The following is a 102,012-nucleotide window of genomic DNA, read 5'->3' as shown; positions in this document are numbered from 1 at the left end:
CCTCTCCATCCAGACGTCACCACCGCCGGCCAGGAACTGGCAACGACTCTTCAATCAACTGCCAGCAGGCGCTGGTACCTTCCGCCCCTGCAGCACAATAACGTGGGCCCAACATTGGGTCCAGGTATTTGACGAGAGGCTTCTGCACCCAGTGGAGATTAACATGCTTCTGTGCACTTGAGACCAGCTGGTGAGCAGCTTGGCCGGGAGTGAACAGGAAGCACCTTCGGGAGAACTGGCTGCGGTGACCAACAGGAAGATAGAGATGTGATGAGAATAAGAACGAGGGAGGGAGCGGAGCTGGAGGCCGTCGACACGGAACACGGTTCAAGAACATTTCCTAACCTCTGTCACACTACAGAGCACAGCGGCTACTGGAACAGAGCTCTGTTGTCCAATGATCGTTTCTGCCTTAATGGCACTTTGGCCGCCCAGGGCCAACAGCTTGTTGTGGAAACACAAAACAGCGCACTGTTGCATATATCAGCTGACATGTGACACTTTTTGAAGGGAGCGAGGGAAACAACAACAAAGAAGAGGCAGAGGAGGGGCGATATTGAAATTGCATTGCATTTGCATTTATTTCCCCAATAGATATTCACATTCAGAGCAATTTAACAACAACAAAGAAACTATATTGCCTCTACAGTCATGGAGGAAAAAAAACCCGAAGTGAAAATCAAGGACTAAGGTAAAAAGGGGATCAGAGAATAAAACCAGAGGGATAAAACATTTGCTCTTAGAATTAAGTGAAATGATGCACTGGTGTTGCCCCTCAATGTGAATGAAATAAAAAACTTTCTTAGTGGAAAATGAAAACCAGCTTTTTTCCCACTTTGACTAAACAACACTTGGGTCTCCAACTCTGCAGGAAACAACAACTCTGCAGCACCTCAGGAACAATTCTTGCAAAGTCCGATACTTTTTGCCAACAAACCATCAAAGGCAAACAGCGATGTTTTGTCTCTCACTTCAAAAGAAAATCTGGAAATGGTCAAAGAAAAAGAAATAACAAGGTGCATACACTGCAAAGAAACAAAACTACAGGCGCTCGTTTGAGATTGACAGGCCTTACTCTAGGTATAGAAAATTGCAGCACGAGATTAAGGTTGACATTACAAAGTAAAGATTCAGCATTATTATTATTTTTTTTTTTACATATGTATATCAAGATGGCGGAAGAGGATTGACGGACTGTCAGTCTGGGATGTGGTCACACCTGTGGCGTTGCCACCAGTAAATTGTCGCGAGCGGGGACAGACGCACAAGCATCGCAGCTCTGCGTGTTCTTTTTTTTTTTTTCTGCGGGTGAAAAAGAACAGCCACGGTTTCAAATTTAGGCCTGCGAGGAAAGAAGAGGAGAGTCAGAAGCGGACGAGCGTTACGACAGGACGCTGCAGCGCACGGCCGGCCCCCCGCTGCTCTCCCATGGTCCCTTTTGTTGGATGGCACAAAAGCTCAGAACAACAGGGCTGTTGACAAGCCGAGGTAAAGCGATGCGGCCGCTGGCTGGCCCGCCATCTGCGGCAGGGTGGCCGGATGTAAAGGGAGTCACGAACCCCTCCCCCCCCAAACTCCCCCTGGTGTGTTATATTTCACCTCCTCGCCAAAGTCCGGCTCCAGTGTCTCCCAACAATGGGCCCCGTCAGTGCAGGGCCGCAGACTTGGCGGAGGTGAGGGTCGGGGTGGGGGGAGGAGGCGACTCCGAGCACAGGTCTTTTGATACGCTGGCTGGCTTTCACGTACAAGTTCCGCTTAATGAAATGAGCTGTGTTTTTCCGTTACACCTCCGAGCTATCTGCGCCCGACGATACAAACAAAAATAGAAACGACGGAGGAGACGGCAGAGGGAACGTTTGAAACAAAATCCTCTCCGTGGGCACGCTAATCACTCACTCAGCGCCGCATTCCAGCTTACGCCTTGATTAACACTGCGGCTCGGCCGGCGAGAATAATCTGGAGAAACACTTCGGAGTAAAAGTCAGTCAGTCCTCTGGCGTGAAGCCATCAGAAGTGCAGGAACAAAAGTGAGGAGGAGAGAGAGAGAGAGAGAGAGGGAGAGAGAGAGAGAAAGTAGTGGTTACATAAATTTCCCACAGAGTCAGGATGAGTAAGATGCTTGGCTCCATCCTCACATTCCCACGTAGTTTTACCTCCAACCGGACACAAGATTCAGTCACGTTAGCAGGCATCTTCCCTTCTGTGCCGCTAAACCCGGATTTAATAAAGCAGAAGTCAGATTGATGCAGAGCTGTGTCTGCGGAGCCTCCTTGGCCTGCCTGATATTAACCGTTGACAGAGCGGGAGAGCGGAGCCTGCTGGGCAAAATTGAAAAAAAAAAAAAAAAAAAACAGAACCAGGAGGTCAGCGCTGAGACCGGGAAAACACGACTGACGCAGCAGAAAGATGCTGCTGACGAGGGGCTAAATGGATTTGAGGAAGTGTCTGGCAGTCAGGAGCAGACGAGTGGAGCGAGTGGACCGAGTGTTAACCGCGGTCACGCAGGAGACTGGGGAGCACATCACGCTCTGCCTGCAGATCATCGTGATGGCCAGTCTAATGCATGGAGATGTGACTGCGTGTCTGGGGTGTGTGTGTGTGTGTGTGTGTGTGTGTGTGTGTGTGTGTGGGGCTGTGCTTGTGTGGCCTAATTTGAACTTGGTACCGGCGCTGTGGGCATGTGACATTCAGTCTGACCCTCATATGCTTTTGAAAATCAAGACAATGTTTACAGGCAAAGTATCTCCTCACAAAAAGAAGATAGTCAATGTGTGTGTGTGTGTTTTGTCAACTGACTGCACCCACTGGTCTCATTGGCAACGTTTAAAGGCCCAGCGTGTAAGATTTTGCGGCAACTAATGGGCAGAAAACAATGTTGCGCCACTGCCTGTTTTCTGATGTCGCACTTGAATTGACACCTCACACCAGCTGTGATGTCACTAAAATCACATAATCACGAGCAGGTCCACATTCTGGTGGACCCACTCCAGGTGAGTGTAAATGCTTTATGCAAACAGATCCCTCTAAATGTGAAACATTTGAAGGGCATTGGCAAGAGATGACACTGCTAAGGATGGAAATACTTGCTTTTAACACTAAATGATCTAACATGCATGCAGCTTATTTGAGCCTACACAGGTTCTAAACACGCTGCATCTGTTGAAATTCTGTCTTCCAAGCCGTTAACACATTCGACCATAAAATGCTATAAAAACAGTTTAAAAACCTTAAAGATTAAGAATGTGGAGTTCAGAGCATCGTACACTGGGTGGACTCCACTCCCGATGATTCACAGCATTTCTTCGGCCTTTAACTTAGTTCCCACTTGTCTCACGCTTGCACAGAACATTCGCTCACGGCAAACATGACCACGACGACGGATGCAGACGTCGGGAGGAGAACGGCGAGGAGCGTCTCTGATAACCCAGGGAGACGCAGCGTCCGCGCGCAAGGCAGTGGGTGAGAGGAGAGGGAACGTGTGATAGATGAAAGACAAAATATCAGCCGACCTGTCTGGGATTATACCCGGGTGGATTTGTGTGGGATTAAAGCTGATGAAGTGTGTTGGAGGAATAATCAGTAATAATGGGATTAGTGGGGCCTCACATGACGAGCCAGCGCGCTCTGCTTTCCCTCTTTTTCTTCCCCCACTTCCATCAAACTGCCTCCAAAGTGTGGCGAGGCCCGTCCACGCACATGCACGCACACACACACACACACACACACACACACACACACACACACACACACGCACACACACAGTAACACTGCCCTTCTCTTGTTCAGTCTTCACAACATGGTCCTTGGCCAGTCGCAGCAGGGTCTGGTCCCACTATAAACAGCCCCCTGTGGGCTTTTGCTAATATCGAACCCAGCAGGTCTCGTGGACATGAAGCATGTGAGAGTATGCAGTGCACCTTCGCAACCTCCCGAGAACAGACTTTTTTCTTTTTAAAAAAAAGGTGGCGTCCTAGTACTTTAGCTTATATCTGACCGGGCTGAGGTTGCCAAGCGAAGAACTCTGGGCCCCACGTACATATATTGACGGTAGACGGGCTACACTGGCATAACACTGCAACTTAACAGCACAGGGAGGCAGAGGCACTCCAGAGTGCAGTGCGCTCCATTTGATGACTAGGCCTCCTCCAAACAGCTTCCTAAAGTGCTCGACGGCAAAACAACAACAACAACAACAACAACAACAACAACGCAGCACAGTGCAGTTCAGCCGCCGCAGTCAATAGCGAACCACTCGCATCTCACTCGTCTCAACACCCAGGCGAACACCTGCCGGGGTTGGGGGGGCAAAACCTGGGCTCAAACAAAGGCAGTTTGACCGACACACAGGGAGGGTTGGTCGAAAATGACACAGCGGTGGATGTGCTCCGGACTTTTAAGAGTAGCACCCTTATTGAAAAGGAGACGCAGAGTGAAGGAAAAAAAAAAAAGAGCCAAAAAAGGGTGAAAATGGAAAATAGAAAACCCTTTTCACAAAGCTCGTAAAGAAAAATAAAACAAAAGAAAAAAAAGACACCGTGGGACTGTAATTTTGGACCGCTTAACGTAGATGTGTGTGTGTAGCAGACATCAGTGTGGTGACTGTGAGGAAAGAGAGGTAATCAAACATACACCACTGCACCCATTCACACACTCGCGCGCACACACACACACACACACACACACACACACACACACACAGTTCTTGAAGGTCCCCAGTGACGAGCTCCACCGAAATGAACCTGTTACAGCTGTGAGCGGTAATAATGTGTGAGTAGAAAACCACCCAGGTTAATTCCCACAACACCCCTCTGTTGGTTAATTCTAGTGAGACACAGTGGTCGTTGTGGGGGTGGAGGGAGGCTGTACATAACACTAGAGTATCTTCTTCTTCACTAGAGTACTACCGTACTGGTCGAGTCGTCGTAGGGTTGGTTGTGGTCGAGCATTCATCATGGTACCGGCTGTGTCGGAGCACCACACTGAGATGAGGGTTGAGAGTTTTTAGGGTCTTGGCAGTGAGATGTGTCCATAAGAACTCAGGGCCATGTGTGTGTGTGTGTGTGTGTGTGTGTGTGTGCGTGTGTGCGTGTGTGTGTGTGCGTAGGGCAGGGGGTTGGCGGGCGAAGGTGGCCAACACCTCAGCTGCGGGTACTTCACGCCCTCTTCCTGGCCACCTCCACGTCCTGGCACTCCACCACCGAGAGCGCTATTAGCATCTGGGCGGCGTAGTAGGTGGCCATGATGATGGCGCGCGAGTGCGGCACGGGGAAGCAGAACTTGTTGACGGCGATGGTGAGGTCGGACACCATGAAGAGCACGGCGCCCAGGCAGGCCGACATCTTGGTCCAGGTCCACAGGTCGTTGGCCAGCTGCAGGCCCGCCACCGCCCTCCAGCCCATGAAGCCGATGAGGCCGATGTAGACGGCTACCAGGTAGGTGAAGGGGCCGGCCAGGTAGGGGTAGAGCAGCAGGTAGCAGAAAGAGGACACGGCCGTGATGACCAGGCCGGCGCGCACGTTAATAGGTTTCATGCCAAAGGCCGAGGAGTAGAGGATGTGGGTGATGGCAAACATCAGGAGGCCTGCAGGAGGGGAAGAGAAAGACGGAAGCTCGTAAATATGGCATGTAAAGGCATCAGATGACTGACCTTTGTTAAAGCTCCTCCCTTGAAAAGCCACTTTCAAATTCCACTTTTGCAGCTGTTACTATTAACTCTTGGCAGAAACTAATATGTTGATCTGTTTGCAAATAAGACGTCAGATTTGCAAATAGCTGAAAAGGGGTTGTGGAAGATTGTTAAGTTTCCCCAAAGCCATACAAACAGCTGATTGCATCAAAAGAGTAATGAGAACATTCATTTTTACATGGTATCCAGTGGATTTAAGTGGGTTTAAACAAATATTTTGAAAAAATGTCTGAGTTTGGATTTGGAAAGATTTTACTAATAATGTAAAGAAAAATGAAATAGATATAATAGTATTTTCTTTTTTTGTTCTAATGTTGAGGTTTGAGTTAAACTTGAGTTCCCTGAATTCACTGCGCGGTACAAAGAGCACTGAATTCTAAATATATGGAGCTGAAGCAAACAGCATGTCACCGTAGCAACAGTAGGTTGTGTGACACAAACTCTGTGCTTCAGCTAACAACTGCGTCTGTCTCAGAATGACCATCAGGATTTGCTAACTTGCAAACTAACTTGCTAATGCTAACTAGCTAATGTTAGCTATCTTTGTGTGCTATAGTAAATAACGAAGACCAAAATATTAATTCCACATTCAAAATTATTGTTTTGTATTGTTCCACTCCTTTAAAACGCTCATTGAAGTTTAATTTATTGTATTTGACATGATAAACACAAAGGATTTGGCTCAGGACTGTAGCATGGTGTGTTTGGGGTCCTCCTCACCATGAACAAAGTAGCCCTGCTCTTGCCAGATGAGAAAGGCGTCGCCCAGAGCAGAGAAGATGAGGCCGGCCAAGATCTTGCGGGCACTGGAATGGGCACCGAGGAAGCTGAAGCCGTGTGCCAGTAAAAAAACCCACAGGCAAAAGATGGGCAAACATTTGATGAGGGCGCTGAACCACGACGGGCTTGAAGTGGGCAGCCACAGGACAAAGTACACGCAGGTCGCCTTGAAGAACGGCACCAGCTTGGGCCCCTCGCTCTTCACCTGAAAGCAGATCCAACATCAGTGTCATAATTTAATCATCGGCATTCATCGACTGATTCCCTTTCACCAAGTCTGGAAAATGTCATGGAATTACAGGGCTGGGAATAGATTACAGGCAGCAAAAAAATCCTTTAATTACAAAGAGGAACCTGAGCTGAACGCTCAGAGAACTTCTCCTTCCTTACGAAAGTGCTTTGGGTTTTGCACTGGAAGAGGCAGGCCTGTTTCGTGTGGTCAGCCGTTGACATCACCATGTCAGACATGCACGTGCTCTGCAGCTGAAGCGAAACTCCATGGTGATGCAAAAAGCTTCTGCACAGTCACTCTAACTCCCTGCAACCTTCTCTTCTCGCCTCAAAATTGCCTGTTTTGTTTTTTGGCTCTTGCTGTTTTGAGAAACGTTCTTTTCCAACTGCGCAGCCGCTTGTATTTCTCTCTGCCTAAACAGATTATTCCCACACAGTGATAAAAAAAAACACAACACACAAAGCCGGGGAAGAAGTTGCACAACACCTCTGGAGTGACCACCCACCTATGACTGTGGAGAAAACAACACCCCAGCGCTCCGGGCAGGGCACCTCAACTTACAAAGAGGCAGAAGAAAAGAGAGACGGAGGATGAAATGTGTGAGAGTTCACACTCGCAGTGGCGAAAGTCAGCTTTTGAAGATTTGGATTTTAGTATTGAGCAAATGTAACCGGAAAGAAGAAGGAAGCGGAGCAGGAAGTGAAGCTTTAGAAGGATGTGGTGATGCTGGTGTGCTGGCATGTACATGAAGGCTGGGTTTAGGAGTGGGTTTGTGAGCTGAGGTCACTCCAGTTCACTCCAGGAGGAAGGGGAGCCCTATGCTTGCACAAGAGCTCCTCCTGACCTCCATTCTGCTCCAGTGTGGCCAACACAACAGGAAAACAACAGGGATCTGATACAGGATACGACTCATAAACACAGGACTGCTATCCATGCCACGGCATTAAACAATGTTGTCATGAGGTGCTGATTTAAGTGCACATTGTACTCAGGTGTGAGCCAAGCACTCTTTCAGCAAGACAAAGTCTCAACCTTGCAAGGATGAAAAGTTAAAATGATTACCGACCATTACAATACAGGAGTGGTGTCGATGTGGAGGATAGAAACGATCAAAGCTGCTGATAAAGTCAAAGACAACCCAGCCGCTGCAAGAGCAGAAAATGTCCCGTCCAAAGTGCAGCACATGTGTGATTATGAACGTCCATTAAACTGTTGTTGTCATTTATATGAAATACTTGTTTAATGATGATTAGAGAAATATGATTAGTGTTTAATAGGAAGTACTGAAACCACCTTGTGAAGAGGAGGGGAAGTGATGTTTGTAGTTTCTAACAATAGGTAATAATCAAAATACAAAAAACCTTTGCATCGTATTGCCAACACTACATCTTTTGTCGGCTATTTTTGTGACACTTCAAGGCATTTTTTTTTTTTTGTCTCTTCTGATTATTTCTGACTTCCAATGACAGCGAGAAAGAGAAACAAGTTCATCAACATCACAAGGATTCACTCTGATCTGAGGAGATAAAGTTCAGAAGCCAACTTCACTGGTAGCTGGCATGGCTACACAACACAGTCACTGTTACGCACAAGCCAGTCTTTTTATGTCTCTCCAAGGCTATTTCAGATATCATCGGTTTCTTCGAGCTGCGTGTAACATGAGAGGATATTTTCCCTGCAGATGCAAAACTATAACTGCAAGCAAATGCCCTGGGGGGGGGGGGGGCACGATATTTCCACCTGGCCTTCATAAAAACCTTGTGTGCATCCGTGTGAGTGTTTGGCAACTCCGTCTCGTTCACTAAAAGGCTAAAAGGTGCTAAGCCAAGGAGACATCCTGGCACTGATGCTAGACTCGTCAATATCATAAGTGCATTAGAGCAACCCTCGGCTAAAGCACAGGGCACGTACAAAACGTGCTTGTGTCGAACTCGTCAAGGAGTTGCTTCTAGCACTGTCGCTGCACAATGCCCGCCCTTCAGTGAACGCAGTTAATACGGCAATCTGCACACTAACACCAAGGGATACGTGATCTGAATAGATCTCATTCTTATCTGGGAAAGGGAAAAAACAGAATGAACAAAACCAGCAACTATGAGGAGGTTTGGATGACGAAACACAGATTCCAGGGAGGAAGTCTGGGATTCCCATAACCTTTGGTCCCGTTTGGGCCGCATTTGGACCATACTTTGCAGTTTCCTTTTCCATTGTTCTTCATGTAAACTTAGTGTACGTAATTAGAAAAGAGATCTAAGCCGGAGAAAGACAGATCAGAACACACAGAGGTCATGGGAGACATCAGCCACTTGGCACAAAGCAGCTGGCTTGTTTGATTCTCTAGCAGAGTCGCACGTGCACAGTATTTTTTAAATATTATTAGTACGTTAAATATCTGAATTTCTGAGCTGAATGTGTGATTTTGGCTTGTATGAGGTACTTTCCAATAGCAGTGGGGGACCATCAGGGCCAGTGAGGCCTTCTCTAAACATACTCCACACAGCTTTATCAAAACCCAACATTTCTAACCTTGATCTTTAGGCTTGGGAAATGTAAAAAAGTACAACAACACCCTCTAAACTTTGAGGATATTGTGCCTCCGACTTGCTTGTACTGTCAACACAACGCCTCGGCATATTGACTGTGAGAAGGAGCTTGCCACAATACACTCGCCTAGTTACGGTTGCTATGGGTTGATTGGTCAGTGCTGTTTTAAGGTGGGCCTTACCAAAGGCTAATGCAGGCAGGTTTTTTAAATGCTCTGGAAATGAAATGCTGCTTCATTAGCCTGTATCATTATAATGATGTAATGTGTAAGTGTGATCCTGTATGGGTTCTGGAGCCGTGGTGTCATATTGATGGTAAATCAGTGAAGGCCTTGGCGTGAAATGCACAGCCCGCTGCTGGTCAACAGTAAACACATTCACTGCCAGAGATGTTAGTTGTTAGTCAGGTCTGACAATCCACAGGAGCAGCTCACAGGATAATTAGAAGAGCAAATTACTCCTGATTGATATTGCATGTTTTTAGGGGGGAAAGAAATGACAGATGATATTAAAACAGACTCCTAATTTGGCAAACAGCTCATCAATGTGCTTCACGAATTGGTTCTCTAAATTAGCCTTTGGGGATAAATAAAGTTTTCGGAATCTAAATCCCCCAACACTGTCAAACAGAGAAAATTGCTTTGGTGTCTGTTTTGTTTGTTTCTCCTCAGATTTGCTGTGTCACAAGGAGAAACCGTACCTGTCGCCAGCAATACACAGCTCAGCTTCAAAAAACGTCCTTTGAGCCGTTTCCCAGCGCAGCTGCAGTCCTAGCGTTACCTACAATAGCTGACAGATCTACTATCTTGACAAGGACCTCGTACAACCCTGTGTATGGATTACTGAAGTATCGCTTTGAACATTTATGATATTTAATATTTAGATTAGAACGGAAGACTGACTATCAGCTTATGATGCAACGACAACGACTTAATGGCTTTATGGTACCATTCCCTCTGTAATCAACTTCACTCTTCCATTTAGGTGACACTTAGTCTGTGTGCACAGTGAAGTAGACTTTATACTTAAGGTGCAGGTTTCAACAGATAAAACGATAGTAAACAAAGTGTTTTTCTCAGGGGAAATTAGCCTACTTGAACAAATAATCGATGCAATGTTAAATTCAAACACTGAGCCAGTGGCGCTTGCCACTACAACCTGTAAAATAATAATTTGGTTAATGATTAACTGCATGTGCACGGTGAAAGCAGACAGCGGCCTGCCCCTCGTCCCCTGTTTTTTCCCCACTCCTCAGGCGAAAAAAGGAACAACGTCGAGCGGTGACTTTCTTTTTAAACATGACATCCTTCAGCGGCGTTAAATAGACAACGAGCCACTCTGCCAGCCAGCAAAGGAATACAACTGAGAAGAACTTTATAGTTAAATGAGGCGTCTCTGTAACTTGCCAAGCCAGCTGAAAGTAATCAAGCATTAATTCAACCACCGTGGGTCTTCTGTTCGAGTCAGAGACATCGTACACTCATGCATGCAAGACCTGTAAACTCTAGTGTATGCGGTTGGCAGTGAGGGGGTGTAACATAAGTATGGCCTTGGCGGGAACAGCTGGCATTTGGGTCATCTGACAATGTTATTTGCATGCAGCATCACAACAGTTTCCATCCTTACGGTGACTTGAGGTCAGTTGTCGTCAGAGAAAAGCCCTTGTTAAAATGGACAAATAACAAAAAATATATATATTTTCAGTTATGCTGGGGAGAGTGAAAATACACCTCTGAGTTGCAGCAGGGTCCATAATGAAGGAGGCCCTAATTACTGTCTCAGAAATGACATTCATTTCTTTGTGCTATAAAGCCTGGAGAATAACTAAATGAGGTTCATTGTGTCTCAATAAGGTATATATTACTACTAGAGTTTTTTCTTTTAGAACAGATGCATGACTAGAGAATAACTTAAAACAACAACAACAACAACAACAACAACAACAACAACAATCTGACTAATCCAATTACAACATTAAGGGGACGGGATGTCCTCGAGACACATTAATTATTTTTCAATTTTGGGTTTGTGAATGTAACTCATAAAGTCAGGCACTTAAAAGGGATAATAATGATGCTGTTATATTAGGGCTGCACAAGATTAGGAAAGCACAAAAAGCAAGCTGAGTGTTGCAATGGTGAGGATGTAATAAATAAATTATAAAGTGTCACAGTGAATCGGGTGAGCGAATTATAGATACTACGGTAAACCAACCATATCAGTTGATATGTTCACGATGAACCAACTTAGTTGAATAATGATAAGAATTTTATGGACTGATAAGGGTTTTATAGATTAATAAGGGTTTTATGGACGATGTGAACGCAGAACATGTAAACACTTCCTTTCCTTCCTTTCATTCAACTATCATGTCGATGTTGCATTGATAGTTGAAATTAAATTCTGTAAAGGATCAATAAAGCACATCTAATTCTCAGTGAAATCCATCCAACAGAAACCAAGCGACGAGGACATGAGAAGCCACTTTGATGCAAGACCTCTAACACACTGACAATCATTGTCAGAACACGAGCTCCCCGAGGTTCTGCAGGGTTTTGAAAGTTTGCAGCCCCGTGACTGAGGCGACCAAGCACTCCTCCACACTGGCTAATCCACGGCAAGGCTCCACGGTTCAAACCTCCTGCAAGTTAGGCCGCGACATCATCCAACCCCCCCCCCCCCCTCATCCAGCTCCTATGGGGTGACATGTCACAGCATCCTGGCCACACGGAGATAGGTTGAAATATTCATGGCAGCGCTACCTCTTTGCCACTGCCAACTTCCCGCAGCAGCTGCACTTGCACACTGATGCGGGGAATGGAAGCGGCAAAAGGAGATGAAACGAAAGGCAGCCGCAGCTCGGCGCATGCGTTGGTTGCGGGCCCGATGCGGGGCAAAGCGGTGCGAGGTAAACACAAAAAAGGGGGTCGTCACATGACAGGGTTGTTGTTGTTTTTTTTCTTTCTTTCTTTCTTTCTGCCCGCGGTTGGAAATGTGTGGAAGCGTCCCCTCTCTGCGCGAGAACCAAAGAGGAGCTTTTGCGGCTGCGCTAAAAGGAAACACTGGAGTCCCTGCTGCCCCCCCAAAGAACACACACACACACACACACACACACACACACACACACACACACACACACACACACACACACACACACACACACACACATGCTTATTTTTGAGCGATTCCGATGTAGTGAAACGGTGACAATGACTTGTGAGCCCAACTACAGTTTGCTGGTTGCCTCCTCATCAGGAAACTGACTTCATTGTTGAGTTATCACCTGCAGAGTCCGCTGGCCTTCGGGAAGAAGTTGGACATGCTAAGCTATGAAATTCTACCGGAATTGGTTGTCGGATGGTGACTAGAGATTGATAAGCAACATTAAAGATGGCATTTGAGACTGTGGATAAACATCAAGGCGTTCTTCAGGGCTCTCAAAGTGCTCGCTGCCGGCTGCGATGTTCGAACCGCCGCGGTTGGTTGTGAGGCTGTGCGGCTACTCACCACTGTCACCGGAGACACCATCTTCCCCTCGCCGGTGTCCGTGATTGTAGATTAAGTGTTAAATAATGCCCGAGGTTGGCTGTCGGTGCTTCTAACCGGGGCTGTGTCGCTCTGTACGCCGATTGTTTTTGTCCTGGCTCCGGTGGGCGGTCCGACGTCCGCTGGATCTGAGTCCTCCGCAGAACAGACGCAGTGTGGGAAGGACTTGTGTTCCGCGGACCAATCAGAGCCGAAATATCGTTTTGAGGGGGCGGGTCGATTGGTTAGGGACACCCGGATAGGAGGAGCCCGTCTGTTGTTTACATATCGGAGCAGATGGCCTTTATTTACATTTTTCAGAAGCGGAATGATCTCGGATTATTTGCGTTTTACCGTTCAAACGATGATTAGGACGAAAGTCTAAAATTGATATGAGAAAAAACTGTTGCTCTCTGGGATTTTTTGTTTAAACCAAAACAAATCATTTGAATCATTGGAAGCGTGAGTTTGTGCATTGAACCTTTACAAATTCGTTGTAGAGCGCTGCGTGTTCATAAAGCTGGCAAACGTTTCCCTTTATATTGTCACTGTAAGCACACAGTACAAAAAGTAGTAAAAGTACAATGTTTATCAAAGCCAAAACTGTAATCATACGAAATATGATGGCACGACTGGACTTGAGTCACTTCTGTAAATAACTTGGTGTTTTTAGTGAATTGCAAGAATTTTGCAGTCTTGTAGTAAAACGTGCTGTCGTTTCGATTGCACAAGAGACTCTACCGTTATAGCACAAATGCAAATGACTGCAACCGAAATGAATTTGATTAGGGATGCACGGCTGGAGTCTCGTACAGTACGTATAGCTGTAGCGACATCTTGTGGTCAACAGTAGCAATAACATATATTTCCACAGCCTCTCTTATCTGCATTACGGTCACAGTTGCCCAACAGCAGTTCGCCCCTTTTCCTAAAGACCGAATTGGCACCAGACTAGTTAGTATATATTGGAACGAAGGTCTTTGTCACGCATGACTAACTTGTTGTGTTGTTCAAGGTAAACGCTTTACCATGACACGTTGCGTGACTAGGGCGGAAATACGTTGCGGCGACTCCTCCCACTTCCTGGGAGTACTCTCTGAACCCTTTAATTTTTTCCTCTTTCCTTCAATCACTCACTTTCTAGGAGCATTCGGCGTCGGGCAACGTTGACATTTTTAACGCTTTGTCTTACTTTACTCAAAGAATTGGATCATTTAAATGGATTCTGCCCTAGTCCGGTGGCTGCCAAGTTTTTTGTTTGGCTGACGGTAGCTTTGGGCTAACAGTCAGTTAGCTTAACCAACCTCGCCATCTAAGACTCTTATCAAGGCACGATAACCCACCGTGTAACTGTTTTTCCCCCACAGTTATTTTTTCATAGAACTTGCTTAACAAATTGTTTGTTATTATCGTAATTGAGTTTTATTTGATCAAACACCCAGATGAGCTAATTTCAGGCAAAGGCTAACGGCTAACGGCAACTTTACCCTAAGCTCTCTTGGATGGTACTTAGTCCGTTCGTTTCAAACCACCATACTATGGCGTCATCGGGGACCAAAATTTTGGACTTTGATCACATATTGGACATCGCTTCGCAAAATCAGGGTCTCGGCACTGTACCGGTAAGTTAACCGCTATCATGTTGTCTTTTACTCTTTTTTTCCCCTCGTTTGCCGTGAGCTCAGTATCTTGTGAATACTTGCCCAAACAACACAACTGACAATGTGGGCAGGTTAGAATTCTGGTTTATTGGACGCCAGTCTTTTGGTGAGTCATGAGTTCAATGTAAAAGAAAGCCGCCTGATGCGGCCTGGTGTGACAGTCACATTCTGGGTACAGTAAATGAAGAATGTTATTGAATACTGGATTTCCCGACTAATCACCTGTTTCCTCTCCTAGACAAAAAGGTACAGTTTACAAGCTGCACCCCCGAAAAAGGACCCCAGGTCCAAAGGTGTTAATCCTGCTGCCGTTCAAGCACTTCTAAGCAAGCAAGTCACCTCTGCAAAAAAGAAAGGTAAAGGAAATGTAGCTGAGACTGAAAGCGGATGCCGGGAATTTGGTGGGCATAGTCGTGTGAAACTAAATGTATTTATTTTGTAATCTTTTTTCAGAGGTTGCATTCAAGAAACAGAGGGAGGGTCTCCTGGCCAAGAGAGTTGAGCTAAAATCAGACCGTAAAGCACGAGCCATGGCATCCAGAACCAAGGACAACTTCAGAGGCTACGACGGCGTCCCAGTGGTAGATGTTCCGAAAAAGAGGAGGACCAAGCTTGAAATGGAGCAAGATGAAGCGATGGGTGAGGAGAGGTTCCGGAATAACTCAATCGATCCAGAGGACGATGAGGACAACTATGAGTATGAACAGACGGATTCAGAGCCAGAACAGGAGCCAGAGCCACTGAGACCTGGAAAAAGCACTGGTTACGGTGGCAGCAGTAGTAGCGGCAAACTGTCCTCTAAAAAACCCACTGGTCCTCCTAAACCTGGTCCACCTGCTTTGAACTTTGCAGATTTAATTAAATTAGCAGAAAAGAAGCAGTTTGAACCAGTTGAGCTGAAAGCCAAGACGGGTCGAAAGGATGAGAGGCTTCGTACAGCAGATGAGATAAAGGAGCTGGAGATGGAACGCAAGGCCAAAAGACATGGCAAGGATGGAGATTTCAACATAAAGAGAGAAAGAGAGCAGAAGAGTCAGCCTAGCTCTAGTTCACTGAGGAAAGGGACTTCGGAAAGGGAGCAGAAGTGTTCCAAACCACAAAAGAGCTCATCAGAGAAGCAAAATCTACCTAGTGGGTCAGTAAAAAAATCCAGTCAATTAACAAACAGTGTTAAAGGCCATTCTTCTTCTAAGTCCTCTGCTGGTGACAGGGATCGACCCAATATGTCTCAAAATGACAAAGCCAGAGCCAAGACATCCTTGTCTGGTCCATCTGGAGCCACCAACAGTAAGGTTCCTTTAAAGACCACATCCTCTCAAAGTTCAGCCAGACAAAGTGGGGGTACGTCTTCAGCTAACCACAGACCCAGCACCTCAAGTGACCTTAGCTTCAAAAAGGAAGCGCCATCATTTCTTCACGGAAGAATGTCTTCAAATTCAGGGACCAGGCCAGCGGCTGCAGCAGGCCAAAAATCTCAACAAAAAAATTCCCAACCAATGAGGCCTGGCCAGGGTAGCTTAGCAAAGCAGAACCCTCCAGCCCAGGGTCAAAGGTCTGTAAAGGGAGAACCACTCAGGCATGCAAGTAATTCTGTGGTAAAATCAAGCAGCATTTCAATGGGGAGACCTTCACTAGGTGGACCCCCTAAAGCAGGGAACCAGTTGCAGATGCGGCCTGGAGCTGCACACCAGGCGAATGCTGGTGGTGTCCCACAGGCCAGACCTGGTGGCCGGGGCGTGCAGGGCCATCCAGGAGTCTCAGGACCCAGAACTGTAGGGACCGGACCTGGTAGACCTGGAAGTGGAGGACCCATGCCTGGCCGCCCAGGTGGCAGCATTGCATCCGGACCTGGAAGACCAAGATGCACTGTGGTATCAGAAACCATCTCATCAAAGAACGTTGGTGGACCGAGACCCGGGGTCCCTCCTCGGCCAGGCATGCCGCAGAGACCTGGAATGCCGCAGAGACCTGGAATGCCGCAGAGACCAGGGATGGGTCCCAGACCGATGATGAACAGGCCTCCAGGTGAGAACCAGAGAGAAGATCGTTGTGTAACATCATGATAGAGGGAAATTAAGTTCCTTCAGAGTTGCAACGTCATGTAGATTAAGCTATAAAGATGACCAAGTCATTTCCTAGCGTTAACATTTTTATATTTTACAAATTTCACAAATGTCATGATGCATCTAATTTAAGGCTTAAAAATGTAGTTTTCAAATTGGATTGATAATTAGTGTTTTTTTGAAAGTGTTAATTCTGTGTTTCATGCAGCTCCAATGTTGCCTCCCATCACGTCTGCATACAAGAGAAAATACGAAGATGAAGATGAGTATGACTCAGAAATGGACGATTTCATTGACGATGAAGAAGAAGACCAAGATGAAATTTCCAAGCACATAAAGGAAATCTTTGGCTATGACCGCAAAAGGTAACTCGTTTTGTGCATTTTAGCCATAATGAATTTTTCTGTTGTAATTTTGAAGTCTGTTTGAATCAAACTCCAATGTTCTCTCATTTACTCAGGTACAAGGATGAAAGTGACTATGCGCTTAAATTCATGGAGAGCAGCTGGAAAGACATGCAGAAAGAGGAGGCCCAGAGGTGACACAGAAATGAAAGACACTCATTAAACTCTGCCTTGTGCACTAGCGGTCATACTTATTAACGTTTGCCCTGTGTTTGTGTCCTGTGTGTCCTCAGCCTGAGGTTGGCTGTCCAAGAAGACCTGGAGGAGGAAAGGAAAGAGGAAGAGGAGCAGAAACGAATGGTCAAGAAGAAAAGAATGAACTGATTTCTTAAATTTATTTAAATTTCATGGTCAAGGACGGACAGCTGGTCTGCTGAAACACCAAACCCAGTGACTATCAACTCTGTTTTTCTTTTGTTTCCTCTGTTTGGAGAGTAACTGGAGAGTGCAGTGACATCAGTGAAAGAACTGCAAAGAAACTTGGGGGGGTGGGGGGGGGAGAGAAAAAGGAAGACAAAATATGCACAAACCACACAGGCAGAGGATGTGATTAAAAGTGTTCACATTTTTCTGTTACATTATTTATTTTCCCTCAAAGAGTGCCGGGTTTACAAGACAGCGATTTACAAAATATGAGTGATTTTTTTTTAAGATAACAGTGACCCAATGAGACTATGATGCTGTTTTGAACAGAAGTTCCATATTTTTCTAAATGATCTTTGATTGCAAAGCCAATTGATTATACAAAAAAAAAAAAGAAACCTAACTACTGATGCAGTATGTGCTTGTCTCTGTTGATTGAAAATGACATCAAGAAATTACATCAAGATGTTTATTTGAGCCACTTGTGTCCTTGTTGTGTTTCAACGTGAATAACCTGACACGAACATTTGACCTGAACGTTATATTGACGTTATTGTTAAGCAACAAATACCAATACGGGGTCGCATCACAACACGCCAACGTCATATTGTATAGGGCCCAAGCTATGGGATGCTTTTCTTCCCTACGGGCTTGCCGTACCTGTGACGTCCTCGGGCAGGCTGGTCCTACTTTGTGATCCCGCGTCTCTTCGCTTAGCTACTGAAAGTTTGCGGAAGTTTGTAGGGAAAGCCGAAGTTTACGTCAACTGTCACGAGATACGGCGGTGGAAAAATAAGACTTATTTTGTGTCAGATGGATCTGAGCGCCGAGAAAACACAGCGAGTCCTATCCAGGGTCAGTTCTCGAGGACACGGCAAGTTCAAAAAACTTTAAAAATCCCTCTTGCTACTTTGGTATCGATGCCGGTTAGCATAGCAGGTTGCCGTCAGGTGCTCCGCCAACTGGTTGAACCAGCTCCGTGACTTCAGTGAGGCAGTAATACTAATAACAACAACAACAACAAATATAACAGGCTGATATATTTTACAAACATCAGTCAAAGTGAGGATTATGACTTCCTCAAGGTCTCGTATCTCAGTTGAATTAGATTAGATTAAATTTTACATTTCGCGTCGCAAATACGGAGCAGAAATGCAGCTGGCATGCAACCAGAAGTGCTTAGCAGTGAATTTGTGTGTGTGTGTGTGTGTGTGTGTGTGTGTGTGTGTGTGTGTGTGTGTGTGTGCACTTGGAGACTTGAAGAGTGAGACATACGTGTGTGTGTGTGTGTGGGGGGGGGGTATGTATATTTGTGCATGTGTGTTTCTATATAAGTATACATACGTATATACATACATACATACATACATTCATTCATTATATATTGCCATAGGTGTATACCGAATATAACAGCTTAAAAGTATACAGGTGAGATGTATATGGATTAAGTGCTATGCAATGATTTTGGTGATTGCCGTATGTACATGAGTGCAGGGATGTATTGACAGTAATGCAAGAGAGAAGTGTGTAATTAGTCCGGTACAAATACATTATGTGCAGTTGTGCCACGTATGTACATGTAAGATATAATCATATTAAAAAAAAATATTCAAGTCAAAAAAAAAAAACAGCAGTTATTGCTCGTGATCCACTCACTTACTGGTGTTCTTCTTCTGCGCCGTCAGTACAAGTTTCACGATGTTGCCATTGAAGAACTGCAGAAGATCTATCGCATCTTCCCCGGGATGGTACCGAGCACCGGCACATACAGTTGAGTCGTCCAGGGTTAGATGACTCAGTCGGCTCATCGTTTCATAGGTCTCTTTGCATCACGGCTGCAACACTCTGCTCCTGTTGTCAGCATTTACAGACAGCACGCAGAAAGACCTGCTGAAGCTCATCGGCAACCTTCCCGTCCGCTACGAAGGTGAGTCTCAGCTTGGAGCGCACGGAGGGAAGGAAGGAAGCAAGCCATCTCGGTTCAGTGTTCTGATGGCAGCGTCTTTGTTCCAAGGCCACTCGTACAACTTCCCTGTGCTGCTGTGGCTGATGGACTCCTTCCCCTTCACTCCACCCATTTGCTTCCTGAGACCGACGTCCAACATGGTCATCAGAGAGGGCAAGCACGTGGACGCTCGAGGGCGACTCTTCCTGCCAGGGTTACACAACTGGGACTATGTAGGGTTTATAGAAAAAGTCCTCCACAAGGTAATTAGTCCGTCCAATCGACATAACTTTTATTTTGTTGCTTTGTTCAAGCCAAAGTCCTCCGTGGTTGCTCTTCTGAATGAGATGACTGCCAAGTTTGAGGAGGAACCTCCGCTGTCTTCAAAAGCTACGGTGGAAAACAAAGACCCGCATGAACTTCTGGCGTTTGTCTCGAATCTGCAGATCAACGACGGTACTTCCTCGGACGCACAGACAGCGCGGACAGGGACGTGTTAGCGGGGGGGGGGGGTTCATGCCACTTTCATCTCAACCGTTGTCCTCTTCAGGTTCAGTCAGACAACAAGACAAAACGGTGAACAAAGTGTCGGTCATCGGGGGAGGAGACTTGGGGATGGCGTCGGCCATGAGCATTTTAACAAAGGTAACCCACCGCCTTTCCATTTAAGTTAAGTGATGTAGCACTTTTAAATGATGAAAATATACCTTGCTGAAAATAAATGTTGCTGTTCGACAAAGGTGAATTTAATAAAGATGCTGGTCATTTTTTTTTCTGTTTTGTTGTTATTTTATGTCTGTTTTCTTCTTCGATATTTAATGTCGTGGTCCGGTCTCGGTCTCCGTACTCGCTAGTCTTGATAATGTCTTGGTCTGGGTTGGTGCGGTCTTGACTACAACATCACATTTCCGCGTTGTTTTCACAGAAGACAACAAAATGCTGTTTTTCCTCTTTGTTTTCAGTGTCGAGTGGAAAAGCTCGTTTTCATCGACGTGGCTGAGAGTTCCACCAAAGGCGGTTCCACAGATCTGGAGATTTTCAGCCTGCCCAACGTGGAGGTCTCCAGAGGTACATCACAGTCTGCACCGTCACACTGTCACATGCCGCCGGCCTGAGTCACCGCTGCCGTCAAATCAAATGCGAGCCGACCGGCATTGTTGCTCGGTGAGCCGGTGCTTGGTGAGTCACTCAGCGCTGTGGCGCTGACGGACGGCCAGTTGCTGAGTGAAATCGCGTGCATTTGAGCTCCGGCTTGCCGCTCCGCCGGCTCTGCTGCTTTTGACTCTCGTGTGCGTTTCACAAGCGCAACTCACACTCTCTGCCTCTCAGACCTGTCGGCCTCCGCTGGCTCCAAGGTGGTAGTGGTAACTGCCAACGCGTGGAGCGGAGAGCAGTCCTACGTCAGCGTGGTGCAGACTAACGTGGACCTGTACAGGGGGATCGTCCCGGGCCTGGCCCGCCTCAGCCCCAACGCAGTGATGATCGTGGCGTCGCAGCCAGGTGGCGTAGACAGAGCAACAGGACAGAGCAATATAATCACAAGATAATCCCCCACACTCGTTCCTTCCTGCAATGTCTTTGATCCTGGTGGTAATTGCACTGGCAGGTGTTGAGCCAATCTTCTTCCGTATCTTGTACTGCGGCACTTCTTTGGCAGTAAGCCTTGATAGATTCTGGAGATAACGCCCATGTTTGTCTTTGGCAAGCGTCAATAAAAAAACCATCAGTGTCTGTTTCCTGTCTGATGTTGTGGGTCTTTGACCCTGTCTCACCTCCCTTCTGATCCCAGTGGACATCATGACCCACGTCGCCTGGAGGCAGAGCGGCCTGCCGCCAACGCACGTGATCGGAGCCGGGTGCAATCTGGACTCGGAGCGGCTCAGCCACGTCCTGAAGATCAACCTCAACACTCACAAGCCAGCCTGGGTCATTGGCGAGCTGTCCGATAATAAGAGTGAGCCAGAGAGTCTTGCTTCCGACGTCCGCCTCATTTCCTCCCACTGTTGGGTTTTTGTTGAGTTGTTTGAGGCTCTTATGCTGCTATTAGATTTGGAACCTCATTTTCATGTCTTATCAATGATTTTTTTTTTTGGGGGGGCTTTGCAGTTCCTGTGATGAGCAACACCGGGCTGAACGCTGGCGTTCAGACAGAGCTGGCAACAGGGTCGAGCGTCACTAAACCCTTATTAGACAGGTAAGGAACGCGAGTTATCATCAAGATACAAATATTTGCAGCCCTCACTGGTAATGTGTCTTCAAGTATTGTCAACTTTTTGGCCTTCCAGAGCTTTTGATATCATGAAGAATCGAGGGCAGCGCTCGTGGTCTGTCGGTCTGTCCATCGCCGACATCACTAACAGCATCCTGACAGACAAGAAGAAGACCCACGCCGTGTCCACGCTGGCCCAGGTACAACCACACACAGTGTTAATACATCAGTATGGACCGAAATAGTTCCATTGTCTTGATTTGTGCGTGTTGTCATTGTATTGTGTTACTTAATGCACCGAGAGCCTCCTGCTTGCGGAGGTTCTCAGTCGTCCAGGTCCTCGCAGCCTTAGGGAGTGAAGTGAGACCCAACCGGTCCTGGTTCTTGGTTTCTCCTCTCACACAAAGTCCCGCCCTGTCAAACAAAAGGTGTTTTGTTAGGTTGATAAAGTGAACTCCGTTGTGTGTCTGTGTGTTTGTGAGCCGTCCACCCACCCTGCCATCATGTGAGTGACTGCTCACCCTGGCAGAGGTGTGAAGTGGGCTTAAAGCATCTTGCCACCATTCTGACCCCCCCCACCCCCCCACGGCTGACTATTGTCTCTGTTGTGTTCACCACAGGGTTGGGGTGGCATCGGTACGGAGGTGTTCCTCAGCCTGCCGTGCATCATGGGAAGTAACGGCTCCATGCGTTACGCCGGTGTGTCATTGGGGCAGGAGGAAGACGCCAAGCTGAGGGAAAGCATCACAACCCTCTCCAAACTCATGGCTCAGATCAGGATATGAGCAACACGGTTGCACCCGAGGTGCGGTCCAAGCAGCGGGATGTGATTACTTGGATGTTGTTGTGGGTGAAAATATTTAGATGTAACAACGTGTGATTTGCTCTTTTGTATCTAAATGTTCCAAGGCTGAAATGGTATTCTGACTTTGTCTCCTCCTGCAAAATCTGCAAACCGGAGGCCGATACATGATGCACTGTCATATTTTAATAGCCAAGAATTCTAAAAATGAATCATGAAGGACAGAAAACACGTCGGGTCTTGTGTTCGCCCCTATAAATGGCACGTGACACTTGAGTGGAATGATTTTAATGTAAATGGTGACAATACTGAGAACCTGTCACCTGCCATTATCCTTTTTTTTTTTTTTTACTTCTAACTCTGTTTACATTGTGGACACTTTGCACATCTTGAACCAAATGTATGTACAGTGAGACTAAATGATTTTGTGGGGGTGCAATAAATATTTAAACCATTTGTGCCTTTGTCTACATAAAAAGAAGACGCCAGATTTTTTTTTGTAAGGTTTATCTCTTTATAAAACTCAAATAAGTGGTCGCGTAAATGTACACAGGCTTTGGTCTGAGCACTGCTCGCTGGTGTAGCTAGCCATCAGTAACTGGCGGTCCAGTCATGTGACCACAGATGCTCCAGCAAAAAAAAAACAAAAAAAACGAACACACTTTTTTTGGCAAGGTCGCAGTCTAAGTCTAGTAGGGAAGAAGGGCAGTGCAGAGACCAAAGTTTATGAACAAACATCAGTTAACACCACTCCATACAATGAAAATTGCTTCTTAACTGTAACGCAGAAGCCCACTAGAAAATAGCTGAATACTTAAAATGTCACATACGTCACTGCACACCTTGGTAATGACTGAGGTCAGTGCAAAACACCTGACAGATGACAGTTATATACTATGATAAATAACAGAGTGAAACGGCAAGATAAACATGTTTGACTATTAGGTCCTGACACAGTGTGCTATGGCTCAACTTCCTTTTCTCAAAGACTTCTGCTCAGTCCCAACTCCTGTTCATGGCTCGGGTTTAAAAACTCATCCTGCATTTGAATAATGTTGACTTCATTTGCTCTCCTCATCCAGCCAGCAAGAAAAAGTGATAAAGTGTCCGTCTTTGTAACGTTAAGTCCAGCTTAATTTGTCTGTCTGGCGCGTGCGTCTCAGTGCAAAACCATATGTGCACATTCATTAACAGGGTTATAGAAAAATTAAAGGTCACGCCCACAGCTGGCGTCCCTCCCTCCAAAAAAGTTGCTTAAAAAGCCGTCGACTTGAAGCTGCTTTCTTCTCACCAGCAGATGGGGCTATTCTTCATTAATATTGGGCAAAGGATTTTTTACACTCTGTGCTGACAACACGCTAAAGTTTAATCCTCCAATCCGAATACGCACGCACATTTATACATTTAAAAGAAGATGTGCTGCTACAAACACAGATAACACTGAAATAATTTCTTTTTCTATCGACAGCATCCAATAAATATATTTATGTAAGCAATGTAGAAACACTGAAAGCAGCAAAATACCCAGAGAACCTGCTGCTACCTTCTTCAGGGAAAAGTAAAAAAAAAAAAAAAATACTTTGTTGTTTTTTTAATGTGGAAAGACTTGCGTATTTACACCAGTGGCAGACTGCACGAGTTCCTGACCACTGCTGCCTGTAAAACCTCTCAAACGTTTACATGCAAACTGTTTCGGTGCCACTGACGGTAGTGGCCATCGCCAAGTATTGACCTTACAGAAAGAAAGACAGCAAACAGTTGTGTGAAATAACAGGTGTGACAGTTTAACACGGTTTCAATGTGTGAGCCTGCTCACAGTTTACCACAAACACAGTACAAAACCTTTCGGGTTTGGGAGCCTCCGCAAAGAGGACGTCACCCTGCGGCCGCACAGAGCCCTTGGTGTTCGAGACGCAACCCTTAGTGCACGAGGATCTGGTTAAGACACTTTGTTGTAACGGGCGAGAGGTGTTGGAGTTTTGCAGCTGGTATTCGTGACTCTCCATTTTTGTCGGGCGTCCGATGGTGCGCAGGAAGAGAAGCAGGCGAGTTAACTCGTTATTTCGCTAAACAAATATTCACACAGATACTTTCAATGCAAACCCAGTAGAAAAGTCGGCCATCCTTGTAGAAAACGTGCAAGTATCACAAAAGTCTGAACGCGTCGGCGGGAACACGTCCAACTCTCACACACATCAGGACACGAATCTGGAAAACACACGACAGCTACTGGCCTTTCGCTCCTGACGAGTCACGCTGGCGACCTGCACTTCAAATGTTGCGCGGCGCTTGTAAACCTTTTAGAACGTCACTGACTTAGGCAGCTGCTGTCCACCAGGGGGCATCCTGCAAAAGTCTGGGCTGGAGCGGACCAGGGGCACGCCCACCGCGGAGTGTCCCGCCGGCCTCGGGTGTCCCGGGGGGGAGCCGGTGTAGAGGAGCGGCGCCGGGAAGGCGCAGCGGTCCCGGGCGCCGCGGGGGAACGGCCTGGAGTAGCCGGGGGAGGCGGCCCGGCGGGCCTCCGAGGGCGGGGTGCCGGCGCACTGGAAGGGCGAGAGTCTGTCGGCGAAGTTGGGCGGCGGCGGCGGGACCACGGCGTCCTTCAGCCAGCCGCTCTCGGCCTCCAGCTCCGGCTCCTGGGGGAGGCTGGGCAGGGCGACGGGGGAGGGCGAGAGCGAGGGCGAGGGGGGGATGAAGACGGGGTGCGGGGGCGGGGGCAGCGGGTAGTGGACGGGGTCGTAGGCTCGGGGGTCGGCGGCGGGGGCGGGGCCAGGGGCGGGCTCCTCGGGCATGGCGGCCAGCAGCCGCTCCAGGAAGTGGTCGTCCTCGTCGGCCTCCGACAGGTTGTCGTACTGCGAGGTGTTGGACGGCCGCCGGTCGCCCGCCGCCACCGGCACGTAGAGGGACACCGGGAACTTGGTGGGCTTCTGCGGGAGCGGCGGGGGCCTGGGGGAGGAGGAGGGGGAGGCGAAGGGGGAGGGCCTGGCGGCGGAGGTCGGTCGGAGGCACGGCTTGGGCGGCGCCCTGGCCGGAGCGTCGCTCCTCAGGCTGGGCGAGTCTGGGCCGCTGGAGGTCTGCAGGGTCTGCAGGGTCTGCAGGGTCTGCTCGCTCTGGTAGAGGAGGGGCGGGGGGGGCAGGTCGGGGAGGTTCAGCATCACCTCCTCCGCCGGCAGAGCCGGAGCGTCGCAGGTCGACGGCTCGTAGGGCGGCGGCCAGTCGGTCGGGTGGAGCTGCTCCGCCTGCGGCCCGTTGCGATGGCTCCTCGGCTCCTCCAGATCCACGGTGTTCTCCGCGGCCGGTTTCTGAGCCTTGGGGGGGAGAGGGGGGGGTTGCTGCGAGCGCGATGGCGACGGAGAAGGAGGATGCGGCGGAGGAGGAGTCTCGTGCACGACGACTGGGGCTGGCGAGGGCGGAGGCAGAGGAGGAGGAGGCGGCGTGCTGGAGTCCACGGGCTGCTCCGGAGTCTCGCTGCCGCCGCCGCCGCCGCCACTGCTGTGCTGGGCGTCGGCTTCGGGCTCGCCGTGGGGCTCCAGATGAACTTTGACCTCGAGGGGTGAGTCGGGCTGCAGAGGCGTGAGGAGGACCGGCCTCTCCTGGCCCAGAGGCTTCTTTGGCAGCTCGTCCGACTTGCCTGGAGACGCACCAGGAAACGGAAGGGAGTGAGTTTGTTGGAAAATAGCAGTTACACACTGAAGGACAGCCCCCTTTTCTTAGAAACACTGTGAAATCACTCAGTCAGCTGATCTTGGATTGCTCGACAACAGTGATGTCACTACACATTGAAAAAACAACAACAAAGAATCAAACTTTGTAAGTGTAAGTTTGTCTGTGAAGGTTCTCAGTCATTCAAGGTCCTCTTGATGAGGGTTAAGTTGTGGCGACTGGAATTGTTCTTGTTATCTTGGAGACCTTTCGTCTCTCATCTGAAAGGCTTCTTCAGTTCAGTTCAGTTCAGCTCCTTCAGCTCCAGACTGCTGCACACTCAGTGAAAGAAGGAGCGCTACCGCAGGTCATTCCTGCCTGCAGCCATCAGGCTGTACAACTGCACGCGGTAAACACTTATTTATAAACACTTAGTTTTTTGGGTTGTTTTTTTTTCCTTTTTTTCTTAGATATGTAAATAACTTGTATATATATTTTATTTCTTTTTAATTCATTCTTTGCACTCGCTGAAATTATTCTCTTTGCACTGTATATGTTGTATGTTGTACCATGCAAATTTCCCCAATGTGGGATAAATAAAGGCATTCTTCTTCCTCTTCTTCGTCGTCTTCTTCTTCTTTCGGGTGAGATGCGAAAGATCACAAGAACAAGTCCAGTCGCCCCAACTTAACCCTTGCACATTAGTAAGAGAAGGTTCGACCAAACGGGGAACTGGGCTGTGAAGAGAAACGTATCATCGCCACCTGGTGGAGGCTGGTGCAGCTTCTTGCTGCGCAGCTCAGACATGGCGACCTGCAACTGCTCCACCACCACGTCGTCGGGCAGGAAGAAAGAAACGGCCAGCTGCTCCTGCAGGAACTCCCTCAGGTCCTCCAGCTGAAGCTTCAGCAGGCGCTCTGAACGGACACAGACACAAAGCGCAGGCTCGTTAACTCAGCGTCAGACTGGCTCGAGCGGAGCCACACAGTCACGCGTCAAACGTCCTCGAGTGAAGATTTAATAAACACGATGATGCACTTTGATGCAGGGCAAACTTTTCTTTAGGCAGTCGCCCTGCGAGGAGTCAGCCAATGCAGCGAGAGCGCACTCCAGCAAGCGTCCAATAGAGCGCCGGCTTTGTCTGGTTCTCCACAGCAACCGGCCACTTGCATTATGTAAGCCGTTCTGGTGAGGAGGCAGCTGAGCAAGAGGCAGAGCGACGTAATCCTCCCGGCATCGCACTCATCGGACAGAGGCAGCGGCAGCGGCTGAGGCTGCGGCTGCGGCTGCGTTCGACTCAGTCAGCACGGCGTGGCCGAGCACAGTCGCAGCTTCTTACTCACTCTTGTGCAACTTGAAGGTGGTGTAAGCCATGGCGTTGAGTATCTTCTCTCCCTCCAGTATGTAGATGTCCCATAAGCGCAGGGTGAGGGTGAACGGGGTCTGTTACGTAAGACACACAGCGGCAGAGAGGCCGGCCCATCAAATGAATGAGAAGCGGCAACAGAGACGCTGACTTTACGACATAAAAGCATTACGATGCACTGAGGCCTGTGGATGGGTTGTCATATCTGAGAGTAGATATAAACTACACGATGATGATAGTGATTTTGGCCTAATGGTGTGGAGATAATCCAAATACTCACTCGGTCGATAAAACACTGCAGGAACCATTTGGTGGTGTAAATCCCCGTGGTCATCTGCTCCTTGTCCTGGGGAGAAGCAGCCAGTGAGCCAGGAGCAGATTCACTGGGAATTCCCCACAAATTGATTCATTTCCCCCAGGATAATTCAGACTTTCAGTTACAATTACAAATCTTACAGTCCTGACTCTCAGACTTGCAGAAAGATTAGGAAAATACAGTTTAAAAAAAAGAAAATGCCTGCAATAAAAAGACTGCGGCCGCTTCGTCTTTCTACAGATTGATGTTCTTACAAGGTGTTTCTTCAATTTCGGCAACAACTTGGAGAGGATGAGCTCATGGTGGGCCTGGAAACGCTGCAGCTTGGGAAATCCCGGAATGAAGAACCCTAAAGTAGAGTGAAATGATAAATCAGAAAATAAAAGTATCCGTAAAAGCATTGATGTAATCTGGGCATCTGAAAAAACGCTGGTTTTCCAACAGTTTTTTTTTTTCTGCAATAAGCTCTCTGTCTCTCTGTCTCTCTGTCTCTCTGTCTCTCTCTCTCTCTCTCTCTCTCTCTCTCTCTCTCTCTCTCTCTCTCTCTCTCTCTCTCTCTCTCTCTCTCTCTCTCTCTCTCTCTCTCTCTCTCTCTCTCTCTCTCTCTCTCTCTCTCTCTCTCTCTCTCTCTCTCTCTGCAGGACCTGAAAATCAATTCAAGTATTCAATTCTCCCATTTCTGCAGAAAATCTTCCGTCTCTTTACACATCAATCATTTAGAAACATTTATAAATCCCAGACAGTTACTACAAAAAAAAAACACTTCAGTGCAAACTCAACTAGTCGTGTCAAAACATTTATATATCTGTAGAATTCTTCTTGTGCGCCTGTCCTCACTCCCCCTCTACCTCCCCCGCCCCTCCCACCACTCTCACCGTGCATGGCGTGCTTGCTGTTGGTGAGGAGCTGGGACAGAGCCCAGAAGGCGTCTTCTTCGTTCAGGTACATGAGCAGAATAGCGGCGATCTGACTCATCCCCTGGCAGTAGCTCACCTCCTGGGGGGGGGGACACCAGGGGTAAAGGCAGGTTGGAGTCAAGAGAATGGGGCAAACCAATGGGAATATTCATAATTCAGCAGATCGCAAGTGCGCACGCCCACGTGCAGAAACGCGCTGGCGCGGCCAGAAGCACCTGAGTGTCTGCTGCGGTCTGAGGCCAGACTGTGGGTGTGTAGCGGGGAGCTACACAACATCTGTGCACACATTCATGCTTTTCTCAAGCCCTCAACATAGACTCCTACAGTGACCCGGCATGCGTTCCCAGCGATGTCGGATTGGATGATGATGTAATGATTTTAATGCTTTACAGTAAGTGCACCCACCTTGGCGAGCAGACACACAAACCCTGACTCACACTTTGTTATTTGCCCATATTAAGGCGGATGCATTGCTCAGCCAGCGACGCTCTCCAGGCCGCAGTGCCCATTCAAGGAAGCGCAGTCAACATGACGAAGGTTAACGTGGAGGTTAAAATACGCATTCTTCGCATTCTTCTCGACCGTCGCGTCGGCAAACGGACGAACGCGCTTCCACCCCCTTTCCTCCCGTCCTCTCTCTCCCCCTCGCCCACTGACCCAGTTTCTCCGGAGCAGTGAGTGAGAAGAGAGGGGGAACAGGAAGGAGGGAAGGGCACACGGCTGCTTCCTCCAGCTCCCACAGCTCTGTCGCACAGGAACATGGAAGCCCATCACACAAAGAGACACCTTTTAGAAGTGACGCTTTAGGCTTGTTAGTGCTTCCATTATTCTGACCGCTATTATGCTCTAATAATACAGGCGACGACATATGAAATACATTTACAAGGACATATTATAACCCAGATCAAAAACACCTATTGGAGAAAATATTTTGAGACGTGGGTCAAACTGAGCAGGTGGTCAAAACCAGGCTCTGCTCTAATTTTAGTGAAAGGATGAAACCCGTTTCAACAAGACCTCAAACTGCCTATTTTTCACACTTTTCTGGGCCGTCCAAAAAACAATTTGGGGAAATATGACTCAAAAGCGAAAGCTCAATACACATAAAGAGATCAGCGCTGGCCGACAGAGCACAGAGGAGATTTAATCCAGATCCACCGTGGAACAATGACTTGGAGGATTGAGAAGAAACAGCCGGTGGAGGCTGGACAGGTAGTGAGGACGGAATGGATTCCTACACCTCGGTCACTGAGAATGTTTTGGAATGTGTAATTATTTTTGTTTAAATGGCCTGTCAGAGAGTCACAAGGCAATCGCGCTGAGCTTGTCTGGGTGAAATAGAGGCCGAGCTGATGGAGTGAGAGCATTTTTACACAAGATGTGAGGACGGTTGGCAAAATTTGAAAACAAACCCCAACCTGAATGACTCCCTCTAAAATACAAAGCAGAGAAAGAATGAAGAACAGGCTGTCGCTGCTTAATATAAAGAATGTGTGTGCAACGTAAAAAAAAAAATGTTTTTTTCATCGTGTCACTTATTTTGTTGCGTATTTTTCCCCGAAGTTCTCTTCAAAGTTAAATGGAACATGGCTGAATCTAATGGGTCGAGGTTCTTACAACCGCTCACTTGTGCTCCTGTAAAGTCAGTCACATTCATGCATTAAACATTTCAAAGGATGGAAACAAGGTCAAGAGCAGCTGTGGTTCACATGCAGAGTATGACCAGGCATATTCGCCGGATCCCGTTCCTCTGCTCTGGTCCCTGATTACTTTGCGTTATGCAATGCAACACACACACCGATCTCCAGTCGCACACAGGCCAAAACTCACCGTGTTATAGACGGAGTACGCTGCCAGGACGTGGAACAGCGCCTGCTGTCTGCAGAGGGAACAAAGAAAGCAGAGATTGAATTAAGGATGTGGATCCTCGGAAACGGCTGATGAAGCAAGCTGGGAGTCTCAGAGCAGCGTGCACTCTAATAATGTGAATTCCCCTACGCGACTGATGGGGTTTGTCCGGCCACATCATCCTCATAATGAGGCCATCAGTTGGCGGACAGACACAAATCAGCTGCGGACAACAAACCCCCCCCGTCGAAATGTCTCTTCAGAATCTGCACAAATGTGTGTTTCTGCCGGTCTCTGCAATAAGACGCCTCGCCGAAGCAACGACGCTGTGAGGGTCTAACAGAAGGCATGTGCCCAAGGAGCGCTGGGATCGATTAAAGCTCCGGTGGCGCAGTTTTCATTCGGGAAACATTAAAAGAGTCGAGGCCTTTTCAGCAAATCTGTTCTTCATCCGCACAAAAAGCTTTGATCTCGTTCCCGCCACGGCAGACTTTTAGCACCACGTGGCTGCTTTACACCACCGTTTCACACAGTGAACGCAAGCAATGCATGTGTGTGTGAATGAGAGACTTATTAAAAAAAGAAATAAAAAAAACAAAGTGTGACTGCGGGGAGGACGTCTGGCCTCCAGGTCTTCACGGTGAATGCAGCGTCTGATGTGCAGCGACAGAGGCAGGAAAGGGCCTTTAAATAGCTGACGGTGTTTTCTGTGCGAGCGAGACAGCTGTTGACTTGTAGGGAAATAGTGGGCAGGCAAGCAGGATGGAGCGGTGTTTTGGTCTGTTCAGACCCGGCGGTTCTGAGCTGAGGAGGAAGTTTGGTTCAAAGAGCGAGAGGTGAGCGCTGAAGAGGCGCTCGGGTGTCGACAACCAACCGCGGCTTTTTAACTCGGCGGAGCCTAACATTCCTCGGGGCCGTGTTTATTGAATTTACGAATGCACTGGCAGTACACCTATGTGCTTTAGATGAACACTCAATGTCAGCGCGCATTTCTGAGTCAGTGCCATTTCCTGTGGGGCTTTGAGCACTGACAGGAAGACTAATATAACACAGTGAAGAGGAAACCACTGTTTGGTTTTGTTTTTTCTGCCTGTGTATGTGTATGTGTACGTGTGTGTGTGTGTGTGTGTGTGTGTGTGTGTGTGTGTGTGTGTGTGTGTGTGTGTGATCTGCTTGAAGGCTTAAACCAGAGGTCACACCCTGTTAGAGGCTAACGCAAGGGAGAACCTGTACATGTGATATGACAAAGGCAACAAAAACAAGAACTCGGGTGACGTGAATGTGGGAGGTGGAAGACATTAGTTATGAAAGTTGCCTCAACTGAGTTATGCAAGCTAAAGTTCATGGAAGTAATCATGTGATAATCATCAGCCTGTTTGCTTGGATAGCTACTCCAATGGGGAGCAGGGTTTCTCCTTTAATGTTTCAGATGTGGCTCTTCACTAGGCCCTGTGATAGTTTAAAGGAGGGATACGTACATCACCACACCAGTTAAATCAAAGGTCTCATGTTGGACAAAAATCTTTGGACGATTTTTCTTTACTATAAAGTGTCTCTACGCGAATGGTAAACGTCCATTAAATGAGAACAGTCCACGCTGTCCTGTTTATTGCTTGAACCACTTTTCACAAAATGTGTGCTGGAGCAGTTTTGGCTGGAGACTGAGGTCTAAATGTGCTGCTTCCTGGAGATCTTTTCACATAGTGAATCATGTGACGCGCGCCACTGCTGTCCGCGGTGAAAAATACAGATGTGTAAACGATATAAGGGCGGCTGTGCAACGGCACTTTGTGAGGGCTCACTGACTTGACTCCAAAGCGGTCCATGAACATGATGTGGTTCCTGAAGGTTCTGTTGACGTCCAGGTCAATCTGTTTGATCTCAGTGGAGAAGTAACGAGCCTGTTTCTTCATTTTCTGGAAGACAGTAAAAATAAAAAAAATAAATAAAAAGATATCTGGGTCACCTGTGCAAAATGAACTTGTCATTTTTAGATTTTAAGATCCCAATAAAACATGTTTTTCTAAATAAAACGTTCAGCATAAATACCTCATATTTGCCCTGGTTTTCTTGTTTAACTCTCTCGATGTCCAGCAGCAAGGCCCAGGCCTGGCCCCTCAGCCCGAGCGGGATGCCCTTGTACACACGCTTCACCAACTAAAGGGACATGTGACAAAGACTTATGACCCGACACTCTCCACATAATAGGACGGTCTTTAACCAGAGGGAAGAGGGAGAGGGTCAGCCGTAAAGTCAGCGGCTTTATGGGATGTAGCCTCGTTAGGGCTATTCAGTGACGATCGCGCGCACGCTGCTTTAACTGTCTACACTGCTGAGAGGAGGAAATATGGGGAGGCTTAAAAGTTGAAGGGAAATTATTTATTGTTAATAGACGTTGATTCTCTGAAGGCTTGCGCGTGCAAAAATGCATTCAGACATCGTTGCACGTGCAAACTGAGGGGGGCGCAATGGCGGTTGCATCTGTTAAAGGGGCAGAACAGCGCTCGCAGTTCACCTGCAGTGTTAATGAATTTGTACATACAGGTGACAAAACACGCTAAATACATGGGGAGTGAGGAATGCTACTAGATTATTTGACACAGGCCATCTGATTCAAAGCCACTCGTCAAGACACCTTCAATAGTTGCATAGTAAAAGTATCATTTTGTCATAGAGCGCTTTAAAAAACAAAAACAAACCGCCTGATCCAAGGAGCAGGAAGAACAACACAAACTCTACGTGTCGATACACATGCAAAGTGACATGCAAACCTATGGCGCACACGCTGGATTGGCGCACACAGTCTGCGACGTCACAGAGGGACAAACAGCGGCCATGCATCAGAGTGATGGACTCGCCTTCTCACTGTTCCTGTACTTGTCCCATTTCTTCACCATCTTCAGCCATTTCTCCACTCGCTCAATCTCCTGATGCTTTTGCTGTTGGGCGACAATCAAGACAAATCGTGCATTTTGGTTCAAAAACGCGCCGAACGGCAGACATAGCAGGTCATTATCCAAAGTCAGCAATGTCAACGTTGCAGCACCTTTTCTTCAACTGCACTGGGAGTCGGCAGCTCTTGCTCACTGGTGAGAGAAAGAAGAGACGCGCGAGCGCCGTCAGTGTCGGCTCTGTACGTCACCGGCAGGCAGGAGGTTTCAGAGTGACAAAGAGGCGAGCACACTATGAAGGAGAATTCAAACCACCAAAGGGAACTTACTGCAGAAAGCCAAAGCGGTCAGTAACCTTGTAGATGTTGTAGTCTGCATCCTCCCATGGGTCAATGTTCACCCCATCCTGCCGGCCCTGTGGCAAACACAGCGTCACATTAAAATGACTATCCACAATAATTCAATAAAAGCACGGCAAGTGCGCGCTGTCTCGTTTCTCATTTCAACACTGTGTTTGTATTCCTAGCAGATGCGGTCTCCAACGTGTCTTTTACATGCAAGACAGACAGTGGATGCTGATTCTTAGTGCAACCACAGGCCTGATCGTACACATACACCAATAAACATGAATGTTGATTGTGCAACAGTCCTCTGTCTTACCCGCTCATATTTGGCGATGATTTCAGCACGTTCTTCTGCTATCAATGTGTCTATGTCCTTCTTCATGTCCAAATCTATGGAGTCAAATGTTTCAAGTTTAGTAAGCGCCCCATCAACATGAACAAACATTTCATTTCTCGAGGTTTTTAATCTCAATGGGAATTTCCTGGTAAAATAAAGTTTAAATAAAAAATAAATAAATAAATAAAGAACATGTGGGTGTTTATTGCCGTTTGGAGAGACACAATGCAGAGAAAAGATCAAATGTAAAGCAGAGTAACCCTGTATGAGTGGACATACAGTGATGTATATGATACGTACATCTCATCATAATGGCATTAATGTAAAGCTGACCGAGCACATGAGAGCGAGGCCACGACAGCGTATGAATTCTGGTGGTGCGCAGTGCCTCCATGACGCCTGCAGGGAGTCAAAGCGCTCCTTCTATTTCTGCGTGCTACATCTGCACACCTCATTGTTTTGACCGCCAGAGGAAAACACCTCACTCCTCATTTCTAAGTGGTGCTTGTTCTGAGATACGGCTGGAGTTATTCTGGACATGTTTCTCATGTATCACTACTGGCAAACTGAATTCATGCCCGCCGCAGCCCAACCTTGACCTACTCTTTCCGCCGCAAGTTCCTCTTAAACGCGGACATTCTTGCGATGAGAGAGGGGGGGGTTGTGCTAATAAACAATGGCGAGTTAGGTAGCGCTGTGCTGGTGCTATATGCTACTTTCACATATAGAAACACACCCCTGAGCAGGAGGTATTTGCAGGACAGCTTGCATGCCGCAAACTGCAGCGTTTGGAGGAGCCACAGTCAGTGTACAGAAGTTCACCGCTGAGGGCATCAGTGGCTTCCTGTTCATTTAGCCTGAACTCTGACAAACTGTGGTCGCCATGAAGCTTTTCACCGCCTTTCACAGCGTTTGGTAGTGTTGAATCAACACGACAATAGTTGATCACGTTACCAGCTAAACAACAGCACAACAATGTTGTATAATATAGTACTTGCGTGGATAAGAGAGAGCGGGGAGTAGAGAAAATACATGTTTGAAGTGATGTAACGGAATTATGTTATATAATGTAAAAGAAGAGAACAGCCAGAATTAGAGCAGAGCAAGCACATTTTTAAAACTCATCATTTTTTAATTGGAAAAGAAAAACAAACAACTAAAACTGTTCAGGCTAAACTATCAAACCAATGTTCAGCCTCATTATCTGAGGAAATACATGCAGTTATTTCACTGCGTTTCAAAAGAGCCTAAAAGCGATTTGTGTGCCTGATCGCTGAAACGCAGACGTGAATGTCATGACTCGTTTGCATTTCCACTCCTCCTGCCAGCAGACGGTAAAACCAGAGGTTCATGAGTGCCACGCATGACGTGCGCGCAGAGAAGAAGATCATGAGGCAATTTGTCTCTTGTGCACGTGTGTCTTCACAGAGTCTTCTTCCTGTGCGCCAACAACCGCGCTGTGCAAACAGCCCACACCCAGACAGTGAGAACAGAGACAGGTCGGCTGCAGGACCAGAAGCACTGGCGAGACTGAGCTGCACTGCTGCTGGAGCCTCAAGCCCTCCTCCCCTGCCCTCCGCTGCTCCTCACCCAGAGCGTGACCCTGGCCCGGTCCTTTAAGCCTACTCGCAGCCCTCCTCAGGCGCGGCTGGCGTGCTCTGCCAGCAGGCTCAGCTGTTAAGCAGTTGTCGGGGCAAAATAATCAGCCGCAGGAGGAGAGCCATGCCTTTCGCTTGCCAGGTCAGCATCTTAGCTGGATCTTTCAAAAAATAAGGAGTATGTCAGCTATGTCCGACAAGTGTAAAAGATGATGGGAGAAAAACCGACATGGGAGGAAAACCATCTGTCAGCCGTTGGCATCGAAAGTGGAGCACCTGATTGTCTTGATTTGAGAACAGGTGGCGCTGATAACATCCTTGATTGATTACTTGTTTGAATCAGAGAACCAAGATGTTTATATGAAGGTGAGCTGAGGGATTTTACACAACATCTACAAACTACACAAGGATGTGATTCGAGTCCTGGCCCCTGAGGAGGACTTTTACTGGGGGGGGGCGTCAGCTGAGTGCCTCTGCACAGTGTGTATGGCAGCAACAGGTGTGAGGGCACCTGCCAACCGCACACAAAGAGCCTTTCACTCTCCCACCGCGCAGTCCTGAACGCTCTTTGTCCGAAGCCAAATGGCAGTTGCCAAATTATAAAAAGCCGGAGCCTTTTGGATGCCAACCGAATGTTTGGAAAAACCTTCACATTCCATCTGTCGTGTTACATTCTTAACCCTGCACACAAAAATAGATGAAAAATTGGTTTCAACAGAAGGTGGGAAGAGTTTAAGTGATTTTAGTTTTTTTGTAAACCTTAAAAATATAAACTAGTCGCATAAACAACAAGTGAAGCATTCATTTAATAGTGATACAGTCCATTCTACTAGTTGCTTGGATAACACAACTAACCTCATGGTACAGTAATAAATTGTCATACGGGTTAAAAAAAATAATCTTTTAAAGCACTTCTAATTTTTAGTAAAAACACCAGGCGTAACTACAGTACTATCATAATATAATATATAATCAAGTAAGTTGAGGATTGAATTGAAAATATATTTGTCTTTATGTGTTTAATTCCCATAGTATCACCAGGTCTGGTCTTGATCTTCCCCTAAAAGAAACGTGTCTGGTGTTGCTTTATGCTTTTTTCCATCATTTTAAATCCCCATCAATACCAACAGTGCAGACATCCTGTGCCCCCACACCCCATTAAAAACAACAGCTGAGATTCTTCCCAACCAGGTGACAAGTGAAACTAGACCACTGAACAAATGGCATCTGCTGCTCTGCTCTTTCCGTTTTCCACTTTCCCTGCTCTCATCCATCTCAAGTCGGTCTATTTCAGTTTTTCTGCGTTCAGCATTTTTTTTTTCTAAACAGCTGAGCAAGCAAGTCTGTGCGCTGGTGCTGTGAGCCGGGCTGCAACCTGGCCACACTGGACCTCATATTATCAGGAAAACAGGGCCGACTAGTATTTACAAGCGCTTCTTCCTCACTGCTACCTTATTTTCTTCCCCTTTTCAATGTGTATAAGACAAAACAAATCCTCAGTTTTAGCAGGAAGACGGAGGCAAAAGAGTTTGCAGGTGGCTGTAAACATCTTACAGAGGGATAAATGTGGGACCTTCAGGAGTGACCTTAACTGACGGGCTCGGTCTAAAACGAATGGCAACATTTTAAACCCATTTTTAAAATCCCCAGCTGGATCCCTCTCGCGTAAACAGGCCGGTTGTGCCCCTTACGCCCGGTTCGGTGAGTCCAAACTGCTGATGGCATTGTGGTGAGGAGGAGGGGGAGAAAAGGAAAGCACCACTCCTTTGACAACAAATTTGGTGGGAAGAGTAAATAGTGTGACGACATCCTCTGACCAACACAGAAATCCTTTTACTGACGGCACCTCAAATTATCCACGCCTGGTGTTTGAAGTCAGCAGAAAGGGCACGGGGAGAGAGCCGCAAGGTGGTCAATTCGCATTACACGCGCATTACACCAGTGGTGACTAGGCCATGAGTCACCCACAACAGCCTCTTTAAAAGCCCGTCCAAAAAGAACTACCTCTTGCTGTTGGTTCAAAGACTCAGAGCAGTTGTGCACCGAGCAGCAGTGGCTGGAAGGGTGGCTAGATGTGGTGGAGCTACGGGGTGTCAAACAGATGGAGGCTGCAGGAAAACAATGAGTAAGAGGCACAGAAGGTCAAATGGTGGGAGAGACGTCACGCAAGCCCCACACACCGTCCACCGCCCCGCCAACGGGGAGCGGCGAGGCCGCGGCGTGCCGTTCCATGTTTCAGAGGAAGAAAACACAAATCCTGTCGAAATGCTTGAGAAACTCGGGGGCAGAGTGGAACAGCGGCGGCGGAGAGTGAGCGGTAGATGGAGGCGGTGGTTACGCAGCGGACCAAAAATATGAAACTGTATGTACAGTGAAAGAACTAACAAGAACCTGCATGACTATTTCAAAAGGGATATAACACTTGTGTCTGAGGCAATGGGTGAAATCATTTCCTGTTGTGAAATAGCGCACTAAATTTGAACATGTGTAAATAAGTCCTCAGCATACCGTGGCCACCACAGACAGTACACACAGCATTCTTGACTTCATGCCGTACTGCGGCTCCAAACAAACACAATCTATCGAACCTTCCTGAGCAAATTCATCAGCGAAATTCCACAGCTCCAAACCCGCTGTGTTCACACAGTGTTCAGTCAAGCAATGAACACACGTGGCCTGAAGGTGTGGTGGATTAACAACACCCTGAGTTGCTCCTCAAACCGGAATGGGAATTCAAAAAGGCTACTTCTGCTTGCCTTCACTTAAATACGTATAAAAGAAATTGCTCCATATTTTATTTGAGAGCCTCAGACACCATGAAAAGCAATTTAATCAAAACTAGAATTAATATATATATATATATATATATATAAATATATATATATATATTTATTTATTTTTTATTTTTTATTTTTTTAACTAACTAATGATAAAAGTACAATTTCCCTTTCTCTTACATTTTGACATTCGACTGATCCATAATCATTCTCCGTGGGTTTGTAAACAATTTTAATCTGAGTTGGAGTCAGATTGAAGGCGAGGGATTATTGCAAAGACAAAGTGAAAACATGCGGTTGGACAAAATCTTTTCGATGCCGACTAAAATGGAAGAGCCTCAGATCGACAAGAAAGGAGATCTTCTGTGATGATGTTCTAGGTGTGTCTGGGAAGCCATTATCAACACTGTGCATTCATAATAAGTGTTACTGTGCTGAAATCAAACGTGCAGCAGTAATACACCAAAGGGCTCGAAGTTGCTGCTACACTGAACCGACCAGGAGTAGATCTGTCATCCTATGGGATCCAATCTGTCATCAAATATCTTTTTTTCTCTTTTTTGTGGTCGGCGCACAAACCATCTCCCCAACCGCGCTGATGTCGTGACCAGGCAGAGAGCGACAGATGCTCCCCTCCTTTTTTTTTTTACCACGCACTGATTACTGAACGCTGCGTGGTCAGCCAAAGGGCGATCTGGCTCGGAGATCAGACTGCCTCGCGTCGTACACGCTCCCGACTGGGCTGACCTCACCAAGCACGGCCCCCCCTTAATGCAGCGACCGCTGCGTCGTAAATCTCGTGCAGTTGATCACGCGCGCGTATGATGAGCTATCATCTGGCGCGGCACATGCTAAGATGCTCTTGCTTTGGCCTTTAACAAAAAGGGCAAAAGAATCAAATGTCTGAGTCATGGCAGAGCAAGTCATCTCTGCTGAACGACTGATGGGCAGTCAAACAAGCAGCAACCCCACTCCCATGAGCCAAACTGTGGTGAGAAACCATGCCTACATGTGTAAGATCTTGAGTACTTACTAGAATTCTAGCCGCTCTTCCAGTGAAAAAAGCACATTTTTCTGCTAAAGACAATGAGGGGGACAAACAAATGTCCACATGTGTGTAACTCCCACATTAGGAACACTGTAGTCCTCAGTGCCTTTAATGGGTAGCAGACACCCAGTATTCCCATTTAAGCACGTCTGTCCAAGGATTATGCAGGGAAATAGTACACGCACAGAAAAAGAAGAAGGGAACATGAGAGAAAGTGTAGTCTCCTTCTTTCCCCCCATGTGTGAGCCAATGGAAAAAATGGTCTGGTCGGTCAAAAAGCAATATACAAAAGGAAGATGTTGGTTGTAGTTTGTGACTTCGAGTTGACCCCGTTCAGGTTGTAACTGCGTGAAATTCCGGACATCAATCTCTATTTTGTTTCTCAACACAATTTGGATTTAGCCCTCAAATGCAAAGTCGAGTTGCATAATGGAGGCAACCTTAGGGATTTAAAGTGAAACGCAGCTCTTCACAAAGGAAACATAAATAGGCTGATGTCTAAAAGTATCTTGAAAGATGACAAGCGCAGACTCGACTTTGGAGAAACGACAGAGCTGCTCAAAACTAGAAAGATCTGAAAAGCCAAATTCATTGTGGTCCAATTCTGTCACATCCAGGTAGGCCAAATACAATCATCACTCATGTAGTACACAACAACAAACGGACGGTGTCAAGTGTAAAAAATGGAAAAGACACGTGCTACCTAAGATACATAATGCAGGTGTAATGGTACATAGACAATGGCCAATTGTTCCCTGTCCACAGCGGGTCCACGGGACTTGTTTGTGATGGATACTGACTCAGAGGAATTCACTATAAATAGTACGCTAACTCAATGTATCTTAAACTAAGTTGTAAAGATCACATAGGCCACCAACTGGGAAATGAAGACCAGCAAAGGGCTGAAACCAAATTAGGCCAAAAAGGGAGAGCCGCCTTCAAAGCTTGACGATCGGTATCAGCGTGTCAACAACAGTTTCCTTGTCTTTAATGCTGTCCGAGTCTGAGCCTCTCTGATTCTTTTGTGTAGCTGTAGTGTTTGTGTTGCATGGAAAATAACGGCGACACAGAGACTCTGTGACCCAGGGCCAAAACATGGAGAGAACAGGGGGAAGATCAGAATAGCTTCTTGTCCCTGGGGTACTTTGTCTGGGCCGTCTCTGCACAGCAGCACCACTGTCACTTTGGCTTATCATTTATCCCCACAGCTAGACACATGAGACAGTTTTGGCTATTGTCATTCCCAAGTAACCTTTGAAATCCTAACATAGGAAGTAACAAATTGAAAAGCTGTACAAGGGGGCTCTCGAGCACCGAGCTCACTCTACTTCTCAGCCAGCATGGGAACCCTCCCCTGGTCCTGACTGTTGCCTCCCCTTTACCTAAGGGGACGGGGTGTCTAAATATAACAATGTCCACAGAAGACCTCAGATACTGGAGTCGCAGGCCTGCCAACGGGGCCTTGTTTCCCAGAGTGGCAGTACTTTTTTAAGTGGTGGTATGAGGAGGACAGGAATGTCAAGGGAACAGTATTCATAAACATGAAACCACAAGACCACGCTGAGAAAGCTGAATTCAACAAAAATGGGTCCTCTTCAGAGCAAAGTGGGGGGTCACAATACTAAAGGCAAAGCAAATAGAAACAATGACTTTGAGAACCTTTGTTAATAGCCAAAATATATTTTGTCTGTTTATCATCTACGGTAAAGACAATAACCCTCTATATTGTGTTGCACTCTGTTACACAAAACAACGCAAACCATGTCACCACTTGGTTTAGCCTTTCTATACGGATTAAATAATTCAAAAGGGAAGACAAGTATTCAACCAAATGCATTAGGCCCAACCACGAACCAAGTCAGCGGGTCTCAACTCACCACGCAGACTACGCTACGTGCTTAAGATGTTCTGTAATTTCAGCACAGGGGTTTTTGTATTTTGAACTAAAAACAAATTTGATGTGGCATCTAAAAAAGGAACTAACTGGAGACAATCACACCAGGGGAATTCCAAGATAGCGCTCTTCAGCCTTTCAACAAATGCCAGGACACTGAGGACTGTTTAGGGTATAATCCCACAGACTTGTGCAGCTATTATTGAGTAGGTCACAGTTTATATATAAGTGGAACATCAAATTGCTAATATAGTTTGTTTAAAACAAAAAAATAACTGATTTAATCAAACTTCTCTGTATTTACTGGTTATTAAAATGAATAAAACTACATTATTGCTAAACAGAACATGAAAACAAGACCTAGACTTTTCTGGGAGTTCACTTGGCGTTACTTTAAACAGTCCGCATGCTGGTTTGCTTAATGGAAACTTGAAATAGCACATAGGTGTAATTATTGAGTGTGTGGCTGAGGCACTGTAGCAGCCTGACGATTTGGCCTGGGTGGAGCGTTTGCAAATTTCCCGGTAAGGTAGAAGACCCTGTCGAGAAGAGGGGATGTGTGTGCAAAATGTTTTGCCTTGATATCTGAAAAGAAGGAAATCTCAATCTGAAAGAGACATGAACATTATCCGATGGTCTTTCTTAGATGGTCTTCAGACTTTACATCCAGTAACTGGCTTCACTTTCTGGGGCATTTTGTGACACTGGTGTGTTTGTTTGCCTTTGACATCCAGCATAAGGGCTCCATTGAGCCTAACAAAGAGGCTTTAGTAGCCTCTTCTGTGGAATAATATTATTATGACAGAATTTGATTAGGGTTGCTGATTGCAGTGCTACAACAACCAGAGATGGACATTTTATTTGGTAGCGAGACAGCAATGTGTAGTAAAAGCAAATGAGTCAAATGACCATAAGTTGAAAACATTTGTAAAAAACAAGTAAATGCTTCTGATAAGTCGAAATCATAGAACTGGTTGTAAAAAGAAAAATCAAATTTCAACACGTCACTGCAAGCAGTTTATCAAAAGCTTAAATGTCATATAAAGACTTAAGAAAAGAAAAAAAAGAGCTCACATGCTTTTGTGTTAGTGGAACTGGAGATGGGCAGTCAGATCACAACTGTCTGATCGTGACGGTCATATCTGTTCAAAAGAGTCTGAAACCCTTGGAGTTGTTCCAAAAATAAAACATGTAGACAGTAAGTATAAAGAGACTGCTTCAATTTAAACTGCAGCGTGGGATGATTTGAATGCCCTATTTGTAAAGTGGAATTAGCACGACTGCCAACTGGTCTTTCTTTAAATACATAAACCATCTGCTGCTAAACACTAAAAGGTACAGCATCAGACTGTCATCTTTCTGATTAGAGATTTCCTTATTAACCCCCCCCCCCACACACACACACACACACACACTTTTTTTTTAACGCAAGGAAATAATGACAATCGACAATATGCACCACCTTTGGCAACATCCTCATATGTTCCATAACACAAGACACGAGCACAATGGTGAGAGGAGGGGGAGGGCGTGAGGGGGCAACCCACAGTCAAACAATGACCCGCTGACATCTGTCAGAGGATGGAGAGCTAAATCCTCCAGGAGATCTTTCACTCAAACTGTCTGGAACATCCCCCACCGCACGTCTGAACCAGCGAGACGCCCAGTTAACCTCCTGAGAGGGAGCACGCATGGCATCACACAGACCAGTATCTGGCCTACTTCTGGACGCTGGAGTATCTTGTGCTTTACGGTAGTGCATCAGACATGAAGAGGGGTGAATCCTTGTGAAGGCATGAGAGGGGACAAAACAAAACTTAAACAACTGTCGCAGAGGAGAACATGAACTTCCTCCCTTCAGAGCGCCAGGGCAAGGAGGGCATTTGCCTCGAATAAAAAAACACGGAGCACTTCAACCTAATCTGTCATGCTTAATCAAAAATGAGGAAGCGGACGTCAATAGCTACTAAGAGAAGCGGAGAATTTGCTTTTCACGCCAACATACGAGGCGAACAGGAAATACGCCGTTTGTTGGGGGTACATTATCAGGAAACCATGGCCGAGCCGAGGAGGCGGGTCACCCTCCCTCGCCACCCCGTGGAGGGGACGGTCGACTCGAGGGTTACGAGTCGTGAAATCTCCCACTGAGAAGCGCCCCTTCACGTCCCTTCGTTCGGCTAGCCACGGGAGAGAGATCGGTCCCCACGTTAACGTGCACACACATGGAAGCACAATAACGCCAAACCGCCTCTAATACACCCCCAAGAAGGCACGTCTACCTTGAACCAACAGGGGAGACGGCGGAAGTTCGGATGAACGTCAAACATTCTACGTAAAGAAACAGCGTCTACTTCTACTACTAGGTGCGAGTTGCACCGTTGAAAGACAGTAAAGCAGCCGAAGAGAGAACGCTGTTCTTGGGGTGGAGGGTGGTGAGGGGCAGCGTTCCGTCGCCGCCGCCGCTGCTGCTGCTGCTGCTGCTTACCTTTTGAAGTGACTTCTCTTCTTCGGTTCCGTTGCACCCGGTAGAAGCTATAGCCACTATTCTCATTCTCTCGCTGGCCGCATCGAGCCAAGACGCTGTCACCGTGCCGAAGACACGTCCCCCGGCTGCGGACTGCTGGACTGCTACTGCTGGCCTCGCTGAACAGATTCTCCCTCTCTCTCTCGCGACACGCGCTCTCGCTGTCACACACACACAGACGCGCGCGCGCGCGCGCGCGCACACACACACACACACACACACACACACACACACACACACACACACATGCGCGCCGCCACTAGCTGGCTGGCTACAACAGCAGCAGCAGCTGTCTGGCAGCCAGTGACATGACGACGTAGTAGTAATGGAAATTCCTTGTCTTTTCAGAGAACCGGTTCTTTTAACTCAGCTAAAAAAAGAAGAGCCGATGGCTCTGTTTGGCTCTTTAGATTGTTGTTGTTGTTGCTGCTGCTTCGATTAACTTTGATTCTTTTATTACCAAATGATGGACTGCAATGAATAGCTAATCTTGATTATATCAAAAATGTCAATACATATGTATATGTATTTATACATGTCAGTTTATCCCATTTATTTATTTATTTGCATTTTTCTAACGCCCAAAATCTCTACCAAAACACGTTCTAAATCGCCGCCAACACCGCGAGTGGATGTGGATCGACCCGTTTTCCGGTTTGGCTCCCGGGAAATAAAGCGGCTCCCAATCAGGAGCCGGCTCTCTTCGTTCATTTCAAAGAGCCGGCTCTTAGAACGGGTTCGTTCGCGAACGACCCATCACTAGTGGCGGCGGGAGTAGAGGCTCTCGGTAAACGAACGGGGGCGGTTTGAGCATTTGCTCCGTGTTTTGATAAGCGAAAAGTGGTTCAGACACGGTAAGACAGCTCACTGAATGCCGTCCCGGATTTGATTTTGTTTTTACACACTCTGTGTTTAGAAAGTAGGAGTCCACCTTTTCCTGCGTATTGTCATTTTCACAAGCTGGAGGTGGAAGTCTCGTAAAGTGTTTCGGCGCTTGCAACAGTGTTTCGCGTCTTGTTAAGTTGTTTCCTTAAATATAAATTTGTTTGGGGAGTTGTCAGTGTGTCGTGGGTAAAATGTAAAAACGTATTACAAAGTTGTTAATTCCTCTCCAGCTTTGTAAAAGCGTTTAAACTTTTGTAATGTTGTTTTGCACATTTCGGCCACCGTAGTTTCCTCCTGTTTCAAAACAATCTTTGATGTCTCGGTCTGGCGCTAACGTTAATTGCTAATTGTGATTAACGTTAGCACTGTGCAGCAGCAAACATTAACGCGATAATGGGTCAGCAGCAGAAGTATCCCCCACAAAGCATGTTTCTGAGCGAGTTTTTTTGGGGGGGAGTGAAAATAATTGACTGTTGGCTCCCTCTACTGGATGGATAGTTCACATACCAAAATATACTAGGCCAGAATGAGCAGATACTGTGATCATGCCCAGCAGGACATCCTTAACTTTAAAGGGACAGGTGTACAGTCAGAATAGACGTTCTGCGTGTGATCGTAGTTACATCGTCCCATGAAAGTGTAAATTATGTGTTCCGTTCCATCTCAAATCTATAGTTATTAATGATAAATAGCTGTGTTCATCAAAAAAAAATACACCTGAGTGTGAATTAATCACTCGATATATGATATACGAAGTCATATATGACATATGAAGTCATGTATGACTTCATATAATCACTGATATAGCGCCCTTCACGGCATGGTATCAAATGGGTGCTTTACAAGCAGATAAAAGAACACCATTAGATCATTAGAAACTTTTTTTTTGAATGCACATAATGTTAAAGATACCAAGCTAAAGCCGTTGTACTCCTCCACATCAAAAAAGTCCCACTGACCCTAATGCGATGACTCAATTTCCCACAGGGGTCAGTGTCCTCGCGTAGCCCTTGACTACATAGCTGTCAAACTCTGTCCCGCCGGCCAAATTTGGCCCGCAGTGTAATTATAGTTGGCCCGAGAGGCAATACAAATTCACTGCTAGAGCTTGCCCACTACTGTATTATACAGCACATGTACCGCTAATACTACAAGTCCCAGAATGCTTTTGGCATGTCAGTCAGGACAGGACGTTCATTGAAAGATATTGAAAAAAGACTTAATTGGTTTATTGTTGTCTTTTTATTTTTACATTTATTATTAGCCCGTGAAAAAAGGTTACTGATGAAAGTTAAATCAGAAGGCTGAAAGTAAAAATAAAAAAAAATTGAAATTCCATTTTGCATGTGTGCAACATGACGTTATTTATTATTAATCTCTGCTTGTTCCATTTTCAGGTTGAAGCAAAACTTGTTGTGGTCCATAATGTAAAGGTTATCTGTCGTATCTGTCGGAAGATTTTTCCCCCAGTGAAATATCAATGTTGGCCCGCCATTTTTAATAAAGTTTTACATTTTGGCCCGCTGTGTATTTGAGTTAAGACACCGCTGCTTTACTTTTAAGAGAGCCGCCAGCGGGGGTCGCTGTTTCCAACCTTGTAAAAAAAAAAAAAAAAAGAGGGGGCTGGCTTTGTCCACCAGTCTGCGCTACCTCATTCATGCACTCTGTGTCTCTCTGTGTGTGTATAGGAGTGCCCGCCGACTCTGGAGTCGTGTCACATCGTCGTCAGATCGGAAAGCTGCGAGCAGCTCAGACACATCGACAGGGTTGGTGAGTAAATCGCTTCACCTCCCCCCCCCACACACACACACACTGCGTCCTTCTTGTTCTTCCGCCCGCTCAACAGCGCCATCATGGCTGCACATTATATTTGGGCCAAGTAAAGTCATCAAAACCAAAAGTAGACCGGCTATATGTTGTGTGCGCAGTTAGCGACAAAAGCCGAGTTTGTGGCGTTTCCCGGTTGGCGTGGGGGGCGGCGTGTTGACGTGACGTAGCGGCGTCAGAGACGTTGTAGCTCCGTTATGACACAACAACAGTGAGAAATTAATTTTAATTGCGAATTAAGAGTCGCGAAGTCTACGTTTTTATCTGCACACTGCACTCACTTCCTCCAGCCAGCCGCTATGTTGCTGGAGACTGACTGGAAAGCATTATTATGTGTGAGGCCTAAACAGCTTCCTGTAACCGCCGAGTGACTCGTTTTGAATAGTTTTTGCTCATTTTTAATGTAACAGTACACGATTATGACCCATCCACAACATGCCAACACGAATGCATGCAAAGCAGCCCGAGTAAAGGTCATCCATTGACAACAAGCTCTACGACAGCGTATTTACATGGTTGTTAATGAGCAATTGCGCCTGATAGCGACTATACCAGAGGTATGGTGAGAATTCGAACCACGGTGGGTGGGGGGAGGGTTGTATCAAGGTGAGTACGGACACGTCTGCCGTGTCACCTGCGAGTGAAGGTCAATAAAAGCTCGTCACGGTGTTCCTGGTTTATTGCCGCATCGTAAACACGGATGCCGCACATCTATCCCAGCGCACACGTGGATCGGCATATTGTCGCTTATTTCGACCCAACAACACAACTGGACTTGTCCTAAGTCGCTGCAGGGGCTGCAACCCTCTGTGACCCCGTTTCTCACAGACCACGTGGGCGGGACACTCGATATAATAGCGCAAACACCCTAACCCAGATATGGCCGTGAGCCTATTTCTTTGCGGCCGACGTCGCCTTTCAACCGTGATGCGTTTATCGTAGATTGGTGAAGGGAACCGCGATAAGGCGACACACGGCATCCAGGATCACAACGCAGATCAGTAAGGTGAAGTTTACCAACAGCGGGGGGGGGGGGGGGGGGGGGTGGGGCCGGTGATTCGTGAACGCCAGACAGGGCGCTCAGTCTTCCGCGCGAGGCTGGAAAACCGGCCGAATGCGGATGTAACGTATTTCACAGATTTCCCCGCACGCTGGGCTACGGTGTCCGCTTTTCGGTGGCTTAAAGGCAGCGGCGTCACGTTCTGATCGTCGGTGTGTTGCTAACGTTGCCGGTTTTTCCCCCCTCTGCCGCTGGTATCCAGGCGGCGCTGCGCTGCGACCTTTCACCCACTTTCTGCTGCACAGGGTTGGTCATGTGATGTGGGAAAGTAGCGGGGGGAGGGGACCAGGCTGCTGAAACGCTGCCTCGGTGGATGTTCCCAAGACCCAAAGACTTGCCGTATAAAGAAAAGCGAGTTGTATATCAGACTTGGAGTGGATCTGTTTTTGGTGGCACATTCCTGTGGTTTCTGGAGGAATGTGAGAGGATTCTTTTCCATCACGGCTGCAGTGTAACACAGCTCGTGTTTATTGCGCTCATGACAACCTAAGAGCATTATTTTTCTCAGGCTCGAGTGCTAATCACATTTTTAAGATTGGTGAAAAGCATTTACACACACAACAGCAGGTCAAGACCTAAATGGTGGTGAAGTGAGCGACTCTGCAGCTGACTGCAGGTGTCCTAAACCTGGACTGGTGACACATTTTTAAAAACACAGTATGGCTTAGAAGATGGATCGCAGCACATGGTAACAAGACACACCTGCATAACTAGTTGGCTTCTATTTTATGTCACGGGGTGTCATGTTGCAGAAACCAGTTTGGTCATTATTCTAACAAAATGCACAAAAGCCAAAGTCATTAAGCAGGTGTTTTATAATGATTCTTGTTCTTATTATTTTTGAGTGGGGAAGTCTTCAGATGATTAAGTAGTTGTTGTGCACCTGGTCAGATTGAATTGAAAACCTCCAACTGTAATTTTGTCCCAGTACACACGTGCACATTTTATTTTAAATACTCTGTGCAAAGCATGGAAACATAACAAAGGATGTTTTGAGGACAAGCACCATGAAGTGCTCACCCATGTGTATTTACCAACACCTTTGCGTGAAAGCAAATTGTCGTCTTAACTTTCGCAGTGGATGCGAACAGAAATGCACCCATTTGTTCAGCTTGTTCTGCAGCTACGTATTCCCTCTGTGCTGTTTGTTTGTCATCCACGCTATAGCAACCATCACAACTTCAAACTGCACTTGACCTCTGTTAGTCTCTAATAGTTCACCTTACTTGTTATAAAATGTAATATCAACTCAACTCAACTTTATCGTCAGACATCACACATACTCGATATATGACATAATGAATGTGTGTGTGTGTGTGTGTGAGGGTGGGTGGGCAGAGTTTGTCAGTGAGGGGGGCATGGAGGGTGGCAGAGCAGGGAGAGCGTTGAGCCTCCTGATTGCTTGGTGGAAAAAGCTGTAGTAACGGTGCCACATCCAGACAAGTTTTGTTGTGCACTTGATTCATTCTAACTGTATTTTCTTGCTGTGCCCTCAACCCCAGTGACCCTCTACTGTAGTAGCCGCAATGGCAGAAGCTCATCAGGCAGTGGCCTTCCAGTTCACCGTCACCCCCGATGGCATCGACCTCCAGCTGTGCCACGAGGCGTTGCGTCAAATCTACCTCTCTGGCATACACTCCTGGAAGAAAAGGTTCATTCGCTTCAAGGTGAGAGGTGACGAACATATGTGAGGGCAAAGTCCTCCACAGCTTTACTGCTTGTTCTATTTTTAAAATGTTTTATTTATTTGACTATTTATTTATTTTTTTTGGGGTGGGGAGCAGGTACGTGAACTTTAACAGAGTTACCGGGGCACTGGTACCTCAAAGTGTTACAGTGGAAGGTCACCCTGTCTCATGCAAACAGTTGGTGGCAGTGACCTTCCTGTCTGTTCTTTCTGTCCTCACCTTTAGCCCAGTTGTGCATTTACACACAGGAATACTGAGCCATTCAAACCCAAAGACCTGCTAGAACTTTCGCTCATTGCAGTTTCTGTTTTTGTTATTAAAGCGGTCGCCACGTTCTAAAATCAGCTGGTACATTGTTAGATTTGATATTTTTATTCAATGCGGCCCTACCGGCCATTGTCACCACCACTCGTTTGTTCTGCCTGTCCACAGAATGGGGTGATGACTGGCGTGTACCCCGGCAGCCCCGCTGGCTTCATGGTCGTGGTCGTGTCCTACATGTCGTACAATAAATACCAGAAGCTGGATCCTTCTTTGGGTTTGATTGCCAAGTTGGGCCAACACATTCCCATCAGGTAATGGCACTATAACTGTGGATGCGTTCTTTTGAGGTTGCATTCCTGTGAAATAATCTGCACACTGGAATGTGCTTGGATCTGCCAAAAATAATTATGAGGAAACACTGAGGTGTGTCTGCTTGTCTGGCCCCGCACCCTTTGGCAGCTCTGTAGTGACACTTTAATACTGTGTTCCTACTCCACAGCGTATTCTTCCTGCTATCCTTAGCTTCGTTATTTTAAACTTCAGTCTTACTATTGCTTTGTTAGTGATATGATGTGAACCTCAGAGTCAGCGTGTTGACATAATAATCAACATTTCATGCAGGCCTGATGCTCTGTGAGAATTATATTGGATTGCGCGCGCGCACACACGCGCACACTACACACTACGACACATCAGTTCCAAGCAGACTCAAGTACAGAGTATGAACGCAGTTGTGTAAAACAGGGGATTTAGGCGACAAATTTGTCTGAACATCACATTACTCTGCCATGGGATCATCCCATGAACATAGCCTCCTTATTTCAAAGTATTGGGATCACTCCTAATATTTGAAAAGATCTATTCACTCAATCTAGACACCAAGAGCTGTACAGATTTTAGCCTTAAACTTGTTTCAGTTGTAATCCGCCAAGACAAACGACACCAGTCAAACGTGTTGACTCTAGACTCGGCCCAGGAAGTGTGGTGGCGGCGGGCATGTGCTGTTGACTGTCTCCCCTTTACTCTGTGTCTTTTCATCCACAGCCGCTACATGTCCACAGACAGCCAGAGGATAGTTGGAGGGGTTCTGGTGGGCACGGGACTGTGGGTGTCCATCATCATGATTATGAGGAATGTCCTCAAGTGCCTGTTGTCGTGGCACGGATGGATGCATGCGCGCCATGGCTCCATCTCCTGGTCCACTCGCGTGTGGTTGGTGAGACAATAAGTGTTTCCCTTTGTTTTGTCTTTGTTTGGCAGGAATGAGTCATTAATTCCCACTGGGACTGGATTATGGTTGTTTTTGCCTTGGCATAAATGGGAATCACTGTGTGTTCGAGCCACATCAGAGGATGATTGGATAAAGGGTGTAAAATTAAAGATCTGAACATGGGTTTCATACATACATGGGGCTTTAGGAGTTAAGTTATGACCCATCAGTATTGTTACGTTTATCTAATGTTCCTATCAAAGGATATGTGAATAATTTTAAAGAGCTGTAGCTTTTTAAAAAAATCAGGTGATCTGATTACAACTGAAGCATTAAGTGTTGCCACTTGCTTTTTTTCCCCCCTAATGTGTCAGTTTTGCATCATCACCTGTTGAAGGGTTAACTTGGAAATATTTTGTCCAACACTTTTTTTTTTGTCCTCCTTTTCCAGTTGTTAGTTAAGGTGTTCTCTGGCAGAAAACCGATGCTGTACAGTTTCCAGAACTCGCTACCACGCCTTCCTGTTCCAACTGTCAAGGACACTTGCAAGAGGGTAATGATCGCCTCGAGTTTCAATTCAGCAAACTCAAACCGCTCTCGGGCTACTTGAATAAGCACTGTAAAATTTAAAAAACGTTCCTTTGTGTCACACCCTGCAATTGTGGATGGCTTCGCGTTGACAGTACCTGGAGTCGGTGCGCCCGCTGATGGAAGATGAGCAGTACGAGCGGATGGAGGGCCTGGCCAAAGACTTTGAGAAGAATCTGGGACCACGTCTCCAGTGGTACCTCAAACTAAAGGCTTGGTGGGCCTCCAACTATGTGAGTTCCTGTCTGTAATGTTGTTGTTTTTTTCTTGTGGCCTTCCTGTCAGCCCTAATAGAGCCCTAAAACGAGTTGTGTCACACTTCCTGTTTCCTCTTTGTGTTGCACAGGTGAGTGACTGGTGGGAGGAGTACATTTACCTTCGAGGCCGAGGGCCAATTATGGTGAACAGCAACTACTATGCCATGGTAAGATGTTGCGACCTCACTATTTGTTAACAGCAAGATAACGTAATCGATCAGTTAACAATTAAAAGCACATTCTGTCCCCACAAGCCACACAAAGTGCAATAAATATTTAATTATTTCATTTGCCGCTGTTAAAAACATTATGACCTCCTTCTAAATCGTATGTGCTGTTGGAGTCGTAATTCTTATGCAAGCTACATTTTGCCTTAAGTCACTGGAGGTTTTGTTTGCTTCCCATTGTCTATATTTGATCATCAAGCCTTTAACCTTGTCAAGACAACGTAACACCATTACCCTCTCACAGTGATTCTGACTTAAGCTAATACCTATTAGGCTTTAAGGCCTGTGCGTTGCCAAGAAGGAATGGAATAATTGACTTCGGTTGAGGTTTTTTAATGTGTGTCTGTATGTTGCCCTGTGGATTTATTGCTATTGATCTCATTTTTGCCCAGGACTTCCTGTATGTGTTCCCCACACACATCCAAGCTGCCCGGGCAGGTAACGCCATCCATGCCATCATGCTGTACAGAAGGAAACTGGACAGAGCTCAGATCAAACCAGTAAGTCCCGAGAGGTTTTCCCCTCCGTGCTAATCTCTGTCAGTGTAAAGACGTCGCGCCCGGTGCCATATTAACTCCACGAGTAAATGTTTGATCTCATCGCAAACATGCATCAACGTTCAACCACCCAGTTGTGCTGTGTTGATTATTAAAAACTTGTTATCTGATTTTCAAGTTGTCAGTGAGAGCTGCTTATCTTTTCTATGCCAATTATTGTGTTTACCATGGATGATTAAAAAAAACAAACAAAAAAAACCCCTGAACGTTTGACCTAGCTGCATGTGTCTAACTCTGAGCCAAGGATGAGCCATGCGTTGTGTACATGGCTTGTTTGGCATTAGAAAAGCTTTGATTAACTGCAAAGCATGATTGCAAGCGCTTCCTGAATGCCCTGTGAATGCTTGTCATTTTTATGACACATTTACACTTGTGTTCCTATTCTGTCTTCAGTCTGTCTATTTTCCTCTTTCAAGCCGCATAGTGAATAAAGGTTATTGTGGTCCCAGAGCTGTTGCACATTTAGATGTTTTAGTTGTTTCCACTCTAAATCCAGAGCATCTACAGGAGTCGATAGTTAGTGAGTTCACTGGATCAGTAGGGAACTCCAAGGCTAGAAATGTATAATTGACATTGTTACTGGCTATACCAACTTTGACAATGGCTAGATTCACTCTGCAGGTCACAATACCCAATTAGATATTGTTGCCTAAATCACTTTTTAGCTGTTTATCAAGATCTGCTTTTAAACACGTCGCATTAAACCAGATGATAAGATTGACAGTGCCTGAGCATATTGTACAAACAGGATCGGTGCCGTCTAAGACGAGAAATGTATAATAGTCTTGCTTGATCCTTGCAGTCTAAATCTAACCCAGGAGACAAAAATCACAGTTTGCAGTGTAACCGGTGCTTTTACTGCTGCCTTAGTGGATTAGTGTTGTTTGATCGCTTCCTCGCTGACATGGCTGTGTACACAAAGCTGATTGTTCTGTTCAGTGCCCATAAAGAGCAGACGGCAAGCTGTTCCTGAGGAGATATTAGATGAATTGGATGACTATTCTGCAATAGAATAGATGACTGCACTCTTTTCTGCAAATTCCCTCAGATGTGCTCTGTGTAACATGTTGCATAAACAAACATTTGATTTATTGCAAAGAAAAGAAAAGAAAAAAAAAAACATGTTGTATTTTTAAAGTACAAACACAAATGCATGGCCTTGCTCTGTTGCACACTCACATTCAGTTGTCTCTGTTCTACTGTTTTGTCTATTCGCTGTGTGGGACGCTGCGTTAGATATACTTGCTGGCAAACAAGGTCCCTCTGTGTTCGGCTCAGTGGGAGCGGATGTTTAACACCACCCGCGTCCCCGGTGTGGAGACAGGTAAGGGAGGGCACGCCTCTACCGTGCCCTCTGACCTCAAACCCTGTGACCTTAGCTGTTGCCACGGCAGCGGAGCGTGAAAACCCTGACGTCTAGACTCACTCTCAACAACACAGCCCTGAAGCCACACACACAAACGCACACATTATTGGGAATTTACATTACCAGTCAAAAGTCTTTTCTTTCATTCTCATGACTATTGGCATTGCAGTCTCTCACTGAAGGCATCGAAACTATGTACGAACACTCGTGGAATTATGTAGGAAACAAAAAAAGTGTAAAATAACTCAAGCACGTTTTATATTTAAATTCTTAAAAGGCAAAAATCTTTGCACATCTATTTCCTCGGCAGGTGTGTCAGAGGGTGACAAATAAGTCCAAATGAAACAAAAAGGAGTTCCCGCACGCTTGGCCAACTTTCAGAGTTTAATGAGATGTTTCGGTACGACACTATAATTATATAGACAGTATTTACACAATATTTAAATTCAAATTATGTATATCTTGCTCATATATTTGATGTCTTCATTATTTATCTGCATATTTGAAAGTTGTTAAAAAAAAAAAAAATTGCATGAGAAGGTGTGTACAAACTTTTGACTGGTAGTGTATATGCGCAAATAAATATTGCGCAGTGCTCTAAAAGTTTGCATTACGTCACATAGGCCTGAACCGTGATCCCAGTATCAGGGTTTTGCTGGTGGCAGTGAGTCAGGAGGCCACTGGTTTCTGGACCTGCTCATTTCTCCCTCACCTGCAGCTTCCCGAGGTCCCTGCTGCTTCCTGAACCTGCTTCTCACGTTCCCTCCCTCCTCCATCCATGCAACCTGTAGTGTCATGTCTGCAAGCAACTCATCTCTGGGGATTTTGTTTTTCTTTTAGTGAACTAGTTTGCCATCTGTCTGTGTTTGATTCTCCCCTTTTACGTTTCAGCTCATGCTCCAACACACAATCCCCATGTGCTCAGCCCAATATGAGCGTATGTTCAACACCACTCGTGTCCCAGGTGTAGACACAGGTAGAGTCCTTTAGACGTGCTGCCTCTTCCACACAACTCTCACTGTGCTTCTCCTTTGGACTTTTGTCCAATTAGAAATAATTTGACCTCCACAGGTTTATAATGCATGTGTGCTGGTCTTTCTATGTTAGAGGACTAATTTGCATGTTTGTCTAAGTCTAATATTTAAATGTAAGAAAGCGTTTGTATATTTTATTACATGGTAATAGTTTACAAGGTTGCCCAAAGGCCCGCAAACATGTTGCACTGGCCCCAATGCAATAGATAATTCAATACTATGTATGTTGTATGTATATACAACCAGTATTTCTCCAACATTTGGATTTGTTTGGTAGTCTGAAGGATGACACTGGGGCCAGTTTATAGATGTGACTGAAGTGAATTAATAATGTCACAGGCCATAGTTGTGCAGAAGTCAACCTCAAACAGAGCAGATTTCATTTTTCACGGTGGAATCAACTGTCACCATCTTCAGTCATTCATCAGTGTGAATAGAAGAAGCTTGACTAGGATAATCACCCCCCCCCCACACACACACACACACACAAAAAAAATAAATAAAAAAAGTACTTACGGAAGACAGCATGTTGCACAAAAACATAAAGTAAAACCCATGAGAGTCTCATACTCCAGTGCATGAAATGAAGTAATTCACTCACAGTGGTCCGTCCCCATGTTTCCACGTGTGCTGTGGATACTGGCTGAGCTGGTGGAGTATTGACCTGGATGTGAGGTTGTTGTTCTTGGGGTTGTGCCCTGCATCCTTTTCCGTTTTTTTTTTCCTTTTACTGTAACTGTGACAATGCTTGTTTGAAGACTGAACATCAACCAAAACAAGAACAAAGCTTTGTAACGGTGGCTTTGAAATTGGATTCTCAGTTGTTCCATGTGCTTTTCAAACAAACATTGACCTCCATGATACATTCATACCACCACCCAACCCTAAAATGCTTTCCTCTTTTCATCTCACTTCCTCCCTCTATTTTTTCTCCAAATCGGCTTCATTTCTGATGATTATTTTACTTCAATAGTCTGCCATCCCTGTACTTTTCCTTTATTACAACTGGACAAGCATGTTCTCAACAATGAAAGGGGCAGCGATGGATGCTGTGGATGTGACTTCAGTTTAATACATTGAGACTGAACCAGTTTGCAAAATGCTGTGACATCCACACCGTTCATACTTCCGCCTTATTTTGTATCACATCATTGCACTTTAAAACTTTTGACAGTTGTATTAAGACCAACACACGCATTAACCCCCCCCACGCCCCCAAACCTGTCCAATTGTCCCTCTGCTTGTCGTCTCCTCTGCTCCATGGGTTTCTCTGTTCCTCGCAGACACCCTTCAGCACGTGAACGAAACCAAACACATCGTCGTCTATCACAAGGGCCGCTTTTTCAAGGTGTGGATGTTTTACGACGGCCGGCTGCTATTGCCCCGGGAGATCGAGCAGCAGATGGAGAGGATCATGACCGACACCTCGGAGCCCTTGCCAGGGGAGGAGAAGCTGGCCGCGCTCACCGCAGGGGACAGGTAGGTGGCGCGGCAGAGCGAGCCGCAGTCAGCGTCACAAACATTAAAATGCCAACTGCCTTGTCTATCTGTGCAAGGTGTGCCACAGATATAAGAGTGGACCTTTTTATATGGACCCAAACAAGTTTTGCTTCAACCTGAATATGGACCAAGCGAAGCTCAATACTATTTAATAAATAAGTTCTTATTGCACACATGCAAATAGAATTTCAAATGAAAAAACTTTAAAATAAATTAAGATTTAAGTAAAAATCGTGCACCTCTTTTTTATTATTATTATTATTTGCAGCCTTCTGATTTGAATTCAAACAATAACCCAATTTTCCCGCTGGCTAATAATACATTTAAAAATAAAATAACAATAATGCAATTAAGTCACAATAATATCCTTCAATGAACATCCTGTCCTGATTGATACGCACAAATACCAGCAGAGCATTCTGGGATTTGTAGTATTAGCGGTACATGCGCCGTGCAATACCGGCTGGCCAAATTTGTTGTTAAATGATAGATGGACTCCTGCCATGCCAGGCCTCAGACCTGTCCCGACTTGACGTTTTGCAGAACCCCATGGGCGAACGCTCGCAACGCCTACTTCAGCCGCGGAAAGAACAAGGTGTCCTTGGACGCCATTGAGAAAGCGGCCTTCGTCGTGACCCTGGATGACACAGAGCAACGCTTTGACGCCAACAACCCGGTCAAGTCTCTGGACAGCTACGCCAAGTGCCTCCTTCACGGCAAATGCTACGACAGGTATAGCCGGGGCACCTCGTGGCCCGACAGTATTTGTAGCTCGAGAGCCACAAACCGACCTCCCTTCATTCTCTGCTGTCTTCATCTCAGGTGGTTTGATAAATCCTTCAACCTGATTGTTTTCAAGAATGGCACGATGGGACTGAATGCTGAGCATTCCTGGGCAGATGCGCCTATTATCGGTCACCTGTGGGAGGTAACATCGGCTTCTTAAGATTTTATCTCAGACGCTCTCATTTTTGCGTGAATCTTCTCTCAGATTACAAAAAGAGGAAACGGATGCAGGACACACACAAGATGAACCACGGCGAGACTAATCTCAATATCGCCCATGAGTTTATCTTTGAATATTGTCAAAAAGTGCTTTCGAATGTCTTACCTGGACAGCCAGAAGTACATTCAGCCAAGAGAAGAATTGGTTATTAAGGGCTCAGTGGTCAAGAAACCATCAGCGTAACAGTGCTGCAGTCAGCGGACTGTGAGTTAAAGCGTTACTCATCATGTGTTGCAGCAAGTGCTTTCATTGGACCCTGTGAAGCTGGGATACTCTGAGGAAGGTCACTGCCGTGGCGACCCTCACCCCAACCTGCCAGGTCCACAGAGGCTGCAGTGGGACATCACTACTGAGGTTTGTGTTGTGATAAAAAAAAACAAAAAAACAACAACATATAATTAGACAGTGAATGCCACGATTGCTTTTTTAAAATGGTTTTAAATCCCGACGTTACAAAGAGGCAAATTAGAAAATCAAAAAACTGACAGGATTATTCAGCTCATATTAGTCCTACACCGAGGAACCTGAATGTTGATGCTTTGGCTTTGGCCCCCTCTACTGGGGACGATCAGGATGTGCAACAGTCATATTTTTGCCATTATAGGTGAATTGCTGCTGGATACAGTCTGTTTAAAAATAAGATGCACCTCTGTAACATCTGTCTGTGTCAATGCCTTTAAATGAGCTTACTGTCCAATAATTGTGTTTTTTAGAGAAGGAATTAAAAGTTAAATGCTATTATGACAGATTCATTCATTCATTTTCGATACTGCTTCGCTTAAACTCACCATCTGTATTATTATTATTTTTATTTCTTGTAGTGCCAGGAGGTCATTCAGGACTCGCTGACAGTGGCCACAACTCTGGCTGACGACGTCGACTCCCACATTTTCCCCTTTAACGACTTTGGCAAAGGTCTGATTAAGAAGTGCCGCATCAGTCCTGATGCCTTCATCCAGATTGCCCTTCAGCTGGCCCATTACAGGGTGAGTACCACACGGAATTCAGCGCTTTGATCGATAGAATCCCTTGGCGTGGCATTTTTCCAAAAAAAGAATAGCACAGTCGAGAGGTCCTTTCTAGTTCCAGCAGGGGGCAGTCACGGACAAACAGTAGGTCTTCCTCCATAATGCTTATTTAATCAAAACAAGGTTGCTCAATACTTTCCAAGGTGTAATAATGATAGCTAGAATTATCGATACTTATTACATCATACAGACTTTTTTTTTGGGGGGGGAGGGTTGTTTTTTCAATGCTGACCTCTTTGTCTTTTTCACCAGGACAAGGGCAAGTTCTGCCTGACATACGAAGCCTCCATGACACGTTTGTTCCGTGAGGGCCGCACAGAAACCGTGCGGTCCTGCACCGTGGAGACCTGTGCCTTTGTTCGTTCCATGATCAGGGATGAAACGGTCAGCAGCGCACCTTGGCCTCTTCCTTTTCCCTCACCGTGTAGATCTTGCTGCGCAATTGTTTCCTCTGGGGTTTTCCATTAATCCATTCCTTTTGTGTTTAGAAAGAAGAAAGTCTGAAGTTGCTCAAAGAGGCTGCTGATAAGCACCAGAACTTGTACCGCCTGGCGATGACGGGCCAGGGGATCGATCGTCACCTCTTCTGTATGTACGTGGTGTCCAAGTACCTGGGAGAGGATTCGGCCTTCCTCAAGGAGGTATGAGCCGCAGCTGCTGCATGCGGCATTGCTGAGAGCATTTTTATCAGCCCTTATTTCCAGTGAAGAAAATAAAATGTGTTTGCTGTATTGTACGTGGAAGTGCCGATCCGCTCCAAAATGTTACTGAATGGAATTTTATTCCACTGCTTGTGCGCGATGTTAATGAAGATTCTCAAATTAACTCTCAAAGACAAAACAAATACTGAAAGGTTTCCGTCTCCTGATTACTGTATGTGATGCTTTCACAGACATGCTTTAGTTTGTCTTCTGTCCCCTCCCCTGTAGAGATCATTCTCAATGTGATTGTAGTTATCAAACATTTCATTTCCTTTCAATAATTCCCCAGCAGGAATAATGAATAAATCTGCATTTTACTGAACAAATCAGCAGCACCTCAGTGCGTGTCATGTTGGTGTGCAGGTCCTGTCCGAGCCCTGGCGGCTGTCCACTAGCCAGACTCCTCTGCAGCAGTTGGACCTGTTTGATCTGGTCAAGCACCCCGAGTACGTCTCCTCTGGCGGAGGGTTTGGTCCGGTAAGTCATCAGCAGTTAATGATAATGTGGTAAATCTTGCCAATATCAACTTTCTCTTCACAGAGTACATTTTACAGTCAAGACATGACAAACAACAAATTCTAGCCATCTGATATTTTTGTATATCAGAGATGTATGCCGCTGGAAATGACCATAACTGTGACTGTACGTTCACATGTGTCTCTAAAATCTTTGTTTTTTTTGTATTTTAAGGTTGCTGATGATGGTTATGGTGTCTCCTACATTATTGTTGGCGAGAACCTCATCAACTTCCACATCTCCAGCAAGCACTCAAGCCCGGAGACTGTAAGTTTACTGCCATTTTGAAGGCAAATTATAGTTCTTCAGTTTTATTGCTCGGTATCGTTCATTTGGATCATTTTTGCGTTTACACCGCAGGACTCCCACCGCTTTGGCACCAACATCAGACAGTCCATGCTGGATATCCTCGATCTCTTCCAGCTGGGCAACAAAGCCAAGTGAACGGCTCGATCACGACCGGCGCACATAGGAAAAGTGGTGTTGAAGTAAAATATATATTATTCCTGAAGCTTGTACAGAATCATGTTGGATTTGGGGTTATTTTTTAAGTTAATTCACATTTAGAGAAAGGAATTGATGTGTGTGCAAGGTGCTTATGTCTACTGTATGTTATGTACAGGCAAAGTGAGATCAGACTGTGTTGGGTACAGGTAGTGGTGTACAGATGGAAGCTTTTATTTAAAGGACTGTACAGACTGTGCCTTAGTAACCCACTAATGTATATAAAAAAAAGAAAAAAGAGGGGGGCGGGGGACAAAAAGGGAGGAGAAAATCTGGAGCCTCAGTAGTCGAAGATCAAGTCTGTCATTTATGACCGCGGGCAGGAAGGTTTCGGCCAAGGGATTGTGTAGTAGCATCATCCATTATTTGTATCATTGGTGAGAGCTGTTGCAATACTTAAACAACTTGAAGTCCAAGCATTGCAAATCAAGTTAGTGTTTTTTTTTTTAGGTTTCTTCTGGTCCTCTGAATTGCAGAACAAGATTCACTGAAAACCTTTTGTTCAGTTCACTCACATCTTGTCATTACGAGACACTTCACAGACTTCCAAGAGCATAGCCAGTGCGCTAGCTGCTGTTTGTTGCCGCAGATTAAGATTATACCTGGAATGTGTATTTGATTTCTTTTTTTCCATACTCAGGTTTTACTTACTTGCCGTCAGAGGCTCCAGCTTCTGATGATCAATGTGTAAGCCAGTGATGCCCATTAGAAGAAAATGAAGTAGAGTGCTTTGTGATGCAACATGGTTGCTGTGTAGATGAGCAGGTACGCTATCGTTGAATCTCACTTGCAGATGCTGGGTTTTACTGACAGTCTGTGGCCAACGGTGACTCTTAAGCTTCTTCCTCTTCTAAGAATTATCCTTTGACTATCCGTGCTGCAGCTGTTGTGCACTCCATGATGGGCCGTCGAGTCGTCGCTAACCAGTACATAGCCTTGTCCGATCAGATGGATTGTAACATTTTATGGGCAAACTGTCCAGATGTCAGTTACCTGAATAGTGATGTACAGTGAATAGTGAATTACAGAAGGACGTCTTTTTTCTCTCTCTGAAGTGTCTAGGAAGTACACACGTAAAAGGGGACGAAATGTTTAGGAATGCATTTCTGTTATTATGTATATGTTGTCGGTTCATATTTATTTTTATTTCTTTGCCCGTTGTTTTCATTTCTTTATTGACAAAATAAGCATAAATAATGACCAGTTTAATGGGGTGGGGAAACGGGGAAATGATGCGCAATAATAAGTTAAAACTAAAATTGACAAAAATGCTTCCCTTTTTTGAGAGGGGATGGGGACAGATGTTTCTTTTCTTTTCACAGAGTTCCTCTTCTAGTTGTATTACTTTGTATCTCCATAGACCTCATGTTTACACTGCTGCATGGTGTTTGAGGATGACGCTGTTGTATCTTTGCCTTTAATTTAAAGATGTGTAAAAAAAAATTTAAAAAAAGACAAAAGCGGCTGATATACCAAAAGAAGTTTTAACATTAAAGTGAATGTTTGACAGCTGTATCTTTTTTGAGTATGTGATCTTTTTTTTAAATGTCGCCTTGGCTTTCCTTTGTAGGACCTGGTGAAGTGTGACTGATTGCAACTAACTGACTGAAAATGTATTAACTGCTCAAGTAATTTAAAAAAAAAAATTTAACTATGCCCGCAAATGCCTGAGTTTGAAATTTGCAATGTATTTAGGTTTCAACAGTTTGGGCAAGCTGAAAATAAATTAAATGAATAGATAATATTCATAATCCCACCTGATGGTGGCGCAGAGTTTCCTCGACTATATTGACGTTTTATTACAATCCCTCTGTCCATAATAAAGACAATCCGATGTGAGAAGGTGTCCAACACTTTTAGGAGACTACATGTCACATGCAAGAAATTCTGCAAACTCTTATCGATTGACAGGAAACCGTGACGTCCCACCGTGCGCCTGTGACTCCTGTGTCCTCACTGAATCATTGTGAGGAACTAACGTGGAGGAGTCGCCTGAAGCGCAAATGTCATTGCATGCACTTCACACCGCAGCTGGTTGAGCACATGGTTATTTTAAGTGTCCGGCACTCATCTGCGGTTCCGAGTTTGTGTACGAGTTGCTGGTCACAATCTGCACATCTCCCTGAAACCGCCCCGGTGTGAGAATGAGATCTTTCCTCACGGCGAGTTCGCTCAACCCAGCGGAAGTCGGCCTCTGCCAGGTGGGCAGGTGGTCAAGCTCAACCGGTGGGACGGCTCCCACGAGCCGCTTCTGTCTTTGTGGGGATTAGCTCTCCTCACTGGGGCTTCTCTGGGTATATTCGCCTTTTAAATTCAATTAAGTGGGAGACGTTTAAAGGCGTCGTGAGGTGACAGATTCCCTGTTGAGGGCACAAGCAGGAAGTGATTACATGTGACAGTTTCTCTCTCGCTGCCGTCCACCACTTGTGCACAGTTCCATTTATGTTCCGTCACACAGCGTCCGTCAGTGCAGCACCGTCCTTTCCCCACCCCCACACTTCCGCTAGCAGGCTAACGTTAACATGCCTGATGTGCATTTACCCACTTTTGGGAAGTTTAAAAAACAGGTTTGCTGTAAAGGTAAGGTCTTAATGTTTTTATTATTATAATTATTTTGTCTATGAAAAATGGCAAGTTTCTTCGTAAGCATCGTAAGGCTTCATTCACTCCTGCTCACTGCCCTCTGGACATACAGCCTTCGAATTGTACACCTAATTGGCAAGCTGGAAAACCCATTCACCTAAGTGCAGACCCTGAAACCTAAAACCTTGACTTGCACTTTCTAAAAGTAGACTTTGGGAGAGATGTGCGGGCTCTGCTTGTCACCGGTTTAATTCATGGAGCTCTCGCTGCACAACACCCTGAAAAACCAAAAGGGGGAGCAAATGTTGCCTATGACATTTTATAAACTGCACTTTCAGGAAAACCTGGACATTTCTAGGAGCTGTTTCTGGTGGACGACAAAAACAAACAAACAAAAAAAATACAGTGATCTTATCATTGCTACTGAATGTACACGTTACGGTAGGTTTGTTTGTTTGTTATTGCCAGGTGTCTTACATAAGGCTTCCTCAATACTACACCTAACTGGGTTGAGGTCAGCATGCTGATAGAGTGAATAAGGAAATTGTAATTGGATCACTTAGTCTTGCAGCGAATCAGTAGCTAAGTTTTCACAAAGTTGAAATTGAACAGAGATTCAACCTCCGAGTTGGAAATGCCAGTCTGACAAGATTAAACGGAACTCTATTTCTCTAGGAGAACCCTGGCCCTCTCAAGCATCAGAGACTGTAACTTTATCACGTCACAAAAAATAATAAACATAAAACAGAGATACACGGCTAGTGTGTCCAGTCAGTTCTATCTGAGAGCGGTGCCCAAATTCCGTTAAAGCTCGATGTGAATCTAAGTGATTGAGGCGGGGGTGTAAACGGAGAGGATGAGCTCGGAGGTTGGCTCTCGCGGTGGCTCCGTGCCTCTCTGCGGCCAGCTGCACCTGTCTGAGTGCGCAGCGCCCGGGGGGCCCCTCATGGAGCTCAGCCAAGGGGCAGCAGGGAGAAGAAGGCAAGGAAGAGAAGCTGAGCGGAGGTCCGAGGCGGCCGAATGTGATTCCCCTGAGAATCTCTCCCTCTGCGCGCTCACCAGGGCTATAAATAACTTTTATTAGGTTTGGGTGGAATTAGTGGAGACGTCAGACGTCAGCAGTCACCCAGAAATATAGTCATAGACTTTGTGACATGAGGAGGAGGAGGATCCAGGGGTGCTTATGATAAGAAGCTCACGGACGCAGGAGCACAACACGTGTTATGCAGGCAGACAAGTAGGCAGGGACTTAAATGAATCAAATGTCAAACAGCATAATTCAGTCAACAATCCAGTTGGTAACAAGATACTCATTTTCATTTTGTTAAAGTAACTGGAATTATTCCAGGTGTTGGAGCATATTCTCTGCCATCCATCTGTGGCAAGTAAGGCAGATGCTAATGTTTAAAATTTAAAGGGTAATTTCACTCCGTATTAACTTTCGTCATAGTTGAACATATAGAAGAATTTCAATCAATGTTCAAATGGAGTTTACGCGGCTAACTACGGTGTCTATTGGGTTGATTTTCTTTTCTTTTTTTTTTTGCCTGTGGAGAGGGGGCGTGAGTAAATGGACTGAAATTCAAATCTGAGAGTTCTATCCCTTTAAGAACAAACTGAAATTACTCATAAGGTTCTGGTAAGAAAATGTAAACGTTTATTGCAACTTTGTCTAAGGATTCTGATTTACAGAAGAGAAAAACACTTGTAATGGCACAGTCATCGTAATATGTACATTGCTGATACTGCAATAATCCAGACGTCTGTCACATCCGTATTTGAGAGAGAGGCAAATTAAAGCACATGTTTACACAATCTGTAGAGTATAGGAATAGCACATCAAAACCTTTTTTCTTTTGTTTTTTTGCTGCAACCTTTATGAGAACATACGACAACATTTCATGGAACCATGGGACGCCTCTCCCCGCAGGACTTGTTGGGGGAAATCACAGTTCATCCATTGTACATTCGGCTCTAGCAGAGATTAAGACGTCAATGTGTTAACAACATACCTTGTTGCACTAAGACATTTGGTGAATTTGATAAGCTATACTAGACCTGAGTGTTGAAGTTGATACAGTAAACCTGACAAGTCAGAATTATACAGTCAGTTTAGTGGTAAAGCGCTCGCCAGGTAACAAAGTTTCAATTTTTGTGACATCACTGCTGGCTGTTTAAGATTGCCACACAAAGAACATTTACTCAGTACAGACAGACAATTGCCAAAAACCACTGTCAACTAACTAACTAACTAACTAACCATGCTGCAAATAGTGGTGCAAAGTCAGTTGTACTTCTCCATGGCCTGGCTTTGAGCATGAAAAGGAAATTAGCCTAAATGATGTATGATTTGCCTACAGCGTTAAGTCAGGGTTCAAAACCCACAAACATTTTTGCTCTTCAACAGCTTTGTTAATGGGCTTAAGCAAGCGATGGAGGTGGAGGAGACCTCAGGTACAGTTCAAGAAGTACACAATGGTTCAGAAATGAAATTATTCATCTGGTTTTGTGTATCTCCAACATGCCTCGGAGTATTGAGTAAATTAACAGAAGATTTGCCTCTCTATTTGAGTTAAGTTTCGGACAAAGCTTTGGGAGATACACTTACACATTCTTGTTGTTTGGCTAGACTTCAGAGTGACTGTGCTCTTTTATCCATGCAGTAAATGGAAGCCAGAAAAACAGGGGACAGCTAGCACAAGAAAAATGTGAAATAGAGGGATTTCAATGTGTCTCAACAACAATTAAACCTCTTCACAAAACCGCAGCTCATTTTATTTATACTCATGAAAGAGTAAGATGCAACCAATGCAGTGATGAGCTCTGGATGTGCTAGTTGGCACATTACGCTAACTTTGCTTGGGCTAGCTAGCTCCATGTGGTAGCCTCATATTTTGGCTGAACAGACCATAAATGAAGATTTGAAGAAGAGCTGGATACCAGACCAAAAGGTCACACATTTTCAAACAAATAAGAGCTTTTCAATTCACTGAAGAAATAAGGAGTTCAAGCCTCGATGTGTACAATTCATAAGTGCTGCTAACTCGTTTCTTCTGTTGTGCATACATACAGCTATGGAAGGACTGGTGGTTACTGTCATAATCAAGTCTATATTCAAGGTACAGACATGCCTTCTACAAGGCTTGAATTTGAATTCATTTCTTTGCACTTTTAAAGATGAAACAGCATGTTCAGCACAGACAAAAAATAAGCAGCCTGTTGAAAAATCCTTACCACAGCAGGTTAGTAGAAAGGTTAGCATCTCATCTAAAGTCAAATACAGCCAGACTTCACAGCCAGACCAAACAATTACAGTGGCTTGGCCTAATGTTTACCTGGCTTACAGTACTATGGACATTTATATATTTTCAAGAGTGTTAAGTTGATTTATTAAATTAATCTGTGCTAAAAAATAAAATAAAATAAGTGCTAAGGGGTGTTGGGTTGATGTGTTTGACCACTCTCGTGACAAACAATAACTTGAGGTACATTCAAACAACATTGGCCTGCTGGCCTGGTAGGTTCAAGTAAAAGCCGTCCAATAAGAGCAAGACATACTGTACTGTCGCTATCGGTATTAAGCTTTCTGTGAGCAAACTCTTTTCCAATGAGCATCCCAGCCATCCATCCATTTGACTTTGTCCTTCCATATCTTCATTTGGTCTTCTCGAAAGATTCGGCTTCTTTAAGCAAACAAAGGGCTTGCCTTGTTCTTTTATGTCAAGCAAGCCAGCAGCAGCTAAAAAAATTAAAGACTCTAAATATGCAGGATGTAAACACACAGATTTTTTTCCAGAACGAACTCACATACAAACAAACAAAATAAAACAACAACAAAAAAAACAGCTGATCAAGAAGTCCGGAAACAAATCAGTGAAGAGGTACAACCGATTAAAAATTTAAAAAAGGGAAGAAATTTTTTCACAAAAGAAAGAAAACTCAAAAACAATTTGACCTGTAAAGTGCAAGTATAAAAACAATCATTCTATATAATATCTTTAAAAAAAAAAAAAAAAAAAAAAAAAAGCCTTGAGGCAGAATCAATGGTCTTTAGTGGAAAAGTGCAAGTTGAGAACAGCACATGTACCTTTTTTTTTTTTTTTTAAGAATTTGATTCAAAACGCGAACAGGATAGGTCAGATGACCCAGTGAGCAGTCATGTGACTCAATTTCTCCGTAAGAAAACAGCCACATCCTCCAAGGGTACAGGGTAATCCTGTAGGAACGTGCCTCCATCAAACACCTTGGCGTTCTGACTATCCTGCCACTGGAAACCTCCATCAGGTAGATAAATATCTCTCTTCACTGCCCCCTTTTCCACCACTGGTGCCACCACGACCTGCAAACACACACATGTAATCAAGTTTTTAAAAAAAAGACATTGTCATTAAGAATAAAAAAATAACTATGACTTTCTGCTTAATGTTTATGACAAACGGGATGCAGCCCCTTCTTTTAACATCATTGTATCACCTCATCTCCAATGAGGAACTGGTCATCAATGGTGAAAGTCATGGGATCACTGGGACTGAGCCACCACATTGGTCGGTAGATGGGGTTCCCTGTCAACCGCCACTCTTCCGCATACTTTTCTATCAGTGATACCACAAACGTCTGGTGCCTGGTGATGTAGGTCCGAGTTAGGTTGAGCACCTGTGGATCAGCAGTAGAAGGAAGAGCAGTGAGCATCGTTATCAAGTTGTTTTTTTCTCTGCTGTTGCAGTAGTAAAAGCTAAAAATCAAGAAGTCGCCACTGTGAACTTTCAAACCCCTTTTAAAAACTCACTTTTTAATAGTGTTCTAGAAATCTAGAACAATTGAGTGGCTAAAACCAACAAAGGAGTGATTTCCCCAACCAAATAATCTGCCACAAGAATTTCGGGATGGAAATCATAAACGCAAAAATGATCTGCAAAAGATGTCTTTACCATCCCCGCACCATGCAGAAGGGACTAAAGAGCTGCTCATTTGCAAGGCTTAGTCTTGTCACTCTGGCCAGACTATTTTAGCATTCCTGAAAGGGTCACATCCTCCCCAGTACTCCATGGCAAAAACAAAAACTTGACCGCATCCATAAAAAATGTATTTTTATGACTTGGAATCAGGAACATTTGTAGGAATGAGCCTGACATTGCATCGCGGGTTTGAGACAAATCTTTCTCTAATTGAGAAGCCAGGCATGAGTGTGGGTTTGAGGTTTTATTGCTATTTGAATCTAGTGCAGTTGTTACCGTGACCTGTCTGTGACTGTTTAATAATACATCCTGGAAAAGGAGGTGGGCAGATTTCTTTGTCAGCTGTGAAAAAAGGTGCTAAAAGCCACATTCATCAACACAAAGCATGGCATTTCCCTCTTCACCAATTTTTTAAGTCTGACTTCACACAAGTTTACAAGCTAAAGGAATTTCATGAGACCAAAATGGAAAACATTCCTCTGTCGAATGTCTCACTGTCCAAAAGGCCTATTTTTTTTTTCTTTTATCTTTGTCACGCAACACAAGTCACATCCAATATATTCTGCGGCCCAAGCCCTCTGCCTGTGGAAAAGAAATGAATTTGATCACTCCCTTATTACGCTTGTCAATTAGTCATGGAAATCTTAATTGCCACAATAAAGTATTTTTCCAAGACTTGTCCTCAAATTCATTATCATTCCTGCTGAAGTGGCTTCTGTGAGAGAGAGCGCCATAAATCTAGACGAGGGATTGTAATTCAGAACAGATGGACTCTTAACCACAGGTGATTTTGGGAGCAGGCCAAGCAATCGCTCCCATTGAGGAAAAAAAGGGGGAAGGGGAAAAATAGCCTCCACCCTCTCAAGAAACAGCAAGTGCTTTTGTGTTTGTGAACATGAGCCTGGGTACAGTATTCCAGGAGTATCGATATCTGTCACCGAGCTCTTTGAGACTGTCGGCTTTGTTTTTGTGCCGTGCCTGGTAAACAGTGCTTTCTCTATGTCCAGCATGGAGTTTCACAGTGTAGTCTGGCCTCTCCCGCTGCTGGGAAAGCCAAGTCTGAGTTTTGATAGACCAGCTCTCTGCAGAAAGTCTGCTGGGAAATTCTGGTTCGACCGAAATTCGGAGGCCGCAGGGTCAACAAACGCTGCGTCTCTCACACCTTTTACAAGCAATCCTGACCACTGTGCCAGAAGAACCATTTATTCTCTCACTCACTTCAGTTACCTGTGTTTATTCACAAGTAAACTTTATTACCAGCAGACTTTGGCTTTAATCACAGTTTTTCCCGGGTGCTGTGTCGGCAATAAAATGTGATACATTTTTTAGAGTTAGGGCAAATCATAACCCTAAAAAACAGGATCACAATTGGTAACCCGGACGATGCAAAAGGCTTTAACTGTTCTGTGTGCTTTTGTACCCGGTCCTCTCCGCAAACCCAAGGTGGTGTGTGGAAGCTGATGACAGGAAGAAAAGCTGCAATCTCAAGCCAACGGATAAATAGTTCTTCATCTGTGACCAGCTCTCCAGACAGGGAGCCACCTGTTGGTATAGCGAGACAACAAAGAAGAGGAAAGATTAGTTAAGCCCCTAAGAACTGTTACTAAATTATAACTTGCTACAGGCGAGATGTATGGTTCACATGCCTATTGGATGTATTTCAAATGACCCTCTGGGGCACAGTTTATGGATAACGTTTGAAAATTCGAAGTTAGTAATGGAAATAAATGAAAAAAGGGTATCAACGGAATATATATATTTATATATATACATATATATATATATATATATATATATATATATATATATATACATATATAAATATATATATATATATATGTATATATATATATATATATATATATATATATATATACATATATATATATATATATATATATATATATATATATATATATGTACATATATATATATATATATATATATATATATATATATATATATATATATATGTATTCTTCTCTTTCGTTCTGACTTTTTAAGTCGGTATGTTGCGTCATCATTTTATTAATTTGGACCCATTAATAGAAGTGAGAAAAGTGGCCTGTAGCCTGTTGTATTACCCACTGCATCTGGAATGAGGAAGTTGTATCCCAGTATAGTGTGGTGCAGCAAAGAGGGAATGATTCCCTTCAGGCCCAATGGACTCCAGTCTGACTGCAGGGGGGTCATCCTGACAAACAGAGGCCTGTGACTTGACCTGAAAGATAACCGCGTTTTAAAACCCTAAGAAGAACGCCGGGTATACAGAAAGCGGAGCATGACAAGGTGCTCGGCAGCGCTACCGTGTTCCTGCAGTCACGATGGTGGCGTCTCCTATCCTTGAGGCGAGGTCGGCCAGCTGGCTGATGTATCGGTCCCCGGTCAGGGATTGCGGTGCCCGCAGAGCTTGCTCCTCAAACGGATTCCCTTCGCCTCCCTCCAGTATCACATATTCCATCCCCAAATGGGCCTGCAGGGATCCCACTCTGTCCAGGAACCAGCTGACAGCTCCTGGATTGCTGACATTCAACTTTACACAGAAAGCTCCTCGCCACTGGCTCATCACAGGGATCTGTCAAACACAGATTACACAAACACAGACAAAATTGCAGGGTCGTAACGCAATGTCCAATGTCCTCTAATCAATGTTTAATGTCTTCAATGTCTTACCAGCTGCCCCTGTGGTGCTGAAGGGAGACTGAGCCAGTAGGCCTCCGTGCCATCAATTAGGGAGTTGTGGAAGTGCGTGGAGTCCACGCCCAGGAAAGGGGACAGGGTGATGGAAATGTTAAGAAGCTTGACAAGTGGGAGGTCCCTGGTCAGTCTCTTGGACATCCCTCTTCTCCTGCTGTTGAGGTAGTCATGGTCCTGCAGGCAGACAACAAGACAAAACAGTAGTTCTGAAAATTGTTGTAGTACTAGTATTGTTTGTATCAGTACTAGTGTAGGAGTGCAAATAATAGCCAACAAACACCATTGGGAAAAAACAAACAAACATGCGTCCCTCTGGATACAATACAAAGTTGAAGCCGTGACAACATAACCTCTGTCAGAACCATTAACACATATCATAATCCCTTGGAATTTACATGGCAAGTTGAGCAGAGATTTTAGATTACATAACAGCAGAACCCTTTAAACCCTTTAAAGAACACAAAGATTGACCCCTGGATGTGAACGAGCTGTGGGAAGAAAAGGTAGATTAGAAGCTATTATGTAACGTCTTCCAGTGTTTTTTCACCTTTGTTCCCTTGAATTAAAATTCCACACAATAGTCAAAATATCATAGTAGATACAGATCCTCCAGCATTCTAGGGACAAGGGTTTTGAAAAGCTGCATTATATAGTGTCTCTGGAAAGGAACAGAGTACAGATTGTTAACTCTGAATTTCCAGTTGCAGTTAAGCTAATATGGAAAGTGTGAATGGGAGGCCAGAGTGTGAATGGTAATTTATGTATATATTATATAAAATAGAAGTGTAAAATCAGAGTTAAAGAGAAGTCTTGGTCGTACAAAGGTTCATTGTAGCCGTTCACACTTGCATGCAGACCGACTCTTTATGGACAACATCTACTTCCATAAGTTTCCGTGCAGCTTTCACGTTAGTCTGGCTGATTCTCTTTAGGGAGTGGAAACTGAAGCATACACAGCCAAAATAATGCACTGCATATAACTCTGCAAGTTGCTAATCTATCTTGTAAACCTTCAACAAAAATCTTGTTCAGTTGTCAGTCAGCGTTAAAGAACTTCACTAGAGTTATAACCAGTCAGCTGCCAGGCGCGTCAAGTGCAAAGTTACATAGGCATTTTCTTCAGAACCGGACACAGCGTCACACCAATCCCCAACAAGCTTAAGCCCACTTAAGTTATTGATGAGCAATGCAATTGATTGGCTTGAATGTGCTTGACACAAAGTTCACCAAATCCACAAATGTCAGCAAATGTTTCACCTGGATGAGCATGGTTAGCAAACAACATATTTTCCTTTCATTCTATATTTTCAGGATTTCTTTTCTCCTCCATACCTTCATACACACATGGCTATGTTTATGTTGAAAGTGCCCCATCACTCATTGGTGTGGACATGCCTGCACTGCCTCCTGTGATGCTTTGATGGTCCAGGGTATATTGCTGGTGTCAGGATCATCTACTCATCCACAGAGTAACCAGAGATATCTGTTTGTCCCAAATTAGCTGCGCTGTGTTTGTTTTGTCACTGAAGATCTCCAGGTATTGATTTAGATCCACGTGCTTGTGCCTCTGAAGGTCCTCTTTCCTTGAATGTTTCACAGTAAATTTCATGGAAAGTAACTGGATAGAAGGGAAACAATATGGCTCAGCAAGCAACTAAAAGAGGAAAAATAAACACCACCACCTGCCTCTGCAGCGGATTTAAACAGTATTTCAACAGTTAAATCAGAAAATATCCAGGGTAAAAAAGTAAGTTATAAGGGAAGACCCAAATTGTTCTTGGTACAGCTTAGCGAAGCTGTCCTGTTATTAAAAGAGGAAGACATCATCTTATTTTCCACAGTAGAGCCTTGATGATATATATGATGATTTACATTAATTGTAACCAACTAACTGAGACCACAGGGCTATTCTAGATGCAGCGAGGCATTATGGTCCAGGAGAGGGAGCAAGGTCAGGTGCATACCATTTCGGAGAGGAGGTTGGTGGAATGTTCATTGAGGCTGATGATGCCCTGCCCCAGCTGGTGTCTCCTCAGGCGGTTGGAGAAGGTCCTCAGTTCCCTCTCCACCTTTGGCCCTGAATCCACGCTGGCAAGCAGCTTCCAGAATGGCAGCCTGTGGGACAGACAGGTGGGATCATACAGAACCTGTTGCTCTGAGAAGGAAATGGTGGATTGGGTCTTATGACCCCTCACTACCACCCACTGAGATTCAGCTGGCATGTGTGTTTGATTTGGTGCCCCACAACCCCCCGCCATCCATCCACCACCCAGAATCCCCTCTCTGACAACAAATAACCCTTAAAACTTACGATCAGGATCATAAAGTGACTGACCACAGTGTTCTCATGTTGGGCAGCTCCCGACTGTGCTGTGAGAGTTGTTGCACCGCCTCCTGGTGAGCGGCTTTCACATTGTGCGCCACACACACAGTGTACTGCAGAGGCAGCCGCTCCATACTGGGCAACGACTGGAGACAGAACTGCTGCCTGCTGTCCAGCCCCAGTTGCAGCGGAATATCGGGAGACATGAGCACGGCAACACCTGCATGGTGGGAAGAAAAACATGAGAAAAACAGAATGAGAAGACGCCCGTGGCGGATTCCGATCGACAGACATAATGTTACCGAGAAGGGGATGATGAGAGTAGGGGAGGGGGCTGTGTCAGCTGATATTTGCACGCTCGTACGTGACCCCACCACCCCAGATCGAGACACGGCAGAGTGTGTGTTAGATGAGTTTACCCCTGATAGGTTACACTGTAACCCAATGAGACGTGGGATAGATAGGATACTGTATATGTATATGTACATGGCCAAAGTCATTACATTTATCCTGGCTCAGTCTCAGTCAGTGCGTTTACATGCATTGGAGATCGGAGAACTCCAGGTTTACATGTCAAAGAGACATTCTGATCATTGGCTGAAGCACGTTTGCCTCTGCATCTTTAGGTGTCGCTGTACTCTCATTTCAACTGTTGGGTTTTATGACACCTCTGGTTGATCTTTTACAAAAAACACAGACAGATATGCTGTCTATAGGATAGGATAGCGGAAAATCCTTCAGCAACATCATTAGTTTCTTTATTTCATGTGAAAATGGAATCCAGTCTCAAAAATCTCGCCACTGAAGCAGCATCTATCCACCTGTATCTTTTTAGCCAATCGGTAGAAGCTGCCTCTTTCAGGTGTTCTTTGTTTTCTTCTTGCAGAGACTGCACCGTGACTTTTGGGAAACACCAGGCAATGATTTGCAGAAAACTTTAGGATTTGCTCCAGAACACTGTGACCTCTTGGCGGAAGGAAAAAGGCGCTGATGAGCAACACCTGCGATTACACGAGGTCTCATGAAAAGATTGCGCTGTGAAAACGGGGACGTTGTTTGGTCCCGGGCAGTCAGAACGCTCGGTCCTTCAGACGATGGAGATGATTGGAAGCATATTATTGTGTCCTCAGATGTGACTGCCCTGAAAGGAATGCTTCTTCCCTCTCAGGTTACCCAGCGCCCCTTTCCTCACCACTTCTCGCCCGTCCTCAACTCCCGTCTTCGCCCTCTCAGCTTTAACTACCTTCCTCTCCTGTCAGCTCAGCTCAGACCAGCCGGTGTCAGACACAGCCCCGAACAGAGACTCTGACCACAACTCCTTGTTCCAGTCTCTGCACAAAACTGCACACAGTAGCAAAAAAAAAGAAGGAGGAAAATAGGTTGGGACTGGTAGCTGATCACTGAACAGATTATGCCTTTCCAAAGCGGGGGCAAGACAATCTGAGAACCCGGGTTTAGGGCCACGAGTACTCGGGCCAGCCTCTCTAGTTTCAATGGGCTTACTGTTCTCATGCACGCTGGGGACCAGGAGCCAGCAGGACACTTATGTACCAGTTTATAATCAGATTAATAGGTTCAGAGATCAGTGTTCAAGCACTGCAAGCGGGGGTAGGGGGAGGCCTTAAACTTTAGAGCAATTCCCATGCAACTGATAATGTCAAAGAGATACTGGTAACCTCTCAGCTGCGTCTCACAGGGTGAGAAGTCACCACCTTGCTAGCGAGCTCTGACACAGTGTAGGAAGAAGCATGGAGATCTCTGCTGGGCACCATGTGCCAGAGGGTCTGAGACTGTCCCACCATGCAACCGGCCGTTGATGGCGCGTCTTTGCTTTCCATTCGAAAGTGGGGCAGAGAGAGAAAAACCTTCAAGCTTTTTTGCGTAGGATGGAAGTGGAATGCGCACAGTGGAAATAGAGGCGAGCGGGGTACACCAGACACCGAGCAGCCTGGTGGAATGATGTGCACAAACAGCAGGCTGCAAACACTGCGTCTCACCAAAGTGCAGACATGGTGGAAAGTGGAGTTGAGGCTCGAGGGGAGGGACCCCTTTAGTCATATTTAATATTTATGGGAAATTTCACCGCAGGGGCCTCGAGGAAACGGGACAATCTGGTCAAAACAACCACGGCCTTGTATATCCCGGTACACAGTACGTATCCCATATACCTGTTCAAGACACAAAAGCTCGTCTTTGGAGTTTAGACAGCTCATCTCGGTATTTGTCAGTATGTATTTTTAGCACGAGGGGACTCCTGATTGAAAATGAACTTCTCACCCTGGTTATATAAGCGAAGAAGTCGGTATGACACTCGCCTCCGACCCGACAGTATCTCGACATGCGTATACAGCGGGAGGGAGCAGGAATCAATAAGTGTTATTTAAAGAAAGCGAAACAGGTTTTAGGCCTTGAGTTACAGCCAAGGTGGGGTGTCCAGGAACTGAAGGGGAAGTGAGGAGGGGGGACCCCTATTTTTAGAACAATTCCTTAAACACTCCAAGCTTCCCCCGAAATATTTTCCACTCGCTCTCAAAAGCAAAGCAAAGTTAGACGGCCGCGGCCCCGTCGTCACTGCTCTCGTTCAAAATCGGCAAAGCAAAGGTAACCAAAAGTTCTGCAACAATTCGACTTGCTGCAGGTTTAATGGAACAGGCGAACCCGACTTTTCATTCAGTTACTTACATTCTCTCTCTCTCTCTCTCTCTCTCTCTCTCTCTCTCACACACACACACACACACACACACACACACACATAACACACTTTTTTTAATGGGAAACCATAGGCCTCCAAGAAAAAACAAAGAAGGACTTATAGGAGCCATAAAGGTCCTGCACTTCCTCTCGCCCCGTCTGAGCTGAACGTTCCAAGGTGGCACAGCGGAGGTGACCCCTCTGATGGGTCAGCCGGGTTTTAATGTGGTGTCCAGGCCCCTCAAGAGTGGCTGCGCCATGGGGGAAACGCTGGAGCCAGACTCCCTGCTGCCGCGGACCAGATGGGCCACACTCTTTTACCTGTCATATTTACGCTGTTATTTATGACACCTGTGCACACTACAGCCTCGCTGACTGCCTTATAAAAGGTGCTTCCAACTGCTCGCCATGTATGTGTGCGTGTGACCAAGGGCCGTGTGTGTCTGTGTGTGTGGCAGCACGCATTTCCTTAACAATGGAAACTTAGTTTCGGTGCCCAACCTCAAGGAAATAAAGGCTGTAAAACTGGGACGTCGCCATGGTTATAACTTCCCAATTCTGCTTATTGAACAACAAATGAAACATTAAAAGGACATTCTTTGCTCTATTTTTATCATCAATCACTTTTATTGCCTCATGTGCGAGGCAATTTGTTCTGAGAAAACGTCCTGATCAGACATGAGGCTCCAACTTTCAAAGAGTCGATATAAAAAATACAAAACTCCTTCCCTCTCTGCTGTTACTTTCCTTACACGTCACCCTCAGCTGTCGATGTTAATGTAATCCTTATATGGTAAGGTCAGTTTTAAGGCCGCCTGCGTGTAAGATTTAGTAGCGAGTCGTTGTTTTCTGCTTTCTGATATCCCACTTGATCACACTTTAAGTGCCGTCAGGAAAAATCCCTAAACCCCAGCAGATTTGTATTCTGTGCTGCATTAGAAAGACGGTGGAAGAATATAACCAGCTCCCAGCGAGCAGTTCTGCTCCAAAAGAGCAATTTATACTGGATGAAAATACCACAGCTATTTGTTTTTAGGGATTTTATTTACCCAAAAACATGCACAAGTATTTTAGATCCACTCAAATATTACGAATTGGGTATTTAAACGTGTTCTGCCAGAACTGAAACTTTTCCTTAAGGCTTTTGATAAATATATTGTTGTATCAAGAAAATACAACTAATAATAATAATAATGATAATAATAATAATAATGATAAAACCTTTATGTACATTAATATGGTCTGGAATTGCTATTTTAGAAAGCCCATCGCTGGCTTTAATTGAGAAGACACTTGGACTATGACATACTGTGAGGCACAGCATGCGTGCGTCCACTGTAGAAAATGTTGCTGGATGTTTTTCATACGGTGTCTCTCTCACATGGGAAATGAGGCTATTTCACAAAGCTTCAGTTGGCCAAGACTGTTGCAATCTTTCGCCTTGGGAGTCAAGGCCTTGGGCGAGCAGCCCACGGACCTGCTGATGACCCGACAATAACAGACGGAGGTACTTTGGGGACAACACCACTAACACTTCTACATGCAAATGTTTTATGCTTTATACCTGGGCCAGGTTTGCATGCAATAATAATGCAATAATAATAATAATGAGTAGTATTACTGGTAGTAATACTAGTAGTAGTTAGTAGTAGTATTATCAGTAATGATTCTACTACTGTGACTACCAATAATATAATAATGATGATGATGATGATTATAACAAGCACGCTATGAATACAACATGACCTTTCTTCTTGTCTCATCTGTTTGCACTGTTTGTTCCACGGCTATGAAGTACCAAGTGAGCAAGAGCAGCGACGGTATCTTTGGCAGCAGAGAGAATGACGTTGGCGATGTTATCGAAGGAAGATATTCTTCAATATAAACAACAGAGCACAAGTAAACGCGTGCAATGGAAATATTTGTGTGTGTGTGTGAGAGAGAGAAAGAGAGAGAGAAGGGAGGAGTCCAAGATCTAGTCCTGAAATTCTCAGAGAAATTATTCCTGATTTATTACTGATTCTCATCTCTAACGCTGACTTCATAAAGGCCGGCATAGGAGGAAACAGTAGATAAGTGATTTTTATTGGATCCAGACTGAGAGCAAAGTGTCCAAGTTAAAGCTGTTGCTGGAGTAGAAAAACAAAATAGAGACAGAATCCCCCCCCCCCTCCCCTTTTTTTTAAATGAGGCCTCAGGGAAAGAGGGTTACACTTGCCTTTTAGAAAATCAACATGTTTTCACGTTTTGTATTTTTTTTCTATTGGCTTTTCTGTATTTAATGTAAACTGTGCACATTTAAACTTGTAAAAAAAAACATATTTCTTTGTTGGCTAATGACACCATTCACTGATCATGTAGATATTTGAATCATACATCCGATTCATTAAAATGGCCACAACAGAAAGTTATGTATTTATTTTACTTTCAATTGCAGCTTAATTCCAGTCATGGACATTGTGTGACAGCCAACACACATGTTGCAGACTCGATAGGTAAAACTCAAAGGATCCCTTGAGAGAAAACCTATGCAGTCCTCTGACAGGAAGTGATATCGAATCTGTTCTTAGTCACTCGGTTGTTTCTGTGTGGATAAAGACAGGTGGGCCAGTGACAAGTTCCTGCAGTTGGCCACACTCTCAAATGTCAGCCCGTAGTTGCAAAGACCTTCTCTTTGACTGCCAGCCCGACTCTTTGGTTTCGTCTCAACTGTTTTACACTTTGTTTTCCTTTTAAAATCTACACATTGACGCCGCAGAGCGAGTGAACGCCTGCAGCCTCGCTGCTCCATGTCACAGTGGGTCCACGTGCTCTTTCACCATTCCCAGGAGTCTTCTTTAGTTAGCAACTCCACTTGATGTCCCATATTGCCTGGTGCACTTATAATTTGATCCTATGACTAACAAGAGTCAGTGAAGACAGGTCCCATGCAAATGAAACTCTAAGTGCGTTCACATGGCTCCGGAATTTCCTCATGTCACCAAACTCATCCATTCATTTCATTATCATCTTGAACTTTGAATTTACTTTTCTAAAATTGTAATTGTATAGTAGCATAATGTTTTTCTTTGTTGTTGTTGTTTTTTTTGGAGGGGCAGATTTTTTTGTGTTTTTCTCAAAAAACGGTGGTGTAGCTCTTTATTTTACTGTACTAAAACTTTAAATTTTAATAAACTAATCATGTTCATCATGTTGGTTCGAAGTTAAAGCTTTGCTGTATATTTTTGATTCTGCATGTTACCTGTGGATCCCTGGCACAGGGATTTGTCCAGCTATAATAGTTACATAATTATAACAATAATTAAATAATAATGTTTATTATTATTATGATTATTATGATTATTATGATTATGATTATTATTGATAATAATAATATTAATAATAATCATAATAATCACAATAATCATAAAATTAAATTTCATAAACAAATGTATCTGGTCCTTATGATTGGATACATTAATGCTTTAACAGCAATTGAAATACTAAATACCCTATAGCTTTAATTACACAACAATTTATAATTGACTGAAAATGAGTCTTAGTTCTGTATTTAATTTTAATTTGGCTTGTTTGAGTGTGAAAAATTTTACTGTTTTGCTGCTGATATGTAAAACAAACAAAGAAATTAAAACAATTCAACAATCTGACGAATCCTAAAAATTTACCACAATCCCTTTACAAGCCACGACACTGCCGATGTCCCCCCCTCCTCTTTCCTCTAATCCTCTAAATCTGTTTCGTCCCACCGCAGTGAGATGCAGTGGGGACTGCAGCAGTTTTAGAGCTCTGTTTACAACCCTCGAGCTTCAGGCGCTACTTGATGTTAGAGCTGGACAGTGGGACATGTACAGTATGTGCTGTAGTCTCTGCACTGCACACACGGTTTATAGGCCGTCTATCTACACTATCTAGCTGACACTGAGACACAAAGCGCACGCACATCAGCTGACTACTCCCGAAATCTTGAACATCCACCTTGAAATCATCTAATAAGCAGCATTTTCAATCAGTCTTAATTCTTTCAGTGGACTTCATAAGACCAGACTGGAGCAATCTACTGAAGGACCACAGAAGAGACATTATTTGAGTCGTCCATGGCAAAGAGAATAGTGTGAAAGTTAAGCATGGAGATTTTCACTTTTCTTAAAGGACATTTTCACTTAAGCCTGGATTAACTTTCGCTTAAATTCAGTTGAACACAGTGCTAGCCACGGTGTCACTCACAATTGCTTGTTTTACAGTATGTTGTATAGTATTATGATGATCAGTTCATCCCATCACGTTTCAGGTTTTGCCTCCCTTTTCCAATCACTTTCTATGGAGTCTTTCCCAAACAGATACATGAGCTAAATCCAAAGGAATCAGGAAACGTTCCATTCGCCATGACAGGTTCCATCTAACCTGATCCATTTACAACAGCAAATTCATCCAAAAACATTCAGTTGTAATTATCTCTCCTGATATCATTAGGAGAATAAGCAGAGAGACAATTCCCAAAAGGTTTCCTTCACAAGTTTCTATGAGGAAAATCTGTTCGTCATGTGAACCCAAGTGCTGAACGAAAAACATCCCTGAAATTTAAAGCAGGATATCACGTTAAAAACACCTGCAATGCTCTGTTGCACATGGCTGTCAATGCTGTTTGGGGCTGTGGACAGTATGTATCTGTCACTGGCTACTTGGCAACATCGGTAAACAGTTGTTCTCGTTGGGATCTCCTCTCTCACGCGTGTGTGTATGTGTGTGTGTGTGTGTGTGTGTGTGTGTGTGTGTGTTTGTGTGTGTGTGGAAACAAAGGGTTAGGAGGTCCTGATAATCACTCACTGTCCGCTCGTAAGTTGGAAAAGGGATTTAAGTCATGTGACTATTTGCTTCTTAAGCCTGTCCTACGTAACTTTCCAAAATGTGTCTGGTTGCGTGGTTGCGAGAACGCGTGCACCCTTGTTTTTGTGAGTGTGCGATCATGTGAAATGTGTAGGAGTAAAAAAAAATAGCGGAAAATCCGTCAATCATCAGCAAGCCGTTAAGATGCTCCTTCTGCGCATGTGCAAAACATTTGCTACATTAGCATGATTTTGATGCAACAAATAACAATGAACTTAAAACAAACTTTGTATTTTTTTCCCATGTGAGACCTTTGATAGCATTGATAATTTGGCAGAATCCAGCAAATTCCAAGTGCAAAAACAACGCGCAGGCAAAGTCCCAAAGGAGCCACGCTATACCTGCCACCTACCGCAAACACTCACGCACGCACACATGCACACAGGATCTCCTCATCAGCCACCTTAACCATTCACATCCACCAGTGGCCCTCTGCCCCCTCCCTTTGCCCCCAGGATAAAATCTAACACCCCCAAAATAACCCAGTGAGTTATAAGAGTCAGCAGGGCCCTCATCCAACCTGCTATTTTAATAGAAACAAAAGGCAATTACCTCTGTTAGCCTAAGAGTTAATTTAAGATGATAAAGGTGGTTTGCCTTCCTTTGTAGTCTAATCTCTAAATTAATAAACCCGGATGCCACAGACAGTATTGTGTTACGCACTATTTGTGGGTCGGCGGTCCTGTCCAGTCAGGCGGGTGTGTTTTGCGAGACGCTGGTTCCGTTAGTGGTTCTTTTCTTTTTTTTCCTTTTTTGTCGTGGCTCAAACACAAACAAACACAAGGGGTGGGACTGGGGACCGCTTGGCCTCGTAAGAAAACACAACGACGAGCGCAGGGATTCCCTCACCGCCCCGGGATTCACGCCACACATTGTACTGATGCAGGGTCAGATTTCCCAGAGTCCTTCTGCTCTTCCTCCACCGGTGGCCAGCGAGGAGAACAAAGATAGCCGACCCCGGTGTCAGTTGGGAGACGGTCTGTCTTCTGACTGTGGCCAGCCCAGCCCAGCCCAACCCTTGCTAATGGCTCAAGCTGCGTTTCCATTCCAGTTTTTCGCAAAATAAAAGTGATATTTCTAAATTTTTTTAACAAACTAAACTTGCAATTTGCAAGTATTTCCATTGAACGGTGTGAAGCGCATAAGCCGTAATTCACATAAAATCCCCCTTTGCGGAGGATGGAGGTACAAAACATTTTGAGATAAATCTGCATTTCGATGCTCAAAAATGGTTGTTCTATTTTTCTCTTTGATTACTTGTAAAAAATATTCTGTCTCCTCCGTCCAAACATAACGCGCCGTTTTCACTTGAAGTGAACTGGTCACATGACCCCATACGTCACGTCCGCTGACGTGTAAATGCGTAAAAAGTGTTTCCATGACACTTTTGCGCTATACCTCTATATGGATACGTCTGAAAAACCACCTCATGAGAGCGTCAAAACCTTTTAGCCATATTTGAGAGGTTTTTCAAAATTGACGCGTTTCCATGACCAGTTATTTTATTGCAATATTTAGGTTTTGCGCAGTTCTAGGGGTAATGGAAACGCAGCTTCAGTCACCCGCTAGCAGCTGATGAAAGCCTCTTTCCGACAGCGACCTCTCACCTGACGAGCCCAGGAAGTAGCGCTCCAGGGCGGAGCCGTAGCCAGACGGATTGTCCCTGAGGTCACTGACAGTGAAGGGCTGCGTGGTGGCGTTCTGCTCGTTGATCGGCCACGTCTGACCCCGGACACTGGCACCACCGTACCACGAAACGTTGGTCATGGAGAAGCAATCCTGATAAAAAATAGATAAAAAAAAAAGATGAAAGACGCACATACAAACACACACACACACACACACACACACACACACACACACACACACACACAGAAAAGAAGGAAAGGACAAACATTAAATTGATAATCTTGGAAACATAAATATACACAGGAGATTAAATTACTTTATGGTGGATGATAATTGGAATGCATTTTATTTTGCCCTCCACATGCTGCTTAATCCCATAAAGGTCTCGTGCAGAGCAGAGCAGAGCCATGTTCTCAAGGTTTTCTGGACTCCTGAGATACCTGGTACCTAAATTACAAAGGCTTAGCAAATGAAGACACAAGTTTCTTTTTGGGGGGATTTTCTTTGACTAAAATATGTAGCTATTGCCCAATTGATTGTTTTTTGTTTTTTTTTAAGCAGTGGTGCTTTAAAAGTTGACGCTAGGTCCTACAGGGACACTAAACATTAACGCACCGCATGAAACACAATGAGCGCAGGTGTGAAAACTGTGAGCGAATACCACTATTAAATGTTGTCACGCGGTGCAGTGGAGTCTAATATTTGACGTCGCTTCGGGGGAGTGGGTGGTCGTGCAGAGTAGCGATTGCGGCTCCGTCGCACGCAGGACGGATTCAATGACCGAATGTTTTCGAAAGCTCGTTCGTCCTTCCTCGTTACGCGCGTTTGGCTGGACGGGTCGATGGTGCGCGCGCGCGCGCGCGCGTGCCCCAAACCGTAGAGCTTAATTATTTCTTGTCAGCAAATACAAGCTCGGTCAGGGAATTCGACAACAGGTGCCAAGAGGTCACCTGAGAGGCATCAAGAGAGATTTGGAAAAACACGGAGGGGGGGAATAAAAAAATTAAAGGCGATTTCAGTTTGGAGAAGAAAAAACAACAACAACAACAACAGCCGCGCCACATGACAGGGAGTTTTGGAAGTGGAATGTTCCAGTGGGGACAGATTAACCTCCCCAAACATCCCAATAGTTAAATGCCTGCGATAATTAAGCTGGGGGGGGGGCAAGTACAGTGCTGAATAGGAGCATAACAACTGTGGCAGAGCGGGTTTCACACGGTACTGAGTTCAGGCTGTGATTTCAACGAGCGTCGGAGGAGAAGGGAAAAGAAGAAACCGCACTTTCATCACAATATGTGGCCCTCTGTGGTGTTTCTCATTACCTCGCTGAGATCTTCCAATCTAAGTCAATTTAGCGCTTTAAATAAAATTAGAACGGATGTTGTTGTTGTTAATCCCCTTTGAAATACAACCTACGGCGATTTAACAGCTTCGAACAAATGAAGAGATGCTGAATGTCAGCGTTGCACACATACAACGCGCGCATTGAGATTGATGACATTGAAACGATTGCCATTCTACACCGAGTTTTGGGTCTTTCATGTAAAGACAAAAAGATCGCTCTCGCGCGGTTCCTTCGCGCGCAATTCGCACGAGTTATTAACCTGCTTTTCGCGCCTCGAACGCCGCGTAAAAGGACACTCCGGCGCCGCTCGGTGCGCGCGGCGGCGGCGGCGGCGGGAGAGAGAAAGCCTACCTTCAGCTCCACATGACAGTGCACCGGCGTCCAAGTCATGCTGTAGCACTCCGTCCCCGTCTCCTCGTTCGCCTCCAGCGAGATCTTCACCTCGGCCACCGACTCCCACGTATAGCAGAACTCTGTCTTGTTGAGCCAGCACAGGTTCCTCACGAAGGGGACCTCCATGTCGGGGCTCCCCACGTTCCCCACGTCTATCTCCACGTACGTCTTGTCCTCGGTCAGGGTCTGTATGACCAGCGAGTGGCTTCTTCTCTCCCAGATCAGTCCGCTAAAAGTCCCCCTGAGGATCCAGTTCTTGTTGGGCTGGTCCACCACCTGCCAGTATATGATCCCGATGGTCATGACGAAGAAGACGGCCACCCCGAGACAGGCAATAGCTCCTTTCCAGGTTTCGTTCATCTCCTTCAATCCCGTGTCCCATGTTACCTCAGGGATGGGGCTAGGGTTCCTATTTCGAGCGTGGGGCATGTTGTTTTTATTTTTTATTTTTTTTTCTCAGCAAAGAATCACACGGAGAGAGAGAAAAAAGCTGCAGAAATCTTTGCGCGTCAACGGTCTCCGTTGCTTCATCATGTCATTATGTTTGCAGTGGTGCTTACGGAGCAAACCAAGCCTACTCTTTCTATTCACGCCGTTTACAGTGATGACTTTTTTGTTTTGCGCAATTGTGCCAGCAACGGAGACCTGTCATGTGAAGAGAGCTGTGAGAGAAAAAAGGGAGAAGCAAAAGCTGCAAAAAACAAATAACTATGAATGGATAACTGACTTACCACATAGTGCTGCAGTTTTAAAGGTGGACTTAGAAAGTGCATTGGCTGCAGTGAGCTCGGGAGCAGCCCCAGGCCGGGTTTGGCAGCAATGCCTACGAATAGCTCCTAAGACGCTGTCTTGCTTGCCCTGCACTTTCTGACGTAACGCCGGCTTGTTTCTTTGGAGGAAAGGTGGAGAGAGGGGAAATGGTGGATCAGAGGGGGGCTTGGCTGAGTCTCGGGGGCTACCCGCCAGGGGCGAGGGGGGCAGGGACAGCCTGGGAGGGGAGGAATCCCCAAGTGTGTTCGCAAAGTCTCCTTGCGCTCCCCGTGCGTAAAAACCGCTGAGCCGACGTCGCCCCGGTGGTTGATCTGAGGTGCAGGGTGGCGTGAAACCTGCACGACGGGGACTCACTCTCAGCGTTTCGGGGTTGTACGTTTAAGGGAGTGATGTGCGCGCAGTGACTTGCAACCTATTTCAAATATTTAGTAATGGAACAGCAGCTTCGAAGTCAGCTGACGCAAACATTCCCAGTGCGCATGAATGAAGCTGCAATTACTTCTCCCACCAATGACGACTCTTTAGGATGGTTTTGGGAAGTTGGTGTTGATTAGTTTATAAAGGGACGTTACTCAACAAAAGTTCCCCTCCAAGCCCTAAACGTTATTTGCACTTCATCCATTTTTGTGCACTTTGGAGAATTAATAGCGTAAATAAATAAAATAAAATATATTAATATAATGAATAAAAGATAAAGCATGTCTGCTGTCCAATCAATGGAGAACATTTAAAACTATTGGTGATTAGAAATAAAAACATGTAAAATGTATAAATCAATACATGAAAATCAATCTGCACAGCTTTGCAGTGTCCATTTACAATGCAGCAAATGCACTGGGTTACAAGACATGACATATGTTGCCATGAACATTAAACTGTACAAAGTGTTGTAGGCATCTCTCAGTGTTATAGACTCTTGGGCAAATGTTTAATGTGATGTACTGACGGGTATGTCATAGACTTGATTGGAGTGCCATCCTGATGTTGCACATGTCATGTGATCAAGAATCTGATTGTGAGCAAACTGTACAAGTTACAATTATTCTCCACCAGCTTGTAAGCCAATTTGGCACTAAAAATGTTACGTCTTTAATAGTCATTGCTTTCAAAGCCAAAGGATTGAACTTTACATGGTGTCCAGATTTTAATGACCAACAGCATATCCTCATTTTGATCGATCTTGTGATAAATTGCTTGTATTTAAAGAGAATCAGCAGCATCAAAGAGACAAACAAGCAACTCGAGATTGTCGCACATTCATGCAGAGTTGTGACGTACACGTACACATCACGATGTAGATCCCGTGGGATTTTATGTGCTGAGCGGCTCATGCTGTGCAGAAGACATCTTAGGGCAGGAATGTTGTTTACAAGTAACACAGGGTTGGTGGTGTGATTGGTCAAAGGTGGTTGTTGTTGCCACTCGGACTGTAACATCTATTGTGTCTGGAATCAAAATGCCAACAAAGACTACTGTTTGACCCATAGTCCCCAACATCAAGTATCATATATATACATTATCAAGTAGCGCAGAGGACATTGCATAGAATTAAACGTCGTGACTGTCGTGTCACTTTATGCTGACTCATTTTAACTGTGTGTCTATTTATTTCTGCCCAGTTCTCACAATAACTCACTCGCTATCCGACAACTTTATTAGGCCCAAAAATAAGACGGGAGCAACTATGGCTTGAACAATGACAATGTGTTTGTAGGTTAAGGTCTTCCACAGTGCCGTTCACAAGATATCCTGAGAGTGTCGGTTGACATTCCTCAAAGATCAGTTGCTCCTGTCCCCCTTTATGCATGTCAGCCGCTGCAGATCCATCACATTGCCTTGGCAGGGACAGGGACACTGGATAAGGCTCTAGGAGCCTATGTGAGCTTGCGGTGCCACAATGTGACTGCAGATGAACTAAAGGATTCTGGATATTGCCGGCTGATGGTGGGTGACTCTGCATGATTTAGCGGCAGCAGTAAAGCACTCACGTTACTGTGAGCAGGAAACCAAATTGCACTGCAACTGCACGAAAAGAGGTTTCAGCAAGAGAACTCACTCGAACATACATTCAGACTTCTCTTATTCGTCCTGATCTCTGCCCAAAGCAGTTTCTAGACGGTGCATTTAAACATTCAGGCTCATGACATCAACGGAACATCCAGTGGGGGAAGGGTCTAAATTTACACGCCATGCAGATTGCCCCCAATTCCATCCCTCTGGCTATTAATAGGCGGGAGGACTGCTGCGTGGCATGCACCCGCTCCCTCTGAGAGTGTGAACATGGGACATGAAAAAACAAAGGAATCTGACCTGAACAGGCCGCTACCCCTGACCACTCCTGCCCTGTTGAAGGAAAGGGGCAAAAGTTTAATTGGGTGTGGAGCGGAGGGAGCTAATGGGTTTCATCTTTTGCAAGTCCTGCTCCCTTTGGACTTCATTTAATTTGGTTTTTGTTTATCTATCAGTTTATCTATCTGTGACTTCTCCAGAAATGCGAATGCATCTCGCTTGCTTCACTTTCTAACAAACCAACACCTCCCGAGTGAGTGACCACTCTCCCTTCCAGATGTTCCTTTGGCCCTCTGAGACACGGTGTGGCTGCTTTGTCAGTTTTAGCAGGAAGCTAAAGGCCGACTTTTACGGGATGCTGAGCAAAAGGGTAGATACGTACACAAAAGGTCCTCGCTTGCAAGTGGTCATTTGTGAATCATAGGTCAATGTAACACACCAGCAACAACTCAAGAAAGACACTTTCTTTTTAACCTGTCATCTATTCACCTATTCTGACAACAGAGTAACTCTGTAGCAGCAAGTAGTGAGTAACTGTTAGCCTCATCCATACACACTTTACTTCTCAACCTAATCTAAACATTATAATTCTACTCTAATCATGTGCTGCATATTTCACTTGCTTCTGGACAATTTGCCTAATGTGCATATTGGACTGTGGGAGGAAGGCCGAGCACTGGAAGAAATTTAACTAACCTTCCTTCTGAGAGCTGATGTTTGCAAACTTCTGCATCACTGCGTCGCCCCTATTCAGCCCCTCTGCTGTCCATCTGAAGCTTGAGGCTCCACAACTTGCCATTAATGGAAACTGGTCAAAAACCATCTTTGGCTTTAGCATCAGAGGACGCGTGTAAACTGTCTCAAGACACATATTGTTAGAAATCATGAGTTAAGGATGTATTTTGCATAGTATGGAACCTTGAAGTTCCATTTACCACAAAAGTCAAACTGTCTGTATGAAATTATGCCTTGAACCATTTAAAAGCTTTTGGGGACATTTCAATAAATCAATTGACTTGAAGCTACAGATAGCTACAGCCGTCTTGTACACCACAGCTGTTACAGATTGTCAACGGAGGATGAAAATGTAAACAAGTGCTACCAAAAAAATGATAATTGGCTCCCTCGACACTACATTTGCCTTATCCATGACTGTGGCACATAACACACATAACATACTGTACACCAAGTCTAAAGGGTTGGCCTCACTCAGCAAATACTGAAGTTGAATTCAATCTAGACACAGTGTTCCAACTCCCCCGATAATTGCTTTTCTTCCAATGCCTTATTACATATTTTTTTCCTTATATCCATATAAATGTATTTAAGGAAGTGGCGGTACCATGGCTGTGATCACTGTAGTAGGTGTTAGTGGTTAAGGAGAGAAAAAAAAAACCTAGCCGCCTAATGGACAAATGATTGATTTTTCCAAAATGCGTGCAAATGGTCAATTTTCATGGAATAGTGAAGTGGCATCAAGGATAAACACTAAAACAGTGAGTGTCAGTACATGCAAAGCTTTTTGCTTTGACTGACAAACTTTTCCATCTTCATGTCTGGATCTTCAATTTACCATTTCCCTTTTTTTCTTCTTCTTCTTCTTCTTCTTCTTTAGGATATCCAATACTGACAACTTCCCTGGATGCCTGAGAGTCAGAGGGGAAAGTTTCCATTCGGCCCCAGTGCCCATGTCTTGGCGTGACAGTCCTGCTCCCACTGTAGACTGAAGTGTTTCCGTTATCCACCTCGGCTGCATGAGCGCTCCCTCCTCCTCTTCCTCCTCCTCCTCCTCCACCTCCTACCCCTCCATTACTTTCTCTCTTTTTGTAAAGTGACACAAGGAGCCACTTTCCACTGCCCCAGACCTGAACTTTCGTTCCAATTCTCTCCGTCTCTCCCTTTCTAATACGTGCACGTATGTGAATGAAGAACTTCTTAAATGTGCATGTGCTTGTACTGCAGTAATAAAGGCCAGGCAGTATGGCAGCCAGTCTATTAACTAGAATGTTTTCAACAGTCAGTCAGTTTTAGATGGTGAGGGGAACAGCAGAGCTCTTGCAGAGGTTTTGCCCTCAAAGCAATAAAATCTCATTAATCAGGTTTTTAGAATAATGGCAACCATAGTTGGATCATTCACTGTGAACTTTTATTTTCCATTAAAGAGCACAACTGTGCACCTCAGCAGAGCTGAGCTCTTGAGTCACATTTATAAATGGCAGTGTGGGATCTGCAGATTGAACGTGTCCATGTCGCTGCCCTCCTCCTGTCGCTACAGATTTGGCGCTTGGTATAGATTGCTATGGCTACTGGACCCAAAGAAGGGGTTCAATCACAAGTGAAGTTGATGGTGTCTTTTGTTTTGTCTCCACTGCAGTTTAATGTTGTATGATTGATCTCAAGATTATGCTAATGTTTCATAACTTTAGGAAAGAATATAAAACCTTCTCACTGCTGCCTCACTTTCAGTACTCACTCATATCAGCTGTCAGATCAACCGGGTCCAAAGAAACAAACAAGTAAACAACTGATGAAGTAACGCAGTGATTTAACCTTAAACATAAAATACTCCTCGGGACAGCTGCAGTGGTGACAGGACATGGCAACATTGTATGTTAACTATCTGTGCAGACTAGTAAACATTACAACACCTGCACGATAATCAAATGCCTAACTGCTCTGCAAGCACCATCTGCGCACGCCCGCACACACAGACTTGTGCGCGTGTGCACGTACAATCCATGGCATCTTAACTGATGGAAACTTCCCACCACAGCATAGTGTGGACTGTCACTGTGCTCTGTTTCCTGCCAAGTCTGAACCAGCTGAGCCAGGCACTCATGTTCCTCTTAGGGGGCCTTCAATCATTCTTTCCCCTGCTGCTGGCATACTGCAGTGGGCGTGAGGTCAGATTCCAGGGCACCGGGCCTGAGGAAGGCGTGGAGCGAGGGCTCCCTCTGCTGATCATATGTCGAACATCGCCTGAAATAGAATCATCAACAGTATGTTTTCAAAACAAGTTGAAATCGCCCCTTCAAAAGGTCTCATTCTAGAAAAATGTCTTAGTACTCTGCTGTCTTCGCAAAACGTTCATGCTCACAGCCCATATTATGATTGAATTCACCCCTTAAATGTCTATTTAGAAATCATGATTTAAATATTTATACTTTTAATATATTAACATAAACCAGCCATATGTCTGTGGTCATTATTTTGGAGGTCCTGAATGAAAACATAACCTTAAATGTGTGTATAATATGCATGTAAAAACTGATGATTTGTAGGTTTAATTTTTTTAAGAATTAAAAAACGACACATTTTGTAAGCTCATATACACACATATATTTCTAGGTACATGAGATTATTTTAAAAATATGTAAGTGTATAACGTGTTTTATTTAACATAAACAAGACTACAAAAGACGATAACAATCTATCCACCTCGCAGGGCTTCGACAACACGCTCTCCCTCTAATGCGCATGCGCTATACCAATGCCCCGGAAGTAGATGCACACACGTGTCGCGTATGACAACCTTGAGGAAAATACAAAACAACCATCGAACCTGTCAAATTTTCCATCGAAACATTTTTGGAAATGCCAGTTACAAGACTACTGTAAGCGACTCTGTTTTTTTCTTTCTTACTTCTAGTTCTAAAAACTTGCAAGGACTCTTCGGCTCGAATTTCAGCCTTTGTTTGTTCTTTTTTTGTAGCAGTTTGGTAAGCTAGCAAGCGGCTGAGTATTAGTCCGTCCTGCAATATTCTTGCCTGAGGTACTCGTCTAAACATGGTTGTCAAACAACTACATGCCGTACACAGTGAGCATTACTGTTACTGCTTCTGAAGCTTTATGCAACAATTTAACGTCCTTCTGTATAAAGTCTCCCCCAAAGACAAGCTGGTCGAATGCTAGTGACCTAGCGCAGTAGGAAATCCTGTTGCCAAGGAACATACAGACATACTTGCAGGAAATCACTGCACACAAGTCTAGAGTTAAAATGTAGTCTTAAGTGCACTGATGTACAGCTTTAGAAAGCGAGGGATTGTGCCAAATGTGCACAATTTCTTAATATTTTTCACTTATGCAGTTATGAGGGAACATCAGTAAAATTAATTGCGAAAGGTGAAGATACAGTCCACATAGCAGATAATCTGTCTTTTGACTTGTCTGTGTAACACGATTTATTTTGTTTTGAGTATTGCTCCCTAATGTTTGTATGTTTTTAATCGCACGTATTGGAAGACAAGGCTGTTTATTCTCTGTCCTGTTGCTATGAAACAGGAAAAGATGAAGAAGTGCCGCAGCAAATCTGACAGTTTTGTGACCTTTCACCTCTCTTTACAGGTACCCTCTGTACCAGCTGGGTAACCCTCAGCTGAGAATTTTTAGACCCAACTGGTTCCTGACTCTGGTGAGGCCAGGAAAGGAGCAGCCTCCTGACACCGTCCAATTTCGTATTCCAATGGAGTAAGTCTTTTATTTTAGTTTATTTCCTATACGTCATGTTTTGCCTTTGGATTTACACTTAATTTGTGTCAATACACTACATTGAAATAACCTTGAAAATATGTTGTTCCACCGAGGGTGAACGTTGTACTTTTTGACAGTCATGGAGGATGTGTTGATATTGCTGTTGGGAGTGTCGCTTTTCGGGCTGTGATATTTGGTTGTCTCATAGGACACAATCCCCTTAATTACACTATTCCAAAGCTATGACATATAAGCATCAGTAAAACATTTTCTCTACTAGTATCCAACAATATCAATGCACTAAACGCATGGAGAGGTAAATTTGTTAAATTATCAACAAATGAATTAATTTAATCTCTCAGCCTTTTTTCAGTGTAGTGAGCAGATTCACCCCTGTTTTACACCAGAAGCGTTTGCAGAGCGTCAGCAGAGCGTCCGCGTCGACGCAGTGAAACGCGGCCACTACAGTCAATGAGCAGGTTCACACCAGGCGCAGTGAGTCCGCGTCCCAGAAGCGTCCCAGAAGCAGTAAAACGCGAGCCGCTGGAAAAGAACGCCAGAATTTATTCTTTGATGCTTGCCGCGTCCCTCCTGCGTCAATCGTAGCAGGTGGGATCGTTCAGACAGGAAGTCAATGGTCAATGGTGTAAAAACACGGTGGATCCGGTTGATTTTCATCATAAAAACACAATGTGCTGGATTTTGTATTTATATGTGCTGTACTTTACTGTGAAACATCAACGTGACGCATCGGCTCCTGTTCAGGTCGGCCGTCAAACAAAAACAGATTTCACTTTGAATCTCAAACTATGATGAACAAAATGCATCTATACTTTAAATACCTGCATTTTGTATGATGCCAGCAGTTCGCTTTATTATTATTTTTCTTTTTTACACACATCGATACTTCGAGACACTGTCCCAAAAGTGTCTTGAAGTATCGATGTTTTGTTTCATTGTTGTTTTCTTTAAAAAACACGCGAAAACTACCCGCGTTGTCGCGCGATCTTGCAATCCTCGCGTGTACCGATGGAGCCGCTGCGCGAGACGCTCTGCTCGTGAAACGCGTCCTGTGTGGGAGGCTGCTGGAGCGTGAGCAGAGCGTCAACGCGGTCGCTCTGCTGACGCAGACGCTTCTGGTGTTAAACAGGGGTCAGACCACATGTCTGTCTCCAGCTATGACTGCCATACTCTGGTCAATTTCGGTAGTGGCACAATAGTGTCTAATTAAATCTCACTATTCATGCATATCAATTTACAAATGCCATATCGGCTGACTTTTCTTTCTTTTTTTTTTAATTACCTTGTCTGAGGATGATAAGTGACATTTAATAATTCTTAACATTGAGATAGCGAACAAGGTTTTCTAAATGACTAGGAAGCACATCACCAAACCTGAACATGTAATCAATAAGTCATGCCCTCAAACTGATATAAATTAATAAATCTTTCAAGAACAAGAAGGACAAGAAAAGAAATCCAGATTTTATGTTGTGTTTTGATCATTATTTTTTTTTTATTATCATTATTTTCAATTGTTGTGTTTTAAGACATTTGTTGTAGATCTGTCAAATAAGTATGTTCACCAATTTGACTCCGTTTGAAAGAAAGAGTTGAGATTCAGATTTGTTAAAATTGTTCAAGTTCTGCTACAAGTTTTCATTTGCAGCTTGGCTGTTGGCAGTCAACACTACCTCATATAATATAAGATAAGATAATGGTCATACTGGAATCTGAGCTCTGATGCTCCAACCCAATTTCAGTTAAATATTTTTGTCTAAACAATATCATTTAGTCATATTTAAGTTGCCGTTGAAAGTGTTTTTTGTTCTTCCTTCTAAAAATACAACCTCATTTGTTTAGGTGTTAAAGCATTTTTGATTTGGGTACATCAATCTTGTAAACCGCATAATCAGCCACTATTTTGCTGTCGCTTTATTGATTGATAGCCAACAAAACAACTCTGCTTTCGATTCTCGTACCGAGTGTCTACTTTGTGAATAAAAAGGTCAGGGATATCTTTAAACCAGTTTACTTCATATCAACCGATTTGTTTCAGCCTTCCTTTATCCTGCAGCAGTGTGCACAGCCGATGATGGATTTGTTCTATTGATCACACAACTTAAATCGTCTGCTATTGTGTCTTTGAAGTAGCAGGATGCCTTCGAGACGTTTGTCAAAGTTGAGAACTTGTTCAAAAGGCGATCTCTGTGTTTGAGGTGTTGCTGTTCATTGTGTGCCTCTTGCCTGAACTTCTAGGAAAAGAAAATCGGTGTCAAGAACGAGTCAAGTGTTGGATAACAAGGCTAAACGTTCCTCGAATAAGCAACCCAGTTAATAAACAGAAGACCTTTCAGATTATGGCTTTTCCTTGTGTAATTACAAAACACGCTTCAGGCAAGAATTGCAAGGTTATTATAAAATTTTTCAAATGTTTCATTTCACTGTAAATTTCACTATGGCAAAATTACAGAAATCATTTTAAATTGAACATTGTGGCTCTCGAGCAAGTACATGTTTTTTTGTGAATGGCCATAATAACTATTGTCTTCTTTCTCGTAATTAAGGAGGTTGTAATTGGCTTTTATTGGAACTAATGTTCCGTTTCATTACCCAGTGGTGGTAGGCTACACAGCCACCAGGTGGCAGACCAGAACTTAGTAAACGCACTCCTCTGCAAGCGGCTACAAGCAGCGTGATGATTCCTAAACTGCAGACACAGGGATGGAAGGTGACATCAGATATGCTTTTGTTGAGAGTTGCATGGAGGTTCAACTGAGCCGTCACTCTTTCAGCACATTGTTCCCTGAGAGCAGCTACTTTGTCCACAGTTACATATCTATTCTATCTTCCGCCGGTGCGCTGACGTGTCGTACTGGACGATGTTCACATTCTTTTCCTGCAAATTGAACTTGTCCGTTTGGTGAGTTTTGACAACCGCAGTATAAAAGAACGGTTGTTCGAGCTGGTCAGCTGGTCGAATCGAACTGTTTCCACAAGCCAAGGTCAGCGGGGTCAGCGGCGCTCCTCAGGCATGCGCTGGGCCAGAGCCCACACTCGGGAGAGAAATTGAAGTTTGAGGCAGATCATCTATGTGGCTCTAGTGGGGCTTAGACCGTAATCTGTTCATCCAGGTGCCTGGACTCCCACTCTGATTTTTGTCTCTTCGCTGCCAAACTCCTAGGGTGCTTATGTAATTGTGTGTGTGCGCGCGCGTGTGTGTACGCCTGTCAGTGTGGGCGAGTCTTTTTTTGTGAGAATGTTGTGTCTCTTTGTGTATATATATGCACAAAAGTGGGTAAGTGCAGGGTGCATGTGTGTTTATAAGGGTGTGTTAGGGTTTTTCTTTTCGTTTTCTTTTTTCTTTTTTTCTTGCAGTCTTTGACGCCCGGGAGTGGTGCCTGGCTGATTGATATGCTGCTAGAACCTCAGTGTGCGATTGAAGCAGACTTTTTTTTTTTTGTTTTGTTTTTTGCTTTCATGCACAAAATGTTGTAAACAGACTTGCATGGAGAGACGGTGACTCAAAGCAAATATCACTCACTCCCACTAACAGCTCATGACGAGTCTAAGTCATGCAGCAGTGAAAACTTGTAGTATCATACTCTCAGAGGGGGAGACGGTGTAATCATTGGCTGAGTCGTAGTGCCGTGCAGCTGTTAATGAGAACTGCCATGTTGACATTCTCGGGACAATAACACAAGGTGGCCTCTATCGTGACAACACCTGCGAGCCAGATACCATATCCACAGTTGTCCGTCTTCTCTCTTTCCTTTTCTTTTCTTTTTTTTTTTTCGCGTTTCTAGTATTACTCTCCCGCTATCGCCTTCTTGCTCTGTCTTGCGCTTTCTCACCCCAAATTCTGTTTTTGTTTCTTCTTTACAACATGCCAAAAATGAATCCCTCTGTCGCACTTGCTATTCGGCACACCTGACCTGTATTCACGTAATTCACTTTCTACCTGCTGAAGGGAGGTATTTGTTTGGGTTCTTTTTTTTTTTTTTAACCAGTGTTCTCAAACCTTTTGTGCTCTGTTAGTATTTCTGCCCTTGGAGGAATATCATCAGATTTCTCACACACACACACACACGCACACACACACACACACACACACACACACCTCTTGTGGCTCACCAGGCAGGACCAGAGGCCAGTGCTGACTCACGCAAAGAAAGGGGCACAATGTGGAATGCTACTCATTCACATTAAATGTTATGATGCTGTGTGTGACAATAATAGGCCATGCTCCAGTTTTTCTCAATGCGATGCCACATGGGCGAGCGGACCCTGTTACGCAGCGTCCACATTGTCTTTCCACTCTGAACAGTTGTTTACTACCTGATGGATCGTGCACTGTTATGATCGCCATGGTGATCCCTCGGTTTCTGTTTGCCTGCCGGCTTCATAAAAAAAGTGCCTCAAGTTGGAAACTGGGTTGTCCTCATGCTAATTAACCGTTGCTTATGTCACAGAAAGTCATTTAGCAGCCCTGTTAAGAAGTGCAACTGGCTGTTAAGTCTTTACAGACATCACAGTGAGAAGTTTAGTGGCTCTTATTGACTCGTTCTTTTGATCTATTTCTGTTGAGTCGTCGCTACAGGAGTAGGGAGTTGCCATTTCAAGGTTCCCAGGGCATTTACCCCACCTTGGAAGAAAAATTCCCCATAAAAGCTAATAGTTTCTTGCCTTCAGCAGGGTCTAACGAGACTTCACCATATTACAAACCGCCATTAGTTTTAAGATAAGAAAAATGCATTCCAAATTGTCAATCCTCAGCTTGTTGATTCCGAGCGGCGTGCTTGGACGGCTGGAACTTTCTATTTTCTGTGGCTGTCGCTGAAAACTGTCAAGTGAATTTTGCATGATATGGAACCTTGGGAAAAGAGAAGCGCAACCACCATAACAGGAATCAAATGTCTAAAGTTAAAAAATATTAGTTTTTTAAACATCAAAATAGATTCACACCAAGTATTTCTCTCACACAGTGCAAGACAACAAGAACCTCACATTATCACAAGGTGTTGACGGATCACCTCACTTGAGAGTTTAGTGATTTAACAACTGTTAACAAATAACACTTATATCTCTAAAGATGTGAACTGCTATTTTATTGAGGTAAAAAATTAAGTTGAAGGGGAGGTAAAATAAAAAAAACAAAAACCCAGTAAGCTAGAAGTTGGACAGGTAGCTTGACGTGTGACGTGTCAGAGCTGTTCTTGTCAAACCAAAATCTTGACAATAAATCTAATCTTTCACCTGATGCTCTAATACCCTCAACTATCTCCAGGCTTCCCAAGTCTCAGGTTCCTCAATGGCTTTCCATACAAACAAACGCACTATTATCATCTTTATACTTCGTGCTGAGCAGCTCCTGTGCACCCATTGTCTGTGTAGATGGGAGGGATAGAGTAGTTGGTGTGTGTATCTCGACTCAAACTTGACAAAGGGCCTACTTACAATAAGGAGCGGCTTTCCTTTGCCTTTCATCTATGCAGAAAACAACTCTTCTGTTTCATTCTCGCCACTAAACCACTCTGGCGCAAACTTCTTTGAAGTTGCTGTGTGTGTGTGTGTGTGTGTGTGTGTGTGTGTGTGTGTGTGTGTGTGTGTGTGTGTGTGTGTGTGTGTGTGTGTGTGTGTGTGTGCGCACGCATCTTGGATGTTTATCCATCAGCATGTTTAGTGGTTACACATGAAAGTCGAAAAGGCTTATTAAGTAATTATCAAAGTCATTATTAAAGTACATTGCGATAACCTGGCACTGTGGCACTGGAAGAATTCCAGTTTGCGTTCAGGAGGAATGTTGCTTCTCACTTGAGAGCGCTGTCAGTAATTTCAGATTGGCTCGTCTACCACGCAGGGTTGGTGAAGCTCTATTAGCGCCTTCCCTCCTGCTCTTAATACATTTCCCATGTTTACATGTGTCATCAACATGCCTCACTGTGTCCCAGTCTTTGCAAATACTTGCTCTTGCAAAACGGGTTCACATAAACAAATCAACACCACAAGTTTATATGTTGTCTCCAGTCGGGATTGGCACTCGCCGGTTTTTTGCAAGTTGTATTTCTCAAAGGGCGCAAGAGGCACGTGGGAACCCAGAAGCCGCACGCTTGATGGTGTGCTGTAAATTACCGTTCTCCGAGGTGCTCGTCACCTGCAACTCAGCGACACTTCCGAGGGCGGCTGCTCCTCTTTCTCCTCCAATCATTTCTCAATGCTTGGAGTTGATCGGCCAACGCGGAGTCACGACCGAAAAGGCCAAATGTAGATTCAGCCCAGTTTCTATCAAACATGGAGCCACATGAAAGCTTTCCAGCGGTTTGCCAAGTCAAGTCGCTAAAACAAGCAACCTTTTTAAAACAGGACTCGTGGTTGCCGAAAGCAGCATCGTGGTCATTGAATCATCGCTGCACTCAGTAATGTTCTCTCTGAAACACGATGGTCGTGTCAATAGCTGCGCCGTCATTCCTTGGATCAAATGTTATTATAGTGATTAGTAATTCGCTAATTTAAGGCTGGACGGAGCATGCAGTTTATTCAGTGAAAGTAAACACGTACAATTTTTAAACATTACTCATTTTGCAGACTGCCTCTCACATGAGGCCACAACAGGAACGCTATCCTTTGAAATCTGTCATCCCAATAGCTTGTGAAATGCCACAGTGGCCTTCCAGGCACAACACAACTGTAATCAAATACATCACACTCTTAAAATACTTTATTAAGTAAGTGTTGTCTTTGTATGAGTTTATCTAATGTATTTAATCTACTAATATTTGTATATTCTAGTACATGTCCACTCAAAAATAAGAAGCAGAAATGGTTAGATTGCAACTTTCTCCTTTGCTTTTGTGTCAATGCTCTGTTCACTTCAGGATTTATAGACTCTTTCCTGCAGATGTAATCGGCAAAATATCAAATTCGGTATGTTCACTGTACGGCCTCAGTGACCCGGGGCTTCCAGTGTAAATGTGAAAAGATCCCGTGGGCTCCTTCCTCCTGGCTTGTCCTTTGACATTTGTCCATAAAGATTCATTTGAATGGTCTAAGGCAGGTTTGTTCCAATGAATATAAATGCGTATCCTCAATGCAGAATGAACTGGCGCTAAGGCAGCCTGCATTCACCGTTGTCATCTTGACGGTTTGCGTTAGATATGCTCAAGTTGACAGTTTTACACTTGCTATCAGCCATTAGCTGCACTTTGTGAATCAGCCCCCGGACTCCATTTTTCCATCAGTCAGTGTGGTGTTATGAGGTTTTCAGATGCTCCCTTTGTCACCTGGTGCAGTTTAGGGGGAAAGACAAATGTCGGGGAATCTGCTTATGGCTCTGCTTTAACCGTTGGAAGTACATTCATTTGACTGATGACTGATGACTTGTCCTTCCAGCACGCTGAACAGGAAATGTCTTCTGTCTTACTAAACCAAAACAAAATAACTAGAATCGCATTTTCACCTGGCATGCCACGTTAATGAGGTAGTTGCATGAAGTAGCGTCTGAGTTTTTAGAGCCCCTTCACTGTTCTCATTATGAAAGAATGTCAAAGGTGCCTCTCTCCCGTCTTTTATTTTCCTAGATTAGCCCTTTCACCGACCTCTGTCATGTGTCTGCCCACAAGGGTTAACGGTCGATGGAAAACTGTGGGAACTGATCTGTGCGAGTGACCCCGTCCGTATTAAAGCAAGGAGCTTCATCGCCAGCAGGGGTTACATTTTAGCAGACCACTTAGTTATTTGGTGTTGATAGAGAACACATTGTCACACAATAGAACCATCAAGTTTCACCTCATATTACATTTAGCTCTTGGGTTTCCTCTGTTTGCGGCTTCTCTTGGACAATGCCAGTACTATCTAACCCAGCTGATTGTTCTCTCCAAGAGTCCTTGACGGTGTTAAACTGCTCGGCAACAACCGTTCATAATTGAACCTGATCCATCATCTGCGTCATTTGATGCCTTTTTTTGGTTTGTGTTCTTTCATCATCATGGGTGAGGATTCTTTTGCCATTCGTGCTGGCGTATAAATATATACCAGTTGCCGAGGAACGATGCCTTTAGCATTGGCAGTTGCTGAAGAGAAGCCTTCGCTCTTCCCTATGAAGTGTGAAAGGTTCGTGTGAGGAGTCAGATGGGTGTTTATACTAGTAGGATGATCAGGTGCTGCCTGCATCACTATTCCAGAAACTGTGCCCTTTGTCTAAGTTTAGCCTTGTTTATGCTCATGCTTAACGGCATTTTCCCCTCAGCTTCCAGCCCAAGGCTCCCCATCTGTTTTTTTGCTTACACTCCATTTGTCTATCAGTCATTCGATCTCATTGGCCCTGCCACATAAATCAACTTTGGTGGTGTTGTAAACTAATTGGCAGATTCTCTCCATCATTTTCTAGTAGTGACATGCCTAATGATAAAGATGTAGGATGTTGTAAGACATCCAGTCTCAGACAAAGTAACACACTACCTATGATTTGTTAAATTGAAGATACTTACGGGCTACACATTGCCAACAAGGGTTACATTTTGAAATGTAACATTTAACTTCTTCTCCCATTGTTTTATTTTCACATCTACTTGATGTTTTACTCTTAACTGTGAGTCGTGGGCTGTGTACATCCAGAATGCTGTTGGTGTGACAGAGAAGACTTGACAAATGGGCTGTAAAAGCAGATGAATATATAGATAGGGAAGTCATCACCATCAGTTCATCATTAGTCAGGATCAGGATCATTTCTTTTGCTAATGGCCCCCAAAAGACCCTGTGGTTCCCGAGCCACTTCCTCTTCTCCCAGTTGCCTGTCTCTGCTGTCGAGGAAAGTTCATCTCTTGGCGCAGTTCCTCTCCCTTGTTCTCAAGCAGTGCGGTCACACTGCTCTGCTTGGCTGCCCTCTGGCACGCATAGTATAAGACTTGGTTTTAGAGAGGAGGGTGAAAATTGAGCAGAAATATGCATTTGCGTACAACGTCTTTGAAAACACATCGTTCCCCTTACAGCTTGTCAAATTATGGTAAATGGGTCTAATTGTGTTCCGTTTTTTTTTTTTTTTAAGTTTCTTAATGATGCATTTTGAGCTGTGCACCGAAGTTCATTGGGTTTACAGTATATACACTGCAACCTAAAGTATTAACTGGCTGAATCTTTAGGAGCAAGTCCATCTTTTAAACTGTTGTGATTGGTTGTAACAACAAAAATAAGATTACCTGCTTATATTGCTTGCTGCTTCGAAAAACTCATGTGGTGCCGTAAAAGCCAAATGGAAAAAATGGCTTTAGAATGCAAATTGTAGTGAAGGCCTTCCACCACACTAGGTAATCCAGGAACAGTACAGGCTCTCTGTGCCAAGATTCTCATAGGCTTTAATGTCTTAAATACTTTCTTGAAGTATACGTCAGTTGTCAGACTGGTAGAATTTATGTTTGACATCCTTGTGAGTGACAATAATTAAGCACATATACAGGGTAGTCGGTATATAGAATCATTTCATCAGTTTATAAATTGTGAAAATGTATGTACGACATGCAGAATTATTATGTATTTCTCAGACACAGAGATCTGTAAATGTTTGGTGTGCCTCAGGTTGTTTTTTTTTCTTCTAAATATTGCACTTCCAGGTTCTACACAAAAGAAACATATGGAGCCTATGGAACATGCCATATCCGAGGCACTTATAAACGACCCCAGCGTTGCTACTAAGCACTTTGTGGTACACGTTTGGGAAGTGCTCTCTACTGTGCTAATCCAATTGGCCAGATTGATTAGCCATTAAAAGCCTTTCTTCCTCTGGTCTGAGAAATCAGTTCCAAATGCTGCCCAGTGGGCCAGCACGACTAACATTGGATCCGTTGGTGCCAGGCCCACTTCCTGTGTAGGGTTTCATTGGGCGCGATCAATACATGCAGCCAGTTAATTGGATGAACACTGACACTCACATTTCTCTTTTCTATATTTTATGGTCCAGAGAATAGCAGAACATGGTTTTATGTGGGAGTGTTCTGTCGTTAAAGCTCAAAATGTAATGGTGGAGTTTATGGGAATGCAGCGTGGAAACAGGCTGTATTATTCCTGTGTTTGAAACAATTTAGTTGATGTGGTGGTATTTGATCTTTGTGTGCAATTCCTGTGTGAACCCCCACGGTGCAGCACAAGTGCTGGGTTTCTCTCGGCCATCTGCCTCCCCCCCCCCAACCCCCCCCCCCCCTTTTTTTTCTATACATATGATGAAATGTGGACAAATGATGTGTTGTCGCTCTACAGTGTTTATCAGCGCAATATTTATTGGGAAAGAGGTACTTCCTAATAATGATTGAGATCACATTAGCCTCATACTGATCAACTGCTCTGATACAAATCAGCTTGTGGTGTGTTGTTGTTGTTGTTGCTGTTCATCCTCTGGTCACCTCACAACGATAGAATAGATTTGCAGTCACGTTCTCCAAACTGTGGAGGACAAAAATAGCCACTACTCATGCAGTCCCAGATTCTCACTCACTTAAATTACACATTCTCTTGTCTTCATCACAGAATGACAAAGTGTGACGTGAAGAACTACCTGGAGAGAATCTACAATGTTCCAGTAGGGGCCGTCCGCACCAGGATACAGTTTGGTGAGTATTCTCCCAGTCCAACACAGTCACACACAGGGAACTCTTACGCAAAATCATTTCCTTTTCTGAGTGGCGGATGACATTTTTATTTATTTGATCTTTTTTCTGAGCCCAAGCTAACAACTGGTGCTCACACGATCTGCCACCAGCTTGTACCATTGTTCCAAATTATTTTTAGTCTGATTGTGTCACGAAGCAGCCTGTGCTATATTGTTATAGCCAAAGCGACAGTGCCTCAGTATGTCTAATTTTAGATTGGACTTTTAATTTGATTTTGAAAAGGTGTCATGATTTCACAAAATATATGATTTGATATGACAAAGCCACTGAATTCAAGTGATAAAGCTTTATTATAAGGGAAAAAAGGGTCATGTCCTTCTCCCTGAAGGGTTGTACGGTCATGTACAGTTATGATAGAACTGGCGTTTTCTGCATCTACCACCAATTGTCA

At 44.8% G+C, this 102,012-nt stretch overlaps 7 protein-coding genes across 11 annotated transcripts in view; 4 read left to right on the top strand and 3 right to left on the bottom strand.

The window, feature by feature from the left end:
• Window positions 1-4,154: 4,154 nt before the first annotated feature.
• tmem86a (transmembrane protein 86A) lies at window positions 4,155-12,911 on the bottom strand. The gene is made up of 4 exons (XM_076038136.1): window positions 12,749-12,911; window positions 6,407-6,671; window positions 4,905-5,581; window positions 4,155-4,872 (listed from the first exon to the last, which is right to left on the bottom strand). The coding sequence occupies exons 1-3, from the start codon at window positions 12,767-12,769 to the stop codon at window positions 5,154-5,156; spliced, it is 714 nt and encodes a 237-aa protein (XP_075894251.1). The 5' UTR covers window positions 12,770-12,911; the 3' UTR covers window positions 4,155-4,872; window positions 4,905-5,153.
• A 44-nt stretch (window positions 12,912-12,955) lies between these two features.
• Window positions 12,956-17,382, top strand: spty2d1 (SPT2 chromatin protein domain containing 1). The gene is made up of 6 exons (XM_076038134.1): window positions 12,956-14,388; window positions 14,666-14,783; window positions 14,881-16,452; window positions 16,699-16,855; window positions 16,951-17,028; window positions 17,128-17,382. Exons 1-6 carry the CDS (start codon window positions 14,269-14,271, stop codon window positions 17,216-17,218), a joined length of 2,136 nt encoding a protein of 711 aa, XP_075894249.1. The 5' UTR covers window positions 12,956-14,268; the 3' UTR covers window positions 17,219-17,382.
• Window positions 17,383-17,407: 25 nt separating this feature from the next.
• Window positions 17,408-22,669, top strand: uevld (UEV and lactate/malate dehyrogenase domains). The gene is made up of 12 exons (XM_076038135.1): window positions 17,408-18,112; window positions 18,943-19,027; window positions 19,119-19,184; window positions 19,272-19,435; window positions 19,517-19,658; window positions 19,753-19,847; window positions 20,165-20,270; window positions 20,532-20,702; window positions 20,992-21,156; window positions 21,309-21,396; window positions 21,488-21,611; window positions 22,032-22,669. Exons 1-12 carry the CDS (start codon window positions 18,071-18,073, stop codon window positions 22,194-22,196), a joined length of 1,413 nt encoding a protein of 470 aa, XP_075894250.1. The 5' UTR covers window positions 17,408-18,070; the 3' UTR covers window positions 22,197-22,669.
• An 889-nt stretch (window positions 22,670-23,558) lies between these two features.
• LOC142896453 (uncharacterized) lies at window positions 23,559-43,811 on the bottom strand. The gene is made up of 14 exons (XM_076038129.1): window positions 43,677-43,811; window positions 33,854-33,927; window positions 33,523-33,608; window positions 33,349-33,388; window positions 33,161-33,241; window positions 32,352-32,459; window positions 32,109-32,218; window positions 30,285-30,333; window positions 28,413-28,533; window positions 27,792-27,886; window positions 27,502-27,567; window positions 27,199-27,298; window positions 26,620-26,772; window positions 23,559-25,844 (listed from the first exon to the last, which is right to left on the bottom strand). Exons 2-14 carry the CDS (start codon window positions 33,917-33,919, stop codon window positions 24,514-24,516), a joined length of 2,406 nt encoding a protein of 801 aa, XP_075894244.1. The 5' UTR covers window positions 33,920-33,927; window positions 43,677-43,811; the 3' UTR covers window positions 23,559-24,513.
• A 632-nt stretch (window positions 43,812-44,443) lies between these two features.
• On the top strand, window positions 44,444-61,448 carry cpt1ab (carnitine palmitoyltransferase 1Ab (liver)). 3 transcript variants are annotated; one of them, XM_076038132.1, is made up of 20 exons: window positions 44,444-44,569; window positions 46,289-46,370; window positions 48,990-49,154; window positions 49,608-49,750; window positions 50,484-50,655; window positions 51,101-51,202; window positions 51,333-51,470; window positions 51,584-51,661; window positions 52,114-52,221; window positions 53,515-53,602; window positions 55,962-56,157; window positions 56,722-56,910; window positions 57,001-57,106; window positions 57,422-57,538; window positions 58,006-58,170; window positions 58,465-58,596; window positions 58,701-58,853; window positions 59,277-59,390; window positions 59,604-59,696; window positions 59,790-61,448. In XM_076038132.1, exons 3-20 carry the CDS (start codon window positions 49,014-49,016, stop codon window positions 59,871-59,873), a joined length of 2,319 nt encoding a protein of 772 aa, XP_075894247.1. In that variant the 5' UTR covers window positions 44,444-44,569; window positions 46,289-46,370; window positions 48,990-49,013; the 3' UTR covers window positions 59,874-61,448. The 3 variants fall into 3 exon arrangements, with proteins under 3 accessions (XP_075894247.1, XP_075894248.1, XP_075894246.1); XM_076038133.1 differs by lacking the exons at window positions 44,444-44,569; window positions 53,515-53,602 and adding an exon at window positions 54,536-54,620 and having other exon boundaries at window positions 46,225-46,370; XM_076038131.1 differs by lacking the exon at window positions 44,444-44,569 and having other exon boundaries at window positions 46,225-46,370.
• Window positions 61,449-64,150: 2,702 nt separating this feature from the next.
• Window positions 64,151-84,657, bottom strand: LOC142896442 (SITS-binding protein). 3 transcript variants are annotated; one of them, XM_076038113.1, is made up of 11 exons: window positions 84,165-84,657; window positions 83,392-84,078; window positions 81,674-81,845; window positions 72,504-72,711; window positions 72,133-72,283; window positions 70,145-70,342; window positions 69,778-70,046; window positions 69,556-69,692; window positions 68,892-69,013; window positions 66,990-67,169; window positions 64,151-66,855 (listed from the first exon to the last, which is right to left on the bottom strand). In XM_076038113.1, the coding sequence occupies exons 2-11, from the start codon at window positions 83,860-83,862 to the stop codon at window positions 66,682-66,684; spliced, it is 2,082 nt and encodes a 693-aa protein (XP_075894228.1). In that variant the 5' UTR covers window positions 83,863-84,078; window positions 84,165-84,657; the 3' UTR covers window positions 64,151-66,681. The 3 variants fall into 3 exon arrangements, with proteins under 3 accessions (XP_075894228.1, XP_075894229.1, XP_075894227.1); XM_076038114.1 differs by having other exon boundaries at window positions 83,392-83,842; XM_076038112.1 differs by having other exon boundaries at window positions 83,392-84,657.
• A 5,321-nt stretch (window positions 84,658-89,978) lies between these two features.
• Window positions 89,979-102,012, top strand: part of mrpl23 (mitochondrial ribosomal protein L23) — a 33,426-nt gene continuing 21,392 nt past the window's right edge. The window contains exons 1-3 of the mRNA XM_076038137.1: window positions 89,979-90,107; window positions 90,838-90,960; window positions 101,479-101,561. Coding sequence (XP_075894252.1) covers window positions 90,088-90,107; window positions 90,838-90,960; window positions 101,479-101,561 — 226 coding nt within the window. The 5' untranslated portion in view covers window positions 89,979-90,087. The remainder of the gene's footprint in view (window positions 90,108-90,837; window positions 90,961-101,478; window positions 101,562-102,012) is intronic.

The sequence above is a fragment of the Nelusetta ayraudi genome, unplaced genomic scaffold (genome assembly GCF_046127955.1).
Source record: "Nelusetta ayraudi isolate G7.1 ecotype Tasmania unplaced genomic scaffold, CSIRO-AGI_Nayr_v1 ptg000053l, whole genome shotgun sequence".
NCBI lineage: Eukaryota > Metazoa > Chordata > Actinopteri > Tetraodontiformes > Monacanthidae > Nelusetta > Nelusetta ayraudi.
Note: the sequence above shows the minus strand (reverse complement) of the source record. Positions and strands in the feature narration are given on the sequence as shown.

Coding starts and splice junctions, on each gene's coding strand:
- cpt1ab (XM_076038132.1), top strand. CDS start 49,014: ATGGCAGAAGCTCATCAGGCAGTGGCCTTCCAGTTCACCGTCACCCCC. Junction 57,107..57,421: donor TTATCGGTCACCTGTGGGAG/GTAACATCGGCT, acceptor CATGTGTTGCAG/CAAGTGCTTTCATTGGACCC. Junction 58,854..59,276: donor ATTCGGCCTTCCTCAAGGAG/GTATGAGCCGCA, acceptor GTTGGTGTGCAG/GTCCTGTCCGAGCCCTGGCG.
- uevld (XM_076038135.1), top strand. CDS start 18,071: ATGGATCTGAGCGCCGAGAAAACACAGCGAGTCCTATCCAGG. Junction 19,185..19,271: donor CCTTCCCGTCCGCTACGAAG/GTGAGTCTCAGC, acceptor CTTTGTTCCAAG/GCCACTCGTACAACTTCCCT. Junction 20,703..20,991: donor GATCGTGGCGTCGCAGCCAG/GTGGCGTAGACA, acceptor TTCTGATCCCAG/TGGACATCATGACCCACGTC.
- spty2d1 (XM_076038134.1), top strand. CDS start 14,269: ATGGTACTTAGTCCGTTCGTTTCAAACCACCATACTATGGCGTCATCG. Junction 16,856..16,950: donor TTTGGCTATGACCGCAAAAG/GTAACTCGTTTT, acceptor TCATTTACTCAG/GTACAAGGATGAAAGTGACT. Junction 17,029..17,127: donor CAGAAAGAGGAGGCCCAGAG/GTGACACAGAAA, acceptor GTGTGTCCTCAG/CCTGAGGTTGGCTGTCCAAG.
- LOC142896453 (XM_076038129.1), bottom strand. CDS start 33,919: ATGAAGAAGGACATAGACACATTGATAGCAGAAGAACGTGCTGAAATC. Junction 27,568..27,791: donor CGAAATTGAAGAAACACCTT/GTAAGAACATCA, acceptor GCTTCTCCCCAG/GACAAGGAGCAGATGACCAC. Junction 27,299..27,501: donor TGCAGTGTTTTATCGACCGA/GTGAGTATTTGG, acceptor CTTACGTAACAG/ACCCCGTTCACCCTCACCCT.
- LOC142896442 (XM_076038112.1), bottom strand. CDS start 83,862: ATGCCCCACGCTCGAAATAGGAACCCTAGCCCCATCCCTGAGGTAACA. Junction 70,343..72,132: donor CCAACCTCCTCTCCGAAATG/GTATGCACCTGA, acceptor GTCTGCCTGCAG/GACCATGACTACCTCAACAG. Junction 67,170..68,891: donor GGGTTTGCGGAGAGGACCGG/GTACAAAAGCAC, acceptor GCTGATCCACAG/GTGCTCAACCTAACTCGGAC.
- tmem86a (XM_076038136.1), bottom strand. CDS start 12,769: ATGGTGTCTCCGGTGACAGTG. Junction 6,672..12,748: donor TGGTGTCTCCGGTGACAGTG/GTGAGTAGCCGC, acceptor ATCTGCTTTCAG/GTGAAGAGCGAGGGGCCCAA. Junction 5,582..6,406: donor GCAGGGCTACTTTGTTCATG/GTGAGGAGGACC, acceptor CCCCTCCTGCAG/GCCTCCTGATGTTTGCCATC.